The 143,807-nt window shown below is 35.0% G+C and overlaps 9 protein-coding genes, 2 long non-coding RNA genes and 5 pseudogenes across 18 annotated transcripts; 10 read left to right on the top strand and 6 right to left on the bottom strand.

The window, feature by feature from the left end:
* Positions 1–2,435: 2,435 nt before the first annotated feature.
* On the bottom strand, positions 2,436–8,372 carry LOC120131596 (protein PLASTID TRANSCRIPTIONALLY ACTIVE 12, chloroplastic). The gene is made up of 10 exons (XM_039148550.1): positions 8,184–8,372; positions 8,057–8,100; positions 6,932–7,594; positions 5,883–5,995; positions 5,254–5,513; positions 4,235–4,356; positions 3,465–3,533; positions 3,146–3,199; positions 2,937–3,041; positions 2,436–2,801 (listed from the first exon to the last, which is right to left on the bottom strand). Exons 1-10 carry the CDS (start codon positions 8,215–8,217, stop codon positions 2,703–2,705), a joined length of 1,563 nt encoding a protein of 520 aa, XP_039004481.1. The 5' UTR covers positions 8,218–8,372; the 3' UTR covers positions 2,436–2,702.
* A 1,372-nt stretch (positions 8,373–9,744) lies between these two features.
* Positions 9,745–12,079, top strand: LOC120131882 (annotated as a pseudogene).
* Positions 12,080–12,225: 146 nt separating this feature from the next.
* LOC120131881 lies at positions 12,226–13,952 on the bottom strand (annotated as a pseudogene).
* Positions 13,953–14,994: 1,042 nt separating this feature from the next.
* LOC120131477 (proteasome subunit alpha type-2-A) lies at positions 14,995–18,035 on the bottom strand. The gene is made up of 11 exons (XM_039148464.1): positions 17,925–18,035; positions 17,774–17,850; positions 17,597–17,661; positions 17,276–17,322; positions 16,753–16,828; positions 16,450–16,517; positions 15,976–16,045; positions 15,793–15,878; positions 15,511–15,573; positions 15,288–15,353; positions 14,995–15,109 (listed from the first exon to the last, which is right to left on the bottom strand). The coding sequence occupies exons 1-11, from the start codon at positions 17,963–17,965 to the stop codon at positions 15,061–15,063; spliced, it is 708 nt and encodes a 235-aa protein (XP_039004395.1). The 5' UTR covers positions 17,966–18,035; the 3' UTR covers positions 14,995–15,060.
* Positions 18,036–21,585: 3,550 nt separating this feature from the next.
* LOC120131473 lies at positions 21,586–25,613 on the top strand (annotated as a pseudogene).
* Positions 25,614–26,021: 408 nt separating this feature from the next.
* On the bottom strand, positions 26,022–27,021 carry LOC120131475 (protein EXORDIUM-like 7). The gene has a single exon (XM_039148461.1). The coding sequence runs from the start codon at positions 27,019–27,021 to the stop codon at positions 26,023–26,025; it is 999 nt and encodes a 332-aa protein (XP_039004392.1). The 3' UTR covers position 26,022.
* A 12,189-nt stretch (positions 27,022–39,210) lies between these two features.
* Positions 39,211–41,175, top strand: LOC120131476 (glutathionyl-hydroquinone reductase YqjG-like). Of its 2 annotated transcripts, none has more exons than XM_039148463.1 (7): positions 39,211–39,267; positions 39,556–39,780; positions 39,864–40,040; positions 40,120–40,344; positions 40,451–40,579; positions 40,659–40,899; positions 40,983–41,175. In XM_039148463.1, the coding sequence occupies exons 2-6, from the start codon at positions 39,568–39,570 to the stop codon at positions 40,890–40,892; spliced, it is 978 nt and encodes a 325-aa protein (XP_039004394.1). In that variant the 5' UTR covers positions 39,211–39,267; positions 39,556–39,567; the 3' UTR covers positions 40,893–40,899; positions 40,983–41,175. The 2 variants fall into 2 exon arrangements, with proteins under 2 accessions (XP_039004394.1, XP_039004393.1); XM_039148462.1 differs by having other exon boundaries at positions 39,223–39,267; positions 41,018–41,175.
* A 12,970-nt stretch (positions 41,176–54,145) lies between these two features.
* LOC120131474 (protein NARROW LEAF 1-like) lies at positions 54,146–57,670 on the top strand. 2 transcript variants are annotated; one of them, XM_039148459.1, is made up of 6 exons: positions 54,147–54,331; positions 55,129–55,634; positions 55,800–55,943; positions 56,034–56,274; positions 56,453–56,953; positions 57,043–57,669. In XM_039148459.1, the coding sequence occupies exons 2-6, from the start codon at positions 55,140–55,142 to the stop codon at positions 57,144–57,146; spliced, it is 1,485 nt and encodes a 494-aa protein (XP_039004390.1). In that variant the 5' UTR covers positions 54,147–54,331; positions 55,129–55,139; the 3' UTR covers positions 57,147–57,669. The 2 variants fall into 2 exon arrangements, with proteins under 2 accessions (XP_039004389.1, XP_039004390.1); XM_039148458.1 differs by having other exon boundaries at positions 54,146–54,331; positions 56,453–57,670.
* Positions 57,671–63,974: 6,304 nt separating this feature from the next.
* On the top strand, positions 63,975–70,991 carry LOC120131678 (peptidyl-prolyl cis-trans isomerase FKBP17-1, chloroplastic-like). 2 transcript variants are annotated; one of them, XM_039148616.1, is made up of 5 exons: positions 63,975–64,289; positions 64,422–64,437; positions 70,406–70,512; positions 70,641–70,757; positions 70,838–70,991. In XM_039148616.1, the coding sequence occupies exons 1-5, from the start codon at positions 63,990–63,992 to the stop codon at positions 70,955–70,957; spliced, it is 660 nt and encodes a 219-aa protein (XP_039004547.1). In that variant the 5' UTR covers positions 63,975–63,989; the 3' UTR covers positions 70,958–70,991. The 2 variants fall into 2 exon arrangements, with proteins under 2 accessions (XP_039004547.1, XP_039004548.1); XM_039148617.1 differs by lacking the exon at positions 64,422–64,437 and having other exon boundaries at positions 64,157–64,289; positions 70,413–70,512; positions 70,838–70,990.
* A 4,139-nt stretch (positions 70,992–75,130) lies between these two features.
* LOC120131584 (vesicle-associated membrane protein 721-like) lies at positions 75,131–77,606 on the top strand. Its single transcript, XM_039148540.1, has 5 exons — positions 75,131–75,417; positions 75,951–76,092; positions 76,190–76,310; positions 76,817–76,879; positions 77,201–77,606. Exons 1-5 carry the CDS (start codon positions 75,228–75,230, stop codon positions 77,348–77,350), a joined length of 666 nt encoding a protein of 221 aa, XP_039004471.1. The 5' UTR covers positions 75,131–75,227; the 3' UTR covers positions 77,351–77,606.
* A 1,111-nt stretch (positions 77,607–78,717) lies between these two features.
* Positions 78,718–82,831, top strand: LOC120131563. Of its 2 annotated transcripts, none has more exons than XR_005516928.1 (3): positions 78,718–78,818; positions 79,606–79,668; positions 82,369–82,831. It is a non-coding gene; the product is annotated as an uncharacterized LOC120131563 (long non-coding RNA). The 2 variants fall into 2 exon arrangements; XR_005516929.1 differs by lacking the exon at positions 82,369–82,831 and adding an exon at positions 81,418–81,905.
* Positions 82,832–93,808: 10,977 nt separating this feature from the next.
* On the top strand, positions 93,809–95,441 carry LOC120131673 (BOI-related E3 ubiquitin-protein ligase 1-like). Of its 2 annotated transcripts, none has more exons than XM_039148609.1 (3): positions 93,809–94,127; positions 94,225–94,588; positions 94,725–95,441. In XM_039148609.1, the coding sequence occupies exons 1-3, from the start codon at positions 94,072–94,074 to the stop codon at positions 95,292–95,294; spliced, it is 990 nt and encodes a 329-aa protein (XP_039004540.1). In that variant the 5' UTR covers positions 93,809–94,071; the 3' UTR covers positions 95,295–95,441. The 2 variants fall into 2 exon arrangements, with proteins under 2 accessions (XP_039004540.1, XP_039004539.1); XM_039148608.1 differs by having other exon boundaries at positions 94,222–94,588.
* Positions 95,442–107,323: 11,882 nt separating this feature from the next.
* On the top strand, positions 107,324–110,643 carry LOC120131645 (E3 ubiquitin-protein ligase arih1-like). 2 transcript variants are annotated; one of them, XM_039148594.1, is made up of 5 exons: positions 107,324–107,524; positions 107,647–107,721; positions 108,181–108,680; positions 108,799–109,559; positions 110,159–110,643. In XM_039148594.1, exons 3-5 carry the CDS (start codon positions 108,261–108,263, stop codon positions 110,538–110,540), a joined length of 1,563 nt encoding a protein of 520 aa, XP_039004525.1. In that variant the 5' UTR covers positions 107,324–107,524; positions 107,647–107,721; positions 108,181–108,260; the 3' UTR covers positions 110,541–110,643. The 2 variants fall into 2 exon arrangements, with proteins under 2 accessions (XP_039004525.1, XP_039004526.1); XM_039148595.1 differs by lacking the exon at positions 107,647–107,721 and having other exon boundaries at positions 107,325–107,524.
* A 1,554-nt stretch (positions 110,644–112,197) lies between these two features.
* Positions 112,198–113,720, bottom strand: LOC120131646 (annotated as a pseudogene).
* A 4,657-nt stretch (positions 113,721–118,377) lies between these two features.
* LOC120131647 lies at positions 118,378–119,394 on the top strand. Of its 2 annotated transcripts, none has more exons than XR_005516937.1 (6): positions 118,378–118,424; positions 118,511–118,649; positions 118,741–118,819; positions 119,018–119,020; positions 119,131–119,252; positions 119,326–119,394. It is a non-coding gene; the product is annotated as an uncharacterized LOC120131647 (long non-coding RNA). The 2 variants fall into 2 exon arrangements; XR_005516938.1 differs by having other exon boundaries at positions 118,384–118,428.
* Positions 119,395–127,783: 8,389 nt separating this feature from the next.
* Positions 127,784–131,046, bottom strand: LOC120131880 (annotated as a pseudogene).
* Between the last annotated feature and the right edge of the window lie 12,761 nt (positions 131,047–143,807).

Raw genomic sequence — 143,807 nt, 5'->3', positions numbered from 1 at the left:
TACATATACAAATTTTTTAGAATAAAGTATAGAAATTTTGGACCCTGTTTTTTAATTTTTAGTTCTACCACTACATAAAGGAAGATGAAACGTGCAATACAAAAAAATTTATTAAAAATAAAAAAAGAAACGAAAGATACTATATAAAAAAGAAAAATACAATAAAGAATATAGACGATCGATAATCAACATTAAAATTAATGTCGATGTCGATAAACAAAAACAAAAAAAGAAAAGAGATGATCAACACACCAATAAAATAAATAAATTTTAGAAATTTCAAATGTTTGGTCGAAACTAACAATCAAGTATTGTATTTCTGGAATGATATTATCGTGGAATGCTTGAGATTTTATCTTTATACCTTTTAACGGGTCCAATAAAATATCTTGAAGAAAAGAGTATGATTAAAAAATCATGTAAGATTTTAAAGGTTCTCTGTTAATTTTAAGTGTACGCCTCTACATTTGAAGTTACGTCACCCTAAATGCTCTCTGTTAATTTTAAAGGTTCTGATCGATCACATAATTAGAAAATCTTTCAATGAAATAAATATAATACAGCATATTGTTTTTAAAATTTCCTTAAAGCATTTTTTTAAAAGAATCCTCAATTCTTAATCCGAACATTGCAGGACACTTGAACTTACTGAGGTTTGTTGTAATCTTTGTTATCCTACAACTAAGATTTCCCCTGTATTATTATAATTATTATTATCAGCCACAAAGTTGAAATATGCATATTTAAGACAAACTCAACAACGACATGACAGTAATGGCGACTAGATCAGATCAACGTCGACATAATATGATAGAACGTATTGCTAACGTGGAGCCCATTGGGTTTAATGGTGAATAATTGACGTTGAATGGGTCACTAATAATGATTCATAATCATAAAAAAGGGTTTAGCTAGATTTATGACAATTTTGGTGACAACATCAAAAGCCTAGGAACATTTGGGTGACAAAATCTCCAGCCAAAACACTATGACAATTCTGGTGTTAGCTGTTGACCACCACCACCCTATATTGAGCCAAAAATAATGAAAATAGGATGATATGAAAAATCTATTGTACTCTCTACGACAAAATTAATTCCCATGTAAAAAAAAAGGGAGGTAAACAAGTCCCAGATTCCATGGCATTTATTCGTCTGTTGGAAATGCATTTCCATAATTTCAATGGTACCTGCCCATTAAATGCCGAAGAAAAGAAGCACCACCCATTGTGGAATGTACCCATTCCATATTTTATTTATTATTTTAATTTTTTAGTATTGAAAACTAAATTTAGATTTATTTATACGTCTTTTACAAGAAAAAAAAAACTGACTTTGAATATTTGAAGATAGGTAGAGATTCTGATGTTTAATTCGAAGTAGAATATTTGGAGGTCTTAACTAAGAATCTATTAGTGCATTATTATGATGCAAAGGGACCACTTTTGGAATTCTTACATCAACTAAGGTACACAATCAATGGGTCAGCTTAAAATAATAATTTGAAGGTGCAGATTTCCATTCTTACAGAATTTGTTAATTTAAATGGAGAACAACGAGGCATTAAATTATGAAAAAGAACGAACTTCGAGCGCTTAGATTTCTATATGGGGACATGGTACATATACATGTGCATTGAGAAGATCGAAGGAGAAATAATGCGAAGCACTTTTAAGATCTCGCAAAGGCATCAAAATAGATGGTGTGGGACGGGGGGAATAAATTAAGGTAGATGGCTAGATGGAGACAGCTTCTCTGCATAGTTACAGATAGTATATGATATTTTCTTGTGCATCATTAATATTTTAAGGCATCGGACGTCTCAAATAGCCTTTTTGGCATTCAACCAGCTCCTAGAAGCAGCAGCAGAGCAACATTGTGTGTGAAAAGAATTTACCTAATGATTTTATTTTAGCTTAAATCATAGCATATATATATATACCTTCCAAATTTGAGTGGAGGGTTGCAAAATTCAACCACCAAAGAAATGGGACGAATGGTTAATGGATCATAACTTAAACCATAAAGATATATGGTGTGTGAAAGAAACAACGTATGGGCTGCCTCACCTGCGCCACTCTTTTTCCACCAACTTTCGAGTAATAATTAGGTTCATTTTAATAAAAAGAAGAAGAAAGCATGCTCCTGATCAGATCAAATGCTTGAAGGTCTCATCAACTTACTATTACTATTATTCTCTTTCTATAATCTGGGTGGATAGTAGGAATGCGTGGAAGTTCATTAGCTCTAAAATCCATTCAAACCCATTCTTTAGCTTTAAAAGCACTTTGCATCTCTTGTTTTATCTTAAAACTAATTGATGAAATCATATTTGTCAATTAATTTATATGTTAAGAGTATCACTTGTGAGGTGCTATATGTCGATAAAATTCAACTACTAAGCATGTAATTATGAATGAAACAGTGGTACATGAAGAGCTAAACCTCCAATCAGTAATTGCAAACGAACCACCTTGGAATGTTCATTCAGCTGCCAAAGTTTCCAAATGCCCTCTCAAGTAGCTCACATATCAATCAATAAGAGATCATTTTCGACATGAAAAACCTTGGGGCGTTTCACCAAAATCACCATCTTCACCTTCCCTCACATATCCATCCCCTCTTTTCAGTTTTGTAGCATTTATTTCGGAGAATTTACTCGATAGCAAATCATGTTGTATGCATCAAGCCGGTAGAGAACCCTCACTCTTCTTCTTCAAAGTCCATGAGAAAATCAGTCAGGTTCTCAGAATCATCCACAGCCTCTTCCAAGGACATTGGATCCTCCTTTTTCGGCTTATCCTGCACAGTTAAGGAATAATGTATTACGAATTTACAATTTTGCCTGAAGCGGACTGTAAGAGAATGAGCAAGTAGAATTTTAAATCGTGCTAGAAAACCTCCCAGTCAAACAAAAGAATGAAAATGAACAAGCACCTTTGACTTTCGAAGCTGAGGTGTAGATTTCAGAACGCTCCAATTGCGAGTGATTTTCTCCTCTTCTCCATCACCACCATCTTCACCGTCATCATCTTCATCCTCCTAAAAGTCAAAACTACAACATGAAGCAACTACTTCCAAGTATGAACAAATTAATTAAATAAATAAAGGATGAAAGCAAAAACAGAAAAGACAATTAGACTCACTTCATTTTCACCGATATCAACAGCTCGAGCCATAGCATCATCTATATCTGTCATCTGCAGTAGTTGCAAGTTATCAATAACTAGTTGAAATCACATCTAGTGATGCTTCATTTGCTTCAACAGTCTTCTTATGCACCAATAATCCAATTAAAATATGAAATCTAACTCAACAACCAATAAATAAGTAATGTAACATCAAATAGTTTTGGCTACCAATAAATAATGCAACATAGATGGTGGAAATGGCATAACTGGATTTTATTGTTCATTCCATTCAGAAAAGGTTAGTGCATGATGTTTATACTCATTTTTTAATTACCTCAAGTTCTTCAGTCTTCTCCTTTGCCAAAATTTTCTCAAGCTCCTCCCTCGATATGATTTTGCCATGCTGATCAAAGGAAGGAAAAGTAAGCACTTGACAGAGGCAATAATAAATTGGGAAAGAAACTTAAGTACGTTACTATTGCTTTAGGGAATAATAAATAGGAAAAGTAAATTTCAAGTAAAGAAAAAATAAGCACTCCAGAAAAGAGAGAACACAAGCTTTAGTAAAAAAAAAGGCCTCGATATTTAACCAAGTCAGTCTTGTGCTTGAATCATTTTAGGCTCATAAAACAAGATAAGAAAACTTTTCAGGAGGTAAATGTTAAAATATTTAGTTAAACTTTACTTTTGCAATTCTCAGACTCAGCCTACAAATCAGGCTGCTTTTTTTCTAATTTTTTCCAGCAATCAATTTGAACAGAACTTATGTTCTCTATTCATTCAAATTCTCATTTTCTTTTTTCTTATAATATTTATACAAGAAAGTAAAGAAGTCTAAATTAAGAGAGTATATAAGAAAAGAAAACTTAGTTACGAGAACCTAAGCCCCCAACTATCTGCCCCACATAGCTCCATTTAGAACTACAGGTTACGAAGCTACATGAGCCTATTTAATTATTGAAACTGACCTGCAAAAATAATTCAGCATTTTAAAGGATTTACCAATCATAAAATAAATGAAACATTTCAAGTAACTAGAACAAAATCTGTTTATTCAATTTGAGGGAAGGAGTAAAAGAATAGATTTAAACTTAGAAAATCAACCTCCTTTAGATAGGCCAGCATATTTGGTGTCGGTTCATGAAAATCTGGTCCTCTATAATCAATCACTTCATCTGGATCTTGAATGTAGTTCACGGTTGGGTAAACGGGATCTCCACCCCATACTGCAAAGACCAACAGATTTGTCAAAATGCATGAACCAAACATAAACCAAGAGGATGGGAACGGGATTTTGCTCCTTGCCAGTGATTCTCTCTTAATAGTTTAGCAGGCAGAAGGAGAAAATAGGAAGGCGGATCACTAGATCAGTATCATTACAACTACCTACAAAAGTGAATATTATTTGTGGTTAAACTTTAGAAGTTGCACTCCAAAATATCATGCCTACGTGTTGCAAACTTGTAATCTTATGTTTCAGATTAATGATTCAGCTCATCAAAGAGAGATTGAAACCGAAACCATCTCAGCTCATCAAAGGGAGACTGAAATCTTAGTACTTGTGGAAAGAGACAAAATCTTTTACGTTTTTTTAAAATTTCTGAATCTGATCTCAATTTTAGTTATGCAAATCAGTCTCTTCAAATAGAGGCTATATGCCTTTTTTGAATAAAAGACTAACTAAGCAAGCAATCCTACTAAGGATACTAATAAATAATCTCCTAATAATTATCATAGTAATAAACCGATTCCTGATAATGCAAAATAATTAATGCTTAGCCATAACACTACATGTAGAGGCGAAGAAGCATGAATCTAAAAAATCCAGATTCATATACAAATGCAATCCAAGATCAGAGTGAGAGAACACAAAAGAAAATTTCATCTTCTATTCTAAGACTTGAGTGAAAAAGTATTTCACAAGAGAAGAAGCATGAATTTAAAAAATACCGCTTTCATATACTAATATCCATCAATATGCATCATAAATCTAACCAGGGAAGTCGAAATTTACAGGCCACATAGAGCTGCCAGTATTTCAGAAAGTATATAACACTATAATCTTCCTGATAAAAAAATAAAATATAGGCATTAAGAAAAACTTATCAGTACAAGGTACATACTTTGCTTTATTTGATCTTCTCGCATTCGCATTGCTAGAGGATCCCTTCGGATACGGACATCAGTGCCCATCATAATCCGGTATTCTCGATCTGTTTGATGAGAGAACATTTCAATCAGTTGAGCATTTTCATCTTCACCAGTCTCTTCAAAATGTTTCTGAATAGCTTCACGTGAAGTGTCTCTTTTCCATGCTTTCACCCATTCAGAGTAGTATGCCATTGGACCAATTCTTTCTAGTCTTTCTTGTTCAGCTTTTAGCCTGCGGAAATCAGCACCTGGCTGAGTATAAAAATGTTCTTTTTGAAGACATATTTCAAAGTTTTTGCCATTCACAATCAAGATGCAAAATTGATGCATTAAAAAAATATGAGAGAAGAAAAGGCACAGCAAGCACAAATGGAACTCAGATACTCGCCACTAGTTTACTAGCATCTACAAATTGTTGAGTAAGAAACATCCTCCTTTTGTACCACTTTTTACCTATTTAACTTCCACACTCAGCAGTTATTCACTTTCATTCATTTAACAAATCATATCTCCTAATCCTGTTTCAGCCTTCGGATTTTAATAGGATAGAGAACAAAAGAGAGGAAGTGAAAAATCCAAAAGCATCGAATACAGGTTACACCTTTCTTCCTTGAAAAGATGGCGCCTAGCTCTGTAAAGGGAAGTTTCAGTCAATGTTGGATGTTCACCATAGAGCTTCACTTGCCCAGTCTCAGCCATTGCTTTCAGAAAAACCTACAAAAATAAGAGAATTTTTGTTGTCAGAGTCAAATATAGAAAATACTGCCTCTGTTTGAGAAGAAACTGAAATGTATACGAAATCAGTACGAATATATATGATCATGGAATGAGACTGCTTTAGGTTTCAGCACAAAGTAAAGAAATACAACATGGCTTACATGGAAAACACTCAAAAAACAATTTTACATGGGAGAAATGCAAATAGATACAGAGCTACTGGTGAATGGACTCGAACAAGAATCAATCATAGTTCGAAAAGTCAATCCATCTCTTTTGGCAACATCTGTATTAGGGGCCAAATCTGTGCCCTTAATTTGGGTTATTTAACTAAGGCTTATATTATGCTTTTATTTTTTTTAATAGGTTTATTGATTATGTTTCTCATTTCAGTTGATTTATTTTCATTTTAGGAATAGCTTTCCTCTTCATGTAATGAGTTGAGTCCTTATCTAAAAGGACGTATGAAAGAATAAAACCATAAGTCTGAATTTTATCAAAAAACCTAAAGAGATTTTGGACTCTTTTAACGAGTCCTAAAGTTTTAATCTCCCTTTGATGAGCTGAGAGGTCTCGGTCTTCCTCCAATTAGCTGAATCACTAATCGGAAACACAAGATCGCAAGATCGTAACAATCTGGAGGATATTCATGTTGAATAGCATAAAGGAAAATCATTTGGGAGTATGAACTTTGCCTTTAGATATCACTGAGGTCGGACCAAATGGTCCAAATTCAAATCTTTTAAAGCGCATGTTTCACTGCATGAAAACGCATGGCAACCAATTGTTTCTCTCTCTCTCTACACACACACACACACACACACACACGTCCCCTCCTCAAGACACAGGCACATAAAAAAATTGGACTCCGTAGATAGAATTGAATGCAATTTCCATTGAAGAGAAACTTAAAAAAGAATTTTTTGCACTAACCGTTTCAACATCAGGTCGTCTCCTTTGCCATCTAGACCATTGTTCTTTTTCTGGTTTTCTCCAATTCCACCATAGTTCTTCACTAGTAAGTGGTTCCTCCATTGGTTTCTTCACTTTTGGATCAATAAATGGATGAGGGCGTCCAAATTTCTTGTCTAATTCATACCCACTTTCTTCATCTTCTTTAGGTTCTGTTTGGTAAATGACATAATCTGATGAGGAGCCTTTAGGATCGTCCACTGTGTCCTCAACAATTTCAGGCACGACAGTTTCAGTTGGTTCAATGCTCACATGAGAAGATTGAGAAACAGCTAGCGTTTTATACTTCTTCCTCCTACTTCCCGGACTTTTTCCATAAGACGGGGATCCAGTCGAAGTTCCAGTTGGTTCAGGCGCCCTGGCAGCCCTAACTCTACTAGCAGTGCCTTCAGGCCAGTATTCCTCCTCTGGAATACTAGCACGAGCACCAGATGCTGGTTCAAGCTGCCCAGATGTTGAGTCCATATAGCTATAATATGGAGGACGTTCAACAGACACATGCTCGATTGGCTCATCCTTCTTCTCACACTTAATGCAAGGAAATAAATTAGCTCTCTTCAACACTTTATTCAAGCCAGTTCTAACTTGCAATATTCCAGCCGGAAAATAACCAATCGACGATGTCTGGATATTTCACAAACAATAGGGGCAATAGTAAATGAATCTAAACAGAACAAAATCAAACAAATCTCACTGAACAAAACTGCAAATTTCGAACATTTTACTTCCTAGGACATGGAAAAAATATGCAGACAAAAAACAAGAAAACACAAAGTTAAACAAATAGTGCACTTTAAGGGCCGTTTTACAATAAGTTCAGTCCTTTATACTATTTCCACACCATAAACAAGTAAACAAACAAATTAAACTGAAAAGTTCGAATTTATCAAGCTTTTAGATTTTGATTCTGGTTTCAATAACCAAGCACAAGATTAAAGCAGTGTACCAACCACATGAATTAGTCACATGAAAGAAGACAAAACTTTATTACTATATTTCTATCAGAATTACATGATTCAAAGTTCAAACTCAAGCAAATAACATAAATATCATAAAATTCCCACATCAGAAGAAAGGAAAATAAACCTGCAAGAGACTGTAGCCTGGTTTCCCAGCAGTTACGCATCTATCTGCCAAAATCCCCCCAGGAAAGAAATTCAATTAAATGTAAACAAAAATTCTAATATTTTTACCGAAAAGGGAAAAAAGGTACCTTTACACAGAAAGTTAACTGATAAAGATGACATTTTCAGTTCAACTTAATACTCGACATATAATTTGAAAAGAGAGAGACGGACTTAATCTATTTGGGCACTGAGAAAATGAAGAGGCATCAGCTGGGAAAGTGTGGTTTTGGTTTGGTTTTCGGGGTTTAGCTTTAAGGCTCGAGTACAGGGCGAGTACATGTAGCGGATAAGGCTCGTCAAAACGATTTGTTAAAAAAAATAAAAAAATGCATTATCCTATAATTAAGGATAAATAAATTTAAGAAATAATAAGTTAACATTGGGTCCTATGGTTCTCACTAACTCAAAATATAGGACATAAGGTTAGATTTAGAAAAAAAGAATTACTATATTTTTTTATATATAGAAAGTCGTTAGTTTTATTAAAAGTAAAAAAATATTTAAAATTACAATGAAGATTACCAAGCATAACTATAAATCTAAAATATAATTATGACATTTTTCTATTATTATTGAGACAAAAACTAACTATCCATATCACATAAGAACCAAAAAAGGAAAATGTTAAAAAACTTAACCAAAGAATTACTATACTTGATTAGGAACATTAAATAGATACGATATAATGTATGGTGTAAAATTCAATGGTTGAACTTATAAAATTTTATGAAGGGAAAATTTTATAAAATTTTTGGGTTAAAAATATATTTTTAATAAGAATACAAATAAAATATTTAAAATATATAAAAAATTAAAAATCTCTCACCTAGGGGTGTTCAAATTAGGGTATCTGGATTTTCGGGGTACCCGAATCTTTGGGTATTTGATTGGTCGTCCGTGTCCCGACCCAAATGTTACGGGTACTCGGTAATCGGGTACCAAGAATTCGGATAATCGGGTACATGAATTTTTATCATTTTCAAATTAATAATTGAAAAAACATACAACTTATATTATTAAACAAAATATTATATTAATTATTAGACATACAACTGTTGGGTGGGTGGTTTTTTTATTAGTTTAATTTAATATATAAATTATTCATAATTAAATATAATTATTATATATAAAAAATAAATGTAACCGGATACTCGGGTAATTGGGTACCCGGAAAAATGTTATTTTGTGACCCGGGCTTGACCCAAGAAATGCAGGGGTCGGGTTAACCGATCAGATAATTTTTAAAAAATAATTATTCGGTTATTTTAGTTCGGATCAGCATGTCAACGGGCGGGATCAACCAGATCGGATATTTTTGAACACCCCTACCGTCACCTACCTCTCTAGTTCCATCCCTTGAACAAAGCATATTATATTTTAGTAAATTTCGTTAAGATGATGGTTTTATGTTTTAGGAAATTTAAAACTTATAAAATAGTTATTAATTTATCAAATTGTGACATTAAATTTATTGAAATATTATGAAATTTTACATTATAATCCATAAAAATATGAAATTTATAAATTTATATGTGACTGATAGTGATCATTTTATAATCATTTGAAAAGTTGAATGACCATTTGATAGATTTCTGTCTGAAATTGCTTAATGTAATGAAGAAAAGTGAGTGAGACAAACTCTGATTTTTCTTTTTCCTGATAAATGTGACAGTGTTGGGAAGATTGGTATTGTCTGGCATTGTACTGCTTCCAGTTCTTCTATCCATTGCTGTAACTGATGATGGTGTAAAGAAGAACGCACGTAGTACAAGCAATGGAACTTTCAGTGACCTAGACTAGTTGTCAATGGCAAATATTCAAGTAAGCTATATATATCATTCTCGTGAACTACAAGCAATGTTGCGAAGGACATCTTTATTGTTTTTTCCGACCTATTACAACTACGATGTCATTATTGTGTTTTGATATACAAATGTCCGTTTGTTGTTGTCTACGTAGGAGAAGAGTCCAAGGTTGTGGGCATTCCTTGTGGCCATCTATTGGATCTCTCTTGTCACCTATTTCCTTTCCTTTCATGGAAGGCTTATAAACATGTTTCTGCACTAAGAGCTACTGGTCTAAAGTCTGATGAAGTGAAACCCGAGCAATTCGCTATTCTTGTTAGAGACTCGCCGGATGTTGCTCCGGGTCAAACTCGAAAGCAGCAGGTTGATACATACTTCAAATCCATATATCCTGACACATTCTACAGATCAATGGTGATCACGAATTACAAAGAGGTAAGATTATGGTAATTTGCATCTCCTTTTAGTCTAACCTTTTCGTTCATCGTTGTTTGATTTTAAACAAACATCTTGTTGAAATGTAGGTTGACAAAATCTGGGGAGAGTTGGAAGGGTTCAAGAAGAAGCTCACGTGTGCGGAAACAATATATGAAGGTCAAGGCACGAGACCGACCAACAAAACTGGCTTCCTTAGTCTCTGTGGTAAACAAGTAGACGGCATCGAGTACTACAATGAAAAGATAAAGGAGCTGGCACAAACGTTGGAAGCTGAACAAAAGTTGACCCTCCGAGAAAAGCAGCAAGGATCTGCTTTGGTTTTCTTTACCAGCAGGGTGACTGCAGCCAGTGGCGGATCCAGAAATTCAAGAACGGGTTCCAACGTTTTTCTCGTAGGGTCAACTTTTGGATGTTCGGTGGCTGCTGTTGATCCCTAGCAACGTTGTTCGGTGGCTGCTGTTGATGTGGATGCACTTAAGACAGTATTGGAGGCATATCTTCCACAGCTTGCGCTCATCATATTCGTGGCATTATTACCGAAGCTTCTATTGTTCCTCTCCAAGACAGAAGGAATCCCTTCTGGGAGCCATGTCATAAGGGCAGCATCTAGGAAGTACTTTTATTTCATCGTGTTTAATGTTTTCATCGGTGTTACTATTGCTGGAACTTTCTTCAGTGCATTTAAGACCATTCAAAAGAAACCTGACGCCATACTTGAGATACTGGCAAAAAGCCTCCCTGGGAATGCAACTTTCTTCCTTACATTTGTGGCTTTGAAGTAAGCCTTCAGCCTTTTCTTATTGAAATTGCTTTAAATGTGTGATTTTGGTTTCATTGGGTTATTGGTTGACAGGTTCTTTGTTGGTTATGGGCTTGAGCTTTCTCGAATAGTGCCTCTTATCATATATCATTTGAAGAGGAAATATCTTTGCAAGACTGAAGCTGAGCTAAAAGAAGCTTGGTTTCGCGGAAAACTTAGCTATTCCGTTAGAGTTCCTACTGACATGCTTATCATCACCATTGTTCTGTGCTACTCAGTAATTGCTTCTGTGATCATACAATTTGGAGTGCTTTACTTTGCCTTGGGTTGGCTTGTTCTCCGGAATCAAGCATCTCTCTCATTTTATTATATTCCCTTTCCATTCTGCTTATAATTATCTTTCTCACAAATCACAATTGAAATTCATTTTCATTGTACTTATTGGTTTTAGCTGTTCATATAACACATCCTCAAAGTTTATGTCCCAGCATATGAGAGCTTTGGAAGAATGTGGCCTCACATGCATACTCGAATCATCAGCGCCCTGTTTTTATACCAAGCTACCATGTTGGGATACTTTGGGGTGACGAAATTCTACTACACTCCCATACTGGTTCTGCTACGGCGCTACAAATATCGTCTCTCGCCTTCGTCTTCGTCTTCATCTGTAGGAATAAATTCTATGGGGGGTTTTTGTCACACAGCTCTTGAGGTCGCTAACCAAGAATCGAAAGAAACTCCTCATATGGAACATATATTCAAATCATTTATCCCACCCACCAAGCTTGATCTCCAAGAGATAGAAGACCAGCAATTTGAAGATGCTTTTTCTCAAGTTTCAAGATCAGAATCATTTGTTTGATGTACATTGTTTTTGTGTTTCCATCTTCCCACTGAGGTGCCGTGTTTGTCTTGAATCACAAGTCCTTCAAGTTATATTTGTCTGTTGATAACATGGTTTAAGGGAACCTTGCTGTCAGAGCGTGCGTATGTAAACATTATTACTTCCACTGGATCTTCTGCTTGAACTTATTCAATTAATTCTTGTTCGTGTTTAATGGAAATTTGTGGATCGGTCACTTTTAGAAGAATGTTACAAATAACGTTTCTCTAGTAGGCTCAAATCAAATCCAATAAAAAGTGCTAAACAGAGAACTCTTTTACAGATCAGATGTCCAACAAATAAATGAATCGTTGAATCTTATATCAACAGAAGAAGTGGGGGGAAAACAAGGCTCAAAATTGACTTTGGTTTCAGTTTTTTGAATGGAAATCTTTCTCAAAGAATCAACATTTAATCTTAAAGTGAAGGGTCGTGATTGGATCCAATGCTAAGTGGAGAAGGAATGTGTTCAGGTTGTCTTCCTGGTTTAACACATCTGCCATATTGGTTTAGCACAAGTCCTTTGAATGGCTTCTGGTACCAAAACTCCTGGATCTTTAACTCCTTTATCAACATATCGGTTGTCTTGTTAACCAAGGCAACATCTCTTCTTGCATTCCAACAGAATTTCGATGTCTTGCTAATGTATCCATCTAGCAGATGCAGATACGACTCCAAATTATGACTCCCCGTATAATCCGGATCACGCCTCAAATATGGAGACATGAGTACATTGAGCTTTAACTGGGTTCCGACATGCCGGTAAATCCATTTCAATCTCCTTGTCACCGCTGTGAACTTGTTGAGAATGGTGTTGAGAATGAACCCTGGCAACTTTGGGACTATATCTTGCTTGACAACAACCCTTGGTGTCTTCACTCCTAGATCTCTGAGCTTCTCCTTGAAATGTATGTTCCCAACTCTTGGTGCACCAAAAGAGATGACACTGATGAAGAGATCGGGGAAGTACATCGCAGCGTCATCGGCATTGAGGAGTGCCAAGGCACCCCCGAGGCTATGGCCACAGATTGTTAAGCTAACTTCCTCACCTCTGTCTCCAAAAAAGTTAACAAGCTTTCGGATTTCTTCCATGACTTGTTCCGATGCACTCAACTTCTTGTACCTCGTGAACTCGCCCTTGTAACTGTAGATGCTGAGGAACCCACGTTGGACCTTGATATTGGTTTTCCCAAGTGACTGAAGACTTGTTTTGAGGTTGGTGTATCACTCAGTCGGAGCCACAGTGCCCCGCCATGCCACGAGGATATCTCTCCTCCCGATTCTTGTGGTTTCGGCATCACCACTGACTGCAACGTATCCCATCCAGTTGGAATCTTTGCTCCATGTGCAGTAAGTCCTCTCAAACCATTCGGGAACATCAACATGGGACATGGCATAAATGTACTTGGTAACATTGTAACCGTGTTTAGTAATGCCTAGTTCTTCAAACAGTTTGTGCCGATTGTACCTACAACTTCCATAAAACTCCGATAAAGGATCAAAGTCGAAACATCGTAAGTAGCTTTGACGAATTCGCCGTACTTGACAACGTCTAGCCTAAGCCAAGGGTGGAGAGGCTCAATAAGACCATCCCAATTGTGCAAACCATGAAGCTCACGCCATTGAGGGATATGTTCTCGATTGGAGACTTGGTTGGAGTCATTGCATCACCGTGGTCTATGAAATCGGCTGCAGTGCGTGGCAATTGAATGAGTTGCTCTAATGGCATGGTGGGATGAAAGGTCTTTTTCCTTTTCATTACGTGTCGAATAGGCTTAATGATATCCATATCATGATGATTAAGTTTCAGAGTTGAGAGCTTGTTGAGGTTGGATGCAAGATGAAGATGAAGGCGACGCCTCAGAGTGGATTTCAAGGCCATCTTGATACGTCGCCAAGTTACATTAAGCTTCAATCTCCATACCCTTTTGGTCCTTGGCTTTTCTGTCACATTTCTTATCGGTGACAATTAAGGAATAAGATTAATTGGGTAAAGTCGGTATGTGGACAATAGCAGTTTAGCTCACCTGATTTGCAAAATATTATTCATTGTACGTTGGATTGGGTTGGCTGGGTCAAGTTCAACTTTATGCTAAAGAAAAACGTGCGGCAATTGGCCATATTCATGAATTCCGAATGAGTTCTTGGGGGGCTTCCTCTTTCACGGTCGACTGACCAACTTCCTTTTTTTTTTTTTGCATTAGACTTTCTACAGCTTAGATGGATTAAATACTTAATATGATTTGATTGAAATAACATTTAATGTTGCAGGTCCAAATACAAAATGGATACAAGTGATTTGCCTTGGGGCCCTCGAACCAATCAATTACGTTTATATTGAAACAAAACTCTCTTACACTCCTTGGACCTATATGATATACACCAAAATCACTTCAGCAGCTATTAAGACGTTTCTGTCTTCCTGGCACCATCTATGATCATCTTAATCGTATTTCAACATTATGAAATGTAGATTCAAAATCTTAACCACCTCTTTTTTTTTGGCCGTCAACCTAGAATCTAATACCTGCCCTTTCTTGGTTATTTTTTTAGACCATTTGAAGTTGATAGCTTCATCTTAATCTTAGACTGGATATCATTATTCCCATACTTTCACACTTATAAGCGGTCAAACTTTTAATATTTGAAGTTTGTCGAACTGGTCATAATGATAACAGCAACCTCTGCTGCACCTGGTGTCCCATACATCCAATTGTTTCAAAATTTCAATCTCACAGCCCTGGCATTGTATCAATCAACTGTTGTTGAAACTAGAGTTGGGAGCAGTTCCTCGGTGAACTAGGCATGAGATATTGTGGGCAAATGAATGAGCCAAGTATCCTCATTTCTGGTACCAACTGGCCAGATAAAGGGTTGGTTTTAGACGAACAAGTCATGTGGGTTAAACCAAACGGAGACCCTCAGGATATTTCCTCATCCATGTGAAAACATTTGATCATTCAAGTGTAGCAAAGGTGAAAATAAACAAAGGCATACCACAAATTCGACTGATATGAACGTCTCAAAATAAATGTTACATAAAAACATTTCTAGACAGTCTCCTCTAAGAAGGTAAGCTACTCGACTTCAGCCAAATAGTCGTCAACTTCAGCCGGTGTTAGTACCCTGCAACGTAGCAAACAGGAAGGGGGGGGGGGAAACAGTAATCAAGCCACTGTAAAAGGAACAATGCATGTAAGCAGAAACACATACTATGAAATTTGGAACTAGAAAGTTAAATGGAGAACAAAAATGAGTGCCAAATGATTTAGTAAAAGGGGAAAAGAATTGAAGCAATACTTGCCTGAATATTTTGTCAGTTCCAATAATCCCAATTTCAATGTTTTTCCCTGAGATTTGTCCTTCAAATCTGCATATTGAAACAACTGGTTGTAAGATTACGATAGACACAATAGAAAAGGCAACCCAAGATCAAAAATTTTTGTGAGCTTCTTTTGTTACAAATAGAAGATGAATCTTCCTCAACAGTAACATGTAGGTGGGGGAAACTTTGGCATTGACATTACCCCTCTTTGAGAGTCAAAATAGCAGTATGCACAGCATCATCAAGTTCCATGTCATCAGTATATCTACATCGGTAAAAACAATCAACAGAAATTTCAATCTTTACACAACAAAGAACTGGAAAGTAAGAATGTCCAACTCAGTTCTGAAAAAGATGAATATTTGTTTATATAATCATAAGCTAAATAAATTGACATCCTAACATAGTAAATCTTAACAAATCATGTCAAAATTTTAATTGATTTAGAGTCAAATTCTATAAGAACCAGATTCAAGGCAAATACCTCTTCTCAAGAAATGTTTTTGCATTTGAGACATTTTTCCCCATTGCTGAGGCTTTCCATGAGAAATAGGAGCCAGATGGATCCACCTAGCGACAAGGAAGAAAATCATAAAGATGAAAAGCATATAAACATTGTATGCAATCTCTACTTGGTCACACAATAAACTATTATCTATGATAATACCTGATACAATTGTGGACCATTGTCATCATATCCGGCAACCAGTAGAGACACACCAAAAGGTCTAACTCCACTATAAAAAAAAGAAAGATACATCAAACTTAATATACAAGCCAGAGGACTGCACAATTTAGTATTTCCACCTTTTTATCCAATTCAAATTGACCCAAACATTAGTAGCAATGCCTTATATCAAATGCATGTGGGGGAAAAAAGGATCTACAACATTGCCATTTTCCTAAAAAAATTCATTCTCAAGTTCCACTTTCACACTCAACATCATGCAAAAATCTTAAGGCAAAAACCATACTAAAAAAAACTTAGAAATGTATAAAAGTTCAAAGAAAAAGTATTCTCAGAGAAACTTAGAATTATACAGAAATCTTTAAGTAAAAACCTTAAATTAGAACCATGCTACTTTAACTTCGGCTGAATAACAAGAATAATGGTTTTCATAGACAAGGACACAACTCTTACCCAGACTGAGTGAATTCCTGCATAACAGCTGCAGTTTCCCGTACAAGTTGTGTTATTGGAATTGGTTCCTGCAAACAAAATCTCGCACGTGTTGGAAAGCATTCAATATTTGACATATAGCCTTTCAGTTTTGAACTTAGTTATTGGGGAAAATGTGCTAAGGTAACCGTATAGATGCAATTAATTTTGATGAAAAGAACAGAACAAGGCTACAATAGCATGATTTGATCTGACATAATTTTTTCCAGGACGCACATAGGTGAGAAATTAAGTAAACTAAGTATCATTAAGTGCCATCAATACCTTATACAACCTATGATACTGTTCTGCTTGCTTTCTACTTTTCCGAACCAAAACTCGAAAATCAGGGCCCATACCACTGCAAAACAATATGAAGAATCAGTGGGTGTGTATGTGTATTATATATATAAAGAAATAGATAAGCTATAGCAGCAACGAACTGGATTAAAACACAGAAATGATCACAAGTTATTTACTTACCCTTTGCCATCTATCATATGTCTAATAATTAATGAATATTATAAAACAAAACTGAAACAATAACATGAAGCATGTCTTAAGTAATTTAGGATCCTTCCTGTGTACCCTCTTGTTTGATAAGTCAACAATATCATAAATGCACACGAATTTGTATTTGCTGAAGTCATTGGAAAAACACAAAGATAATTACAGATAAAAACTACTGATGTATCTTCAAGAAATTCAATGCAAAATTCAACTACATGCTAATCAGATTCAATATATCCCAGACTAAAAGAACCAAATAAATGAGCTTTCCAGATAATTGTAGAAATGAAAAGAAAACCTGTAAACCACTCCAATATTTGGTGTCAGACACTGTATTTTCTGAACCTGAAATCAGACATCAAGCATCCACGTATTGTGGCAATTAAAAACTACTCATCAGCTTGACAGTAGGAATAGAATACTACTGAATAACAAAACAAATAGAAACATAATAAGTTTACATTGCTTAGAGGCAGGTTCATTCAACGATTCCCTGATCTTTTTAGATCCAATACCCAAGCTCACATTGACACTACAGCACGAAGCTGTCTAAAGTGAATCCAGAACTTCAAATACAGATGATAAAGGATGAGTTTATGGCAATAAGTATTATACTCACAGAGGTTTCATCAACCAAGATTGAAGGCAATTTCTTCTCAGTAGCAATCACTACCCCATTAGCAGCTGTAATTTAAAACAATTATTAACACGAGAATGAAACCCATCGGCATCTATTTCACTACTTCTAAAATCCATAAACCCTATCTTTCTTTAAAATAAGAAGAAGAAGAGAAACCTTTGATTCCAAGAGATGTTTGACCCGATCCGACTGCCGTCAAGGCGTGCTCGATCTGAACTAGCTTTCCTGAAGGACTATTAAAAAAACACCAAATGAAAAAAATTATTCTAAAGAAATTATAGAGATTAAGAAGGAATGACGACAGTACCTGAAAGTAGTGAGAGAAAATGAATACTGACTGTCGCCCATGGTTTTGATTTATGGAGAATATAAAAACCTGAAAACTAGAAACACCAAAATTTGTTAAAATATAAAGAAAAGAGGTAGCGAGAATGAAGAAGATAGCAATGAAAGAAAAAGGGGTTTACTTTCGGGTTTGCGATGTTTCTGAATGGTAAGATAAGAAGCAAAAGAGAGAAACGAACAGTTTTCTTGTCGAGGAAGAGGGTTTCCAGAGGTGTGGGTTGGGCTTAATTTACATAAACCAGTTTTAAACACCATCTCTGGCCCATAGGATTTGTGGATTCCAAGGTCATGAAACTCCTCCATTTTGCTCTTTTACTGTCGGATTTGCACAGATTATGCACCCATTTTTGTACTTGCCTTATGGAAATGAAGAGTTAGCACGCAAATAAAAAAAATATGTGCATTTTTTTATTCATCATAACAAAATATTGTTGCCATATCACAATGGTAAATTATAAGTCCCTCTATTATTTAAGTGTTTAACCCATTATTACAATTTTTTTTGGATAAGTAATTTATATTCATCCAAAGGAAAGCAGCAAAGCTGCTACAAAGAAACAATCAACGTACTAGATCAGACCCCAATTAGTGAACAGAACCCTATTAACATCATCAATCCTATGTATACAATCCCTATACAACTTGATTTTTACAACCTTTTTAATCCTATATACAACTATACCAGCTGAAAGAGCATGTCCCCTAAAACACCTATAGTTCCGCTCCTCCCAAATGTAGTACAGGAAACCAGTCCAAGCAAGATTCAGAATTTGCACCCGGAGAGATTTACCTTTCAAGTTGGCAACCAACCAGCTAAGACAATCATCCTAACTTTGCATGTCATAACGAACCTCACATAAGGCTAAGATAGTCCTTCAGACTTCCTTAGCAAATAAACAATCTGTAAAGAGATGGTCACGGGATTCTAAACCAGATCCACATACAACACAATCAGTTTCTATAATCAAATCAAATCGAGCCAGCCTATCCTTGGTAGGTAATCTGTTGAGGAAGACCATCCACGAGATAAGGGAGAACTTGGGTATATGACCAGGGAACCAAACGATTTTGTGCCAGTTAACCTTCTCCTTATTGACTCTAGTGTTGTCCCAAATCCATCTGCCATTAATGTGGCACCAGTCTGTACCAGGAGAAAACAACCTTCTTGCCTATTCTCTTAGCCCCAACAACTTCTTCATAATCTAACGAAGTGGCTTTTACAGTCAACATCCCATAAATTCTCATTTTTAAAACAGTACTCGTGCAACCATGCAATCCAAAGAGAGCCATTGTTAGCCAGAATATTTTTAATAAGCAGTAAACAACATATTTTATTCCAAATAGCTAGGTCCCTAAGTCCCAGGCCCCCCTATGATTTCAGTGAACAAATCTGGCTCCAGCCCAGGCGTGCTCCTCTAGCTGAGGAGTCACATCCTTTCCAGAAAAAACGCATGCAACCTCTCTGTGTCCTTGATGATCCCCTTAGGGAGGATGAGTTGCATGCTCCAATAGTTAAAAATACTAAAGAGGACAGTCTTAACAAGTTGCAGTCTGCCACCAAAGCTAAGTTTCTTAGTGGACCATTGCTTAAGCTTTCCATTAATTCTCTCCAAAAGGGCAGCACAGTCTTTACTAGTGAGTTTACGAGTAACCAGGGGTACCCCGAGATACCTAACTGGGAGTTGTGCCACCCTAAATCCAGTAACTGACTGAATCTGATTAAGAGTGCTATCATTCAAGCCAAAAGAATAAAGTTCAGTCTTCATTGCATTCAATTTAAGTCCAGACAGCTCATAAAAATACTCCAAGATACTCAGAACACCCAATATAGATTCAAGAGAGCCATGACATAATACTAGTAAGTCATCCGTAAAGCAAAGATGAGTGAGAGAGAGTCTCTTACATTTTGGGTGAAATCTGAAAATTCTTTGTTTTGCAGCAGAATTCAAAAGAGATGACAGAACGTTCATCACAATGACAAAAAGATAAGGGGATAAATGATCCCCTTGTCTAATGCTCCTTGCCCCCTTAAAGAAACCCACCAAGCTTCTATTCAAACAAACCGAGAACATAAGGGTAGTAATACAAACTTTGATACAGTTACAAAACACAGAGGGGAGCCCCATGGCCTCAAGAACAAAAAGCAATAAGGGCCAATTAACGGAGTCGAAAGCCTTCTGCAGATCAATTTTAATTGCACATCTAGGGGAAAGAGTCTTCCTAGAGTATCTTTCACTACCTCTTGAGCTAGAAGGGTATTATCTACTATATTCCTTCCTTTGATAAAGGCAGATTGGTTATGAGAAATCATACCAGGGAAATAAGGAGTAAGCCTATTGACAAGTATTCTAGTGATAGTTTTGTAGACCACTGAACAACAAGAGATAGGCCTAAATTCCTTAGCCAAACATGCATTTAAAGACTTAGGGACCAGAACTAATACAATTACATTAAATGGAGACATCAAACAAGATGTTTGGAAGAAGTATCTTACAACAGCAATGAATTCATTGCCAACAATGTCCCAGTCAGCTTTAAAGAAGCCAGAGGTGAACCCATCAGGGCCTGGGCTTTTGTCCTTCCCCTGTCTAAACATAGCCTCTTTGATTTCAACATCACTCACCTCTTTAATAAGACAGACAACAACATCCTCAAGCAAAGAGTAGTTCAACATATTTTTCAAATTACCAACAGAGCAACCTTTAACTAAAGGATCAGGAGAGCCAATGAGATTAGTGAAGTAACCAACTAACTCAACAGTCATTCCTTCAAAGGAGTTATAGCTCTACCCAGACTCATCTTTAATAATTCGGATTGTATTCCTTTTCTTGTTGGATTGGACTCTCTGGTGGAAGAACTTAGTGTTCAAGTCACCTTCCTTAAGCCAATGAACTTTGGCTTTCTGTTTGAAAAAATCAGATTCAACAATCTCCAAGTCAACTAAATCAACATGAATTCTTCTTTCTTCATCAATGATCCTCTGATTCGTATGGGTTAGATTAAGAATTTGCATTTGCTCCAGCTCAGTCCTCTTGGCCCTGACCCTACCAGAAATGTCAGAGAAATATTCCAAGTTGAACTTCTTGAGAAGAGGCTTGAGTCTTCTCAACTTGCTGAACAAGCAACTCATGGCAAATCCACTACAATGATCCTGCCAAGAAGACCTGACAGTATCTAAAAATTAGATACTGTAGCTCAGGTGGGGGATTAACAGTAACCACACCATCCCGTAGCTCAGGGGGAAAGAAATCGAGCGACTGGTCCTTTGATCCCACAAACAAATCCTTCCAATCCAGGTTGAAAGAACCTGATTCCATGCAATTAACCAGCAAAACATACCAAGAATACCACCACAAGCAAGAACAAAGCAAGAATTAGAAAGAAAGAGGAAAAACTGAGAGGCCATTAGACCTGCTAACGTACGCCCAGAGAGCCCACATTCCTTATCTAATTTTTAAGATGACTCGATTGTGAAGATGTCCGTATTATTACAAATTTTAATTACTAATATTTCTTAAAAAAAACTCTAGAATGGTTACCCAGAAAAGTTACCCCTTTTAAACGAATTTTATAAATTTAGTTAGGAAAGTAAGGTAATTTCCCACCATAACCAAATGCTATTTGTGAAGGCTAACCCCTTCCTGCCCAGTAGCACTCCCTCCTCTCTCTTATTCACTGTCGGAATTCGTTAAGAGTTTAACGGCGGGGAAAAATGATAAGGAATCTCCGATCTCGGCGGCGGCCACGTTACGGCGCACAGGTATGTGCAGTGCTCTCAGCTCTTCTCCTCTTATTTTCAGTTTCTATCCTCTACACCCGCCTTTCTCTCCCTTCCAAAACCGACATGTATCCCCGTCGCTCATACGTAGACGACAGCAATAATGATGCCGTTTTCCCCTCTATCCCTCTCCTCTCCGACTCCGAATATGTTGCCGCCACCACGATCACCTCCTCGACCGACGACAAAATTGACGAATTGGACACCCTCGAAGAAAATGAAGTAACCGACGACGACAACAGCAATGAAATCGAGCAAGAGGAGCTAGAAATCACGACAATGGATCAAAAAGATAATATCTTTTCGTCTGGTCATTTTTATTTCGACCATATAAGTGGGTCAATTAGAAGAGCTTTCAATAAACGTTCGATTCAAGATTGGGATTACGATGGAGGGTTTTGAACGATGGGTTTGGGGGGGATGATGTTAAAATTAAGGCAGCCTTTGGATCCGATGATATCCCATTGGATGAGGAAATTAGGAGGAAAATGACTGAAGTGGAAAGCATCGAAGATGCTTTGTTGGTGAAGAAAGTTGCAGGGAGAAAAGTGAATCCTTTGAGAGAGAAATGGGGTGATTGGTTTGATAAGAAAAGTGATTTTTTGAGAAGGGACAGAATGTTTAAATCGAATTTAGAGATTTTGAATCCATTGAATAATCCTTTGCTGCAAGACCCTGATGGGGTTGGTGTTACTGGCTTGACTAGAGGGGATAAAATGGTGCAAAAGTGGATTTTGAGTGAGTTCAAGAAGGTCCCTTTTACTGTGAAGAAGCCATTGGGGATCAACGAGATGGGCTTGGAGGTTAAGAAAGACAGTGCGAGTAAGAAATATGAAAATACGAGGAATGTGTTAAGCGTAAGAGTAAGTAGTAGGGGTGGCAAGGATGATTTGAGTTCAAATACAAATGGGAGTAGAATCATCAAGAATAAGGTCAATAATGTTGATTTAGAGGCTCATAAGAGTAACGCTGAGTTGCCGAGTGGTATATATGCTGATGGAAAGAGATGGGGTTACTATCCTGGATTGGACTCGAGACTGTCTTTTATGAATTTTGTAGATGCATTTTTTAAGAAAGGGAAGTGTAATATAAGAGTTTTTATGATATGGAATTCCCCTCCGTGGATGTATAGTGTCAGGCACCAAAGAGGGCTGGAGAGTCTGCTTGCTCAGCACCCAGATGCTTGTGTCCTAGTGTTCTCAGAAACAATTGAGCTTGATTTTTTCAATGACAGTTTTGTGAAAAATGGGTAAGTTTTGTTCCGGTTCAGCATTTGATTTATCATGTCTATGCTTCTATGCTTCTACAGATGGTTTCTTGTTCTACACAGTTACAAAGTTGCTGTGGCAATGCCAAATCTTGATGAATTGTTGAAAGATACACCTACCCACGTGTTTTCTTCCGTGTGGTTTGAATGGAGAAAGACAAAATTTTATGCTACCCATTATAGTGAGCTTGTGCGACTTGCTGCTCTTTACAAGTAAGCTTGCTCATCTATGCACATACTTTTGTGAGGTTTAGGATGCAATTTTGAATCTTGTTATCAGTTTGCCGTCACAATTGTTTTAATAGGCTATTACGTAACAGACTTCACTTGGTAGACTGCTACCTTTTCTCTTCAATGTTAACACTCTTTGTTTTCCTTTTGCATTTATTCCTGCATGTTTCTGTTTTGCAGATATGGTGGCATTTATCTTGATTCTGATATTATAGTTTTGAAACCATTATTGGCACTCAATAATTCTGTGGGACAGGAAGATCAGGGAAGCTCTTTGAATGGGGCGTTAATGGCATTTAGAAAGCATAGGTAAAGGCTGCACTTGGTTCTTATGCTCTCAATAATTGTTTCCAGTTTTGGTTCGGTTGAAATTACTGTTGATTATGCTTGCATTTTTAAGGTAATACATACATACATTGATTGAAAAGGTAATGCATATGGTTTGTATTATTTCTTAAATTACATAGATACTATTTGTATTTAGAGTACAACTGTAAAAGCTGCTATTTGTCTGTGAAGGCCTTTGGCAGTTTGAGTATTTTGAAGAGTTTTACTACTTAACTGCTGACTGTCTTTATCTTAGATATTCATGTTCATTTATTGTGAAAGAAAAAGCTGTTTCTTCTTGTTTAATTTCTTTGAATGATTTTTACAATAGAAAGCTGTACCTTTTTCTATTCTGTGTTAGGCATGCTCTGATAATTTCTTGGACTCGTATATTTATGGATACCGTGTTTGAGAATAAGTATGGTGCATACTTTTGAGTCTATATCTAGTTCTTGAAATGAAAAGTCTTTCTCTCTAAGTTTTGGGTGGAAGGAATTGTAGGAGAACTACTCTCTTTTTTCATATTTTTGCTAGATTATTGGTTTTTCTTATACCAGCAACTAAATCATTCTTGGATTTTTGCATTCTCTTTTGCAGTCCTTTTATAATGGAGTGTTTGAAGGAATTTTATTTGACATATGATGATACCCAATTGAGAAGGAATGGAGCTGATCTTCTATCGAGAGTTGCAAAAAGGTTTTTAAACAAAAAGAACAATGTATCCATCAAACAGCCAGAGTTGAATGTGCAACCTTCCTTTGTTTTCTTCCCTATTAGTTCTCGGCATATTACAAGGTACTCTTTTCATACATATCCCTACTCTTAAAAATGATCTCTTAAATGCATGTGTGTCTCTTACAATTCCGACTCACTTTGGGCTATAAACATGTATGCTATGCACAAATAAATGTATCAAACCCTGTTCATACAAGATGCGTGGAGCTCGTCATTGCAAAATCTGACTAGTGAAGCAACTCCATGCTTCCCAATTCCAACTTTATAGTTTTTCTCCTTGGTGATTGATTTAGTTTGCAGTAGTTTGATTTTTTTTAATTATATTTATTTTAGGCATCTGTCTTCCAGCTAAATGAGCTATCGTGCTTTGTTTTGGCTAGAACTACTTTTTAAATTAGTAGAGCCTTGGATTTCACAAGGTAGATTTCTTTATTTTTAGGATGAACATTGAACCATTGAACCACCCCATTATCTTCAAATCTCTTTAGAATGTTGGGTGTTTCTGTCGCTTGTCTACCTCTGTTGGAACTTGGAACCTAGAATTCCATAGCCTATAAAAGGTATTACCTATAATAGTGATCCTCACCGGCTCACTAACTTGCATTTTATGCAATCAAATGTTTACAGTTTGCATGTGAAAATTTTCTCCAACTTGCCTTGTGAGTCTGCATTGCACTAGTTACACTTCTTTACCTGTGAAGTCTTAAATTCCTCTCTTTTGCAATTACTAATTTGGATAAAAAACAGATACTTTGTTGCCCCGACGAGAGAAACTGAGAAATCGCAGCAAGATGCTTTATTCAACAAGATTCTGACCGAATCTGTAGCATTTCATTTCTGGAACAGTGTGACATCTTCCCTCATTCCAGAGCCAGAGAGTGTCGTAGCCAGGATTATTAACCATTCATGCATTCATTGCTCCGAATTGTTGTGATTTTCACCTCTCTCTTCAGGCCTGCCTAAAAATTAATGATGCAATTCTTTTTTTAACCAGACGTTGCGCAATGCTTTAATGATATTTGTGGATTTTCGTTGTCATGTTAGAAATTGTCAGGTTGTAAAGTTTCTATTATCTCATTCCTTCAATTTTGCTGAATGATTAGGCTCCCCAACGAAGACAAAATCAATATTCTTATGTAATTTACATGTCAATGATGTTCAGGTGATAATGTAAATTTGGCATTGTGCAAATAGAACGTCATCATTTTCAGGGCATGGGAAGCCTAATGAATAGAATAGCAATAGTGGATTATCCATTGGTTTATTTATTTACCATATTCATTTTTTATCTATCAAAATCTATGCTATTACAATAACTTGTTGCTGATATCCATGTTAGATTTCTCAATAATGCAAGCCAACGCCAAAGTAATGGAAGTTGGTCGGGTGTTTCAATTTATAGTGTGCATGATTTCACAGTTGAGTTCTGCAAATTTATTTTTTTATTCGAACTCTGCTGCAAACGTGAATAATGTGCATATCATGGTGGACGGTGGTTTGCTGTACATCCTTTTTTTAGCATACAAGAAAAGTATATGTGAATAAGCAAAGGATCACCATCCCTGTCTCTCTTTCCAAGAATTACATGCAAAATTTGTCAGCAAGGCTGCTAACTCTCATTTATTATATTGCCGACCATCCCTTATGCTTCTAAGTATGTGCCTTTCTTTCTTGTTGCCTAAATAACTAGAAAGAAGCAAAGCTGTTATACGCAGTACACTTTTAATCCATGGCATTAGGTCCAAAGCATCTTTTCTTTACAGGATTCCACACCCATTGAACCATGAACCTTCTTCCTTTAACTCCATTCAGATTGTAGCTACTCCCAGCTGCATCCGTTGATACTTGACCTGCGTACGCACCACCTCCACCTGAACCGTACGTACCTATACACAGGTCGGCAATCTCACCCGGTGCAGTTGGATTATCGCCAGCGTACCATGCATTCACCAGTGGGTTAGTTGCAGATTCGGCTAGCTCATGAGCTATAACACTGATCATCCCGTCGACTCCAATGTCCCCATTCGGTGGGCGCATTACTCCGTTTGCAGTAGGTGGTGGTGGTGGTGGCATCCCCTCGGGCCAGGCAAATGGATAGGAACACATGCCCGGACACTGAGTTCCACTGTAACCAATCCAAGCATAAGGAACTATTTCACCAACAGTGGCTGGGAAGGTGAAGTAATGAAAGGCGCAAACCGCTCTGCAGAATTCATCAACCTGGACATCAGCCGAAGTTAGCACCAAATAGAACCCATTCCGAGGATCGAGAGGCAATGGCTTCGACTGGGAAGTGACGACACTTTTGATGATGGCTTGCATCGATAAGCGATTGAGACGAGGACCATGTGAAAGTTTGGAATCAAAGAACTCCCCCGAAAGAGTAATGTTATCAGTGACGTTTGATCCTGTCTGGTCGGAATAGAGCCTGACAGTGCCCCACCACTCAGCAACAGAAGGGTGAGGTGCTGGAGAAGACAAGGAACTCAGGAAATCCCTTATGGTGTCTTGTTGGGTTTGATTCCAGTTACCATACCATATAATATACAGTTTGAGAGGCGATGCAAGGACAGGACCCATGTGGTACTCAAGCTTACCCGGATCCGGAGAACCCCCAGAATTCACAGCTTGGTTTGACCCAGTGTTTAGATTCCCTGAAAGACACAAATGAAAACAAAAGGATGATAATAGCAGGACAACATAACAAGACAGCTTCTCCATTTTCTGTTGTTTATTTGAATGTTGTAAGTTTTTGACACTTCAAGGGACGTTGCACGGTTCTTATATAGGGAGGGAAGTGGTTGCCATTCTTGTTTATATTATTTTTCTTGAGGTTATACATAGTTTTTTCCGGATTCCACTCCTATCCCTTATTTTCACGTCAAATATTATTCGGTACAAGTTTAATCGTTATTTTTAAGTATTTGAAAAAAAAATCGAGATCATGGCCTTTTCTCTATCTCTTAACTTTCCTTTATTAACATATATTAATTAAACGTCTAGAGCTAACAATTAATTGCTTAAGTACTTAATGCAGTGGCTACTGCATCTTTGGCTTTTGAGTCCTCTTTTAACAGTTTAATCTTTATGACTTAATCTACCAGTACTGAGGGAACAACCCAAAAGATGATCAACTTGAGCCCTCGGATGATATTTTTCATAGGTAAATCTGGGTTTTCATAAATGCCCTTACTCGGACATCCAACAAAATTTATGGTTAATTTGAAAATTCGACATTTGTGATGGGATCAAACCTTTGTTTGATAGTCAAGTCATAAGACAATGACATGTCGAATATCTGCAATGTTTAGAGTCTAGATTTATGCTTTTTCATTCTATTTTTTTTAAATAAAAATCCTAACTCTAAAATTTAACCCTAAACAGTTCAATTATGAAAAAGTTAATCTATTCTTAAATGAAATTAAAATTCTAACTTAAAAAATAGTCTCAAATATTCCAATTTTGTTGTAATGACAAGTCAAATTTAAAACTTATAAGACTTTAAAAATTAATAATGGATGATAACGAGTTTTTCAATCAACAACTTAATATTTATTATAATAAAAAAATATTTTGCTTGGGAGCGCTTCTCCAAATGAGTTTTTTTTAATGTAAAATTATCATTTTTCGAACTTTTTAGTTTTAGTAAATAATCACTTTTTAAATGTAAATTTTTAGTTGAAGCTGACTGTTTAAGAATGTTTACGTATTTCCTATCTTGAATAACATTAGTTTACTTCTTTCAAAAAGAATCATTCTCATGGCCCGTAAGGGGTAAAATATTTATTTTATAAATAAACATCTATGACAATAAGATACAGATACAGATACAAATAGAGTGTTCAAGACCAAGGCGTAAAAGTAAATGATGAATGTGCCCTCAAGTAAAAGCAAGCATGCGATGCTTTTTATTATTTTTCTCCCCTTTATGCTACACCTATTCTCTTTCAATATCTTTGACTCTCTTCTTTCTTCAATTTCACAGCTTTGACATTTTGCAGAACTCTTTTAATAACCGAGTTCTTTCAATAATTGTATCCATCTAAAGTCAAAAAATCAAAATTCTTCAGATATTAACATGTTTAATAAGAATATATTTAATTCTATGAAAAAGATTTTTCACATAATTAAAAGTTTCGTAATTTACAATTTGATCTAATAACTATACAAAAGTGAAGGTGGCAAGTTAGAATTTTTTTAATTGAAAAGAATAAAGCTAATTAGCTATTGCCTCTGGTGATACCTATAGAAGAATTAGAAATATCCTTAGTTAACATGTCAAGGATTGCAATCGGGGGTGTTTCATGAATTTGAAGAGCAAAATCCTGCGGTGCACTTAGTCTGGAGAGGCAATCGACTGTAAGATTAACACGTCGAGGAACCCATATAATCTCTGTCACCCAAGCTCACTTGCTTAAATCATCGATTGCTCGGACTAGCGCATGAGGGCTGAAGCTGGTATTTGGAGAATTGATGAGGGCAATCGCAGTGGAGCAATCAGATTGAACCTGTAAGAATTCAAAGCCAACGGACCACTGTTGGATATATGAACTGCAAAACTACACCGTTAGCACTGACTGGAAATATAAACAGTAATTAAAATGAACAGATTCGTAAACCGTGTCGTTGTATAACCACTGCCTTAGAAACGAATTCGTCTCGATGTGTGTAATCGCTGCAGTAGGCGGACCGTCCCCCGAGGTTAACACGGTCGCTCTAAATTCCGTACACCCGAAATCGGAGTGGACTACCGGTGGTATTGCTCTTCTTATCGGAAAGCACACAGAGAGAATATTTAGAAAACACTTGGAGAGTGAATTCTAAATGTTGAGAGTGAGTTGAGAAGCTGAATATAGCCCTCTATTTATAGGCTAGAAATAGGGTTAAAATCGTCCATGAAATTTCAGGATTAAATCTCTTCTTTTGTAACAGCTGAAACGTCTAGATGAACCTGACTCAAAAAATAGTCCAGGTTCATTGCATCATTATTCAGCTGTTATAACTCCCGAAATTATATCATGTAACCCCTAGAATTAAATCAAATAACTTATGTAACTCCTGATATTAACAGCTTGTCTCCTCTGTACAAAGCTGGAAATCAGTCCAGATACATCTTAACGTTTTTGATTTAATTTAGGAAAAGCTGTTTAATTTCTGATAACTTTCATAAACCAGCTGTTATCATTTGAATTTAAACAGTCCTCAGCAGCCTATAAATATCAGTTGAAATCTTTCACATTTTTCCATTTGTTTCTTTCAAAGAGAAATTCCTCAAGAATTTTCTCTAAAAAGATAGTATCCGCGCGGATGTATCGAAGACACGTATTACCACGACCACGACCATGACCACGAGTCGAGTCGAGCCGAGCCGAGCCGAGCCGTGTCGTGCCGTGCCGAGACAGACGGTGGCGGCGGCGGTGCGCGAGAGTCCCCCTTGTTCTCTTTCACTCAACAAGGAAGTGGGAAATCCAAACCATAAATACCCATTCCCAATAGTATTTCTAATACTATGTAGGATTGAGCATTATCAACATTTCCCCACTAATGCGAAAGAATTCTTCTGAAACTCGAAAACAAACTTTCCAGAAGAGCAATAGCGAGATTAGTTGCTTAAGCACTAGTGAACGTATCTGGAACTAGTACATAGTGATGATGAGCAATCCTTCTCTTAGTTAAGTGAAACTAGTCTATAACTTTCTAAGATGAGGGTAAACTCATAACACACAACTAATCCCTTCATCCACCTGAGTCATCGATGTGTAAGATATATATATACAAAAGTATATATTTGGCCATCTTACCTCAGGATTTTAGTAAGTGTGATAGAAAAATGACCCAACATTTTTCATAGAAGGCATCTAACCCTTCTCACTTACATAGGTTATTTCATCAAGTTTATCTCGATATAAACCACCCTTAACAGGGATATGAAATAATTAAGAGCTTTTATAAAAGCTCAACCTCACAAAGGGTATTGTGACTTTCTTCAAGTTCATTATAAATGAACCACCCAAACTATGGGCTAAGAAGTTATTAAGAATAAATATTCAACCTCATTTATTGGTAAATTCAATAAGTCCTTCTCACTAGAACCATCCAAATACTTGGATTTGAATTTATTAAGAGTTTAACAAACTCAACCTTTCTGTCGGTAAGTTCATCATTTCCTACCCACTCACTCTGGGTTATGAACTTATTAAGAATAGATATTCAGCCAAAATCGGTAAATTCATTAAGTCTTTCTCACTAAGACCACCTAAAGCCTGGGCTATGAATTTATTAAGAGCAATTAAGCTCATCCTGAGCATGCACATTATTCATCATAGGGATAGGCAGTAGGAATGTGCACTATGAGTCTTTCCATGGTTTCGTTTGACCTCATGGAACTTAGATAACTAAGTTGGGTATCCACCATGAATTCCTCAACCAATGGGCTTTAGACCCATTCCCCTCGACGAATCTGGACCAGCTTTCGACTTAACCCTTTGGTAAGTGGATCTGCTAGGTTCATTTCCGACTTCACATACTCTAAAGATAGCACTTTATTCTTTATTAAGTGTCTAACAGATTCATGTCTTATGCGAATGTGTCTTTTCTTACCATTGTAAGCTTGGTTCTTAGCCACACATATCGCAGCTTGTGAATCACACAATAATGAAACCGGAGAAGTCGGTCTTCCCCACAACGGAATATCTGCTAACAAGCTTTTGAGCCACTCGGCTTCTTGCCCAGCTAGGTCAAGAGCTATAAACTCTGACTCCATGGTAGAACGAGCAATACAAGTCTGTTTTTGATGATTTCCACGAGATTGCTGCTCCACCCAAAGTAAAAACATACCCGCTTGTAGAGCTTACCTCATCATTATCAGAAACCCAGTTGGCATCACAATATCCTTCCAGCATTGCAGGAAACCAACGAACTCAAGTTTCCAATCCAAAGTACCCTTAAGATACTTCAATAAGCGTTTAAGAGCAATCCAGTATTCACCACTCGGATTATGAGTATAACTACTCAGTCTACTCACAGCATACGCAATATCAGACCGAGTATAGTTCATTAAGAACATTAAGCTTCCAATTAATTTAGCATATTTAGTTTGGGAAACACTACTTTCTTTATTCTTAACTAGATGTATGCTAGGGTCATAAGGAGTTCGAACAGGGACGGTATCAAAACTGTCAAATTTCTTTAGTACTTTCTCTATATAATGTGCTTGACATAAAGAAAATTCCTTGTCAGTTTTGTTAACTTTGACTCCTAAGATTACATCTACTTCTCCCAAATCTGTCATCTCAAACTTAGTGGACAAGAAATTTTTAACTTTGTTAATGTACTCAATGTTAGAACTGAAAATCAACATGTCATCAACATAAAGTCTTATGATAACACATTTAGTGTCAAACATCTTCGAATACACACAAGCATCCGAACCATTCATAACAAAACCAAAACTAAGAATATTTTTATGAAATTTCTCATACCACTGTTTAGGAGCTTGCTTAAGTCTATAGAGTGACTTTTTGAGTCTACAGACTTTGCCTTCCATACTAGGTGCTTCAAAACCTAGTGGTTGCTCCATGTAAATCTCCTCATCTAGATCTCCATTCAAGAAAGCAGTCTTAACATCCATTTGATGTACCTGCAACTTATGAATAGAGGCTAGTGCAAATAATGCACGAATCGTTGAGATTTTTGTAACGGGAGAGTATGTATCAAAGTAGTCTAAACCAAACCTTTGAGTAAACCCTTTGACGACTAACCTTGCCTTGTACCGCTGAATCGAACCATCTGGCCTTAGTTTCTTCCAAAAGACCCATTTGTTGGAGATTGGTTTGAATCCCTTAGGCAAGTCAACTAATTCCCAAGTATGATTAGACATTATCGATTCTAGTTCATCATTAACAGTGTTTTTCCAAAAACTAGCATCGATAGATCTTATAGCTTCTTCAAAAGTTTTAGGATCCTCATCTAAAAAAAATTTGAGCTATAGGATCTGAAATGGAGTCTAAATCATTTATCTCAGAAATAAAGGAAGTAATAAAGTCTGGTCCAAAAGAGGTTTCAACTCTTTGCCTTTTACTTCTTCTAGGCTCAAAATCAATTTGTTCAGAAGACCTAGCAGGATTACTAGAAGAAGTTGATGGAATATATTCTATTTGTGTTTCAATATTTATTCTCGGTTCCTTTAAAGGAAAAGTATTTTCAAAGAAAATAGCATCCCTTGACTCACAAATAGAATAATCTTGTAAAAGCATTAATTTGTATGCATCACTATTCGTAGTATACCCTATAAACACTACATCAACAGTTTTAGGTTCAATGGTGGACTTCTTAAAGTCTGGCAAACCCACTTTAGCCAGACACCCCCACACTTTCAGGTATTGTAAATTAGGAGCGTATCCTTTCCACAATTCATATGGGGTAGAATCTAATTTCTTATGAGGAACTCGGTTCAAGATATGAGTTGACGATAGAATGGCTTCCCCCCACATGTTATCAGATAACCCTGAACTTATTAGTAAAAAAATCATCATCTCTTTTAAAGTTCTATTTTTCCTTTCGGCTATACCATTCTGTTGAGGAAAATAGGGGGCTGAAGTTTCATGAATTATGACATTCTTTTCACAATTATCTTTTAAGAAATTAGATCCATATTCACCACCTCTATCAGATCTAACCCGTTTGATTCTCCTATCTAACTGATTTTCAACTTTTGCCTTATAAATAAGAACGAAGTTTTCAGCTTTATCTTTAGTCCTTAGGAGATAAACTTTTGTATATCTTGAATAATCATCTACAAAAGTTATGTAGTAGTGTTTTCCTCCTTTACTTTCAGTGTTTCTAAAATCTGCTAGATCAGTATGAATAAGTTCTAACAGCTCAGTCTTTCTATTAGAAATAATCTTAAAGTGAGGTCTAGTATGCTTAGCTTCTACACAAATTTCACATTTGTTAAAGCTAGTTGTGTCTAGTTTAGGCAGAACATTCGTATTTATCAATTTCTTTAAAGCATGAATATTCACGTGTCCTAATCTAGCATGCCACATATCAATGGATTCAACAATATAAGCAGAAGTGGTAGCTTTATTTTCATTAAATTGAGTTTCTATGACAAATAAACCATTGCTTAAAAACACTTTCCCAACATAATCCCCATTTCGGGAAAGTACAAGTTTATCTGCCTCGAAAACTAACTTAATGCATGCCTTATTCAGAAGCCCACCACTTATCAAATTTCTACGCAAGGTAGGTACATACAAAACATTATTTAAAGCCAGAGTTTTACCAGAGGTCAGCTTGAGTAAAACTTTGCCTTTGCCTAGCACTTCAAAGCTGATAGAGTTCCCCATGTACACACGTTTACCTACGTTCCCATCCTCGAATTCGGTGAAAAACTCCTTCCTTGCGCAGAAATGCTCTGAAGCGCCAGTGTCAACAACCCATTCCGAACTGTTTTCCACCAGATTGACTTCTGAGACCACCGCAACAATGATCTCATCATCTTCTTCTACAACGTGCATCTGTGGCTTGTTGTCATTCTGGCGGTCTGAGCGGTGTTGGCATTGGTAAGCTTTGTGGCCGGGTAAACCGCAGACATAACACTTGAGCGTCTTTCCTTCATGTTTGGCCTTTCCTGACTTCTTGAAGTTGGTAGCCTTCTGAGGTTTCGTCTTCTTTTCTTGATTCCCACATTGCAACCAAGTTAGCTCTAAAAGATAAATTACTCATAGAATTAGTAAGCTTATCTTTTAAACGGTTGGCTTCTTCAATCTTCATATGGCATATCAGATAAATTCCTCAAGAATTTTCTCTAAAAAGATAATATCCGCGTGGTCGTGTCGAAGACACGTATTACCACGACCACGACCACGAGACGAGATGACGACCACGACCACGACCACGATCACGAGACGAGACGGATGGCGGGGGTGGCGGTGCGAGAGTCCCCCTTGTTCTCTTTCACTCAACAAGGAAGTGGGAAATCCAAACCATAAATACCCATTCCCAATAGTATTTCCAATACTATGTGTGATTGAGCATTACCAACAACCAGCAGCTTCAATTCTTCATAGACCGACCATAGCTCAGCTTGCAATGGGTTTGAGATGCCTATGTATCGAGAAAAACTTGTGATCCAGGAGCCGTCTATGTCTCGAAAAAGACCACCTATTGAGATTTGTCTCGAGATTTTGTGGATTGCTCCGTCCGTGTTGAGGGCGATCCAACCGTGGGGTGATTTCGACCAATTTCCATTGAGAGAACGGGCAAAGGTCTAGTCCAAATGAGTGGACATGCGATGCTAGTGATAATGGATAGCCATAGGTTGTCGTGTTTAATGATTTCGTTGAAAGAGCTGGATATTGAGTTGAAAACGAAATCATTTCGGCTTTTCGAGATGCTCCAAATTAGGAACGCGAAGAGAATATTCCATGGGACAGAGGTTTCATTGTTTGTTGTAGGGAACATTTGAGTGCAACTAAGGTTTGATGCAAGCCATTACCAGATATCTATTTTCCAAAAGTCCGAGATGAGAGAACATACATTGAAATAATGTCATATACTTTTGGCTTGATTGCAATCACGGAGAACATGGATTGCCGATTCTTGAGTTAAGAAACATAGAATGCAGCCCGGGTCACTTGAAAGAGAGCGTCAAAAATGTTACAAGTTGGTTATGATTTTTGTTGAGAAGTAACCCAAATGAAAACTCGGATTATTTAAGGCATTGGAAGGTGCCAAAATAGATTCCACAAAGAGTCGGGTTCGTGCCAAAGGTGGCCAACAAGTGATTTATAAGCTAAGGAGATTTTGAAATTATGTTTTGACGTTCATATCCAATAACATACATCATCATTATCAAGCGGATTCGGACATTTGATAGCAAGAATATGATGAATAGCAACCGGTTGAAAAATAGAGGCAAGAATTTCCATATTCTAAGAACCATTATCGTTAGTGAGGTCGCGAATACTCGTGAAAGAGGCCATACTTAAAGGATCGATAACATGATCACAAAGTATACTAAGAGTTGGGATCCAAACATCGTGCCAGAGGGAGGCATGCTTACCGCTACCAAGGCTCCAAGCTAAATTGGCAATGAGATCATTTCAGATTTTTGCAATTGATCGCCATAGATTAGAGAAGCGCTGACGAAATATATTGATGGTCAATATGTCCACCATTTTGCATTTCTCACGAAGAAGTTGAACCCAAATGGCTCCTGGTTTGGTGATTAAGGCAAACCCAATTTTCATTATGAAGGCTCTGTTATGATCATATTTTGTGTATGTCGAGACCACTATTCTTGATGGGTTGACAGACAGAGTTCCAATTTAGTAAATGAACTTTTGTATCCGGGGAAGAGCCACTCCAAATGAAGTTTCTTATGAGTCGCTTGATTTCATCGCAAACAAACTTGGGGAAGAGAGATGTTTGCATGAAATAAATGAGAATAGCAAAGAGAACTGACTTCACAAGCGTGATACGACAGATAAGGGAGAGAGTTTTGGTCGCTCATCCATTTAGGCGTTCTTTCAACTTGTGGAGGATCAAATCGAAATCTGAGCATCGGGTTCGTTTGTGGATAACAAGAACGCCAAGATATTTGTCGAGTGATTCAACAGTCTGAAATCCCAGCTTAGAACTGATTAAAGTTCTAGCCTCATATTCGGTGGAGGCTGAGAAATAAATATGAGTTTTCCGTTTGCTGGCCCAATGACAGGAGAAATAGCCAAAGTCGATGAGAATGTTATCGATAACTTTTGCTTGGTTCGATTCTGCCTTGGTATACAATATAAAATCATCATAAAAAAGAGGTACGATAGAGGCATACCGTTTTTGATAAACGAAAAGGTTACCAGATGCCCGAGTGAACATATTAAGAGATGTTGTGACCGGGCCGTTCTATGGCTAGAGCGAAGAGATATAGTGAGATAGGGTCTCCCTGGCGGACGCCGCATTCAGGATGGAATGTGGAAGTGAGGATGTCATTCCATTGAATTTGCATTGACGAAGAAGTTACACAGTTCATAATTATATGGATTAAGCCCGACAGAAAACCAATGTCATGGAGGGTGTCACGGATGAAGTCTCATCAAAGTCGATCGAAGACTTTTTCGAGGTCGACCTTAATAGCATCCACTTTTGTTTTAATTGGGTCGAGTGCATTGAGTGAATAACTTCCTGATTCATGATGACGTTGCCAGTGATGTTTAGTTCAGCAACAAAACTTGTCTGGTTCGGCTTTACAAGAATATACATGATCAGCTTTAAACGACGAACAATCACTTTGGAGAGAATTTTATAAATCACCGAGCACAGAATGATAGGTCCAAAATCTCCAAACGACTCCGGGGTAGAGGTTTTATGAATAAGAATGAGGAGAGTTCGATTAAGTTCCACCTCTAATAAACCACCTTGGAAGACTTCTTGAATGACCGCAAACACCAAGTCACCGACGATACTCCAATTCTTTTGAAAGAATTCAGCGTGGAGTCTGTCAACACCATGAGATTTAAGAGGTGTAATTTCCGTGAGGACCGCATGAATTTCAGTATTTGAAGGTATAACACCCTAATCTAGTGCGATCCAAAAATCCATTAATTACGATGCCACATGGAACCATCGAAATGGTCAACTCAAAAATTTCTTTGAAAACAATAGTTAACATCAGAATAAATCACACTTGCAAAGGAAATCAAATCCAACGTTTACAAAATATATGAGTCCTCCAAAATATGTACATCACAACCATAGAATTTAAAAATCTATTTTATTCATTGTACTTTTAATTTTTTTAAATTTATTCACTAAACTTTAGACATTGATCTTTTTTTATCACTCATTTGATGACATAGATTATTTTATTATTTTCTTATATGGTATGTCATGTGTTTATTAATATTTTAATATTATTTAGGATTAATAAAAAAAATTAAATTTAAAAATATTAAAATATACATCGAAACCTAAAAACCCTCACATTCAAGTGTCAATGGAGGGTGGGGTTAGTGTCGTCGGTGGCTGCCACGGTGATCCTCGATGGTCCTTTTTTGGTGTGGAATCATTGATTTATTTGTTGGAATTTTTGTTGTGCTTGTGGTTTGGTTTTGACCTAATCAACAAAGGGTTAATTCCATGGTTGTGTTGATTGGTTTAAATCATTGATTAAGTCCATGTAATTTATATTTCTCCTTTGGTGTTGAATCATTGATTTATTTGTTTGAATTTTTTGTTGTCCTTGTGGTTTGGTTTTGACCTAATCAACAAAGAGTTAATTCCATGGTTGTGTTGATTGGTTTGGTTGAGGCTCGTGTGAGATGAACAAGAGAGTGAGGGGGCAGAGGTGAGCTTGACCGTTCGCCGGTGGAAGGAAATTTGCCAAGGTTGATGGTGGGTGGGGTTGTAATTTGGGGATTAGGGTTTGGGATGTAATTTAAGAATTCAAGTATAATTGTAATTTTAAAATTTATTTTTATTTTAATCATAATTGATATTAAAAATATTAATAAAATATGATACATAAAATAATAAAATAATTCACATCATCTTAGAGTGAGTGAAAAATTTTGATGTCTAAAATTCAGTGAATAATTAAAAAAAATAAAAACAATAATAAATAAAATAGAAGAGAGATTAAAGAAAAACCAGAATTATTTTAGTAGTTAACATAATCAAAAGAGATGTAACCTTTTTCTGATCTAATTGCTGACGCATTTGGTGTTAGATCGCTTTTGTCATTACTTGATATTTTCTTTAGCCACCTCAGGCACATGGTTTTTAAAACCGGACCGGTTAGTGAATCGGTTCACTGGTTTAACCGATTGAATCAGTTCGATCGGTCGAAAGAACCGGACGACGTTATAATTATTTAAAAAATTAAATAAAAATACTAAAAATATTTAATAAAAAATATTTTTTTATATCACAAGTCATATTCAAAGCAAGTTATAACATATATAACTTAAAAACCATAAAATCAAGTGAAACAAAATGATTCAAATTAACTACAACATAATATTTAAGGTAAAACATATTAAATAATAAATATAATTATAATTAAAAAATAAATTTGGGGTTAAAAAAATCATAACAAAATAATATTGTTTGGTTTAATTTTTTTTTAAAAACAATCTCACATGGTTAAGAAACATAGAAGAGCATCCCAAAAGTCTAAAGAGTAAAAATATGTGAACAAAACAATCTCACATTGCTAAGAAACATAGAAGCGCATCACAACTAACTTCTATAAATAATAGAGGTAATTTGACATTCAAAATCATGGAGCCTTTTGGTGAACATTGAATAAACTATTCTTTCACTTCAATCAAGCTCGAATTTTAGGCTTCAATCGAGCTTCTAATTTTTTTTTTTGAGTTTAAGCCTTTTTGAGTTCAAGTTTCAATATTATATTTCGAGTTTGAGTTGAACTTGATAATTTTTAGCTTGTGAGTTTGAGTTGAGTTGAGCTTACTTTTAAAGTTTTCAAGTTCTAGTCGAGCTCAGCAATACTCGAGTTCGACTTGGCTCGTTTAACAAACGACGTTGTTTGGTTTAATTTTTTTAAAAAAAAAATTAAAATCCCGATTTTCCCGGTTTTTCCCGATTTTTTCCGGTTTTCAGCCGGTTCGGTTCGAACGGTTCAGCGATTTTAGCCGGTTCACTAATAACGATTTAATCAATTTAAATTGAATCGAACTAAATAACAATTATCGATTGAACCAGCCGACCCGATCCAGTTTTCAAAACAGAGCTCAGGCATGAGATGAGATGCATTGGATGTCAATTAAAGCAGCCAGGACCAGGATAGAAGGGCATTTATTAGTAGGAACACCGAAACGAAAAAGAAAAAGGAAAGGGAAAAAAAAGAAGAAAACTTTATAAAACGACATGTTCTGTCTCTTTTGCAAAAACCCTTCAGTATTTGGTACGACCAACTCCGCCACTCTCCCTTTATTTTCTTTCAAGGTAAGACTTGTGCTTTATTTTGATCACCTTCTGGGTATCAGTGTATATAAGCGGTATGTATCCTTTCCATTCATCTGTGTAGCTACTCTTCAACATTTCGTTTGCTGCCAGGAAACAAAGGTTTTCTACTTTTCTTCTTTGTTGGCTTAATTTGTTTTAGTTCAAAACTCTTTTGATCATAATGGCTTTCTACATATCAAACGAGACAAGATTGAATCTTGAAGATGGCATGAATTTGTTGGAGTTTGAGAAGTTATAAATTTGTGAAGTGATGCATTTTTTTTCCAGCGTACATGTCAAATGGTTCGATCTGCACTGAATGAAATGTCAGATTCAGGGGCTTTTACCAGACCTGCCTCGACATTTCGCAACTTCATTTCTCGAGATCCAAATTCTCAGTTTCCACCTGAGTCAGGAAGGTATCATTTGTACGTGTCATATGCTTGCCCTTGGGCTTCTAGGTGCCTATCTTACTTGAAGATCAAAGGACTTGACGAAGCCATTGGTTTCACGGTTGGTGAATCATGCCATGTATTTTGAGTTGGATTACATCTGTCATAAACCTAATGATTTTTTATTGTTCAATTGTTCACCAGTCTGTCAAACCCATATGGGAAAGGACGAAGGAAACAGATGATCATATGGGATGGGTTTTTCCAGCCTCTAATACAGAGGAACCGGATGCTTCACCTGACCCCTTTAACTGTGTGAAGAGTATAAGGGAACTGTACGAGCTTGCAAGTAGGAACTATACCGGGAAATTCACCGTTCCTGTAAGTTGATAATTCTGTTTTCCCTCTGCTTTTCCATGTTTTCTTTCAACTGATTTGGTGCTTTTCTGTTGTATTATAGGTTCTATGGGACAAGAAATGCAAGACTATTGTTAGTAACGAGAGTGCAGAGATCATCCGCATGCTAAATACTGAATTCAACGATATAGCAAAGAATCCTGCTCTGGACCTATATCCTCCTCATTTGAGAGCTCAAATTGACGAGGCAAACGAATGGGTATACGAGGGAATCAATAACGGTGTTTACAAATGTGGGTTTGCCAGAAAGCAAGAGCCTTACGATGAGGTATTTTTTTATGTGGTAAATGATCAACTTCAATTCAATCCGAGACTTGTCGGTCTCTACGTTCATGAAATAAATGTATTCTTCTGCCCTGTCATTGGACCATCAGGCTGTAAAACATCTATATGAAGCTTTGGACAAATGTGAGGAGATTCTTTCCAAGCAACGCTACATCTGTGGAAACATTCTAACCGAGGCAGATATTCGACTGTTTGTGACCCTCATAAGATTTGATGAGGTATTTCATTTTCCTCTACAGCTTTCCAGTGTTGCGTATTCGTTGCAACTAAACAAAAACGAGCTTGTTGTCCTAACAGGTCTATGCCGTTCATTTCAAGTGCAACAAAAAGCTTCTACGAGAGTACCCCAATTTGTTCAACTATACCAAGGACGTTTACCAAATCCCAGGGATGAGCAGTACGGTTAATGTGCAACACATCAAGCGCCATTACTATGGAAGCCATCACACTATAAATCCATTTGGGATAATCCCTCTCGGACCGGATATCGACTATTCTTCTTCACATGACCGAGCACGGTTTTCTGCATAGCAAATATGTATCCTATACTATAAGCTCTTGTTTATTTTATTCGATCATGCTCATTGTTGCGATTCACTAAATCTTCCCTTACGTCTGCAGAAGAAGTTGTGTCCCATTCCTTTACATTGTTGCAGAATCTTTTTGGTGTACAATAAAAGCCTGAAAGGGGAACGAAGAGAAGAAAAACATACTTGCGATGCTGGTCGCTTCAGCATGTTCGTTGTTGTATCATTAGCATAATATATATATATAAGCGTAATATAAGCGTGTTTATGGAATCATATCTTTGGCTCTGATCAAAGTTTCCCAGTGTCATATTTGATAAAAACATAATGAAATATTCATCTTTGTTATGGAGCTTCATTATAACATGACAAACAGCAATACTTATCTGTGATTATCTATGTATAAACCATACAATTATGTACATGGGAGTGGAATTTACCAACAAATACACATTTTTCATCATTCTTTCTCTCCTGTTCACTTATCCATAGAGTTCACAATGGTAATAATCCCAAAGGGAAAAGATCAGCAGATCAGGCGAAATCATTCAATCCCGTTGATGAGAAGAGAAGCAGACAAAGACAGAAAGTTGAGGCCGTTAGCATTGGGACCGCTTCAGCCGAGTTCCACCGCTGCTGCACAGTATCATAACCGCCTCCGACTCTTTGTTGTGGGCACAGTCAGGGGGTTCGGTTCAAGTGCCGACAGGCTACGTCCCATGTCGCACCCGGAGCTTCTCGCACCCTCGTCCATCATCGTCGGCTTCTTCTATCTTTATTAGAGTATCTAAAATTGAGCCACGTTTTGAGCACAAATGATCGAAATCATGAAAAAAAAACACAAATTTGTTATAGTATGTAAATATTGAAAGTTATTTTTTTACAATTAAGGGTAAAGTACACAGATGGTCCTGACTATAGGGTATTGTTTTATTAAGTCCTTTGACTATTAAAAGTTACAAAATAATATTTTGATTATAGAGTGTTACTTTATTGAATCTCTCGACTATTAAAAGTTATAAAATGATAACTTGACTATTCATTATATTTCAAAATCGTCCTTTTTCATTTAAAAATTAACAGTATTATGAGTTGAACATTAACTTATTGATTATGATACGATAAAATATAATCCTATAATCTCAAAGATGATCATATCTTATTCATCATGTTTACGTCTAACTTAGACAAATGTCAATTTTCTAACAGAAAATGATGAGTTTAGAACATAATAAATAGTTGGGTGATCGTTTTATAACTGTTAATAGTCGTGAGACATAACAAAATAACATTATGTAGTTGGATGACTATTTTATAACTTTTAATAGTTGATGAATTTAATAAAATTGTATCCTATTCGAAGACCAATTCTGTACTTTACGGCTTTATCCTACATTATAATCAAATTAGTATATTAGGTAGAGATTAATTGTTAAATTTGTTATAATTATATTAATTTTATTAATTATTTTTTTATTTGTATTAATATTTGGTGGGGACAAAAAATAATTTTAATAGTTGGATAAAAAAATTAAATTCACTAGTAGTTGACAACAATTGTGATTTACTCGAACAGGTTTAATTCTGTTTCAATCCTTGTACTCTTCTGATTTTTTAAATTCAACTCATTTACTTTTAATTTTAGAAATTTATTCTTCATTTCTTCAAATTTAGAATTAAAGTCCAATGATGAATTATTAAACGTCAATGTACTTGTTAAATTTGAACATTCTAAGAGTTCAGAAGTTGACAGCATAATGAAACTATTTTAATACAATCTTAAATATTAAACTAAATTCAATAAACGATCTTTGTGATAAAAATAGATTATTTTGTATGAGATATTAAATTTGCGTAGTTATATTCGTAAAGTGTATAGATATTATTAATAATTAAAAATTCTGAATAAATGATATCTTATAATCATCTTAAATTATTAGAATTTCTTTTTGAGAGATTTATAAATATTTCTAATTAAGTTAAAAAAGGGAAATAAATAATTATCACAAAAGAGACTTGACCATAAACACCTGTAGTGACAAAGAAGTGAGTGGTGTCACAAAAGAGCGATTCTACTTTGGAAGTGGTAGAACCGATACGTCTCACCGGCACCGCATATTGATTCAATAATTGCATTGTTGAACTTTTCTCCATGGACCCTTTCCTTTCACTCCCCCATTTCTATTCAATGGTGCAAAATAATCATTTACAACTCATGATCAAAATTGTATATAAAATCTGTAGATGTAGAATTTTATATTAAGAAATTAAATTTATAAGATTTCAAGAGATGAAAAATTTATAAAAAAAATTAAAAAAAAATAAATTTTTGATTAAAAATTAAAATAATTTGCAAATGGTTTTTCCTACAAAATTTGATGTTATCATACTTCTGATAGAAAGGTTAGGACAAGTGGAGCAATAGGAACATAATCCTAGACTCCTAGTGGTAGAAAATATCACAAATAAATTCATTTCTTTTAGATAAAATCGCCTCAGTGACAAAAATGTCTTATAATATACGATTTTAACCAACTTTTTTTGGATTTGCCAAAATGACCAACAAAATCGCAACGCGAAATAAAAATCGCAACGCGATCCCCAGAATCGCAAATCAGTTTCCAAAATCGCAACGCGATTCTTGAAAATCGCAATGCGATAGTACAAATTCGCATTGCGATTTTCCAAAATCGCAACGCGAATATGAAAATCGCAACGCGAACACATAAATCGCAACGCGTATCCGTAAATCGCAACGTGTATCCGTAAATCGCAACGCGTATGGGTAAATCGCAATGCGTATCCGTATATCGCAACGCGTATCCGTAAATCGCAACGATAATACATAAAATCGCAACGCGTATCCGTAAATCGCAACGCGATATTTAAAGCGCCATTATAATCGCTACGCGTATTTTATTTTCAAATTACAAAAACGAATATTAAGACAAAATCCCGTAATCGCAACTCATAACCTAAAACCTAAAATCACAACTCAGTCCCATCTCCATCTCTCACTCTCTACGGCGAAGAAATCCGTCCCCATCTCCGAAGATTTCCGTCCCCATCTCCGGCGAAATCCCTCACAACCATTCACGGTCAGAAATCCCTCACAATATTCAGAAATGGAAAATCAACCTCCGAGGGTTAGTTTTTTTAATTATTTTTATTTTGAAATGTTTGCATTATTGTAGGTTTTTCATATTGAAACTGATGATAAGTTTACTGGTCATTTCAATAATAGATTAACCATTTCACTTAGATTTCATTTCGCGTTACGATTCTGTCGTTGCGATTTTCATTTCGCGTTGCTATTCTCTCGTTGCGATTTTCAAGTTAGTATTTGTCTTTGTCTTTGTTCTGTCTTTTGGTTGAAGTAATGCAATCCATTCAAGTTTCAATTTGCAGAAGAGTCGCAACGAGATAAATGAAAATCGCAACGAGAGAATGACTGTCGCAACGAGAGAAATGAAAATCGCAACGAGAGAATCGCAACGCGAAATGAAAATCGCAACGAGAGAATCGCAACGTGAAACCAAAATCGCATTGCAATTTTCATTTCGCGTTGCGATTCTCTCGTTGCGATTTTCATTTCGCGTTGCGATTCTCTCGTTGCGATTTTCATTTCTCTCGTTGCGACAGTCATTCTCTCGTTGCGATTTTCATTTCAACCAAAAGACAAAACAGTGTTGCAAATTTTAGTTTCAAGAATAAACTACTACTTTTTATGTTTATTGTTTTTGGTATATCTTCACAGTGTAGTGTTTGGTATATCTAACTTGGTATGTTTATTGTTTTTGTAGAAATTTTTTTCGGCTTCATTGACATTAAGGAATAAAGTTAGCCTAGCCACTACAATTGCTTCGAAGCTTTCACCTGCTCAAAGACAATTGTTTGAGGAAACCTGCTTCGGGCCATGGCTGAGAGTACAGCATCCGGGTGGAGATGCTAATTTGACCCATTTGTGGCTTCAGACCATGACATCAAATCTACCCGACAGTATACAACGTGGTGAGGAAGAGATATGGTTTCATTTTCTACCAGCGTATACTTATTTTGGGCGGAAGGAGTTCTGCTTAATCACTGGTCTACGATTCGGACACGATGATGTAGGCCGGTACACTCGTCATATCGCCCGCCCATCATGGTTATCCCGGGTTTTTCCGGATGAGTCAATGGAGAAGCCGAACCTACACGTCGACGACCTGAAGAAATTGTTTAATAAGAAAGCTGGTTTCACTCGGATGGATGACGTCGATGTTGTCCGAGTATGCCTTCTACTACTTGTGTATGCCGGCTTTTTAGGCAGAGAGGCCAGACAACCTATTCCTCGGGAGCTAATAATATTGGTAGAGGACCTGAATGCATGGAATCTGTTTCCGTGGGGTTCGTATATATGGAAAGCTACCTGGACTAAGTTGTCTACTGCCTTTGATGACCGCAAAAGTTTGCGTGGCGATGGGTCGAAATACACTTTGTCAGGCTTTGTTTGGGCCTTTAAGGTAAGAATTTCTATATAATGTTTCTAAAATTATAATTAATTATTTAACAATTACTAATTTTGTTATTATATTGTTTGTAGATTTGGATATTCGAGGCTTTCCCCAGCATGCGTACATATGCAATAAAAACGTCAAATGATATTCCCAGGGCTATTTCCTGGAAGAGGAAAACTCTGTTGGATTGGGAAGACTTAATACCATATGCGACAATAAATAATGTAAGTTAACACAAATACTTTCATATAATATATAAACAAGTTATTAATAGTAGACGTTTAACTTTGTTTGAGTTTTTATATTTTAGGAGGCCAACATTCCATTACAAAGACTGACACCCACGGAGGAAGAGCTTGCCACTGATTGGTGGCAAGCTAGTCAGAGTTTTTTTGATGGCACGGACGATGAGCAGCATCCACTTCCTCCAATTCGAGAGCCATCACCTCACCTAGAGCCATCACCCGATCGACCCGACTATACACCTCTAGAACGAGAGCCATCACCTATCCCGTCACATCATCGAGCCTCTTCTCCACCATCACCTCATGATAGGCGACCGGCAAAGATGCCACGACTCCTATCTCCCTGTTCTCCACCTCCACCTCCACGGGATGAGTCAAGGGAGTTACGTGATGAGGTCAATGCCTTGCGTGAGGAGATCGGTACTCTACGCGATAACGATGGTGCATGGCGTGTGGAGGTGTCAACTTTACGTGGTGAGGTTGCCGCTCTACGTGAGATGATAGTATCGTTGCAGAATGAGGTTCATACTCTACGCAACGAGGTAAGTTTAAGATTTTCCATATTTAACTTAATGATAAATTTACTCGTAATTTCACTTAGATTAGCCATTTCACTTAGATTGCTTAGTAAATTTATTCGGTTGCTGCCAATTCTGCTAAACTGTGTATTCTTTAACACTGTGAAATAGTATTTGTCTTTGTTTTGTCTTTTGGTTGAAAGTAAATTTGTTCGGTTGCTGCCAATTCTGCTAAACTGTGTATTCTTTAACACTGTGAAATAGTATTTGTCTTTGTTTTGTCTTTTGGTTAAAAGTAAATTTGTTCGGTTGCTGCCAATTCTGCTAAACTGTGTATTCTTTAACACTGTGAAATAGTATTTGTCTTTGTTTTGTCTTTTGGTTAAAGTAAATTTGTTCGGTTGCTGCCAATTCTGCTAAACTGTGTATTCTTTAACACTGTGAAATAGTATTTGTCTTTGTTTTGTCTTTTGGTTGAAAGTAAATTTGTTCGGTTGCTGCCAATTCTGCTAAACTGTGTATTCTTTAACACTGTGAAATAGTATTGTCTTTGTTTTGTCTTTTGGTTGAAAGTAATTTGTTCGGTTGCTGCCAATTCTGCTAAACTGTGTATTCTTTAACACTGTGAAATAGTATTTGTCTTTGTTTTGTCTTTTGGTTGAAAGTAAATTTGTTCGGTTGCTGCCAATTCTGCTAAACTGTGTATTCTTTAACACTGTGAAATAGTATTTGTCTTTGTTTTGTCTTTTGGTTGAAAGTAAATTTGTTCGGTTGCTGCCAATTCTGCTAAACTGTGTATTCTTAACACTGTGAAATAGTATTTGTCTTTGTTTTGTCTTTTGGTTGAAAGTAAATTTGTTCGGTTGCTGCCAATTCTGCTAAACTGTGTATTCTTTAACACTGTGAAATAGTATTTGTCTTTGTTTTGTCTTTTGGTTGAAGTAATGCAATCCATTCAAGTTTCAATTTGCAGAAGAAGAAATAGTTTACTTTCGCAACACGAAACTTAAAATCGCAACGCGAAACCAAAATCGCAACGCGAAATGAAAATCGCAACGACAGAATCGCAACGCGAAACCAAAATCGCATTGCGATTTTCATTTCGCGTTGCGATTCTTTCGTTGCGATTTTCATTTCGCATTGCGATTCTGTCGTTGCGATTTTCATTTCGCGTTGCGATTTTGGTTTCGCGTTGCGATTTTGGTTTCTCGTTGCGATTATCATTTCGCGTTGCGATTTTAAGTTTCGTGTTGCGAAAGTAAACTATTTCTTCTTCTGCAAATTGAAACTTGAATGGATTGCATTACTTCAACCAATAGACAAAACAAAGACAAATACTAACTTCAGGGTATTAGTTTGAAACATATTTTTCTTTGTTATCTGATGCATTTTGTGAACTATGATAGAATAATGACTTGGGTGAATACAATGCAAGTTTGAAACATATTTGTCTTTGTTTTCACTGTTTAAATATCATGTCTGTTTATTTACTGATTTTTGTATTTAATTATTTAGCGGCCCGATAGAGTGGATGCTTTACGTCGGGTTATGCTTGCACGACGGAGTTCACGCATCAGACAGCGTGCACGTGCTATTAAGTCTCCGTACACCCCAATAGTGCGAAGACACCGCAAGAAGAAGCCCGACTCGCCTGTCATCCCTCAAGAGTCCACTCCTATCGTTGAAGAGGCCCCCTATCATTCCTCGAGAGTCCCCTCCCACCGTTCAAGAGGCCACTGTCATCATTGAAGAGGTCCCTCCCACCATTCAAGAGCCCGATTCACATGGCGTCATATGTAGGCTTCTTGAGAAACCCTCTGACGTGCCGGACATGATGGATTCAAGTTGGCTCTCGTATGAGTTACCGGCCAGTACCATACCGGTATCTGAAGAGGAGAGGGAACAACTACCGGACACAATTCTGGATAACACCCTTTGGGCTAAGACCGCTGTTGATTTTTATCTACATGAGCGGAGCCAGGGGTGTTTCACTGACATATGCAAGCTCACCGATGATATCTATTTGTTGCTTGATCGGTCTTGGTGGGGCGTATTATTAGGGGTCGAAGACAATGGCTATTTCGATGGGGGGGGTAAGTCTTATATTTTTCTTATATTTCAATTTGATTAATTTTTTTTTTAAATTTATGTAAGTCACTAATATATGTCTTTTTTTGTAAAACAGCATATCGATGCGTGGGTGACACGTCTTCTAATAATAAGAAAACTTAAGAAAAATAAAAATATACGATATACAATTATGCCGACGTCTTTTAACGCCGTTCACTTGAAGAATGCACGAGATGAATCATTTGATTTGGGCAATGGACAAGCTAAACTTTATCCTGCATGGTGGGAGGTCGATAAGGTTAGTATTTATTTTAGATTGAGTTTAAAGGTTTTATGAAATAAGTGCGCAAATGAATGAATTATTACTTATGATTGCAGGTGTTTATCCCTGTTTTGGAACGTAAACATTGGATTCTCGTCGAGCTTCAGCTCCCATCCCTTAAGACAATAGTGTATGACAGCATGATAAATTACATATCATTGGCTGATTTAAGAGATGTTATTAAGGGATGGAGCTCTCATTTGGCTAAATTCTTGGATGCGATCAATTATTGGACTCGTTCTGGAAACAAGAAGCCAAAGAAGCTCAATATTACAGTTATTAGAGACGAGACCGCGCCACAACAAACGAGCGGAGCCAGAGGAGATTGTGGTCCTCTCGTATGCTTGGCGTTGGAGCGTTTGACGACGGGAAGCATCAAGTATCTACCTCCCACCGATAGAGATAGAGCTGCAGTAGGCTTGTGGTTTCGGTATTATATGGCTAAATCGATATATACGAGACGCTGCCTACATGCATCCGCGTTATAAAAATGTCCATAAACAATTGGTAAGTTTATATACTTTTGGTTTGAAAATGTTTGGTTAAGTACCTAGAATTCAATAATTTGCTGTTTGTAGGTTTTAGATGTGTAGAAAGTGTTGTTTGAGCAAATGTTTGGTTTCTGCAGGTTAATCTCAGAAGTGAACTGCGTGAAAATGATGTATGGCTGCAAAAGTTGATTCAATAGTTTAATTGATTGTTTTTTGATTGTTTAATTGATTTGTAAAAGTTGATTCAATAGTAGATGATCGGAAATAAGAATTATTGCTTATTTTTTGATTGTTTAATTGATTTGTAAAAGATGATTTGTAAAAGTTGATTTGTGTAATTGATGCGAACATAATTCTTATTTGTGCTTGTTTAATTGATTGAAATGTAATGGTTGATTTTGTTGATTTCAATCTGCATTATGTTGAAGGCAAAAATGACTATCGCAATGCGAAATGAAAATCGCAATGCGAAATGAAAATCGCAACGAGAGAATCGCAATGCGAAATGAAAATCGCAATGCGGAAATGAAAATCGCAACGAGAGAATCGCAATGTGATTTTAATTTCGCATTGCGATTCTCTCGTTGCGATTTTCATTTTCGCATTGCGATTTTCATTTCGCATTGCGATTCTCTCGTTGCGCTTTTCATTTCGCATTGCGATTTTCATTTCGCATTGCGATTCTCTCGTTGCGATTTTCATTTCCGCATTGCGATTTTCATGTTGGGATTTTCATTTCGCATTGCGATTCTCTCGTTGCGATTGTAATTTCCGTGTTGCGATAGTCAAATGCATGCCTAATAGTGATAACAACTGAATAACAAGAGTTGGTTAAGTCAAAATGGTTGGCCTGAGTCATTAATTCAACTGAAAATGTTAAAAGTTCACACATAAAATCCACATAATACAACGTTTGCATTTAAAAATCACCTAAGTTAACAGTCCCAAAAGGTGAAGCCAATTGTGATTGGGATTTTAAAGATGATTGCCTTTTGCTTGACACCATATGAGCTTTGGATTTTGATGAGGATCCATATTTTGGTAGAGGAAAAGATGATTTTGATGGCACTGGTGATCCACATGTCAACCTTGTATGACCACTTTCCTTGCACCGACTACATGTCGATCTCTTCTTCTCTTCACCCTTAGACGGTATACGATCGTGACTTTTTGGTCGGCCAGGTAGCCTTCTGTCCATGGCTGGTGGCAAAACTGTTTGTAAGTCATCTGGTATGTCCCACTCAGAAAGATGTGGAATAGGGTAGACAATCTCGGCATAAGTCTGTCGATAAACTTCTGTAGTGTAGCAATCCATAGCGTATGCGCTTGAATCATCTTGGTTTAAATGAAGAGCAACTTTTATAACATGGCCACACGGATAACCAGATGTTTGTCATTTATACAACTACACGTCTTTACATTTAGATCGACTAGCCCATTTAAGTTATTATCCAGTACTTGAAACAAAGTGTTTGAACATGGTTCAACTCTCCATGACGTTGACTTCACAACACGTTTTGTTATCTTTTTTTCAGTCCATGGTGTAACACGATGTTCCAATGTTCCTGTAAATTTAAATAAACAATACTTAGTAAAATATATAAATATGATAAGTTACGAATTCAAAGAAATAATACCTGCATGGTTTCTTTTCTTGTAGTACCACTGTTGAATAGAGGCTCGAAAAAACTCCATTAACATAGTAATGGGTAATTTCCGGGAATGACGACTTAGAGCGTTGATTGATTCTGCACTATTAGACGTCATGAAACCATATCTTGCTCCAAGTTGATGTACTCTTGACCATCTTTCAAACCCGACATCTTCTACTGTTTGAGCACACTGAGGCAAAACACGTCTTAAACAATTTATATGCTTATTGAAATCCACTTCCCGATAAGCTTTTACAGCCTTCCAGTATGTCCATTTGTGCTTTTTTATACCAGCAGACCTTGATTTTAGATTTCTATACAAATGAACACCACAAAGTCCATGAAAAGCATCTGGGAAACACCTTCTAACAGCGTTGTCAATTGAGTTTGCCCTATCGGATATGATTGTCAGATTGCTAATAGGACCTATGCAATCCCTAAGATGCCCCATAAACCATGTCCATGAATCAGAGGTTTCAGATTTGCCAACCCCGTAAGCTATTGGCAATATCCCATTGTTAGCATCCATGGCTACTGCTAATAAGTTTACTCCAAGGTATCGACCTTTCAAATGTGCTCCGTCAACTATAATAACTGGGCGCATGCAAGTAATAAACGAACGAATCTACAAAATAATATACACAAGAAATATAATCATTTAAATGTGAAATGCATGTAACTAACAAAAATGAGTCAACAAAATTATATTGATTTACTAACCGTAGCACCAATGGCGATAAACAGCAACTCAAAGCGTCCATCTCTATCTGTTTTGATATGAGTTACCGACCCAGGATTTTTCAGCTTTAAATTGTGACAATAAGCCGGCAGTTGGGCAAACGATGCTTCTGGCGACCCCCTCAACAATTCCAAGGCATAACATTTGGCTCTCCAAGCTTGAGAATATGATATACTAATCTTGAACCGAGCATTCATGTCAGTCATAATTTCATGTCCCCGATATACCCTGCCATTCAAAAACATTAACTCAGCCAGAAAACCACCCAACACCTTTTTGTTTGCCTGTCTATGGTGAGGAAAAACTTGGGTTCTTGAACATGTATGTTTATCAATAAAAATCCTAACTTGAAACATTTTGCAATCTTTTATTCTCTTTGCAATCATACGCCACGTACAGTTTTTGTCAATCATACACCTTGTTTCGAAACGATCTTTGCTTGATTTGTTAACTTTTAGTTGATAGCCATCTTCCACACATTTCGTATACAAAGCTATCTTCAAGTCTTCTTTTGTATCAAAACAATCATATTTCTTGATACGAATAACTTTTGTGTAACAATCAACTGCTTTCTTTATCAACTCTTCTTCCGGTATCTGAAGTAAATCTGGCATATTCCAGTTATACGCCCGTGGCATTTTCTTTTCTTCGGGGACTTTTTCTTCTTCTTTTTTTTCTTCAGGATTATATGAATTACAGAATGGATGTTCAACATGTTCATTCACAGTCGTAACTTCCTCCTCATTATCATCAACAATACATTCTTCGGCAACGGCTGTTTCATCATCAAAATTCGGGTATTGACCAATATCAAAATCATTACACGCAGGGTATGTTTCTTCTTCTGAAACATCATCAAAATCCGTGTATTGACCAATATCAAAGTCCGGATATTGACCAAGACCAAATTTCGAATACTGACTAGTACTCACAATTTTTTCTGTTGGCTCATCATCGTCTAACTGGTCAATACGAAAATCGGAATTTGGTGCTGAAAGTTGATTGGGATTTGGATTAGAGAAAGGTTGTGGGTTTTGAGAAAAACTTAGTTGATTACTACCCGCTACTGACCCAACAATACTACTTCTAGGTTCAACAACATACAATGTAACATCATCTTGTGAAACACAAATGTAAGCAATGAATCGTTCAACATCTTCATTGTCGGTTAACAAATAAACTTTACCATTTCTCTGATAAGATAGCCTAAATCCACTTAGGGGCTCTAAATTCAATTTATTTGAAACACGTAGCATTAGAGTTTCATAAGTTAACTTTTGTAAAGACAATTTTAGTTGAAGATTCATGGGTAAAGGCATATATTGTAAAACACCATGAACATTATCCCATGACCCTCCAAAACACAAATCTATCCAAACATGATCAACATTAGATGATTTCATGGTTGTAAATTAATTTACTAAACAGACGAGCTGCGAAACTAAAACCTGTTGCCGGATTGGGAAGGATGTCGTTGGATATAGGAACGGATGTCGCCGGAGAGAGTGATAGATGGAGATGGAATGAGTTGCGATTTAGGGATTTAGTTTATGATTTCAGTGTTATATACCCAAAATTTCAGTGTTGTGATTTACGGATTATCGTTGCGATTTACGGATTATCGTTGCGATTTACAGATTCTCGCTGCGATTTACGGATTATCGTTGCGATTTACGGATACGCGTTGCGATATACGGATACGCATTGCGATTTACCCATACGCGTTGCGATTTACGGATACACGTTGCGATTTACGGATACGCGTTGCGATTTATGTGTTCGCGTTGCGATTTTCATATTCGCGTTGCGATTTTGGAAAATCGCAATGCGAATTTGTACTATCGCATTGCGATTTTCAAGAATCGCGTTGCGATTTTGGAAACTGATTTGCGATTCTGGGGATCGCGTTGCGATTTTTATTTCGCGTTGCGATTTTGTTGGTCATTTTGGCAAATCCAAAAAAAGTTGATTAAAATCGTATATTATAAGGCATTTTTGGTCACTGAAGCGATTTTCTCTTTCTTTTATATCAAACCCATTAAAGACGACAAAAAGAAAAACTTGTAATATTATAAAATTGGAGATTCGAGGAATACTGAGGCCTTCTTCAACCACCAAATTAGACCCTTACATGCCCCCACATGACATCTATTTCTTACTAGTATAATACAACAATATCATCATTATTATATGGTAGTGGACCAACCTTTCAAATCATTGCCTCAATTTTCTTTAGTCACCTTTATCACAGTAAAATAAATAAAATTTGCGTGACAGGGGAAACAAAAATTGTTATTACTACTAAAATGGAAGGAAATCAAAATTCTAAATCTCAAATGAATAAATAGGTAGGATCTAGAATTTGTTTAAGAGAAGAATTTGTGTTGCTTTTGGGGGGCAAATATGGATGGCCCCTAATTTGCCCCCATCAGACTGAAATATCAGTATAAGAAAAATATATATACACAGTTATACACCCTTTGCCGCATTTCTTCATTATATTTTCTCTTGTACTGCTTGCAGTTTCTTCTTTTTCAACCTTTACATGCCCAGCCATTCAATTAAAACGAAAAATCCCATTATCTAAATAGTTCCTAGATTAGTCTATACTCTGTAACAAAATATGCAGTATTTTTATTTATTTATAGATTGATTGACTGGACAAAGCAATATAACAATCAGCAGGTAGCAACTAGTAGATATTTTCTTCCATCACTGAGAAAAAGCTTCATCTTTCTAAATTGAGTGCCTCTCTTATTCTTAGAGCTTCAAATAGACTCAGTCGTAGTGACCGATTTCAAGTTTCATCCTTTTTGGAGGTTAACAAGTTATGTGCGATAGTCACAGAGCATGAAACCTCCAAAGGGCTTGACTTGGAGTCCTCTATCCCAGCTCCACCATTGTTTATAGGTGAGTCTTAGCTTAATATATGCTCAGGCGTCTCGACAAAGGTTATAACTTTATCTAACTTTGCTTCTAAATTTGTCCGAATATTTTATCTATTCTTTTTAGTTTTTAAATATATTTATTAATCTGATTTTTGGGATTTAATATGTTGGATTGTTGCTTTTTAGCTTTCTGGGTTTTGATTAATCCATTATTACACGAACTCCTGATATACCCATATCCGAAAGGTTCGATTTTTGCTCCTTGTTTTCATCATCTTCCAATAAAAGGGTATCTATTTTTGGCTCTCTATCTGCTGATATCTAAGCTATTATCCTATTGGTAGTATTTTCCCTCACTGAGGATGATATCATTGTTCCATCCTGGTTTGCTTTCACTTTGGAAAACACCGTTGCAAAGATTTTCTTTCCTCAATGGGAGTCAGACATTTAGTTTCCATTAATGTTTTTTTGGGTGATTTATTGGTTATTTGAGTATAGTTATGTGTTCTATCCATATTTAATACGTTGTTAACTGCGATTGACATTTCATAGTTTTGTACTGTATTAGTATTTTCTCCATGCAAGGGGTTAGACCGTTGAAGCTCACTGCTCTTGATTCTTTTTCTCTTTCTTTCTCTTGTTCATTTGAGTTGATCTGTTGCCTTTTGCAGTTGCTCTGGTTTGCTATTTAGCTACACTTGTTTATCTGTTTATTAAGTATTCTCTATGACCATGATCAAGTTTGCACTTTGGTTTGCTTTCTTATATCACTAAAACTTGTGCTAAGTTTTGAGACAAATTGATTTCTTATTGTGTAAGAGAGGTGTAAGATGGAGCAGACCAGATCGGATTTAAGATTTCATCACTCTGGATCAACAGAATCAGAGGAATCTGCTTTAGATATGGAGAGAAATTGCTGCAATCATGTTAATCTTCCTTCATCAAGTCCTCCGCCTGTTCAACCCTTTGCTTCTAACGCTCAGCATTCTGAGAGCAATGCTGCCTACTTCTCATGGCCTACTTCGAGTCGATTAATTGACGCAGCAGAAGATAGAGCAAACTATTTTGGAAACCTACAGAAAGGGGTGTTGCCAGAAACTCTTGGACGGCTACCATCGAGGCAGCGAGCAACTACTTTACTCGAGTTAATGACCATTAGAGCGTTCCACAGTAAAAAATTGCGTAGGTTTAGTCTTGGCACAGCAATTGGGTTCCGTATCCGTCGGGGTGTCCTGACAGATATACCAGCTATTCTTGTCTTTGTTGCTCATAAAGTTCACAGGCAATGGCTTAACCAGTTTCAATGCTTACCTGCTGCTCTTGAGGTGAGCTAATGCTCTTTGCTTCACTGGTACAATAACCATGGGAAGTTCACTATTTCATGTCATGTTTGATTTTTTTTAAACTATTTTGGAAGTTTTTTAACAAACGTATTGGATCTTAGCAAGAATTTTCAGATGTTAAAATGTTTGTTCAAATTATTGTTTCAGGGTCCCGGAGGTGTGTGGTGTGATGTGGATGTTGTGGAGTTTTCTTATTATGGTGCACCTGCAGCAACTCCTAAAGAACAGTTATATACTGAGCTTGTAGATGGCTTTAGAGGAAGTGATCCGGTCATTGGTTCTGGTTCACAGGTAATTGTTAAGCATGTACAAATTCTCTTTCCAGAAACGTTGATGTATCTCTCAACTTCCCTCGGACTCGGTTACTCCTTGTGGATGTAGGTTGCCAGTCAAGAGACATATGGAACACTGGGTGCTATTGTGAAGAGTCGAACAGGAAATCGACAGGTAGGTTTCCTTACAAATCGGCATGTTGCAGTTGACTTGGACTACCCAAATCAGAAGATGTTTCATCCTTTACCGCCCAACCTTGGTCCCGGAGTGTACCTTGGTGCTGTAGAGAGGGCAACCTCATTTATTACAGATGACCAATGGTATGGAATCTTTGCCGGTATAAACCCAGGTAATGCAGTTCCAATTTATTTGTCTGAACTCAGATCAGGATGCTAGGATGTCTTGTTTGAATTTCAACAAAGAGTTAGAATCCTGAAGCATGCTATGTTTAACCTTACATTTGTGCCAAGTGATGTTTAATTGTCTTGACTCCCTTCCATGCCCATTACGATTTGGTCCTTCGGCAGAAACATTTGTGCGAGCTGACGGGGCTTTTATTCCTTTTGCTGATGATTTCAATATAAACAATGTAACTACAACTATAAAGGGGATAGGTGAGATTGGTGATGTTCATATCATAGATTTGCAGTCTCAGATCGGCAGTCTCATTGGAAGGCAAGTTGTCAAAGCGGGAAGAAGCTCTGGCTTGACCACTGGGACGATAATGGCATATGCTTTAGAGTACAATGATGAGAAAGGAATCTGTTTCTTTACTGATTTCCTGGTTGTTGGAGAGAACCAGCAGACTTTCGACCTCGAAGGAGACAGTGGAAGCCTCATACTATTAACGGGACAGGAAGGGGAGAAGCCACAGCCCGTTGGCATCATTTGGGGTGGGACTGCTAACAGGGGTCGGTTGAAACTCAAAGTTGGTCAACCCCCTAAAAATTGGACCAGTGGAGTCGATCTTGGGCGTCTTTTAGATCTCCTTGAACTTGATCTCATCACGACCAATGAAGGGCTTCAAGGTATGCGTTCCAATCAATATGTGTGTGTATTTGCATCTGGCTCTTACTTTGGCATTGACAATGTCTATTTGTCATTGTTATTGATGAAGCTGCCGTGGAAGATCAAAGAAATGCTTCCGCAGGTGGGATTGATTCAACAGTTGGGGAGTCTTCTCTTCTGATCCAGGTTCCATCGAAGGATAAGATGGAATAGAACTTGGAACCGATTAATTTAAACATCCGGCATGTTTTGGCTGAAGGCGAGTCCTGGCAAGGACTTGCACTACCAATCATGCTTACAGAATATCGAGCAGAAGATAGGGTCGAAGCAGGTCCTAACGTGGAACATCAATTCATTCCTAGCTTCAACGGAATGTCTCCAGTTAATAAGCAAAGGGGAAACGTGGAATCTAGGAATCTTTCAACATTAAGGAGTGGATCAGATGAGGCTGAACCAAAACGAAGAAAATATTCGGATTCCATCTATAGCATCAAGGACTTGAAGTGAAGGAGTAACGAAAGAGGCAAATTACATGGATATATCATCCTATCAAAATCAGGTCACAGAATTATTTATGTTGCTTCAAATTTGTGTGCCTTCCTGATCAAATATATAAAAGAAAAACTGCAAGTGTCGGACTGCATAAATGAGTTCGAGGTTTACTTGGGGGGATTATGTTCATCTTCCCCCCAAATCATTGGGTTAAAATACATTGCTAGGTTTACTTGTATGTCTTGGTATATATGGGGAAAAAAAAACAAATTTTATGCACTATTCACTGGATAATTTTCAGATATTATCTGAACTTGAATTTATCGATATATCGATGCATTCATAAATTTACTTCTTACTAATATTGAACACAGGTTAACGGAGCACAAGTAACATTTCCGACTGACTGAGCTTAACCATTGCAGTTCCCTGGGTTCCTCCACCTCCACGATAAGTGCATGATTTTTAGAAATTTGTATTAAAATTTTCAAGAAAGCAAAATCATAAAATGTAAATAGTTACAAAAATAAACTATCAATAAAAATACAGAAAAAAAAATTATGCACTGTTCGCTCTATTTAGATGCATATTCCAATTATAATAAATTAATAACCGCACAAAGAAGTTAATAATAATTACTATAATCAACAATGTATTAGCTCATGCAGCTGCGAAGCTTAAGGCATGGAGGCGGGCCGGACCACGAAGTTGCTTTTACACTACACAAAAAAAAACATATCATATATGTTTGTGTTCTTGTTTGATATACATATATCAAATTTGGGGTAAATTACATGTTTAGTATATAGACTATTAATTTTGATTCATTCTAGTATTTAAACTTTCAAATTTTTTAAAATTATACCTAAAATTTAATTTTCATTTCATTTTAGTATCTCTATTCAAAATTTTACGTTAAATTATTTTAAAAAACTAAAAGTTTATGTATTAAAAGGATCAAAACTGATATTTTATGTACTAATAGTTAAGTATGATTTTGGAAAAAATTAAAAATTTAGATACTAAAAGTCTAAAACGGATCAAATAGTTTAGGTAGCAAATGGTAGTTTACCCTAAAATTTATTTTAATTTTAAATTTTAAAAATTTTATTTATTTCCAAAAGTAGAATGACTTTCTTATAGTTAAGTAGTCATAAAAATTAAAAATAGTAAACAATCAAACAAATAAGTTCATAAACATTTCAAAAATAGCAAATATTTCTTTTTGATAGAAAAATAGCAAATATTTACTTATTAAGATCCATCGGTAGCTTAATAACCATATTTAATTTGAAAGTAAAAGTATTAGAAACCAATATAAAAAAGGTAAACTACGCATTTAGTACATAAACTATTAGTTTTAATCCGTTTTAATATCTCAATTTTAAGTTTTTTCCCAAAATCATACCTAGTGTTTAGTTTTTATTTCATTTTAGTATCTAATTGTTAAAGATTTACAAGTTTAATACCTAAACTATCAATTTTGCTTCGTTTTAGTAACTAATCTTTCAAAAAAATTAAAACTTAACGTTAAATTTTGAAAAATTGTACTAATATGAAACAAAAACTAAACTTTCAGTATGATTTTAAGTATACTTGGGTTACCTTAGTTGCCCTAGTAGGGCATTACCAGTATGCGAGGCACTTTAGGGGCTAACTAGGGTGTGAGGCCAGAACACTCGCGAGGTGCGGTTTAGTTATGTTAGTTAAATACACTTAGGTAAGCTTTTCATGCATGTAAATTCCTCCGACCACACCAACAGACCTACCTCATGTATGTTTGTGTCAGTCATGCATGTATAGTCCCATCAGTTAAATATGTCATATATATTAAAGCTTGACTTGAAAGCTATATGAAACTGAGCCAATGCTTCAGTTTGTGTGGGAATTGTACTGATGTTATGTGACACCAGGTTCCCCTTAGTGATCTACTTGATGGCTATGTGAGGAATAGGAGATCATTCAGTATGTTTGTGGCAATTACACCAATGCTATGTGACATCGGGGTTCCCTCAGTAATTAGTGTTTGAAAGCTATGTGAAACCAGATATAGTCAGTTTTACACTCAAATAATGCACAGTATGTCAGGTTTGCATTCAGATAATGCATAGGAATATCAGTGTCACATTTAGATAATGTGTAGCATATTCAGTCGTTAGGCTTAGAGACCCTTTAGAGGTGTACTCATAGTGAGGCCCTTATCAGAGGGTTAAGGGAAGCATGCGACCCCTACTTCAGTGATAGAGCAGTAAAGCCTTACGTAGGTAGAACTTGATCTAGGTCATGAATATCCCCATTGCTTAGTACCATGTCTTCATCATTCTTGTGTTTATGACATTCTTATGTTGCTCTAGATTAACAATTATACTTTGGGCTTTGCAAGCTCAACCTTCAGATGTTTTCCGTTAGCAGTTCAGTAGCCTGGGTTGTTCGTAGAGCACCGTAGCAGCGGGACTTCCAGCATCTCTAACAGAGTATTGTACTATAGCTTTAGTGGGCATTTGTATTCATAGAACCTTACTATGTATTTGAGTTGTAAACTTCAAATTGTATTATTTTATTTTAAATTATGTGTCACGGAGCTCTGGTTTTGTAAAATGATTTTATATAAGTTATTTATGTTTTATTATGATACCATTCAGTATGTTTGAAATGGAAAATAACATGTTTTGAAAATCATGGGTTGTCTCGGCAGCCCAGTGTGGCACTTTAGGCCCAGTCGGGTTTAGGGCATTACATTTTTGGAATGAAACATATTTTTGAGCATTTATGATCAAGGAATATATGAAATGTTGATGTAACATCTTTAGATCGTATCTCGATACGTATAAGGATTATGGGTGTTACAAGACTAGCCCTGTTTGAATACTTAGGAAACGGCCAGGACACCTGAGTTCCTTTAGAAAGGCTAGAGATGTCAAAAGTATAGATGTGGTCTGGATAACCTTAGGTAGTACGTGAGGCACTTTAAACTGACTAACTAGGGCATGAGGTACGACACCCGTGAGGGGTGGGTTAGTCGAGGGTGTTGACCAATGCAGAGATTCCGAGCATCATACTCGGTAGACTAAAGGGGTGTGTAAGCTCCGAGATGCAGGGATCCCTCAACCGCACCATGATGTCTACCCTAGAGTATAGAGCGAGTATCACGAGGATACTTACTAATGTTGAGATGACATATCTTGATGTATTTCCCTGATGCACTTTTAGTATGAGCTAATTGTTAGTGTGGCGCTGAGCTAATTAACTCTGGGTTTGGAATTTGTTTCCTTATGCATATTAGGTGGAGTTTTCGAGGAAATTCAGAGAGAGAGAGGTCTGGACCAGAGCAGAACATATCAGAGTACATCTCATGATTTTGAAAGGGCATGTATATTTATAAACCTTGGTGTAAAGTTGAGTGGTAAAGTCAGTCAAGTGTTGGTCTGTATATTTTGAATTGTAATTATTTATTTTGAGAGTTCTCCAATGTAAAGTTATATTTGTATATATGGATGTTTTCATATAAAAAAAAGGTTTTGAAATAGTCGTTTTAAAGTAAAGAGAATGAGAAAAAGTTTGACCATCCACTCTGGTGGTTTTGTGTAACCTCCTAACCGGTCGAATGTGTGTTGTACGGATTTAAAGTGTTACAGAGTGTTAATTATCAGTTAGTAAGTAGCTTAGCTAACAGTACTTTTAGATGTGTTGGCTAGGGATGGCAGTATGACCCGAACCCGACGGGGAAACCCGAAACCCGGTCAAGTTCAGGTCGGGTCGGGTTGAATGATATCGGGTTCGGGTTAGGGGATTTTTTTCGGGGATTTTTTCGGGTCGGATTCGGGTTCGGGGACGGGGCAAAAAAAATCTCCGACGGGGTACCCCGATAAAAAACTCGTCGGGGATCGGGTCGGGATCGGGGATGGGGATTTATTTTGGGTTCGGGGACGGGACGAGCAAAACCCGCCCCGAACCCGACCCGTTGCCATTCCTAGTGTTGGCATCAAGTCTCAATGAACAAGGCATTAGGTGATGTTTGGTACCTTGGTCACTCACACCAGTTCTATGAACTAATTAATTAAAGCGGTGATTGGTGACATAACATTTCTTAATTTTGATATCGATCTCACATCAGAAATAAATAAATAAAAGTCACCTAATACATAGATTTACCGAAAGAGAAGAAAGTATTTAATAATGAAATTATTATCATAATAATATTATCGTTTTAAAAATATTTTAAAATTTTTAAATATTATATGATATTTTAAAATCATGTCATGTCATCTAAAAAATAAAAAATTGAAATTGGAAAAAACTGTCAAACTCTACACTAAAATGAATAAAAATATCTAGAAACGATGAGAGAGTTTTGTTCAAAAAGAAACGTCGTAATACGAATGGGGAGAAGGGTACTCAAAAACTAAGGTCCAATCCACTTGCATCCATTTATCAAATATAAGCCCAACAACTGTTTGTAAAAAGAAAAAGGTTTTAGGATGCTTTCAAAAGAGATCCATGTTATGTAATCATTCTCTAAATAAGTTCGCCTGCTGGTTTTCTCCACGTACTCTACTTGAAAGTGAACAGCGTAATTTACCATAATCCCTTGTCTCCATAACGCTGTTTGGCAATCTATAGCCACAAACAGGAGAAATTGTTTCACATTCTCAGTTCACCATATTATTTATATTATTTATCATTTTAGTAAATCACATCCATTAATTTTAAAATAACTTTTAAATAATTGTTTACTCTTTATTTACATGTAGAAAAGATGTAAAGATTCACCTTAAAAAATAAGATGAAAAAATGTTATTGATTTAAACCAAAGATGACGTTGGGAACCAGATCCACCTAATAAATTTTTCACAAACAGACATGGGCATATCTTAAATTTTAAAGAGGGTCTGAATTTACGTATAGGTGTTTTTCCCTGTGGTTTATTTTTAAATTTCTTTTACGAATTTATCAAAGGATATATATTTTTAAAAGGAAAAATTACATCAGGTATCATCAAACTTTAAGTGTTGACTCATTTATACCACTAAACTTTAATTTTACTAGTTTTAACACTAACATTTACTTTTAAGTGCAATTATATCATTTCTTCGTTAATGACTTAACGTTTACTTATTTTGCTAATGTGATCGACTCTCCAAAATGGCGTTGTTTTGACGCAAAGTCAAAACATGAATTATAAATAATCTGAAATGTGTGATATGCCTATCATATTTGTAAGAGTATAACAAGAATCATAAGTTGTTTGAGTGGCAAAACTCCAATCTTTGTTTTCAAGGTTTGGAGTTCAAATATCACCAAACAAGACATCATTTTAGGTTTTTTTTAAACATCAAAGCAATCGCGTCAAAACGAAGTTGTTTTGGTGCAACCACATCAGCAAGACCACGACGCAAAGTTGTTATGTCATCGTATTTTACGGCGGAGTAGCATAATGACACTTAAAATTAAATGTTAATGCTAAAATAGATAAAATTAAAATTTTGATAGTAAAAATTGATGTGATGCCAGTTCATATGATGCTGTTGAACTTGTAGTTACGATGGGTTGGATGTTAATTTCTTTGATGCACCTCCTTTGTTTGTTCAACTACAGACATTAAACTTGTTTTGCTGCCTTGAAATATAAAACAACCTCAAAATTAGTTCGATAACGTTGAGGGGGGGGGGGGGGGAATTTCGTACTGAAGTAGAGCGATTACTGTAGTGTTATTTGGAAGACGTTGAAAAATCAATACATCTTTAATTTTTTTTTTGTAGAGGACGTATGTATCACAGTTAGGGATGACAATGGATCTTGTATCCGATCCGAATTCATAGATCCAAATCCGTTTGATAGGATTTGGATCTTAAAATTTTGAACTCGACGACGGATTCAGATCGGATCTAGATCCTCTGATTAAACTCGATTTGTGACAATATAATGTTTCATGAGCTACATTTTTTAATGTTTGTGGTATTCAAAAGACATTTGTGTATTTGTGTGGAGTTTTTTTTAGACTTTAATTTATCGTTTTTTATTCTGTTACTAGTTTTATTGAAATTAATCTTTCATGCATTGAAAATGTGATGTGAAATTAGTCAATGACAGTTTTATTACATTAAAAAAATAGGTCGAATATTAACATACCCATTTTAGACCCGTGTTGGACCCGGATTCGTTGGATCTGGGTCTCGATTTTCTAAACCCGCAGATCTAAATCCAAGATGTGAAAATGGATATGGATCTAGCTCTTACTGAACGATATTTTTTTTTCACTTTCATGTGTCATTTAAAAGGGGGAAAAAACTAAAGATGCATTATGATCAATGTGTCATCTTAAAGATATATTGTACTTTCATCATTTTTTAGATGACGCTATAATAATTAATTTACTTCAAAAAATAAATCGCAGTGATATTATGTGGGGGAATTCAAATTGTGTTGAAGTTACCATTGTGTTTTTATCATTTCATTAAATTTATGCCACTTTAGAAATTATGGTGATAATTAAGACAACGAGTATATTGAATGAGGGTTGTATTTATCGACTTTTATTTGCGTCCAACGAAAGTGCAAAAGATAATGCCGTCGGTCCACTGCTGCGCATCAGCACCATCTCTTCATTCCCTTCTCCGGAGAACTCCCTCGTCTCAACGAACCATCTCCGCAACTTTTGCTCAGCCCTTATCTTCTTCTTCTGCGGAAAGTACAAGGAGAAAATTATTAGTGTCCATATCAACAACCAGTTTTTCTACTTTAATATTGTCAGCTCCTTCAGAATCCGCCATTATCACCGACTTTCTAGACCTACCTAACTCCGGTGGTGTCAGGGCCATGGACCTCCGTGCTGGCACCGGCCCAACCCCGGTCGATGGAGACCAGGTCCTTCTCTCCCCTTATAGTACTACTTAAATTCACGCAACTACTACTAGTAATTTTCTTCTATCAGATCGATGTACTTTTTTAATGGTTGTTGTTTTATTGCATGTTAAAACAAAATAATAATGATTCAAGGTTGCAATACATTATTATGGATGTTAGTGAACATGTGCTTGTGATTGTGGATATGTTGTGAGTTCTAGAATAATGTTGTTCTAGAATAGTTTGTTAGATTGTAGCAGTTAGTTTGTTGAGCTGTTAACCGTTCTTTATAGCAGCATATGCTTTCCTTATTGACTGTATAAATACTGCTTTCTAATTCAAGAGAGATCAGCTTCTTGATAATAAAAAGATTACAAGATTTTTCAGTTTCTTTCTTGTTTTCATAGATAGTTAAACTGCTATCTTATCATGGTATCTTTCGCCAATACCTGGGTGTGTGTTTCTTCCGCTGTGTCTTCTCCTTTCCAGTAGCTGCACGAGATTAAGCTTTCACGTCTCGTGTGATTCTTGGCATCATGGTTGATTTGACGGTTGATCCCGAGGATGTGTCTCCGAATGCTTCTTCCCTGAGTCCGGGAACATCTCAACGTATGTTTGGCATTCAACACATACCAAAGCATGATACTGTTAAACTCACTGAAACCACATACCTTCTTTGGAAGCATCAAGTGGCGTTGATAATTGATGGCTATGGGTTGCTGAGGTTCATCTCAGTCGGATATGTTGCACCAGATGAGTTCATCACTAATGCGTCTGGACAACTTGAAGAGAATCCAGTGTTTGCAGCTCATCGCCAGCAAGATAAACTGCTTGCTTCCTGGTTTTTAACTACTGTGAGTACAGAGGTTCTGCCTCACTTGACTGGACTTACAACTGCGATGTCAATCTGGAATACTATATCTCGTCTGTTTGGTGCTCGTTCCAGTGCCAAGATTTCTTCTCTTCGACATAATCTTCATTCCCAGCGAAAGACTGGTTTGACGATTAGGGAGTATCTTGCCAAAGTCAAATCCATATGTGATTTGTTGAATGCTTCAGGTAGTGTGGTTACTGAGCAAGAGCATGTTAATGTTGTGTTAGCTGGACTTACAATGGAATTTGAGTCTATTATTGCAATTGCATCACGAGAAAATTTTTCTCTTGATATTCTTACTGAGATGTTGTTAGATTGTGAGGCTCGACAGAAGATGTTCTTGAGTGAAAACTTTTCTGTAAATCTTGTTCTTCAATCTCGGGAAGGTGCTGCTGTTGAAACTGACTCTTGTGGAACTCAGGATGTTAATACTGGTTCATCACAGGATCATTCGTCTCGTGGACAGTCGAATGGATATCGTGGTCGAGGTCGAGGGCGTAATAATAATCGTCCTCAATGCCAGTTGTGTGGCCGGTTTGGACATGTGGTCCAGAAGTGTTATCATCGGTTTGATAGAGACTACACTGGTGTGTCCGGGTCTGAGTCGATGCAAGAGAATGGCTCAAAGCCCACTGGTGCTGGGAATTCTGCTAAACATCAGCAATCTGGTGGACAAACTTATGCTCACACCGTAACCTCCATGCCTCCACCTTCATCCTTTGTTCCCACATCATTTTATTTTCCTTCACCGTATGCTCCTGTGCACTATCCCTTTCCTGGTACTTCTCCTGGTTTTCCTCCAGATGCTTCTCACTTCTCTCATGGTGCATCGCATTCCTCTTTGACGCCTGGTTCAGCAGCCTATATTGCTACTGTCCCAACTCCCTCGGGCTCTAGCTCCTCAGTGTCTGTGGATTCCGGAGCTACTCACCATGTAACGAATGATTTGTCTGTTTTTCAATCAGGTACCACCTATACTGGAGGTAGTTCCTTGCTCATGGGTAATGGTGAGGGAATTTCAATCATGCATGTAGGCCAAGGTTTTTTGAGTTCTAGTAAGAAACCTTTGATTTTGCAGAATATGTTGCATGTGCCTAACATAAAGAAAAAGTTGCTATCTGTTTCTCAGTTCACTCGTGATAATGGTGTGTTCATGGAGTTTCATCCCTCTGAATGTCTTGTGAAGGATGCTCGGACTCAAGCAACTCTACTTCGCGGGAGGCTCACGGGTGACGGGCTGTATCAGCTGCTGCCTTGTGAGGATCAGAGGTCTTCTTGTTTGGTGAATAATGTCTCGAAATCACCTGTGTCCTTGAAGTTGTGGCATCAGCGTCTTGGCCATCCATCTCTTGATATTGTTCAGCATGTTTTGAAGTCGTGTAGTCTTGTTTTCAATAAAACTGAAGCAGTGAATGTGTGTTCTGCTTGTATGCAAGGGAAGTCTCATAAGTTGCCCTTTTGTAAATCTTTCACTCAATATAATGAGCCTTTTCAACTTGTTGTCTCTGATGTCTGGGGACCAGCTCCTGTGTGCTCCACTGAGGGATTTCTTTATTATGTTTCTTTTGTTGATGTTTGTAGTCGTTATACCTGGATGTATCTCTTGAAACGTAAATCTGAGGTGACTCAGTGCTTTCTTGACTTTGCGAAATTGGTTGAAGTGCAGTTTGGATACAAAATTAAAGCTCTCCAAACTGATGGTGGTGGGGAATATCAACCACTTCGAAAGTGGTTCTCTGCCAATAGGTGCAGCATCGTCTCTCGTGCCCTGGCACCTCGGAGCAGAATGGTAAGGCTGAGAGGAAGCATAGACACATTGTAGAAACAGGATTGACAATGTTAGCTCAGGCTTCTTTACCTCAGAAATTTTGGAGCTATGCTTTTGCTCCTGCCGTTTATCTTATCAATAGATTGCCCACACCTGTTTTACATGGGAAGTCTCCATTTGAAGCTCTGCATCATGTCTTGCCAGATTACTCTTTTCTCAGGGTGTTTGGCTGTGCTTGCTATCCTTGCTTGCGTTTGTTTAATCGACATAAGCTGGATTTCAGATCAAAGAAGTGCGTGTTTCTGGGATATAGCACTGCTCATAAGGGATATAAATGTTTGGATGACTCTGGCAGAGTAATAATTTCGAGGCATGTTGTTTTTGATGAAAGTGTATTTCCTTATGAAGTTTGTAATGTTTCAGGTGTTGCTCCAGATAATGGTGTCTCCACGGGTATTATTCCTCTTGTCTCTCCTGTACAGACACTGCAAGTCCCATCAACGTGCGTTCCACCAGTGCCTGCTCCATCAACGTGTGTTCCACTAGTACCTGCTCCATCAACACATCTGCCACCATGTGCTTCTCCATCAACACATGACTCATCAAATAGTCAAAGGCATAATGTGTATGGGGCCACACCTTTTGAAATGGTCAAGAACCAAGTGTTGGGTGAACGTGATTTTGGTAATGCGAATGAAGGCATTTTCGTTGGGTCAGGTGCGCATGGGGCTATAGCTTTTGAAAACGCGCATGGGACCACGCTGCTAAGTCGTGACAATGCGCATGCTCCAACGGCTCCACCAAACACATGTCACGCCTACTTCACTAAGTGAAAGCAGTCCATGTGCTTCTCCATTAACTTCGATGCGTGGTCCTCCTTTGAATTCAACGCATGGCCCATTGAATTCAACATTTGCTCCTTTCCATACAATCAGTCCACGTGCTGCGCTGCATGTTCCTTTCTCCACAGTGTCAACGTGTGCTCCATTAGGTGACAATGTTTCTCGTGCAATTGATTCCACGTCTGGTGCTCCACCAAATGATTTTTTAATTGCAAATGCCCCTGTTATGCGTGCAAGGCCTCCACTAAGTGAAAATAATCCTTGTGATGCTTTTTCAACGCACTCAACAACGGATGAGTTTTTAAATAGCCCATGTGCTGCGCCTTTGTTTTCAACGCTTGGGACCACACCTTTTGCCGAGATGCCTAATGTCGAGGGTCAAGGTTTAGATAATGTGCATGTGCGTGCTACTTGTGATAATACGCATGGAGCCACACCCAATTATAATATTGTTGGGACAGGTACTCATAATCCAAGAAATAATATTATTGGGGACATATCTTTTGCGCATGATGATGATAGCCATGGGACCGTTTTGTTTGATAATGCACCACTCGACCATGATGTTGCGCATGGGGTCACGTCTTTTGGAGTAATGGCCGACCGTGACAATGTGCGTGGGGCTTCTTCAACGGGTGACAGTGCACATGAGCCTGTTCTGGTTCAAAATATACATCCTATGGTTACCAGGGCCAAAGATGGTATTCGGAAACCTCGTGTTCTGCATGTTGAATGTCTTGATGAAGAACCTCGATCAATTAGAGAGGCTATGAAGATTCCTCATTGGAAGAAAGCTGCACAAGAGGAATTTGATGCCTTGATTGCAAATAAGACGTGGTCTCTGGTCTCTCTTCCTAAAGATCGTGTACCCGTCAACTGCAAATGGATATTTAAGGTGAAACGTAATGCTGATGGCTCGGTGTCTCGATACAAGGCTCGTCTTGTTGCGAAGGGATTTCTCCAACAACCAGGAATTGATTACCATGAGGTGTTTAGTCCGGTTGTGAAACCTGTAACGGTCCGAGTGATTCTTACTCTTGCTTTGACAAGAGGTTGGTTGCTGCGTCAAGTGGATATTAATAATGCATTTTTAAATGGGGCATTGATGGAAGAGGTTTACATGACTCAACCTCCTGGATTTGTGCAAGCTGGTGGTAGTTTAGTTTGCAAGCTTCATAAAGCAATCTATGGCTTGAAGCAAGCTCCTCGGGCCTGGTTTGAGAGCCTTCGAGAGTACCTGGTCTCTGAAAGGTTCGGTTTATCTAAATCTGATTCTTCTTTGTTTGTTAGAAAGTCAGAAAATAGTGTTGTCTACATGCTTGTATATGTAGATGATATTATCTTGACAGGGAGTGATGCCAGTGAGGTTCAGTGTGTTATTGAAAAACTGAACACTCGTTTTGCGTTGAAGGACCTTGGTTCTCTTAATTTCTTTCTTGGTATTTGCGTTGAAGGACCTTGGTTCTCTTAATTTCTTTCTTGGTATAGAGGTGTGTCATGATGCTGATGGTGTTGTCCTGACTCAACAAAAATACATTCATGAGTTGTTGCATAAGCACGGTTTTAATGAGGCAAAGAGTCTCCCTACTCCGATGGTTTCTAATTGTAAGTTGTCAGCTGATGCTGGGGAACCTGTTGAAGATATGGCTCAATACAGGAGCATTGTTGGTGCTCTTCAGTATATTGTGGTTACTAGGCCAGACATTGCGTTTGCTGTAAACAAGGTCTGCCAGTTCATGCAGTCACCTCGTAATAGCCATTTTCAGGCTGTTAAGAGGATTTTACGTTATCTTCAAGGGACGACTGACTATGGTCTTCGATTCACAGAATCTTCTCGCATGTCTCTGACTGGTTTTGCAGATGTAGACTGGGGGTCCGATCCTGATGATAGACGTTCCACGACTGGCTACTGCATTTTCTTTGGTGGGAATCTTATTTCCTGGAACTCACGCAAGCAACAAGTTGTTTCTCGTTCCACGGCTGAAGCTGAATATAGGAGTGTTGCTTCTGCAGCTGCTGAGATTGTTTGGATTGAGTCATTGCTTCAGGAGTTGTGCGTGGTTCCACATGGTAAAGCTACCTTGTGGTGTGATAATTCCAGCACTGTTGCAGTCTGTGCCAATCCCGTTCAGCATTCTAAGTTCAAGCATGTTGAGCTTGACTTATTTTTTGTACGCGAAATGGTTGCTGATGGTCGTTTACAGGTTAATGAGGTTCCAGCCTATGAGCAGGTGGCAGATGTGTTGACAAAGCCACTGTCTTCTGCCTCGTTTCTCAAGCATAGGCAAAAACTCTTGGTAACACAGCTAAGAGGGCTTCCTGCAGGTTTACAAAGTGGAATGGCAGGGGGAATATTGAAGTCAAGAAGTGCTGAAGAAGTTAATAAAGCAGGGTGAATGTTAGTGAACATGTGCTTGTGATTGTGGATATGTTGTGAGTTCTAGAATAATGTTGTTCTAGAATAGTTTGTTAGATTGTAGCAGTTAGTTTGTTGAGCTGTTAACCGTTCTTTATAGCAGCATATGCTTTCCTTATTGACTGTATAAATACTGCTCTCTAATTCAAGAGAGATCAGCTTCTTGATAATAAAAAGATTACAAGATTTTTCAGTTTCTTTCTTGTTTTCATAGATAGTTAAACTACTATCTTATCAATGGAAGGCTGGCAGCAAAGCAAGGGTGGCGGTTTGATTCCACTTATGATCATAAAGACAGTACCGGAGAACCCATTCCCTTTATCTTCACCCTTGGCTCCGGGAAAGTAAGTTTGCACAACTTGTAAGGCTTCCAATTTCACCAACATTTATTTGTTTATCACTGACTTGTTAATCCATATTAATACAACTTTGGTGTTTATGAGCCAAACTTATGTAATCCCAAAAAAAGCAGGTAATTTCAGGGATTGAATCGGCAGTGAGATCAATGAAAGTAGGTGGAACTCGTCGAGTTATCATTCCTCCGTCCCAAGGATATCAGAATACTTCACAGGAGCCTATTCCCCCTGATGTGCGTTATCTTCTTTGACATACTTGTCCTGGCTGTATTCTTCATTTACTATTATTTACCTGTCTTGTGCTCTGCTCCAGTTTTTTGACAGACAGAGGCTGTTTACCACCATTTTCAATCCCACCCGTCTTTCCAATGGAGAAGGCTCGACCTTGGGAACCCTAATATTTGATATTGAGTTGATCAGCATAAGGCATTAGAAAACTCAACTTCCATTTTATTGCACTGTCACAGATTATTTACTAAATGCGCAACGTGTAGGAAATATTATTTAATATTAATATGAAATTCTGTTACTATAAAGTCTTTTTATTACCTTTCAACTAACAGATGCTTTTTTTTTGGGGGGGGGGGGGGGGGACTCTTAAAGCAACAGTTTTTTCTGTTGCATCATTGGCAGCATTTTGAACAGGTTTATAATAGTTTGTACAATAATGTGTTTAGCAATCCACTTCTTACCAAACATGTGCTCTGCAAAAGAAGTTTATGCCATTTTCGTATTAAGAGATTCTCTGTACGAGGTAGGGAACTTCTGTCATAACACAGTGGCAAAACCAACATTGCCAAATGTAAGAATTTATTTTACTTCTATTCATTAAAGCCTGACTGAAGATTTCGTATGAAAATGATGAATAAAATATCGATGCTTTATTTTTGTAGAGTGATCGTATTTGCAAGAGCAGCAGATCGATTACTTGGCAAAAACTAGGCGAGATATCATATTGAAAACCGGAGAAGCAGTGACTGAAAAACTGCTTAGAGGAGCACTCTACTTTATTGCAGTAGGCGCAAATGATATCTTCACAATGGCTTCTAATGTCTCATGTTGAGAATGCAGATTCGGCTGTACGCCAAGCATGGTGGTAAACCACCTTGTGTGTCTCGAGACACTACTCAGTATGTGTTTTGGGATGCATACCATCTAACCGATAAGGCTAACTTCATTACAGCGAAGCACGCATTGGACGGTAGCCCTCAATATGTCATGTCTCGAATATTTTTTTATGCCCCGACTGAAAACTCAAAAATAGACTCTATAAAATAAAAGTATATCTTCTTATTATTTTAAATAATTAATTTAATATAAAATATAGAAAAATAATTAAATTTTATCTAAGTATATTATTTTTATTATTTTGTTAAGAAAACACCTAAAATACAAGTAAGAGAGAATAAGTAAAAAGAAAAAAATATGTGCATATGATACTAAGCTTGATTTTAAATAAATATATATATATATATAGTGAATTATTTTATCATTAGATTAAGATTGAAAAAGACTAAAAGTTAAATAATATTTGATAAATTGAATAATGAGATTTGGAAAAGAGAAAAAATATGGTTAAATCTAATGAATTAATATAAGAAATGAAGAAAAAAATTCAAAAATTAAGAATTTCATGAAATTTAAAAAACTTAAGGCCACAACTATAAATATAAAAATTAGGAGGTTCAATTAAAATACAGAAATTAGAACCTCAATTATAAATATAAAAATTAAGGAGTCTAATTATAAACATAAAAATTAAGAGCCCCAAGTAGTAGGTCAGGATGCTCTTCTAAGAGCCGACTCTGAACATTAACCTATTGAGGTTCATGTTCTAAATAAGATTATGCAAAAAATTTAGTTTGCATTCATCCATGAATTGATAATAAAATAATATTTAATTTGATTAAATATTCAATTTTAGTGGTAAATAATTAAATATTTTTATAATTGATGAATATTTATCCAATCCTTTCCTTCTATTATCCATAAAGAGAGTACGAATCAATTTATCTCAATAATTAAAAGAATAATTGATTTTAGAAATCACAAATTCAAACACCAACAAATACAATGGGTAATTAAGCGTTTATACATAACTTCTCCAGGCAAATATACATAATCATGAATCATGTCACACAGTGTGGGGGCATCATGAGGACCTTTGCCCAACATAGTGTCACACACAACCAATCAATTTTATGAAATTATCAATTTCATTACCTTGTTATTATCGGATTATATTCAAATTATCATTCTTCAATAGTGGCACTGATTTGCAAATTGCAATCATCGTATATTAAAGCTAGAGAATCTTCATCATTAACCACTACTTATTTAATTAATTTTGTTACAGATAAATAAGCAATAAATGAGTATATATATTTATTATGAAATTAAATAGATATAATCATTTTTAAAATGTGTATAAAATTGTCTAACTAAATCAAAATCAAATTTTAGGTTTGTGATTGAATTAAAATTGAGATTTCATACATATTATTACAAAAAACTAAAATTTATAAACTACATTACACAAAGGGGTGAGTAAAACTCGATTCGAAAAAGAGGTTTTTTCGACTCTGCTCGACTAAAAAAATTGATTCGAATTGATTTCGAGTTGTAATTTCACAAACTCGACTCGAAAAAATTAAAATTCAAATCGATTTGTAAAATACAACTTGAATAACTCAAAATTTTTAATAGTTAGTGGATTGATTTTCAAGTTTGATAATAGTCTTTCGACTCTTTATGATATATGTATATCACATATGAAAAATATATGAAGAAATATATATGTATTGTAAATAGTTATAAAAAAACTCACTTAAATTGGAATCAAATAATATTATAAATATTTATAATTAAATTTAAATAAAGACTCAAAATTTCAACTCGACTCCACTCGAAAAAATTTCAAGTAAACTTCAATTTATAAAATAATACTCGTCAACTCGAATAACTCAAAAAAAATTAATCGACTCAATCGAACGCTCACCCTACCTATACATTTAATAAAAAAAATTATATCTAATTTCGAAGCGAGTTATGAATCAACATTGTTTTTGCTTGAAATTATAATATAGTGAGATATTTTAAAGTTGAGAGAATTCTAATAACTTCAACCCTAATAAACCCTAATCATAATTTGGTGACATGTTGAAATCATTTTACATAACACCTCACTTTTGTTGGCAATTATATTTCATTGGCATTGCTACCAAAGTAATAATCCTTCACTTATAATTCTTCTATTTTGATGCCGACAGGATTTTTAGATCTACATTGACAATTCACAATATGTACCCAAGGAATGTAAACCAATCATTTCCCAGTCAAAAACCTTCAACGTCAAAAACCTTCATATAAAAAAACAACGTCAAAACCCTAACCCTAGCGCATTTTGAAATTATAAGTATAATCTGTTTTAATTTATAGGGTAAATTACAAATTTTGTAATTGAACTTTACTCTCTCTTCTATTTCTCTCATGTACTTTAAATATTTTCAATTTCCTCATTGAACTTAATATATTGTGTTTTTGTGGTCACTCAGCCGTTAAATAGTTAATTACATTAAAATGGGTTGTCATACAGATGTAAAACGACGTGGTTTTGGTGAAAATTTGGTTTTTCTAAAACGGTGTCGATTTTAACATCGTTAAGTATTTAACTGCAAAGTGACCAAAATAAGAGAGAGAGTAAAGTTCAGTGACCAAAAACACCCAATGTGTACCCAATGTGTTAAGTTCAGTGAGAAAATTGAAAACTTTTAAAATTTATGAGTAAAATAAAAGATAGAGTAAAGTTTAGTGGTACAATTTGTAACTTGTCCTAATTTATAAATACAAGTCAACTCAAACTAATAAGTAATTTAGTTTGAAAAAGACACCATAACAATATCATAAAAGGTTTCACTTCAAAAGTAATTGAAGTATGAGGTAATTGCATACGAATCCAAAAATATAACTCTCATTATAAATTAGTCTTTAAATTTTAAAACATTTTATATTAGTTTCCAAACTATGATTTCATTTTAAATTAATCATTAAACTTGAAAATATTTTATATTAAACCTTAAATTATCAATATCATTTAATTCTGATTCTTTTATTAACATACTATTAACTTTACTATTAAAAATAGTATGTTTTTGAAGGTCATGAGGATTAAACTCCTGACTTTCTAAAATATTTTTAGGACTTTCGAAAATATATTTATGTTTTAGAAGATTACGTGTTAAATTTCCAACACTTTAAAAAATCAATATAATTAACATTACATTAACGAAATTAAAATGATAATAATAATTTGAGGATTGATATAAAACGTTTTTAAGCTTAGAGACTAATTTAAAATATAAGTCGTAATTTGAGAAATTATATAGGCCATTTTATAGTTTAAAGACCAATTTAAAGTATTTGAAAATCGTAAAGTGAAAATTTTTAATACTGAAAATGTCTTTCAACTTTAGTTAAATTTTCATTTTAATCATTTTTTAAATTTAATCTTTTAATTTTAATTCGTTGTCGCTTAGTTATTTTAATAATTTTTAATGAAAATGTCATGTATTGCTACATATAAGAAGAGAGAGAAAAAGGGAAAAGGCCGACAAAAGAGTGATTCAATAGGAGCAAGAGAGAGCCTCTGAAACCCCAGATCTCTCTTTGCATTTTTCTCTTGGGAGCTCAAAATCCTATAGAAAATGGTGCAGAAACCATTGATCTATGCATTTGTATCACGCGGGGAAGTTATCTTAGCAGAGTACACTGAGTTCAGCGGAAATTTCAACACAATAGCTTTTCAGTGCCTCCAAAAGCTTCCTTCTTCCGACAACAAGTTCACGTACAACTGTGATGGCCATACCTTCAATTACCTTGTTGACAATGGCTACAGTTAAGTTGTCTTTTTTGTTCTTGTTCAAGAAATTCAAATTTCGGGTTATGAGTGGAACAGCAGAATGACATAGATGAAAATTTTAGTGCTTTTTTTCTCCGTTTCCCATCCTTTTAGAGTATTTTTTTAGCTTTATGAGTATTTTGCTTCGTGAAGGGGGGGGGATAGGATCATTGGAAACTACTCATTATTATGGAGATCTCTGGTTATTGTTCATTATAGCATTTGAAACTACTCAAATCGTTTGCTTTGTAAATGATGGTTTATTATGGAGATGTTGAACTTTCACCATTATTTGCCTTATGTGTGGAGTGCTAGGATCGTGCAATATTTAGCTTGTTGAGAATGAGAGGGTGTGTTATATTGTGAGAATACATTGTTATTGTTATCATCCCTGCAATCCACATTCGTGATTCGACATTAATGGTGAAATGGGAAAGGGGAGGGGGATTCTTTCGCTGTATATTTATTCTTATCAACAGCTCCTTTTCCTATGTTGTTGGTCGATTTGCTGACATTTCCAATATTGCAGCATATTGTGTTGTTGCAGATGAGTCTGCTGGAAGGCAAGTAACTATTGCTTTTCTGGAGCGTGTCAAGGATGATTTTGTGTCAAAATACGCTAGTGGAAAAGCTACTACAGCTCTTGCCAACAGCCTGAACAAGGAATTTGGGTATCTTCCTCTTGACTAAATTATAAAAATAATTAATTTGGAGGGGGTTTCATCTTTTCTTATTATTGTTGCATATATAACATGTTATTAACTGCAGGCCAAAATTAAAAGAACATATGCAGTACTGTGTTGAGCATCCTGAAGAAATAAGCAAGCTTGCTAAAGTCAAAGCTCAAGTTTCTGAAGTCAAAGGTGTTATGATGGAGAACATAGAGAAGGTTGATGTGCTTTGTTTGCTGCTTAATTGTTATGCTTCTATTGTTCTATCAGCTATTTGTAAGTGGATGGAATAACACTAGAGTAGATGATATGAGCTGGTGCGGCGCTCTTAAGCTGATTTTTTAGCATGTAGATTGTAGACATAGTGAAAGATGGCTTAAATCTTGTTAATTAGTTCTATGATAATCCTTTATTTTTTATGGCACTTACTCCTTTAGACCTTAAGGGGATTTATGATTTTTTTTGTGGGATCCAAAATTTCAAGTACTTCCAGTTTTTGTTGGTTTTGCCATATGCAAATAAGTATCTTATGTCAGTGTGGGAATTATCTAGTTGGTTTTTCAAATTTCACGTTTTCTGGTAAGCTTTTGGTTGCTGTTGCCATCCTGCAATACTTCTGGCAAATTGCAATTCTCCTATATTAATTTATGAAAACAATTTCGGTAATCGACCAACTTACCAGAAAGATGGTTTTGGTAATATTTACTACATTTCCTTCCTACAGGTGTTAGATAGAGGGGAAAAGATAGAGCTGCTAGTGGATAAGACAGAGAATCTACATCAACAGGTTCATGCCTCTCTACCTTATGTATCAGTTACATGACCGCACACATTTAAGCATGTTTCAAGGAAGTGAGTTTTCTATTGATAGCCTGTGAGAATTGAGATTAGGATTTGGAGCACCCTGCATTCTGCAACATAAGGGAATTATCTGCAAGAGGAAATGAATCCTCAACTTATCCTTTTGCCTAAGAAAACATGAGAAATCATGGAAATAAAAGAAAAGAGATTCCTTTTAGTAGCATGAAATGTCAGTTGTGATGCAAGAGATGTAGAATTGTAGCTACAGAATTTGATGTTTACGACTTCCTGAAACGTTAATTTGCAGGCTCAAGACTTCCGGAATACAGGAACAAAAATCCAAAGAAAAATGTGGCTACAAAACATGAAGATCAAGCTGATTGTTCTAGGGATACTGCTTGCCTTGATCCTCATCATTGTCCTCTCTGTTTGCCATGGATTCAACTGTGGAAAATGAGTGCCGTCTTGATTAGGCTTATTAGAGTTTTCACCTGAGCTATTGTGATAATATTGTGAGTAAAAGATCAATATATATATATAATGTGATTTCAAATGTTGTATAAGAATAAGATTAGCAATCACCATATATTTGGTGCAAGATATTTTTTAATGTGAACAAACCCTGAAAATGTTTATTGCAATACATGAATTTGCATTTTCCAACAATCATAGCATTAACCACCAAGCTTCAAATTCAGTAGGCAAAATTTTGTACAATACAGCAACTTGTTTAATGTTATATTTTTAGGTCGAGATTTTAAGATCATTGATTGGATGCTTAAAGCTACCAAAACATGTGGTAATCCTGATTCATCATTCCAGTCCAAGCTTTTTTGGTTAACTATACTGACATGGCCTCCTGAACCTGAGCTGGGCTCAAACTTCGTCCTTCAAGCTGGGCCTTTTTTTCGAATACTGGGTTCAACTTTTAATCAGCCCCATCGTATCATATGGCTCGACAATGATCACCATTATTAACTCTTCTCAGTGCTTTTAGTTAAAGTTCTGATATTGTAAAAACTATAGGATTCAGGTCAGTGGACAATTTCATTAACTTGTTGATTGATTTTCTTACCTTGTACATAAATTCTTTAGCTGAAATCATATGTAATTATATATCAACTCATAGTCAATAAGCATTGAAATTCCACAAAGAAAATGTGAAATTCATCTACTGGAATGCTGAAAAGCCTATGCAAAACAAGACAATCAGATAAAAGCACACCACAAACAAAGAGAAAATGCATTGGTAAGCATGGGTCACCCTGACCCACCAATGTAGCAGACAAAACAACATTAATACACTGTTTTGTTTCACCATCTGTCCTTGCTCAACCTCATTCATTAGTTTAGATACTTCTCTCTTCAATTTTGTCATTGTCACTGCAATTTCTGGTGCACTCCAACCAAAGCCATCTACACTCAAATTTCTCCCACAAAAATTAATTCAGGTCCCCATCTTATATAAACCAGAAAATATGTCCATACAATCTACACAATTTCGAAACTCGGGTTAACATCATCTCCCAGAATCAGGTCCCATTGCCTTCAATTATTTTGTGTATGAATAAAAAACAGACTATGGGGTGTTTGACAATGACTTTTTGAAGAGCTTTTTAGTTTATTTGAGGATAAATAGTTTATTGGTAGTTAAACCCTCCATTTTTAATATTTAGTAAACACATTTTTAAAAGAATTGAATAAAAACGTTAAAAAATCCAACGGTTTGAGAAAGTTGATTGCAAAATAATATATTAAATGACATATTTAACCCCTTATTATTTCCATATCTTTACAATGAAACCTAATCTAAAGTACCCTCCATCCTAATGCACTTCTCTCATCAGAGTCTTCTCCATCGTCAAACTACAACATCAAACAACCAAACCATGGAGATTTTTTGTAAGATAATTTCACCCATTAAGGTTAGTTCTTTTCTTTTATGCTTTTAATGAGTTTTACTTGATTTTCCTTGTAAAATTTTACCTGAAAAAAAATCAATTTATTGAAATGATTTACAAAAAAGAATCTATTTGCTGAAAACAAATGTGAATTGTTTCTTTTTCCTTCATTTCTTTGTGGGTATTTCATCAATTTTTTCATTTCTTTGTGGGTATTTCATCAATTTTTCATATAATTTGAATCTTTTGGTCTCTATAAATGTAACTTCTTTTTTTTTTTTTTTAAATGGAAACATATACAGAAACAATAAAATATCTACATGGAATTAAAAGTCAATTACCTGCTTCACATAAATAATACGTACGGGATTAGGTATCGAAAAGGTTAGCATTCTAAGAAGCTGCTGAAATTACAAAAGGGCATAAAAAAATGAAAGATAAGATATATTGATATGTAACGTATAAATAAATATCACAAGAAATAATGATCCCCTGATTCGTTTAGCTCTTCTGGAATTTTTGCACATATGCTTGTACAAGTTTACTAAGTTTTGATTTCTAGAACGACAGATATTGATCATTTTTTCAGGTGTTTGAGGAATATTAGTCCATTGCATTGTAACTCTTTTATATATGTAGTGGATTTTTTTTCCTCCAGTTAAATAATTTTCTCCCTTTGATTAACTTTTTTGTTAAATTCAACTCTTGGTTATTTGCACTGTAAATGATCCTGTTATTTATGATTATTTGGCATCCATATCTGCCTCCTATCATTATTCATTTTTTTATTTGGTGATGTGATTTTTTATAGGAAATATTTGCATGATAAAAGAAGAGAAACACTCCTATTTGAGATTGCAAATTAAGATTTGAGGTTAGCTTTAAATCTCTATAATATTTGTTACATATTTGTTCAAATGCTTGTTTTGATGCTATATGTATCACATCATTGTAGTGTCACTTGTCTCTAATATGTACACCAAATTACATCTTCTTGTCTCATGTTAACGACTTTACATTATGGGTTGTTTGATATGTATTATTATAAGTAATAATAGATTGGAATGGAATGTTATCTGAGCACAATGGTTATCGGAAATGTTAATGTTTTTGCTTAAAAAAATTTAAGACGTATATAAGTAAAATAACTAAATTTAATTATGGTATATACTACTTAGATGACACCAATGAAGAAAAAGAACAATGAAGAAAGTGAAAGCGGGGGGAAAGATGCAGGTAGGGCTAGTTGGTCTAAAGAAAATGTATGCATATATTGTGATTTGTGTATTCAATATGCTGAAAGAAATAAAGGAAAAAGTGGTATTACGATCTCACAAAGAGTGCCATGAAAGATTATGGAATTGCAATTTCAAAAAAAGATGGGCTTAGTATATGATAAGACTAAGCTTAAGAACAAGTAGGATTAGATAAAGAATAGATGGAGTTTTTGGAAAGCCTTGAGGAGTAGTGGATGAAAAAAATTAAGGTTAGCATATTATTTTGCTTTATAGGAAAACAAAAGCACTTGTTTAAATTCTTAGAATTAATTTTTCTTTTATTTTTCTTTATAAGAAAACGCACATTTTAAAGCATTTCAAGATGAATGGATTGAACCCGAACTAGAGTATAAGATGGAACAAATGTTTGGGGTTTTAGTTGCACAAGGGATTCATAAATTTACTCCTGCTGAGAATTAAAAAGAAACAATACATGCCCCTTCTCCCCCAAATTATAACATTGGTAGTGTTGTTTCTGATTATGATGATGTGTGGAGTATGAGTAATGTCATAAATCATACTCAAGCGAATATGGAATAGCAAGAAGTTTAGAATGACTCTACCTCAATTCTTTCCCCTTCTCCTAATTTTAATGAACAAGAAGTTCGAAGAAGATGAACCAAACGAGCCACTGAGAATGATGTTTTTGGAAGTAATAAGAGTTCTAAGGTTGAATAGACTAGGAGAATTGGAGGATCAACACTGTTACTAGAGAAACTTGATGCTATGGTTCAAGTTATTACTGAGACTAGCATTAAAGATATGGAGTTATTGAATGTTGAAGCACGCTCACTCGTTGAATCTTCTATTACACTTGTTGATTCATTAGCGAAGTTAGTATATTTGCTTGGTTTAATACCTAGTACTCCAGAATTTTTTTTTGCTTGCACATTGATCGAGGATCCTCAGAACATGACTATTCTTAGTGGTCTGCTAGATGATGATGCTAGACTTAATTGAATTAAGTACTTGTTTGAAAGGGGAAAAAAAAACACTATAAAAGCTTAATGCAAGTTGAAGTTAGTTTTACTATTCACTTGTAAACACATTTTGAAGTCAATTTTCTGTTAGTATTTAGCAAATTTTTTCTAACTTTTGGTACTGGAACTTATTTCTAATGTGCAACTGCCTTATCATAGTAGTGGAACGTATTTGTACTGGCTTATCAAATTTTTAAAACGTCTGCATTTTGTGCCCTTCTCATCTCACTTTTATCTTTATTTATACTTACCAATATAAAATGTATGTTTGTTTGATGCTAAATAATGTTTGTTCGATTGAATTGATGAGATACTTTTATGCAATTTGATGCAAGTATAATTGTTTATATATTCAAATATTTGTAGGCATGGATATACAAGTTATCCGCAATAGAATACGTAAGAGGCGAAGAAATAATAACTTTTGGGACTTGGTAGCTTGTGCATTTGGTTATATATCTCTTTATTATGTAAAGTACATACACAAGGAACCATGCATGAATTCTTTTCAAACAGGAGAAAAACGGATGCAAGAATTGTTGAACAGTCATGGGAAAACGTTGTTTTAACATGTTTAAAATGATACAATGCACATTTCGCCAACTATGCATGGATTTAGCATGCAAGTATGGGTTGCTTCCTTCAGATAGAATATCTACTTTGGAGAAGATGGGTATATTTGTATTTACTCTAAGTAAAGGAGCCTCAAATCGGGATGTCAAAGAGAGATTTCAACATTCTGGTGAAACAGTAAGTAGAATTTTTAAAGAGGTTTTAGATGCCATGGTGGTTTGTTAATAGACATCATAAAACCAAGAGATCTTGAATTCAAGGATATTCTTTCACAAATTGCTTATGACACCAAATATATGCCACATTTTAAGGTAATTTTTAATGGATGTTATTTCATATATGTTATTCTATGGTAATAATTTACATCTCATCGGTATGCATATAATAATAGATTCATTTATTTTAGGATTGCATTGGAGCAATTGATGGTACTCATATAAATGTTATTATTCGTGAGGAATATCAATTACGTTATAGAGGAAGAACTAGGACAGCCACCATTAATGTATTAGCGGCGTGCGATTTCGATTTGTTTCTCACATATGTGCTAAGTGGTTGGGAAAGATCATCTCATGATTCTCATATTTTCCTAGATACAATTGGGAATCCAAATCTAAATTTTCCAAAACCTCCTCCATGTAAATGTCTTCATTTTAGTTAATCATCGATTCCTATTATTGTGCACTTTTATTTTTTTAAAATAATTTTTTTTTTTAATTTTGTGACCTTTTTTATCATGCTTAGGCAAATATTACTATGCAGACAAAGGATACCCTAAAAGACAAGGCTACTTGACTCCATATCATAAGACAAGGTATAACCAATCAGAGTCGTGGTGCAAATCCAAGAAGGCCACAAGAAATTTTTAATCGAGCTCATTCTTCCTTACGAAGTTGCATTGAAAGGTCATTTGGCATTCTAAAGGCGTGTCGGAAGACTTTAGCAAAAATGCCCAAATATTTGTCTCAAGATCAAAATAGGATAATTTGTGCTGCATTTGCTTTATATAACTACATCAGATTAAGTAAAGTTCTTGACCCAGCTTTTAGAGTCATAGATTCAGATCTAAATTTTATTCCTCCGGAAGCATTTTCAAATACTGAATCCACTCAAGAAGTTGAGCGTATGAAGACTAAGGGTGTGTTTGGTTCAAGTGATGTAAGATTACCAGTGGGAATAAAAGATTACCAGTGAGAATAAAAGATTATCAGGGAATAGGATTACTGGGAATGTTGTATTTTGTGTTTGGTTGGTTTAGCAGAAATATAAGATTACTGTGTTTGGTTAAAGAAATAAAAGACTATTCGAATGTATATTTGACCAAATTATCATTATTATATATTTGTTTTTTTAACAAGTTGAAAAATATTTATATATTTTCTTTATAAAATTTAAATTCATATAATTTAAGAAATAAATGTTTAATGAAAGGGTAAAATTTTATTTTAACCCTTGAACTTCATATAAAATTTTAATTATAGATTTTTTTGTAAATCTAAAATAGTTTAAGGATAAATTTGTAATTTAATCTTCGTAAAATTTTTATTATTTAATGATAGAATAAGGATATTTTTGAAAGAAAACAAAATTTAAGGGCATTTTAGTAAAAAACGCCGGTAATCCAACAATACCTAAGGAAATGGAGGTAATGACATTCCCGATAATATACCCAAAAATATCTACTATTAGTAATGTAAGATTACCACGAATGACATTCCGGGCCAACCAAACGGGGGATGTGGATTTCATTCCCATGGGAATCTCACATTCCCCCAATCAAACACACTCTAAAGAAATGACAAAAGTATGTGATGACATCACTACCAGTTTAATGGAAGCTAGACGACCACATCATGTTTCTTAAATATTCCTATTTGTTTGTACTTGTTTGGATACGTATCTCTTTCTTGAATATTTATGTAATCTAAATTTGTTTTCAATGAACTTGTGTAAAATGAATTTTATGCAACGTCTAATGATGAATTAGTGAAGTTTTATTTTATTGTTCTATTTTTTAGTTATAGATTCTCAAATATATTTTAGTTAAGAAAATATAGAAAAATATTAAAGTAAAAAAAAATGTAGTATTGATATTTTATACAAGGTTAATAGTATGTATCAATCTCACAAGGTTAATATTTGTAAATATTAAATTTAAAATATATATTCAAAGTTTTCAAAAAATATTCACTAATTTTCTTAAGAAATTTTTAATATTTCATCCCAATAAATACTAAATTATTATAAAACATATATGTACTTAACAATTAAATGTATCATACCCTTATTTGTCATTTTACTCATATCAGCTATCATCTATCAATTAAATTTTACCAAACGCTTTTATATAAACAATTTCTCAAATCAACTAATCAAATCGATTGGTTAAACCAGTTACTGAAATCAGCTACCAACTATCAACTCTAAGTTGTTTGTCAAACACCCCACTATCAAAATTCCTCCCAAAAAAAAGGATTTTTTTAAGTGTTTTTTATTTTGATATGTAATTTCAAATTTCCTGTCCGCCCACTTTCATCATTTCTGCTGCCAAATGCTTATATATTTGGGTCAATACAACAATCAAAATACTTCAAAAAGTCACACCAAACGATATTGGTCTACACAAAAATGATCAAAACATTTGAAATTATAAACTTGACCCAAACTTATAAGGCGCAATAGTAAATTAAAAAAAAGTCTGGTTAATTTTCCACAACACTTGATGGGGCACGCTAATCATAGAAGAAAAAAAACAATTTATCTCTAATTCTAATCATTATTTACCTTAATGATCTTCTCCCACACACCAAAATTAAAAACATGAAGTTTAGGACAGTTTAATATTGTTTTCGAAGATTGCTTTTAGGATCAATATATATATGTAAAAGTTATTATGTAATTTTGGAGTTAAAAGTTTAATTTTCATTTTATCATTCTACAATATGTTTTTTATAATTTATAAATTTATAATTTTTATCAAGATACAATAATATGATTAATAAAATATTTATGGATTTGAAAATTTATATCTTATTATGTTAATTTATTTAGATTAAAAATATTTTAAATTTTATATCTTTGTACACTTACATTAATAAATTTTTTTATATATATATACATTTTATATTTTACTATAATTAAAATTGATATATTCCATATATTACGATATTAAAATTATAAATATTATTTAAATATATTTATCAACTAAAATATTATGTCTAAAATGATAATTATCATCTTAAAAGTATTTTAAAGAGTAATAATAAATATTAAAATATTAAAATAAATAAGGGTAAAGACAGCAATTACTTTTTCTGTGCAGCAGTTATTTTCCTTGCCACCGGTTACACAAGTTTCTTCCTCTCAGGCAGCGGTGGTGGCCTTACACGGCCATCTCCCTGTCTTTTTGTTCCTCTTTTCCGCAAATTCTTATCTACTTTTACTAGTTTGTAATTATAGTTTAAATATTTTAACTATAATGTTTTATGTTGTCTTTTTTCTGAGAAAGGGTATCATGTATATCGATATTTTGGGACTTCCTATGTAGGTTGCTTTTATTGGTCTTCTTTTAGACATGTGTTTCTTCATGATTTCATGGTTGGTTGCTTTCCCGATGTTTGGTTTCTTTGTTTATTTGTCCATGATAATCTGTTGGTTATCGAATAGTTATGCTATATGAGATTGTCGTTAAGGGGAGATCGTTTTTTCGTTTGACCGTTATAGGATCTTCTTCAAGTTTTTTTTTCCTCCATATTTGTTGTTCGGGCGGTTGGAGTGATACGTTTATGGACGTCGTTGCATCAATTGTTTACGCTTTTGCTTATAAGATCATTTTTATATTTACTTATGATAGTCACGACTGTATTTGTTCAATCTATATTTTGTATGACGCTGTTGATGATATTCTTAAAAAATCAATATATCACATTTCCACTTTCAAAAAATTATATATTACAATAATTCATTAAAAAATACTCATTAAAGACACTTTTCAAAACTATCTTACCATTATGCTTTCAAAAATAATGATCAAATAATCATAAAGACGTATGTATCCACTATTTTTGTTCAATATTCCTTGGTTGTTTGTATCAGCTCCAAATAATTAGTGTGGACAGCACTTTTCGTGGTTTCACTTTACTGATTTGATTTCATTAATTCTTTATTATATAGATTTGTTTTTTTTTCAAAACTGCATTGGCCCTAGGATGCTTTTTCTTTGGAAGGTTGTTTTCAGTTTCCAACAAAGGACACATTGCAGAAGCACACACAACACTGTCTGGTTTCTTTATAAAAACCCTAAAAATAAAATGAAACCCACACAGTTTACGTAGTCTAATCATCAAAACATAAAAATAATCCTACGTGATGCCTTGACAAAAGAAGAGATGTTATTTTATTGATTTGCATCAATCATGACCTTGTAGATGGTAATTAATTAATTAATTAATTAGATTGACCAGTCAAATAAATTGGATCAAATGTCGTTTTGTTCACTATTGATGGCTTAATAAGTTCCACATTTGATCTATTTCATATTTAATATCTTTCAAACTTATGAAGTGAGCTTTTTTCATGTTATTTATTTCCTCTCGAACATGCGTTTACTTTTCTATTGAAAGCTAGGCTGCACCAAATCATGCACAAGAGACACATGTATGTCCACCGCAATATAAGGATCGACTAAACAAATATAAATATATTGTTAAAAAAGTCATATTCATATTTAAATGCTTTCATTCATAAGATTGTTCAACGCTTCAGCTAGTTGTTTAGCAAGCATTAGAGTAACCATCACAAGGGATGAGTAGAGATAACTTTTTTAATAATAAAAAAAAAGATGTGTAGAAAACAAACAAGTTGTTTAGACCACTCCCCATGATTCTAACGTCAAGAATGATGTTCTGCAGATGGGACAGGGAGATTTATGTTTCATTCCAGGAAAAATAAAGTTTTAAATTTATAAAGTAAAATGGAGGAGTAATAAAAGGCGGCGTTTTCAAGGTCAATTTGCAGGATGAGATATCCTGAATCGTTCATTACAATGCACCTAAATTATTGCACTGTTGTAGTATTATTATATATATCATAAATTTTACCATGTTGGACTGCAGTGGTGCACGCAATGAATGCATAAATCTAACGAAACGTCGAGTTGTTGAAACGTCCAATCAGTTGTTTTTTAAAGTTAAAAGAACCAAGACAAAACAACTAAACAATTGCAGAAAATTGTCGACACTTGATCTGGTCCCTAAGGAATCACACGAAACAAAGTCTGCATTCACCACTCATCTCTCGGCCTGCTCTGCTTTTATTACCAAAGGAAAGGAGGGAAAATAAGATTGCATATTCATATATCAGATCAGGATAGTCGGTAAACCAAGATCTGCATAGGTGTACAGATGAAAATGCATGTGATTAAGTTTCTGTTACTCGTCTTTAAATTTATTTTGGATTAGAATTATATAATTTCATATATGATTAAGGGATCAATCATAGATGATACATCAAGGTTGAAAATAAAAAGTGGACGTTTAAAAACTGGGTTTTGTGATGATCAAAGTTCCTCCTCCATTTGCCCTTGAAGATACGTTGTTGGTGTGGTTCTAAATTGTACAAAATTTGATTAAAAAGATTCAACACGGTGACTCAACAAGGGCGGCTAATTAGGTAAGGCTACACCGTTTCTATTGCCCAAAAAACAAGGGAATTATACATACCTATCACCCAGCTCTAACCTTGCACCATTAAATCTTTCAAAAAAAAAACCATGATCTAAGATTTGACATTTTTCAAAAATTAATATTTTTAATAATTAATTTAACTTTTATATGTTTTCAAGTATAAAAAAATTAATTTAAAGTTTTCAACTTTTATATGTTTCATCAATAATTCTTTCAAAAAAAAGTATAATCAATAATTAATTTTTAATAATTAAGATGAACGTTAACTCTTTTGGATTATGGTAAATTTTATAAATTTAAAAAGAAAATCATATGAGATTAGATACTATGATTAAGATACGAGTTACGTAGACTTCAAGTCATGTTTAGGGCTGCATATTGTTAAGATCAATAATAAATACACATGTTAGTCAGATTGTGTGTACAAAAACTGCTCTACATTGATATAACCTTAGATCCTATAAATAGTCCAAGAAAATGACACCCAAATTTTTGCAACAATTAAGAGATAGACGAAGAAGAAACCGAACAAAATAAATTATTTTTATAGGTACCTACAATTTAATTTTTCTTCTAGGGTTTTCATCATAATCTGAAAAGATACATAATAAATAGTAATAATTCACGAGTAAAACCAAACTAATTAGCACCATTAGTCTAAGAATAATTTTTAAAGTTAAAAAAGAAAGACCCAGACCACCATGTGTCAACATCATTCAAGATAGAATGGCTGGAAATTTGGCCCACAATCAATGGGGTGACATTAAATTTTGATAAAGTACGTGACGGATGACAACGCCTAACGTTTCTCTATCACACCAACGCATGCAGGGACAATTAAAAGGGTTATTTTCTTTAGCAGCATCCAAAGGAAAAACGATTTGATTATCCACCGATCCACATCGTTATTTCCGAGGGCAAAGATTTCCAAGTTTCTTTGTCCCTTTGCATGGTCCGAAACTGTTGCTTTTTCACTGGAACCTCCTTTACGAATACGTCCATTTACGTGTGAATGGAATTTTTTTTTGTTGCTGAAAAAGATGATGCAATTGTTATGAATGCCTTATATCCACTGTTTTCTTCTTAAAATGTTGCATTTATCACGGTCATCGTGGGAGAAGTTATGGCCTTTAAATTTTAAGGCTTAATTATATTTTATGTTTTTAAAGGCTTTAAAACTATGCAAATTATGTCGTTTAAAAAAAATAGGTGTAATTATTTTTTAGGTCTCCAAGAAAATCAAGTTCTATTTTTATTTAGTTACTTAAATAACTAAATACCTAATTCAACAGGGGAGGACTATATGAGTTGAATGAAATGCAACGACCGCATTAATTAATTTCGTTTCGATTTTTTTTTTAATGCAAAAGGATTCAGTTCCCGAATAAATTAGTCATTGGATTTGGTTGGCAAAGCAAATGCACACAAATAACTTTTAAAACATTGAGGTCTAGTAGTGGTCAATTATAGACCATTTAAAATAATTATCATCAATCTTAATGAATAGCTATAATAACCAAGTAAATCATAATTAGGTTGAATCCTTGACAGCAAAATGTGCATTAACTATTTGCTAGGTCCAATCTCTTTATCTACAATTTATTCATTGCTTTTCTTTTTGGAATTTCATTTTCGTTAAAGTGAAAACCCCGACAGGACATTTTATATTGGGAACACTTTTTATTTCATCCAGTTTGGTCCATTTTGTGCTTTTTTCCCCAAAATTTAAGTCACGAGTGGCTCTCTTATTCCAGGATTAAGGTACATCTAAAATTTAATTAGAAATTACATAGGAATTTACATATTGTCCACCAATCACCAAGAGTAACGGTGGTAGAATTCGAATTTGATCTTACAAGCTAAAATTCTTAAATCTCAACCAATTGCATTAATAATGATTGGCGTCCATTTTATGGTTTTCAGATTCATCCATCAATTCAATTATGGTGGGGAAAGATAGGAAGGGGACCAAACTTTGGATCATGAATACGAGTTTCTGTAATGAAAGTATTTTTTAATAAAATATTAATATAATACCTTTGTCAAATGCTTAGTCATTTTAAGCAAAATTTCTTGAATAATGTATACTATTGACTCGTCTTTGTTGATAATGAGGGGGATATTTTTAGGTTTTCCTTTTTCGAGTTTTAAGGTTTTACATTGATTAATTTTAATATGTTTGAGTCTCATATCTGGTTTTGGTGGGTGAGTCTCCCAACGATAATTTTTTGCATATACAATAACTCAAATCTGAGATATTGTTTAAACGATATTAAGTTGTTTACCACTTGTATCAACCCGTTGATCTGGTTTTTCCTTTAATTACATAATATTTCAGTTTTTAATGGAGAAATCAAATGGGAAATGTCGATCAAATTATGCGAGCCAGCTACCATTTCTTCAAATGCCAACCAAGAAAAGCCCCTCACACAAAAGCATTGACTTTCAAAACGGGAAATTTCCAGAAATAAAAAGAAAATAAGTATCCGGTCAAAGTTCAAAACCCAGAGATTCCGATTATTTAATAGAATGAAATCTGGAAATAAAATTCATGACTGAAGCCTTGTCTGACAAACTCATAATTCTGCATCAATCCCCATGCAATGCATGTGTTGACCTGTTTTGAAAATCGTTTTCTTCGTTTTGACACGGTAATTTGAAGTACAAGTTTTATACTTTTGTAATTTCTACTAACACGTTCTTCTTTTTAACCATTCGTCGGGGTAAAAAAAAAACTGGGAAATCCAAGGAAAGTCCTAGTATGGCGCCGACAGGTTAGGCTGTTTGGACAGCAAGAAAAAGCATTATCAATGCATGTGCAAGTAGGGTGCAACATCAAACACAACATATATAAAGACAGAACTCACTCATATATATATATATATATATATATAGTAATGGAATAAGGGGAGGTAGGGTATTAGTCTGCCCCCAACGCCAGGATTGAGAGCAGCTTCCGTGAATGACCTCCGGCAGTCAGCAAATTAAAGATAAAGATAAAATAAAATGCATGTATAAATAAAATAAATAAATGCATAGTTGAACAATCTTCATATGCAGTCCTCATATGCACGTCTGTAATGGGAAGTAATCCCTGTAAATAAATCCCTGCATTAAAATATCTGCATATAGACAGAAACGTAAGACCCGACTAAATTTAAAAAGAGGAAACCTGAAGAGAATGATACACAATAGTCAACGGTAGCAAGCTACGAGAAGGAATAAAGTCTAATGGGTTAAAAACTTAAACTAAGGCAAGACTACTCCGCTAACCTAGTTCTAAGCCTTCATAAATTCTAATGACATAAATGTATATAAAGTATAAGTCGTGGAAATTATTACCGTCGAATGTAATCGACTCTACCCTCTTAACTGCATCCGACGGTTGTCGCCTAAGGACATGCTCAAACCACCGTAGTCTTCCCTCCCTTAATTTTTCGGATACAGACATCACCCCTAAGGACATCCTAATAGTAGAGTTTGGTGTCATGTCCCACAGAGTTCTACCACATGCCTATCGTAGCATTCTCATTTCTGCGGCATCCATCCTCCTTACGTGATCCTTCTTGATTGACCAACATTCTGATCCATACAACAACGCTGGTTTTATTGCCATTATATAAAATTTTCCCTTAAGTTTAGAGGATCCCTCTTGTCACACAAAACTCCAATAGCAGCCATCTCACCTTTATATGATGTGTAACGTCGTCATCTACACCCACATCTTTATGTATCATAGACCCTATGTACTTGAAACATTCTTTTGAGGGGATAACGTGTCCCTCTATGCATACTTCTACATCTTCATCGTTTTTATTTTCACTGAAGTTTGAACATAAATACTCAGTCTTTTCAATATTGATCCTTAGAAATATTTTCACATTGAACTTTTCATAATAATAATAAATTTATATTTTTAATAATATCAAATTAATATAAAATTAAAAATACTATAATTAAATTTTACCCTATATATATCGACCTGGCAAGAAAGAGGACGCATATTGAGTTTAATATATATCTTATGTTTAATATTGGGTTCAATACACTTAGAAAAAATATTTAAAAATATCGATGATTGGATTGCAATTTTGAGATCAATATTTTGTTAAAAGTGCGATACGATACACCCCTAATCATTTTTTACATTAAAAATGACTCATTAAGAATTTAATTTACCTTAGTTGCATTTACATTTAAATTAACCCATAAATCAAATAAGAAAGTAAAGTTTGTTATTTTATGTGTTGTTTTTAAATAAATGTTGAAATTACATATTTTTTGTTTTAATTGATTTTCTTTTGTCAAATTATGTATTTAATATTTTGTTTTTATATTATTTCAAAAATTAATCCGTCAATATATGTTAAAGAATTGTAGTCATGCATGACATATGATCTATATTTTAATTTTGAAAAAAAAAATCCTAAAAAGAAAATCTAAAATCCCTAAAATTCAAAATTAAAAAAAAAACTAAAGTTCAAATTCTTTAATCCTTGTATCCCTAAATTTTGGATGACAGTATCCAATCAATTATCACTTCTTATTCATTTTTTCACCGGACGTCGTTCATCTGTAATTTATCTCATTGTCACCGACAAAACTCTCCAATCTCATTCCATCATTCATTTAGTCATCGTTTCCGTAGCCAACACCTATTGGTTAGTCACCGATAGTAAATTTACTTCGTCATCTGAATCAAACCGATGAATTATGTTACCGGAATCTCTGGTTGAACAATGATTTTTGAATTTAAGAATGTATGAATTTAGAGATTGAGTTTTCTTTTTTTTTTGGTAAAGTATAAAATTTTGGGTTTCTATAAATTAAGAATTATGTTATCTCATTTGTATACTAGTTTTAAGAGAAATATCATAAGCATAAACCCAAAAATATATTTCTTTTCATACATGCAAATGAATAACAAATATTTTGAGTTAAAACCCAACAGTAATAATTACAGACCTTTGGAAAAACTGATTCAATTGATAACGGCAAAATCCAAGTTCTATTATTCTGAAGAAGAATTCAAGTCCTTTTACTAAAGACAAACGTGTTTCATAAGATGTACGTTCTAATTATTAAATAAATCAAATTCATTTAGTTGTCTAAAACAACAAAAATGAAATTTTTAATTAGCTTTAAAGGAAAAACCTTATGCAATTAATAATTAAATCTAAAAAGAGAGAGAGAAAAATAAATGTAAGAACTGGGTCCCACAATAGATTTATTCACTGCCACTCATGCCTAGTTGTCCGTACACAGACAATCAGCTGAAGAAAGAAAGGAAGGGGACAAAAACAAAGGTAGCAGACCGTAACTGGGCCCACAACGCTGAATACTTTTTTCTTATTTAAATGAGAATACATTTATCTTAACTTCATTTTTATTGGCTTAGGGCGTTGGGGGAAAAAATCTCTATATTGGGTTATATTTAAATTATTTATTGAATTAGGATATTTACTACAGTAATTTTATTGGTCGTCAAGTGTTTTATAAGCCGTCAAATGTTCATTACGATAAAGTTTCATCTTGTTGCAACAACTCTTTTCTCTGTCTTCACTGTTGCAGCTTCATAAGTCGTCAAGTGCTCTTGGAGACCTATGAAGGTCGCCATGTGCTCCTGAAAACATATGGTGGTCACTGTAGCAATCACGTTACTTAAATAAATAATGGTTTAACTGCACTATGTGAAGAATTTTTTTCCTATTGCATTATTTAAACACTTTTATCATTTTTGTTACTGTATTAAAAATGGACAAATGTTTGAATAATACAATAGAAAAAAATTCTTTACATAATACAGTCGAATAATTATTTACTTAAATAAAATGATTCTTACAATAACCATCACAGGTCTCTAATAACATATGACGATCTTCATAAGTATCTAAGTATACTTAACGACCTATGAAATATTTAACGGCTAATGAGATTAATGTAAACGTCCCAATTCAAAAAATAATTTGAGTTAGAGCCTTATACGAGGAATGTTTTTTTTTTTTTTTTTTGCAACGCCCTGCGAGGAAGCCTAAAAAATGATCCCGCCCTTTGCACGTGCGAATGAGGTAGTGGGGTCCATCACTGGGTCACGTTCACCCACCCTTAGCCTTTACCGGATTTTGTTTATTTTCTTCTCTAAAACCGATAATGATAATGACGCGGGGTGCCTGGACCGTAGTGATAAACTACGTGGAACAACTGCATGTAGCTGAAACGTGGCAGATATGCCGCATGTCAGTTACTCGGATTAAAATCACAGCCACATCGTTTATTGATAATAAAAATTCCACGTTTGACAGACCCAAAAGGGAACACGAAATTCCCTTATTACCCCTGCTTTTCCACTTTTTAACCGAGACAAGCACGGGGTCAAGAAAAAAGATTAAAAAAAATCCCCTAAAAGGGGGAAGGATGTAAATAATAGCCGAATCTAAATCCAAAGACAAAATCTGACACCCCATGTTTTGCTAATTGGTGTACAATAAATAGCGATTTGATTCCCTCTCCCCTTTTCATTATAAACAAAGTCTGCCCTCGACTTTCTCTCAAAACCAGTCGCCACCTATATCTGTGTTTATCTTTTTTTTGTTTTACAAGCTCATCAATCCCTCCCTTGTTCTCTCCTGCTTCAGAGCCAAAGACCCTCTCTCTCTTTTCCCTCTATCCAGCCCTTTTCCCCTCTATATTATTCCCAAAGCGATTTACGTTGAAGCACAAGAATAAATATAGCCTACCGTTTTAGCTTTTTTGTTTTTTATCAATGGCGGTTGAAGCTCCGCATATTAACCCTTTCCCTACTCAGTTAATCACCAACAGGTTCTTATTATTATTTGAAATGGGTTTATTTTGTTTTCAAGCTCCTTTCTTTGGCTTTCATTTTATTTACATGAAGTTTTGATTTTGTTTGCAGCAGAGATTTTCTGAAAACAAATCAAGGGAGTGGCAATATATGTGGTACCCAGATGGATGCTTGTGTTCCTTTGGTTGGTTCGATGCAACAGGATTCACAGCTTTTCCCATTGAATCAGCCCTTTTTTTGTGATCCGATTTCTGCCAAAACTTCAATCAACAAAGTTGATAGCGGCCTTAAATATAACATGAATATCCCAGTCTCATCAACAAGAAAAAGGCCCAGAGATTCGTTTGTCAATGGCCTTGATTCATATCCCGTCTCTCAGAAGAGTAAACTTTCTGGATTTTCCTTTGTTATGGACGATGATGTTGTCTCCCAGATCCAACTGCAACAACAAGAAATTGAGCGTTTCATTGTTGAACACGTAAGTTTCCTTTAAAAAAGCAAATTTTCTTAATACAGCTGTTTCAATGAACGGGAAAGCAAACTTTTCTTTGTTTCCTTTAATGCTCAGTTAACAAGGCAATTTACTGATATCAACATTTTTGCATTTATTACAGACTGAAAAAGTGAGGTTTGAACTTGAAGAAAGAAGAAAAAGCCAATCGAGAATGTTGATTAAAGCCATCCAAGAAGGGGTAATCAAGAAACTGATGGAAAAAGAAGAAGAGATGCAAAGAATGGGGAAACTAAACTGGATTCTTCAAGAAAGGGTTAAAAGCCTGTACGTGGAGAACCAACTGTGGAGAGACCTGGCACAAACAAACGAAGCCACTGCCAAGTCCTTGCGCACCAATTTAGAACAAATTCTGGTGCACGTCAGCGAGGAACGCCACGTGAGCGGTGGAGGAGCAGCTGCGTTGGCCGACGATGCGGAGTCTAGCTGTGGAAGCAGCGATGAAGGGTGGCGCAAGGTGCTACTACCGCAACCACATGTGAGTGGCGGTGGTTGTGCGGCGGTGGGGAACAATAATAGGAAGTGTAGGAAGTGCGGGGAAATGGAGTCGAGTGTGCTGTTGCTGCCATGCAGGCATCTTTGTCTCTGTACAGCTTGTGGGTCCGCTCTGGTAGGCACTTGCCCTGTTTGCGATTCTATTACCAATGCCAGAGTTCATGTTAACATGTCATGAAAAAAAAAATCTTTGTTAGATTTAATGAAAAAAAGGTGGAAAAAAAAGTGAAAATGGAACTGCATATATCTTTTCTAGAAATGATTCATAGGAAAAAAGGTTTCAGTATTAGAATCTGTTTCATCTTATTCATTATTTTTTGGGGTTAATTATGAATGCTTATGTTTTTTTCTTCTTCTTGTTTTAGCATCTTATTTTTACGATTTGGAATGGTATTCTTTTAGTAGTTTTAAGAAGGCCTGAGAAATTTCTTCCTACAGTCTTCTGGGCATTTTCTTTAGTGTATTTAGCATTAAAATATGTGAAATATGATAGAAGAGAGAAATAAGAAAAGATGTTTTGATGAATTAAAAAGAGGCTCTGCAATGAAATAAGAAGAAGGATAAGGGCATATGGGCTGACACGAGTGGGGGGAATCCTGATGACCAAACTCAAAGTAAAAATGGCAGAGTTAAGCATTATTTGATTTCTAGGGTCTAGCTTTCTGGTTATTCATTCACTCATTTAACCTTTCACCTATTATTCTGAAACTTAAAGAATCTCAAATGGAGCTGGCCACTCCCAATTAATTTCTAGCCCTCCTTTTTGCCAGGGTGGGTAACTCCAATCTCTATTTTTTTTAACTTGCAATTTTTATCCCTCCACATATAAAAATTATTAAACAGTTAAAAATATTTGATTATAAATATATATATATATATATATATATACTAGAAACCATATAAATTAAATTAAATTTTAGTAAACAATTCAATTATATTTTTAAAATAAACAATCTTTTTCTAATGACATTTTAAAATCAAACTATATTTTCTTATTATTTTTAATATAACATCATTTAATATGGTGAACACATGCGTCAAATGTTTACCATTAAAATCTCTTGAATAGTCACGTTATGCTAGATTTCTTCCAAATGTCCATACTTTCAACTACACTTTCGGCTACCATGACATAAGGCAGTAGCCAAAAGGTGTAATGAAAAATGGAGTTTGACACATATAGAGAGAAAATTGGGTTTCGTTAAATAATATATGGTTGGTAGGTAGATAATGATAGATATTTTAGTAAAATACGGGATATATCATCAAACTTTATTATGATTTTATAAGATTTAACTTCGTTAAAAAAACTGAATTAATCCAATAAAAAATATAATGGTCAGTCCAAATATTATTCAGTTGTATTAGTAAAGAAAATTTGGAATATAATATATTGATAATATTGGATAGGAAATTTTCAAAGACCGGCTAACCAAGTTGATAAGCGAACAACCAAGAAACTGGAGCTATCATATTTAGGCAAGCAAGTGTTAGTTGCCTATTCCTTTCCCATTGATTAAACCAACTCTCCTTTGAGTGAATACCATTTAACGCTATCCAACCTTGGCTTGGGGAGGTATCTACCCAACTATCCATGAGAGGTTCGGTTTCTTAGGTTTATGATTATCTTCGTTATTGGATTAAATTACAATCCTTTTATGTGTATTTTAACACATTCATGTATTTATGCTATGTTTATATCAATTTTTATTTAGTGTTGTATTTTGTAGTAATATTTGTTTATTGTATGCGTGGTTTTTAAAATTATAAGATATATAAACTGAACATTAAAATATGTGTAGTCATGCTACAGAGTTGGATCATCAATACTATATTATTTCTTAAACTACTTGTAAAAAAAAGTTGCTTAAACTACCTGATAAAGGGGTTGAATATTATACACTCAATCACTCCTAGTTATTTAATAAAAAAAATAAGATTTTTATATTATAATTTGATGCTTCAATTCTAAAACAACGTTGTTGAGATAGTTGAGTGATCAATTTGATTCAAACTCAATACAAATGAATTGAGTCAACCATTCATATCTTATTTGTTATTTTATAATAATATTTTTTTGACAGTAAAGAACAGCTAATTTTATTAAAAAATACCTAAAACTACAATGAGGTCTTACCATTAGAATAGTAAACTAACACATAATTTGGATATCCTTGTGACAAAAAAACTAGTCATTTAACATAATATATGGACCATACAATGAAAAGGTGAAAAATCTATTCAAAAACCATCGAATAACATGTATATACGAGAAGATTTGACTGCAACAACAAACGAACCACATCAGAAGATTAAACTATTGAAATACCACCGACAAATGGAAATCAGAGTCAAGCTTCATGAGAAAATCATCTATGAACACAAGTTGCGTATCCAAATCTAATACGATGGTGCAAGATATGGAAAATCAACGAGATAACAAATAAACACCATATTAAGCAGTCGTGACAGTCAAATCCAATCATGTGAAAATTAAGTGAAAAAACTATGAAAAGAACAAAAAAAAACTATCAAAATACAGAAAAAACATGGAATGAAGACATAAAAAATCGTACCATAAAAGTGATATTATTATAAATAAAAAGTAAAAATGTGATTTTAAAAAAAGATCAAAAAGCTACGACTAAGACCAAGAATGGTACCGTTTACTACTAACCAATCAAAAGTTAGAAAGAAAATATAAGAAAAGAGTGGCGCTAGAATGGAGAGAGTAATAGGGTTTTTTTTTTACAACTTTACAAAATAATATATGGCGAAAATGATTGACCTTATAAAAATTATTATAATTATATAAGTAGAGGACAATGTGGATGGCAACGGCAGTCCCATAATTAAAGTTTTGCTTCGAAAAAAGCATCGTAAAATATCAGATAAAGACAATTAGAGTTACCGACTGAAATTTCTCGAGAAAAATTGTGATAAATTTGACAATTAGAGTTGATCCATAAAGCATGGATTAATTTAATAATGATGTTTCGGGGCACATGTCGCTACCAAATTCAACCTTTTTTTTTTTACTCTTTCAGAAAAGTCTCATTGGTCACAGTGCATTTTACCCTCAATATTCTCATGCACTGGAAAGCTTCGGCGAGTTCCCAATTGATTTTTCCTTCTGTATTAGGTGGTAGGAATTTCAACATTTACGAGATGCGAGCAGACAACCACTATTTGACCGGGCAACTTTCCAAGTTTTATATATACACACACTTGGGGTGACAATACATTGAAACGAGTAAAATTAAATAATTGGTTTTTTTTAATATTTTTTAATATTTTTTATTATTAATCTAAACAAATCATTTTCATTAATCTAATGATTATAAAAATATAATATTAAGAGTTTTATATCGAGTAAATAGATATTGCCACTATACGTGTACGTATAAATAAAAAAATGAAATTTATAAATAATTTATTAGAAGAAATTCATCCAATCATCCTATAGAAAAAATGATTTTGATGTTTGAATGAGGTAGATGAAACGTTATTTCCCTCTTGAATTGGGGTTAGGTTTGATTGCATGAAAGTCGGATTTCGATGCCATTTTCAGATAAGCCTCATTGAAAATTATAAATAATAAATTATTATATAACATCGATATTAATGGATTCTCCCGATGTGACAAGTTGAACAAAATTTTGGATAAAAAAGTTAATGACTAACCAAATTTGACCCAATTCATTCATGAATAATCACGAGAATCTTAATTTTCTAGTCATGGCTGGTGAATGACAAAGAAATGGAGCTCAGAATGATGGGTAGACAACAAATGTTGGACCAAAGAAAATTGATGAAGGTGGTGCGAAGTTTTCACTCAATCACTGATTGCTCATCAGCTGCTGACCAAACCATAATTTTATTTCAAGTTGAACTTAACTTGGAAATGTCCCAATGCGCCTGTCTTCAAATGAGGTTTTTAACAAATCAAACAATCCTAATAAATAAATACATGTATTGGTTTGGTCCATATTTAATTACATAGTAATCATGGCATATGAAGTTAACATTTAACGATGGAGATTTGTTTGTTTTCAAAAATAAAAGTCAACAATTTCACTCCCTTGTCAAATTTTATTTGTTTTATGTACTTGTTCCAATCTCCCTCTGAATAAAATAAAAAAAGTCTAAGGTAAAGATTAATTTAATCATTGTATAATACTATATACCTTTAATCATAATAAGGGCTGTTATTGCAATAATGATTTATTTCACGTGATTGTGACCCCTTTTGCATGATATTAAACTATAAGTAATATTATATACGCATTCTTAATTTGAATAATCAAACGCACTATTCTTTACCAAGAATGGGTTAATATATTAGTTAATGAATTTGACATCTTCCTTTAGGAAGCACACCTTTCTGTTTACTCTTACTAAAAGAATAATTATTTTTATAGTGTTGTCAACAAAATTCATTTATTAAATTGTTTGGTTTTATTAATATCGACATGAAGATATTTTTTTATTATAAGGAAAAACATATTATATATTAAGTTTCTCGAGAAAAAAAATTGTGTTCAAATTGTAAATTTATATAATGGAGTGATTAGTTAATTAACCTGATGTGGAAAGTAAGAATACTTAATTGATTTGAATAAAAGAATTTTAAGTTAATTTAGTTGTTTATCAAATTAATTTGAGTGAAATGAAATTTAGATAAAATTCGATTGAATGAGACTTGTTTAAGAATTTTTTTTAATTCAAATTAAAACATTGTCAAATGTCAATAAGATTATTAAATTCTCACGAGTAGAATACGTATACTATAAGGTGTTTCTGCTTTCTATGAACGCTGTTAGCACACGGCGCTGTAAGGCATATGCGCTACAAGTAAACGATGGCGTAATGAAAACCTCTGGTCATTTCCCATGTCGAGATAAGTAGTTAAGGAGATTGTTGACCTAATTTATATTTTTGACTGATTATTCAATTTTCTTTTATATTATTTCTCTCTACCTCTATAAAAGTTTCAACATGCAATTGATTCATGATGTAATGATATATTCTTATTAATATTAAAATAAACTATTTTATCGTTTATTCAAAGAAATCAAACTAAAAATTTAAAATATAAATTATATTTATGAGAAAATATTTTTTAAAACATTTAAAATTACATTCTGTCGAAAATTTATGTTATCATAGTTTAAATCTAGAAATTAGGTCATCCCACATGATTTTATCAACCTTGTGATATAAAAAAAAACAAAAGCGACACATTAACCCCCACCCTATTTATTTACGTGCATTGATATTTTTTTTTTCTCGAGTTACGGACACCATTAATTATTCTGACACAAAATAGAGATCCCAGTCTCCAGGTCCATGTCTTTGATTAGGGAAACAATGGAAAATGGAGGGGAAGGGGAATTGCTCCCCAGACTTTCAAGTTGTTGTAAAGACATGGAAAGGTGTGCAATAAAGCATTCCACTTCGTAAATTTATCCATATTCCACTTTATAAAGAATCGTGGGTTCATTTGTTTAAAACGGTCCATCACCTTAAAGAAAGCTGAAGTTTGCTTCCTTTGTTCCCTCTACAACACATATAGAATCATGCTCAGGGAATATTAAAGAAAGCCTGCCATGGGTTACTTTTTAATGGCATGTAGATTTGGTAGTGTATGATATGGTGAGTAGAAGTAAAGAAGATAGATTATTATTCCATTTTAAAACAGTCAAAAAACCTAATTGAAGTGTTAGAAAAGCTGGGATAACACATCAGATTCTCCCACTAAAGAATATAGTTCACTCTTTGCATAGCCTAGACAACCCTTGGGTCGTTTCCAAATTCATTAATGGGATTTTGAAGCATATATATCAAAGGTGTTTAGTGCAGATCAACCTAACACCCAACTTCTAACTAAACATGTGTCCATCCTAAAGAAGTTGTGAATCCGCCACTGCCTTGATTCACTGTTTAGTTCTTGGGCTCTCAAAACGCTGAATAACAAGGGGGCATGTGGTCCAAGCCCAATTCTCTGAAGCCTAGCCATCATGGGAAAACTTAAGTTGGCCCAGCTAAAAGGCCTATTGATGTGATGATCTATATTAGAAGCCAGGCCGATCTAATCGAAACATGGGCTTGATTCCAACAGAGTTGTGGTTGTGGGTGTTTTCGGCTGAAAGGGCCATCCAAAAAATATTTTACAAAATAGGACACAAACACTTTTATTTTGGGAACTACGGTATTTTCTATAGTACATGAAACTCATCATGTCAAGGTAATGAGTTTCAATAAAAATATTTTTTATTCAAACTTATTATCTCGATGTGATAAATTTTAATTAAAAAATATATTTTATTAGAACTCGTCACCTCAAAGTGATGATGAGTTTGAATAAAAAAATATTTTTATTAGAATTAATCATCTCAACGTTACAAGTTCCATGAATATTGTAGAAAATACCGTAGATTCCAAAATAAAAAATTGGATACGTTAATAAGCTAAATAAAAAACTTTGATGTCCTAACGGGCCTAAAAAAACATGTGGTTGTGGCTGGTGTGGAATGGCCCAAGCCTAGCTGTTACGTTTTTGATGGGGACTTGTTGGACCATTCATTTGATGTATCAGTATCACCCTCTCCGTGAAAATGATGTTTATCTATTCCTAAATTTTGACGCAACGTGTGCAAACGTACACCTAATCACCCCTGATTTTAGTCTAAGATTACTTATTTCGATAGAATAATTAGATATGCGTTCTATTTTTTATATCTGTTTTTAAAAAAATGGTATATATATTTTAAAAACTATAACCGATTTTTACTCCATCTTTTTTTCCTTATTTATAATTTATATTAATTTTATTGATCGATCTATTTTTTTAATTTTGTTTAACCGATAGCGGAATCGGTTTGATGTTAGTTGTCACCCATCGATTATATTTTTTTTCTTTGTTTTTTGTTTAGTTTTAATAAGAATAATTACGTGTTTATAACATGTTATTTGTTTTTGTGGCATGTTTTTCTCTGCCTTTTGATAGCTTACGTTTTTTGTCGTTTTCGTTTATCTTTTTTTCTTAAGGTTGGATTTGACATCACCACGACTGAATTTTCATGCTTTAGACTCTCGTATTGATTTGGATATGGATAGTTATCTCACGTTGTTTGACTCCGATTTGCGATTTGTTGGTGATCTTTTAGTAGTTTCATCCCCTTTTATAGTTTGTTTGTCAATACAATCATATTTCTTCGTATATTTATCTATTCGAGCATTGGTTAGGTTTTTAACCTTTTTCCTTTTATGATCATTGTGTGATATAGATTGCTAGTTTTTGTGTCAATTATTATAAAAAAATGTCCTAATTATAATTTAGTTTACATTTATAGTTATGCTAGTAAATCTTCATTTTAATTCTAACATTTTTTAATTTTAATAAAAATAACGATTTTTATTTAAAAATATATATATTTCGGTATAAAAGAAAAACCCTTAATTTTTGGTTCAATTTTGCAAAACAAGTGGTATATTTATTCTTGTTTTATGGACAGATGGACTGCAATCCAGTCAAACAATGAGTTGATTTATAATATTGTATTTAAGATTTTAATTTTATTAATACCACATATTGGGTTGGTGTTTATGATATCAATAAAAATTAAAAAAAAATAAGGCACAGATTACCAGACAAATAATGATGGACTCATTTTTCAACCTGCTTCAGTTCCTTTTGCTGATTTAATTTATTCAATTATTCCCATAGAATATAAATAAAATATTGAAATTTGTGCTTGGAGTCTAAAATGTCAAAACAATCACTAATTTTTCTCAACTAAACTGACAAAACCCCATGTGCATAGATTTCTCAAGCCTATGTTTTCTCTTCCTGACAAAGAATCTTGCCTTGTTTATTGCATCATCCAATAGTATTTCTTCAATAATTTTATTAAATGAATGAAATATTATTTTAATAAAGTTTTCTTCTGGTAGGGTAAACCTCTGTCATTCTTGTTGCTCCAAAATATAAGTATTTGATTACGACGAATTAAAATAAAAAATGACAACAGTTAATTTTTCTAACTCCTACTTCTCACTGTCAAAGTTTTCTATGTAGCAGTTAATTTTTTACAGCGGCACCTCCTATCATTTTGCTTATTTTTCCCGTTCGTTCTTTATTTTCTTATTCATTATTAATATTAACTTAGTTTAATAATAAAATTTCTCTTTGCCCTTTTTGATAAAGAATATCATAGCTACCGGTATGTGTGAACTTCCGGTGCAAGTTGTTAACTTGGTTTCTTCTCGATCTACTCTTTTACATGAATCCATGGTTTGTTGCGTTCTTGATGTTTGGCTCCTCTGTTCGTTTGTACAAGGCGATTTGTTAGTTATCGCATATATGTACCGGATGAGATTGTCGTTAAGGGTATATCACTTTTTTCTGTTGATCATTTTTGTTATTCTTTAAGTTTCTCTTCTCTATGTTTGATGCTTGGAGCCGTTGGTGTGATTAGTTTATTTACGTCGTTGCTTCACTTGTTAATATTTTTGTTTATCAGGTTATGATCATTGTTATATTTTATTTATGATAGTAATGACTATATTTGTTCAATCTGTAACTGACAAGACGTTTATTGATACGACTTTTGATAAATTAAATATCTTATTATTTTCAACAACAAAAAAACATAGTTATACATTGTAAAAATGAACATGAACAAGGTGAGCTAATAACATGTTGGTTTATCTTAACTAGTTAGCTTAATCATTTGATAAGAAAAAATATAAAGATTATATTTAAATATTTATGAGAATATATTAAATTATTGTGAGATTTTGAATTTTGGATGTTTTAATAAAAAAGTGATAAAGGAACAATTAAAAATATTCATCTTTTTTAAACACATATTAAACATAATTATGAAAATATGATATTGTAAATATATATAAAAAACACGTCTATTGATTTTTCAACAAGTGTTTGTATACTTGAAATTGGTTTCTATTGCACGAACTACCTCAATGATTAAAGAAATAGTTATTATTCTTAGAATTTATAGATTTAAACACTTGTGATTAAGGGTGTTCAATCAGTTAATTCGATCACCGACTTAACTGAATAACTATTAATTGAATTAACCGATTATTTTATTTAATTGTTAATCGAACCAATCATTTTTAAAATATTTTAACTGAGCCAAATTAAGTTCAGTTAATTTCGTTGGTTAAAATTTATAAATAATACATATTATATATTGAATATTTAATATTGTCAGTTAATTCAGTTAAAACCAAAGTTTAAACATCCTAAAGTTAAATAATATATATAATATATTAAATATTTAATAATTTCAATTAATTCTATTAATCAATTAATTAATTGATTTCTATCGATAATTGAAATTTAAAAAATATTAATCATTAACCGATTGAATCCAAAATTAATCAACCGATTAATTAAAAAAATCAATTCGATCAGGTAATTCAATTTTAACTGAATTATGACATCTACCAGTGATTATATGAGTCTAATGTATTTAATTATTTATTATCAAATAATTAAGAGCCTTTAAAAGACAATGATATTTATAATTGCCTATATTAATAAAAAAATGATTACTATTACTTGTAAAAAATGGTTCCAATTATTAATTTTATTTTAGTTCTTAAAAATCAAACACAGACAATCATCCACAACTACTGATGATTAAAACTCCCCACTACAATTTTCTTGTCAAATTTATTAACATTTGAACAGAACGTTAATCATTAAATATTATAACGTTTTAAATAATTTTTCCACAATCCTATAGCCGTAATTTTTATTTCAAAAGACAACACTTCACCGATAAAAGCTTCTAATTTCATTAGGAGGATCGAGTAATGTGGGCTTCGTTGGTCAAATAATTCAAATGAGATTTTTTTTTAATTTTTTAAAAATATTTTTAAAAATTTAAGAACAAAATAATAATAAAATATATAATAATTTAATTTTTTAAAGAATTTATTTTCTTAATCCGATTCTCTTAAAATTATACATAAATTTATATAATAATAATAATTTTATTGAATCAATAACCAATTGATCTAGTGAGATAAGACACTAGATTCTACAAGTAAGGTTAGTGGTTTAAAATAGGCTTAAACGTAAAAAAAAGTGTCAAATGTTATGTCTTTTTTTCTAGTTTGGTGTCTAACGTTTTTTTTTCGTTATAGTTTAATTTATTCTATAACTTAGTTTGGGTCTGACCGTGACGTACCACTAATTCTGACCATTAAATGCCATCAACCATTTATTTAATATTAAAAATGAATTTTATAAATAAAATAATAATAATAAATTAATTAATTCCCTCTCTTCCCCGTCACTCTGCAACATCCCTCCATGGCTCAACTTGCCCGACTGTTATTTCTCCTTTTCATACTTCAATGCTCTCCGATTGAACCTCGAAACCTCCATAAACAATGAATCATTTCACTGCAGTAACCTCAAAACCTTTTAATACACACAAAACTTTGCTAGTATGGTTACAGACTGTTAGTTCGACCATGATCAGTTTGTCGGTGACTCAACCACAATTATCGAAAACGAAGTGCTGCCATAATTATTCGGTTCGACCTCCCACACACGAGCCCCGACGATGGGAACGAATTAAACGTCCGACGGTAGCATAGCAAGAATAACGACAACCCACATGTGTGAAACCAATGTTGTCGAACGATGGTAGCAGCCCCCCAACAAGAAAGAACACACCGGTTTAACTCTTCCCCACGAAGCCACCGTCGAACGACCACGAGCTCGGAGTGTGGTGATGGCGTAACTCACGATTTTATTACCGAGAAAAAGTGAATGATGATCACAACGTTGGAATGATGAGGCGATGGATGGCTTTACAAGTAATGAACCACTAACGTGAATGGCGTTATCCCTTTTGAAAGATGGGAACGATGCACGATGGAAAAAGGAAAACAATTAAAGAATAATGGCTTAACCGGTGATGAACCATTGTTACTCCATTGATGAATTTTAGTGCTTCTTTGGTGGAGTTTCAGCTTTTATTCCATGCTAATAAAACTCGACCTTGGTCATCAATGGAGTTAAAAGCTTCACCAGTGATGAACCATTATTACTCCAATGCTTCCCGTGGTCGGCCGGTTGCCAATCAAATTTTAATCCCGACGACTACTAGACCGATTGCATGGGAAGAGAGTGAATGGGAAGAGAGGGAAGAGGAGAAACAAATGGAAGATGAGAGGGAAAATCATTTTTTGTTTTGGTTTGGGGAAAATGAGACGAAAGATAAGAAAGAGAAAGAAAATAATTTTTTAATATTAAAAAATACCACATGACATTTAACGGTCGAAATTAATAGTCTGTCACGGTCAAATCCAAACCGTGTTACGGAATGAAAACGTTAGACACTAAACTATAACGAAAAAAACATTAGACACCAAACTAAAAAAAGACATACGTTGGACACCTTTTTGATGTTTAAACCTTTAAAATATGACGTTTGTGAATGAAACATATTGAGTTGAGAAGATTACTTTCACCTTTGTAAACTCGATCCAATTTAATTAATTAATACATTAAATATTGACAACGACAGAAGTAAAGACGGACTACTGGGGGCCAAGCCCCCAAACTTTTAAAAAATTACAATTTATACTCTTGAATTTTTCAAAAAATTTAATTTAATCCCTAAATTTTTTAGAAATTCATATTAAACTTCAATTTTTTTGAATATTCTTAATTAGATCCATCTCATAAATTTTAAAAATTCTCATTAAGATTATCAATATTTCAAAAAATTTAGTTAGACTTATTTTTAAAAAAAATTTAATCTAAACCTTGAAACATTTTAAAGTTTTAAGTTGCCCCAAACTCTATCACCAAATTCCGACACTGAATATTGACGATTATAAAAAAATAATTTTATCAAAACATAATAATATTCAATTTTTAAAAATATAAAACCACTAAAAAATTGAGGCAAGAGGGCATTTTCTATTCCGTCATAAAAAAAAAAGAGGTCAAAGAGGTTTGAGAGAGATACATGCGACGTTATTGAGAACTGTAAAAGTTAATCTGTATCTAATAAGTTAAGGGGAAAAAAAATAAAAGAACATCAGCAAAGCCAAAAAAGACATAAAAAAGAGGTATTTCCTTTCCTCTGACGCCATTTCACACCAAAACAAATCGCTACTCTTTTCTTTCGAAATAATGATTCTTCCTTGGTCCTAATTCCCAGCATAATAACTAAATAAAAGCCTACATTTCTTTTTTAATTCTCTGAAAGAAAAAAAGATCAACGAGAAGTTAGAAAACAGAGCTCAAAACATGGAAAGAACAAACACAAGGGAAATAAATGAATAAAGTCGTAAACAAATAGAGCCGACTCCATCTACTCTCTATCAAAGCTTTGATCTTCCGTTTCAAAGGTAACTCTCTTCCCCCATTTATGTAAGCTACCTTCTGATTTCAATTCTTTTAGTTTAGTTTTTCTCTCTTCATAGTTTGAAGCTTCATTATAATTAAATATTCTTCTTTCCTTGCTTGTCAGAAATTAGGGCTTTTAATAATATCCGTTCACATGACAGCAAATAAATTCTCATTCCAGATAGGGTTCCGATACATGGTATGGAAGTTTCATTTCATTTGACTGATACGCTTTTATTTATTTCTTTATCTTGTATAATATATTCTCCTATTTAGTTTTGCGGAAAATAAACAAGGGATTGATTTTTCAACATTTTTTCTTCTTTTTTTCAGTTCTGGGGTCAATAGATTACTGAAGTTGGTTCCTTTGAAAGTGTCAAGTTTTTATTATTTTGGTCACAGCTTGGAGCTTTGAATTGTTCTGTTGATGGGTTTTTTTAGATTCTGATTTGGAATCAGGAACTAGAAAATCAACCTTTTTTGTGTTTTCGGCTGTATTGTGGTGCTAAAGTCTGGGTTCTTGGTCAATTTCCTTGATTGGTTCTTTGTATTTTGTTGTAGAAAAATGAGCTAGAAAATATCACTTTTGTCCCCCCCCCCAAAAAAATGGCATGCAAATTGAGATGCATTTTTTTTTATCCTAAATGGTTTGGCTTAGGTTTGGATATCGGTAATTACTTGAAGTGTGAAGAGTAGCAGAGTCTGGTTCGATTATTTGGAGGAGTTGGGCCTTGAAAAATGGAGGATCAAGAAGCTTTACCTGATGATATTTCTGTACCCTTGGTAAGGGGAGTTAAAGCAGAAGAAGATGACGATGACTTTCAGAGCTGCTGTGAAGATGATGAGGTATGGAAGGAAACTGAAGAGGTGGTAAAGGAAGAAGAAAAGAAAGAGCTTGATGAATTTTTAGTGGAGATGTTCTTCAAGGGCATCTCTTTAGCTGAAACTGGAGACTCCAGTTCTGGGTTTTCTGGAATTGGGGTGGTTATGGAGAGATCAGACAATAGAGCTGTTATTCAAGTGCAGAAAAAGCTCGACTTCTATGTGGAGGAATCTGTGGCTGATTATTTAGCCTTAATTGATGGGTTGACAGAGGCTATGCAGAACAAGATTTGTCGTGTGTATGCCTTTACTGATTCCACATTGCTATATGATCAGGTCAGTGAATAACAACGGTTTGGCATCCTTGTGATGTTCTTTGATATCATCCTTATATTAATCCAAATACTTTCATGTTATACCTTGAACTAGCTTTACTGACTTGAACTTCTGACAGATTACATGTGAGGACAAACCCGATAATCCACTTTTGGTGGCTCTACGGGAAAGAATCTTGGAACATTCCCGTAATTTGGAAGAGTTCGTTCTGAAACTTGTTCCAAGCGCCAATCTTTTGAGGCCATTGCAGCTAGCACAAGTAGCAATTGGAGTTGTTTCTTCTCCTGCCAAGGGAGATAAATCATTTCAGAATTGTTCCATTTGCCGTGAGGACAAGCCATCTTTGATGATGATTACCATGAAGTGTTCCCATATATTCTGTTCCCATTGTATGAGAACATATGTAGATGGTAAACTGCAGTCGTCCCAAGTCCCAATCAGGTGCCCTCAGTTAAGATGCAAATATTACATCTCCACCGCTGAGTGTAAATCATTTCTTCCGCTTGCTTCCTACGAGTCTTTTGAAAGAGCCCAGGCAGAAGCAAATGTTCTTCACTCAGATGGAATATACTGTCCTTATCCAAATTGTTCTGTCTTGCTTGATCCTCGTGAATGCTTATCAACTGGGACAAGTTCATCTAGTCAATCAGATAATAGTTGTGTTGAGTGCCCTGTTTGCCAAAGGTTTATATGCATGAAATGTGGAGTTCCATGGCATTCATCAATGAGTTGTGAAGTGTATCGGAACCTCCCTCTTGAGGAAAGAGATGCTGCAGACATCACCTTGCATCTCTTGGCACAAAACAAGAGGTGGAGGCGGTGCCAGCAGTGCCGTAGGATGATTGAACTTGCTCAAGGTTGCTATCACATGACATGCTGGTAAGTCTATCATCTTGTAATTGTACTTTGGTTATTAGATGTTGGAATTTTTATTAAAGAATGGTCATGCCAAACATTGACAGTTCACAAAAGAAATAAGTCAATGCCTACCTCCTTGCTTTTGATTTTTATATTGGTTGCAATTTTCTTGTTTGCTACTCCGGGAGAATTTTAATTGCAACACCCGAATCTGGACATAGGCCATGGAGCTTGTAAAAATTGAAATCGTGGTTTTTGTTTTCTGCAGTGGCAATATCGTTTGCTAAGTCCCCTTTGATTAGACTATTTTTATGGGAACTTGGTTGGGAATTCTTACATGATCTTTTCTGGTGGGAGGGTTTCAATATTTGGACTTAAAACTTTGTTGTGTATGTTTGGGCTATTCTTTGTCCAATGATACAACCAAGTCATCCAAGAGCATAATTGGTTTGCTTCGATCATACAGTTCGATTTGCTTGTTTCCAGCTCATGTTTGTCCCTATGTATCCTTATGTAAATAGGTGTAATTGTATGTTTTGTTCACAAGTGCTACTTAGGTGTATATGACTTTGGTTTTATATTGGTTTGAGGTTCAGTTAGGTTCATGTCTCCTTTTTCAGGTGTGGGCACGAGTTCTGTTATTCTTGCGGTGCTGAGTACAGGGATAGTCAGCAGACCTGTCAATGTGCCTTTTGGGACGAAGACAACTATGAAGGATTGGTCACCCATTCTGTCCTCGAGTCGGAACAATGGGCTTGGGAGACTTTCAATTCACTCCCAATGATCATGGATGCATACTCAGACCAAGAAAGATCACAGCTGGCACTAATCCAAAGATTCCTTGCTGGGGGTTTCAGTCTTAGTGACCATAATCCATATCAATCCCCACCCCGCTGTACAGATTCCTATGTCGATGCCATGAAAGACCTCCGTCAGTTTCCTTGGCTCGAGAGATTTGTCTCTGTAATAAGTGACAACTACTATGAAGACTATATCCAATGAAGCCAGTGTGGATGATCTCAATGTTAGGTAATAAGTTGCTTTTCAGTTCAACAAGGTTTACAAGAGAGACAGTTTCTCACTCTATTGGCTCTGTTTTTCATTTACACAAATTTCTTTAGATTAGTCACCCCACCCTCTTATGTGGTTCTTGTTGGTCATTAACTACATGCGGGAGGCCTTGGCTTAAGAGCGGGGGAAGATTATGTGCATGATGCTTTCTTCTTGAAAGGAAAAGAAAGAATAGGGTAAACATTTATTGATATCATCAAATTGAAAGGAAGTTGAAACAAATCATTTTAACCGTTTTAGTTTCTCGACTAGATAATGAGTATGTTATTTCCCACTTCAAAAATTTAAAGTATAGTCTTCTAGTTCCAGAGATGGAAAAGTTAATTGTGACATGAATTGCTATGTTGGTTTTAGCAGGACCTTATTTCAATTTCTTCCATCATAAGTGTCGAGTTTAGAGCCAATGGTGTGGTTGAACTCTAGGGTTCCAACATCCCCGGTGGCAGCTGCTGGCCAATTGTATTTGAACCGGGGTTGTTAATAACAGAACAATTTTGTGGTCGTACAGGTCTCATTTAGCAAAGAAAACCAAATAGCTGTATTTTATATAATACAGTTTTGTATTTGGTGGTTCATGCATATTTAAAAGCATTCACCGAACTTCACATGGAACATCCGCTGTACCACGTTGCTCAAAAGTCGACATCTACAATTGGGGTGCCACCGGCCATCCATATTAAAAGTTTACAATTGGGCCTTCACTTGTTCTGCATGACTTGTTAAAGGCCACGTAACTACGTGGACAAACTGATATAATTGCATGTTTAGCATCTAAAAAAGAGCCTGGAATTCAGCATGAGTTTTTTTTAACCTCCTAGATTTGATTTATTAATTAATTAGTTCAGAGTGAATTTTGCAAAGATTTATTATAGGATGATCTTAATAATTGAATTTGTTTCATTTGTAAACGTTAGAATTTGAAGTCTTAATTTTACTTAAAGAATATAATGTGTGATAATTTAATGTCTTATCACATTTTTATTCTAGTAGATCATAACTCAACCTAAAGACACTGTTTTAATCATCATTATTAATAACCGGATTATTCAGCACAAGAAAATGACATTCAGGCACGGGGCCAATGTTGGACCTACAAAACGAGAAAAGTAAATGAAAACACATTTCTTTGATTGGAATGGAGGCAAGTGGCAACGATGTCTGCTAATTCACTTTACCTTTCCACTCTGTTCCTATCCTTGAATGGCGGAAACAACAAAGTGGAATAATAATTAAAGCAAATGATCACCAAAATCTTCATAAATATCGTTTAATTCAGGGACAAGATTTGGTATTTTGGATTGACAAAAGCAGGAAATCAAAGTAATGTAAGATTAGTCTGTGATTAATCTTAAAATAGGAATTAGCGAAACTTGAAAGACTATCTTCTCATTTGTCAATAGGAACCAGTAAAGGTAAGCAGTCATATAAACAGATCTATGGATTATGACATGGAGATGAAGACGTTCCCGATGAACAAGAGGATACATTAAAGAAAAGAGATCAAAAGACCAAAATTCCAAAAAAAAGAAAAGAAAAAGAACATTGAACCTATTTCACTATTCAACATGATACTCTGCTTCTGCATTTATTTACAGTGTATATATATATATCCTTTAAACCATTGAACCAGCAGGACGAATTGGGTTTTAAAATGATGGAGCATACAGTGATAATATGCTAGCATCAACTTGGGGAGGTGCTGCAGAAAAATATATGCAACGAGTTTCAACATGAGACGGCATTAGAACCATAACTAATTGCTTGGAGACTTGAATCAGACATATTAGTCATCCATTTCTGAGGACCATTTGATTCCCCCGGTATATTGTATGCATACGAAGGCCATATAACATCGATGCCACATGAGTTTTTGGTGCCCATTCTCATCATCTTTTGTGTTCTCTCGAGGACTACAAGGCTAGAAAATGTGGAATAACTGTTGCCAACAAAAATATCAGCCCTCGTGCACACCTCGTAGTCGATTGCTGACTGAATCAGATATGGATGCTTCTTGTAAATCCCATCAACTTTTAATTTCTTCTTCTCGAAAGGAAGCAACCCTTTCTTCCAACCTCTCAAAATCGAAGAATCATTAAGGAGGCTATCGGCAACGGCGAGATAAACAACAGTGGGAGATTCTGAGCTGACAATGTTCCCCACTCTTCGTATTATTTCTTGCTTGCTACTGCAAATTTGGTTTATGCGTGATCGTTGCTCTAACTTCTTACAGTGAATCATCCAGTCTATTTCTATCCTCATGTGGACTGCAATGTAAGGAGCCAAGGCCATTGAAGAACTCTCTGTATCGGCATCAGAATCGCTTTGCACTGTCTCAGTTTCGCTCCTATGCTTTCTTCCTATCTGCCTAATCTTGGACACAACTTTATCTGCTTCTTTTGATATCTCATCAACCAAAACTAAGCACTCAAAGACCCTTGCGTACTCCTTAACAGGCCAATGATCATGCCAAAGAAATGGATTCTTCCCCACAATTCTAATCACCTCATGCTCATCAACATGACCTCTGCTACTTTGCTTCAATTGCTCCATGTCTCTCTCAACTGTCCACTTCCTTCCACTTCCCTTTTGGAGATCATATATTCCAGTTTGATTCTTAAGATCCGAGTAACGACCCAACTGCACGAACCCGTTACAAAGCGAATTAAACTTATCGAATTTGAAGACTTTATCGAAAGAAATAGGCTACAATCGGTCGATTTCCTTGTAGAAAAGTGAGGCACTTAAGCTAGGCATCAAAAGAGTTCGGTTGAGCATTCTAGCAGTAAGACAAGCTCTTGCAAATGCTATCTTCTGGTTATTAAGTCCCCAAACAATTTGAGGAACCTCCAAAAACTTGTCCCTACGAATCCCTTCATAATTGGAGCTCAAAAACAAAGAGTGGCTTAGAATCAAGTCCTGGTTGATCCAGTCGATCACACCATAGCCAGGGAATGAATGGAGCAAGACAGTACTGAGGAACAGAACCAGGGTGACCAGTCCAAGACATTTACGTGTAAGAAAACTCAACTGGCAGCCTAACCTTGAAAGCTTACTGTTAGAAGACATGTCCATCTGAATGCACAAGCTTACAGAACTCCCATAACCGAACTCATTCAAAAGATAACATAGGAGAATTCAACAACTTAGAACATGCCAAGCCCTGATAGCCTTGGAAATTGAAGGCATCTATAGTTGAGCAGACACCTAATACGTGTCTTTGAATTTAGAATCTGGATAATTCAGAACAGAATTTAATGTATCATTAGAATCCACTGAAGCTTGAGAAAACATGTCAAAATTGCATGCTTGAATCAAAATCGTAGCTATAAAACAAGCTCAATTCAAAAGTAAAAACTGGGATGAGAAATGCAAGCCAAGATGAAGCCCACGTTATACCATAAAATAACAGTTAAAATAAGATCGAAAACCAATGAAGCTCGTCTCTTTGCCAGTCTAACAAATTGAGCAAAAGAAACCAATGGATACTCCAAAGAAGAAGAAAAAAGATGGAATGCAAAAACCAAAGTTTTATTGAGAGAGAGACGGATGATGATGAAATTGACTAAAACTTCTTACCTTGCCTAGAAATCTGCAGAAATCAAATTACGGTGACGGAAGAATCCAGAATTCTGACGATAGAAAAAGACATCAAATTTTAATATATGTGATGATCATGCATGAGAAGGAATCCAGAAAAGATTGAACTCTCTAGAACCAAAAGTTATACCCATCGCCTTTATGACACCCAAGAACAACCTCAATGACAGCATGAACAAGCAAGTGAGATAACGTGTCCTTTTTTCAATTACTAGGGGAAAAAAGGAGAGAATGGATTAAGGAAATATAATAATAATAAACGTAGGAAAGGAAAAGAGGGTTGGACTCCAGTGGGATGATCGTAGCAAACAAACAAGGAAGTGCAGAGGAGTCGGAAACTCGGAAGGGATCAGTCTGATTTTGCAGGACGATTTGATAAATCCACTTTAACTGCCTCATCAGGACCCCACATTAAAACAACGTCACAAACCAGGGTAGGGTAAAACTTACCCAAAATATCACTATTAAATTATATATTGTTAAGAATTTAATAATATTTTATGCAATTGAAAATCTGTGTCATTACCTACATCGTTATCGTTTGAATTGTGGAGATATTTGGGTATTACTGTTATTAAAAATCTAATTATTAGTATAATTTGATACTATTTTGTGTAATTTTTACTATATTTAATAATAAAATGAACACTGCTTTAGATTGTGATTATTATCATAATAATATGGGTAGTTTAAATGGTATGCCAATTGCCAACTCACGCTTCAATGTCTAAGGTCAAAAGACGAGGGCTAGAAGGAAGGGTCGCTTTCTGATTAATGTATTGTCCATTATTCACAAGTCACAGCTCAGAGAGTTCAGTTTTGTTTCCATTATTATTAAAACATTCGTTTTTTATGAGAGAATAATATAAATCTTCTATGGTTTTTTGCTTTGTTTTGTTAATATCATCGTAAAAATTGATTTTTGAATAGGCAGAATATTTATTTTAGATATAACATCATAAAATAAAAATAATTTAATTTGAACAATATTCATATTAATTTAACATAAAATATATCAACTTAATTTATAAATTTTAATAATTTATCAGGAATACTTCGATATATAAAATAAAAATTTTAATATCTTTTAATAAATTAATGCGAATTATTTTAATATAAAAGCAAAAAATGAGAAAGAAAAAGAAAATGACATGAAAGAAAATGAAAGAATCTAAGAGGCTTGAAGAAACGAATTTAGAGATGAAAACGATGGGTGTCCTATGTGAGGGCGGATGTCCATTTTGGGATGTAGGAAGCACAGTTGATGTGTAGGGTATTTTATGGATGAGAACTGACACATCCGAATCTCGCTCATCTACATCGCTTTGGTTTGTTGAACTCTAGGTCTTTTGTGCCCTACAAAACAAAACTTGCTTACATTTGTAAGCGTTAAGTGATTCATATATTTAAGAATGAAAGTTCAAGTTTTTAATATTCTTTTTTTAATAATGGGTATGCAAATTTTTTTATGTTTTTTATTTTCTCTTAATATATTAAATTAAATTTCACATTTTTTTAAATAATAGAATGTAATTGGCTCATATGGGCTTAGTGTAACTGTTCTGCAATGCCCCAAAATTTGCATGTAGGGGTAGGGGGCCTTCGATAATGGATACCTAATTTGTGTGCAAAGTTTTCCTTCATTACTTTATATATATATATATTATTTGATAATGATTATTAATCTTAATATATCAAAAGCTGCACCTTTACCACCAACTATGTTAAAATGAAAACAATTCGAAATAAATATGCAACGAAGAAAATAACAATGTTGATTAGGCATTTTATTTCATTATTGGAATAGCAGATGATCATCTTAGGGATAGATTAATTTGGAGGAACCAACTTGGTTAGTAAGAGCGACGGATGGCTGTGACTGATAATCATCTTCATGGTCGCAGTAGCCTTCAAGAACATGGGCCTCTTGGGTTGTAAAGCCTAGTGCGTCGATCATGTTGGGCCAGCATTGATGCCTTATGGTACCAATTGCTCGCTCCAGCAGTGGGTGATTCCTCATCCAACTTCAACCGAACCAAAAGGATGTTGTCTTGGGTAGGTCCAATGGCCTTGCCTTACCCATCGAAACCATGCTCATTCCAGACACAAATGCAAAAAAGAAGACCCTGCAAGTGGAACCCATTTCTGATTGGTTATTTGGCTGCAAATAGGCTGTGAATTTGTTGTGGTTTATATAGGGATGGCAACATTGATGATGGAGAAGTCAGGAATCCGCATTATTTGGAAGAAGCTCATCGGTTTTGCTTCATCAATTTCATTTCCACTACATTGCAATAAGCTATCCTTTTGGTTTAACTAACATTTACAAAAATTTTATCTGTCAAGACAAAGTTTGCTTTTTTCTATCTTCGTGTTCTTGCTGTTAGGAAACTGAATTGAACTGTGGATGGTTCTTCAGGCATCCAGAAACTGGCCACTACCTTTTGGTTCTGCCATTGTATTATTCGCCTGGAAAACCTGTCATGGCCATTTCCCCCCACTACAAGACACCGCCACCAACTCATTATGTTGTGATTTGAGTATTCATTTTAATATAATTTTTTATTATCATTTTTGACCTGATAAATTTAAATTTGAATAACTAATATATATATTTCTTTTATTTTGAACTAACAAAATCTTTTTGTTATGAAATCAAAATCAGAATCTATAAAAAGCCTAAATTTGATCATGATATAAGTTCCAAATTCAACATCAATGCTAATGCTAAATTTATCACCAGTAGTTGGATGCTTATGAGCCAACATGAAATCATCATTTTGTCAGACCAAAATCCAAATTCCCAAAAAAGAAAAACAAGTTTCAAGCGTTCACCATTTTTTAATCTCATTCTCATCCCCCCCCCCCCAAGTTTTCAAGGATAAACTAAGACACCAATAATTTCATCTTCCAATCCCATCACCTCCAAGTATCCAGAGATCCACTTCCTTTGATTTTACGTTATTTGATTTTCTTTCATTTATTGAGTTTGTTGGAGTTGGAGATTACTTCTCCCACATTGATCAAATTTTAAGGTAGGTGCCATATTTATTTTTCTTGGCATCCAAATGATAATATGAATTGATTTCCCTTCCTTTTTACCTTATGATTTTGGCATTCATTGAAAAGCTAGCTTTTGGTTCTCATGGTCATTTCTTTTTTGCATTGATTTGCTTTTGTGTTTGAACTCATCCCTTTTCTGGGTCTATGGCATTGCACTGACTGGCCTTAGTCTTTCCTCAAGAACCATTTTTTTTTCTGTCCCCTGGTTTGAGTTTTCTGTTTCAAAAATTTGTTTTCCTTTTCCCCTTCAAACACCCACCTGCTTTTTCTTTTAATTTCACGGTTGCTTCTTCAAATATGTTGAGCATTGCTTATGGTAACCACATTTATCCCTCAGCCTCTTTGCTTCTATAATATTACCTTTGATTTTGGCTTATGTTACTTTTCATGCCAATTTTCTTCATGTGCTTTTCATACGGGTTTAAATGTAATGCCTTTTCCATTTTATTTATATTTGCTTTTCTGAAATGAAAATGTTTGTTTGTTTGATGGAATTGGAGTTGTCTTTAGATGGAGAAAATTTTATATCTGATATTTCTTGGATGAGGATGGTTATTGGTATCTTTTTTGAATATTTATCTCCTTTTAGTTTTTGCTTTTATGGACCATATGGTTGGTACCCTTTATTCTAAAATTGGCATGATTGAAGAATTTCCTCTTTTTTCTTCTCCTCCTGACTGCCATTATTTGTATTTGTGAGAGAATTGATGAATGGAGGAGGGACAAAACTCGGAGAAGGTAGCCTTTCTGCTAAGTTGATTTTGAGATTGTAATATGGAAGCATTGACTAAACAGACAACCATGACACTAGTCTTACAAAACTCAGGCTCACATGTTGGTTAAGAATTAATTATTGGCTGATCCTTTCATTCCTTATACTTCCATCTTCTGTGGTATTCTTGCTTGCAAAGTGGTATGCTGACTTGTTCCCCTATTGAAGGATGTACCCATTAATGAGGCTTGCAGGAATAAGTTTCACATATTTCATATTAATTTGTGTCTATTCTGATTTTGTCGCATGGTTGCTTTTCCCTTCAACTCCTTTATTGAACTTACGTTTGCATAGGTCTATGATCTGACCGACTTAATCAACAGCTTTTACATCAAAACTTACCCTACTCTTACTAAAATTCAAAAAGTAGATTGGAACAATCGGTTAGTGTAGTGCATGCTCTTTTCTTTTCTTTTTGCTTCTGTAATCATGCTCATTCTCTCATTGGTTACTAAGATATTTTTGGCAGAGGCATCTCTACGACTCATGCCATTTTCGTTTCTACTTTGTCATTGTACTTCGTTTTCTGGTCAGACCCCTTTTCCGACCCACGGCTTTCGGGTCTTATCGTCTTCAGAAGCTCAACACTCTCTACTTTTGGGCTAGGGGTAAGTTTTAACGTTCTTATGATCTTGAAGTGGTTCAACCATGTATCTGTGGATAACTTATTTTGGTGTAAACATTTGTTATATTTTACAGGTTTCTCTTGGATACTTCTCTTCGGATCTTTCTACGACTTTATGGCAATATCCCGCTTTAGGTGGAATAGACTGTGGAAGTGTATTCTGTACAAGGAAAACACTCTGGCACACATTTCATTCATTTTTCTAACTCCTTACTGTTGTAAGCAACAATAATATTAGTAACAGTTCAACTTTTGCTACTGCAAAATGTATCTTTAAGTAGTCAGTTGTTTCCTTACACCATTCAACTTATGATAAACTCATTTGGTTCATAAATAAATTGCAACAGAAAGTATGTGAGCATATGGTCGTTATGCTTCTAGGTTTCAGTTCAATTAATCTTCATAAAACTGGTAACCATATGTTCACGGGGAATGATTAAAGAGGTACTATCATCTAACTACAGGTTATCCATCACATCCTTACTGGAATCGCAGTGGCATATTCGATGTTTACCGGAGAAGCTCAGCTGTATACATACATGGTTCTTATATCCGAGGTGACAACCCCAGAGATCCATTTGAGATGGTAGGTTGTACAAGATTATGTCTGTGTGCAGAAAATTCGATCGAAAATCATCTAATGATTTCTGTGATTGAAGGTACCTTGATACAGCTGGTATGAAGCAGTCCACTGCTTATCTCATTAATGGTATCGTCATCTTTATTTTTAGGAAAATAGAAGGGAATAAGTTGAATGGATTATTGGACATAGATGGCCATCAAAAGCTTTTTTACGGGTGTTTCATATCATTTCTAGCAAAGACAGCAGAAGTTTCTTTTTTTTTTTTAATTTTCAATAAGGTCCCCAAACTTTTAACCTAAGCTGAAGTAAGTTACTGGTCGCAGATTGCGAGAGTTATGTTGTTTGGCTACATGTTCTACCATGTGTACTTGCATTATGATGAGGTACTTTCACCTCCCTTAGTTTTTAGATTTAATTGTATACTTTTGTGTCCTCATCTACTTTGCTGCATTAAATAATACTTTCCGAGTAATTGGTTTTTGCCAATATTTGAATGTTGCTAAGAATAGTTTAAAGAGAAAAATGCATTAAAACTAAACAATTAAAATCGCTCGAATTCTTCATTTTTCTTGAAGTACACATGTTCAGTCATGGATACATAAAAAAAGCTTTATATTAGACTAAACATATCAGCTTTATCTTAGACTGAACATATCGATAGATAGACTCAGTAGGTGATGAAGATGCATACCTTTGGCTTCGTCTTGGTTTTCGGCGTGCCATCTGCGTTAGGCATCTTGAACATGATGTGGTTTGGGAAGATTATTAAAGGTTTGGTGAAGACTTTAGCAAAGAGGCAATCACGGACAAAGGAAGTAGACGGTGGTAATTTATATTCAATTATTGTTCTGCCTGGGATTTTAGTATTTTCCCCACTTGTGCAATGTATAAAGATAGACAAAAAGGTAAAAAAAAATCTGAGAACAAGGAACTTGAGTTTGATATGATTTTTGGTGTCAGAGATGTAACTTTTGGCACTCAAGACCAATCCTAACTTGTCATTCATTTAGTTCAAATATATGCTGTTCCAGCACTAAATTTTTTAATCCATGCCTACATCATAATTGAGACTATCACGCCCCAATTTAGGGCTAAAATTTTAATAAATTTTTAAAGTATCGAATATAAGTTGTATCAAGGGAGAAATTTAGGATTAAATTGTAAAATTTTAAAGTTGATAGACTGTTTTAAGAAGTTACAGAAAATTAAAGAATTTGAACCTGAATTTACTCATTTTTATTACCCAGTGAAAAATCCCCTGAGCAATTTGATTCCCCCTAAATTAAAATCAAATCCTTAAATCCCAAATTATTCATTTCCCCCACCGACCCTCTTTACCGGTCAAATTCATCACCGTCTGGCCACCCCAGCTCGAGCCACCACTACCAAAAGACTCATCGTCGATCGGTGATCAAAACCCGACCCCTACTCCGCCATAAATCGCCACCATTCGCAGTGTAGGAGCAGAGAAAAGCCCGTCGAAAAACCCTGTCGCCGGGTGAATCTTTGACGATTTCGACAAGCTCCGGCGTTGTCTTGCCTCACCGCCACCTCCACTGCTTTCACCGATGTCGTGCGAGCAAAATCTGAGCGAGTTCACTGCCCAACCGTTGCCCGTTCACCGTCCGCCGTGTAATTGGACCCGAAACTACCTCCGTTGTCGTTGCACAAGCCGCCATGCGCCGGCGGTACGTGTGGAGCTTGTTTTGGTATGGAAAATTTTCCAGAACTGGGTCGAGCCGTCTGGTCTGATCCAGTCACTGAGTCAACTTGGCTTAGTCAACCAGTTGACCGGCCATTGACTTTTTTCGGATACACCTATTCTGATGTTTTTCAACGTCCCAAGTTTGTTTCGCCAAATTCAAGCCCAGAATTATTGGATATTGAATTAAATTTCGAGGACGATTAATGGTCGATCGATATGGCACGGAAACCAAGGTAATACTCTACTACCTTTTGTATGTTTTTTGGAACTTACTAATAAATGATAAATGCATGAATGTAAAATATTGGTCCATAGTTAACTACCTTTGGACTCATACGAAAATATGATTAAAGACGGAACATTGTATAAGACTCTAACAGCTCGAAAAGGAAATTGGTAAACTGATCAAAAACAAATCTCAGTTCAACGTTTTAATCAATAAATTAATCAATCTTAGAATGCGTAAATTCTAATTAATCTCGTCAGAGAATAAATGTTGAAAATATTTGGATAAGAAATTACCAAAATACTACTATGGGTAAAATTACGAAAGTACCATTGTACTGGAAAAATGACCAAGACTTCACCAGATGGTGAAAAAATAACTTTGAAATGACATACTTGACTAATGATAAGAAAAAATTGCATATAATTGAATTGAGAGGAATTACTGAAATGTCCTTGAACTTCGTAATAACTATAATAACCTCTATTGATAAAATGAATTAGAATACTTTCGAGCCTAAGTTATCCGAAGTAATGCCACTGACATAATTGAATGAAATGATGATAATACCCTTAAAGTGTAAGAAAAATAATAGGGATGACTATGATATTGGAGACAACCTGAGAACTTATATTATGATCCATTGGAATCTTGGAATCACCGATTAAACTCCTAATTTATTTGGAATGTCCCTGAAGTATAATACAATTCGACAAGCCCTGGAATAACTAATACCCTCAGCTCTGAAATGAACCAATCAATCTCGTATAAAATGACTATATATTATGACCAAGTTGAACGGAATGTGAGTACAGTATGTATTTGAATTTCGAAAATGACCGAATAACTCAGGAAACTCCTAAGCGACCGGATAAACTTGAATACTAATTGAATTAAGTATTCCGATAACCTTGAATTCAGTGAATAACATGGATAAGTCTGGAAACACTGATGATCTTATATGTTGTACCGTCCATAAAGGTTTTGAACCCCAGATCAAGCATGTGGACATTTCCTAATAACGTTGCAATGCCGAATTGGAATAAAGACCATTGGAATACATGTTTTTCTCTCTAAGATCCATTCCGCGATGATTCTGAAGATGATAAATTTGACAAGAATTGTCTATATTAAAAGTGAATACTCTGAAAGTGCAACGATTTGACCGGTTGGCAGGTATCATTGATGGGACTTGTACAGTTCGAGTTAACTCGATATTCCGATAGATCGACACAAATTGTAATGCCCTGAATCTTCGTTTCTCCCTTATCAGCTCAAATCACTCAGAGTTTTCCAAGAACCTAATGCCCAAAATGCCTCTGATTTCCTGAATAATGGAATCACTCTGGTCATATATGAAAACACTGTAACTTAGATGCAAAGGATTATGATTAGCTTTTTGATTTCATAGTGCCTCCGAAAGACATTCGAATACTATATGATCCTGATAAATCGCGTTCTGAATAACTAATGATCCCGTCAAATAATGAACTCTTCCGATAGTGATTCTAACTTCCAACATTTTATCGATATACTGAAGATTCATGTTTCCCCTGTTCGATAAGGTTATCATGTACCTCCGAATAATATCTAGAACCTTTAGTGTGTTCCTAGACCACACAAAAGTTTTCTCTTATTCTGTTATGATCTCTTATCACTACTCTAATTTCTGATATCTCTGTTTACTAACTGAATTATTTTTATATTGGGTACTCTGGAATCTGGTATGAAGACTCTGGCAGGTTCAATCGTTGTTGGTAATTCCATGTATAGGTTCAGCATCGACTGGTAATTCCTTATCTCTGGCAGGTTTAGTCGCTGCTGGTAATTCCTTGAATAGGTTCAGCACTGACTGATAATTCTTTATAGGCCTAAGACGACCCTTGAGTAGGCTCTGCGGCCCCGATAAACTTTCTTGGGTAGGCTCTCAGGCCCTAAGGTACTCCCTTAAGTTATACAGTTCTGGGGAGCTGCATATGGCATTCGGTTGGAGGGATTACTATGTTTTTTTTTAAATATGTCTTAAACCGCTACTATTTTAAAATATATATGTACCTTTTCACTGGTTTTATGGGAACACACTAGATAACTTATTCTAATCTCCTGAATCCAGTCATCTAAAACATTTCATCTGAACTGAAAGCTTGCGGTCTTTTACTATATGAAATATCAATGGGACCTCAGCTCAACATAAAAGTCTGTAGATGTCTGAATCTATAAGGAAACATATGTTTATCTGTTATTTTCATGCTCTTCAGCATCATCTGGTAGTAATGTATTACTGAAAGCTCACTCTGTTACTCACATTTTCAGGTTAAAAGGATTGATTTAGTGCAACTATCGACATCAAAAAGGGAGTTCCACCGACGTTGCTTGCGGAGTACGATGCATATGTTTAGGGGACATGTAGGTTGCATTTTGTTTTTATATCTGAGTCTGAAATCTATTTTATTTTTTAATATTGTTAAATTTTACTGATATGTTTATAAATTGTTTTATGATTTTACACATTTTAACAAAAATTTTAAATTTTCTGAAATTTTTACGGTGGATCGCTCCAGTGGCCACTAAATATAAAACCCACAGACCAATACGGGTAGCCTGATCCAATCCGAGGTTTCACATTATGGCCACCAATTCGATCGGTTAAACCAATCTGATGAAAAGATGGTATATTTAATATCTATTCATATGTTATGTGATTCGGGTTTAAGCTCAACCTAAAATCTGATCTATTTTTTTAGATATATATATATCTAGCCTGACATAAATATAAGTAAACATATATAATTCTTAATATTATTTTATTAAATAAGGATCTAATTGAAGAAAAATGGAGAGAAAATGGTGTTATTTATCCCTACGTACATAAAATATAGTAATTATACTATTATCTCGAATGGAGATTTTTCTCCCTAAACTTAAATTTGATCTAACTTAAATATGAATTTTGAAGGGGGAAAAATGACAACCCTACAAGACCGGCCGATTCAAATAAGAATCCATTAGGTTTGGGTCAAATTATTGTCCCTAGTTAGGCGAAATTGGTTCATTAGGCCAAGTGGCAAAATAAATTAGTTCATTAAGCCACTTAGAAATTTATTTTGGTATATATGTCAAATGCTACAGTGAACTGTAAACTCGTCCTCTAGGCGTGACAAGTTTGCCCAAATAATAATTTTAAATGGACACAGGTAAGTGGGCCTTGTGGGGTATAATATTTTAATATTTTTACGAACTCGTCAAATCAACGTGACGAGTCTGTCTAAAATAATATTTTTATTTTTTTGAAAATTAAGTAATTAGTATTTATTTATAATAATTTAAAAAATAATAAAACTCATTATGTCAATGTGACCAGTTCTATTGGAATTTAAAATCAACCCATCATTTATAGCAATTGGGTAATGAGCAAGTTTTAAAAAATTTAAAAAATATAGATGTTGAAACTCGTCACATCAACGTGACAAGTTAAGTAGAATTTCATTTAAGCAAATTATTTTTAAAAATAATTTATTATAAATTAATTTATTGTAAATTAATAATAAAATCTTTTTAAATTAATACAATCATTACAAATAAAATAAAAAATTACTTATATTTCCTTGATTCTTGATGATGCAGATGAGTGGTTGAATAATAATAGTGTGGGGTTCGTTGATATCTTTGTGGTCGGCTGCCTTGAATATTGATCGTCTTCATCTTCGTTCACTTCTTCTTCAAGAGTAGGTGTATTGAACATCACCCTACTTTGATTTCTACCTTCTAATGATAGTGATGGAGTATTTAAGATATTTGACGCCATTATTGACATCATTGACTCGAATTGCCTACCAAAATCAGTATTTCGTTGACCATATAGAATATGATCTCATTCACCCCTAAGTTCTGTCAAAGATGGTTGAGAGCCTTACATTGCATCCTATGAATCTCCAACCCAATTCGATCACCTCTCCATTGAAACATGATATGGAGGATAAAAATCATAACTGGTTTGAGATGCAAAATATTATGCAGAAGCAGAACCAGAAGAAGATGTTGTTGTTGATGATTTCTTGCCCTTTAAGTATTTTGCCTTCATTTCTTCCATTCGGCCTTATCTGTCATATATCGTTTCCCGTTTGCTTTATAATTTCGGGGGTAGGGAAATATTTCAAAATCAAGATCAACAACCATAATCTCGAAACGCATAGGCACAAATAAATGTCATTCATTCCATTGTTGAATGTATACAACATGCTTGCTCGACCAATTCTCTATATGTTTCCCATGTGTATCAGTTTTATAAAGCTCGTTCATCTTAAATATTTGCATAAGAATTGACATATGGGACGCAAACCGGCGCAACACTCTATTTGCGACATTTATCTCAACAATCCCAAAATGAATCAAAGACGTTACGACACACCAAAACTCCAAGCTTTCAAAAAATCACACTGGCATTAATCAGTGGATCTCCTGCTCACAATACAAAATCCAACAAAATTGTAAACAATTAAATTATAAAAATTAAAAGAATTACTAAAATAATATTTATCGCAATATCGACTGACGATATTAATCCTCATTCGTATATCAATTTTTGTTGTGCCCAAAAATTTTATCTCAATAATTTTATGTTTCATCTAAAAAATATAATAAATAAAAATTTAAAAATAAGGATAAAAAATAAGTTTAAGAATTTAGTAAAAAAATAAAGTTAAAAATTACCTTCTAGTTAGAGGAAACTCAACTGGGGCTGATGTAATTGGCGTAAAAAGAGGAACATATGCCCAAGACTATAGCAAGACTAAACAATCCGATACATCGACTTTTTGACCCCTTTCAACAATTATAGCCTTGCAAAATTCCTGGAATAAAAATGTCAAAATTGCTAAGCCCCAACTAGTGTTACGACACTCAGTGAAATTATTCAATATCGAAAATATACTTAGTGTGCGTCAAATTCTTGGATTTATCCGGTAACAATATCCTGGAGATCAATTGGAGAAGATACAACTAGGCTGCAAATTTGACCTTATCCTCGGTAGATTCTTCATCCACTTGAAATTCGACCTCCAACCATGTCATCTGTATTCACATTTCGTCTACAACATCTAGTGGTGGCCTCTTTCCAAAAACTTGCTCAATAATATCGAATCAGTTGTAAGTATTTTGCCTCACCAGTGTCACACCATTTATCAGACTCCAACGTAATCATCACTTCACCACTCGAAAAATGAAAAGTATGTGTTTCGGGCCTCCAACGTTCAATCAAAGACTAAAATCAGTGCTGGGTTCGCCTTAAAACCATGAAGAAATGTGGCTAGATACAACCCGAATTGTTGTTGATATATAAAAGTATGCTTATGTGGATCTTTAAGTGTCATTCCTCGCTGACGAATATTTTTCTTCTTTCTACAATATCAGTTTTAACCAATTGATCAAAATTTTAAAACCATAAATTAATAATTTGAATTATTAAATATATAATAAAGTTTTTTATCGGAGTGTTTTCAAGCGGGGGGAAATATTAACAACATCAAGGCATAATATTTTATCTCGGCTAGACATTTTAACAGGAATTCTTAAAAAATAATTTTTTTCTCAAGTAAATTTTTTCTTCTTAACAGTTTACAATAAAAACCCTAAATCGTAAACTCATATTTATAACCCTAAACCCAACGACTATAAACAATTAGTGTTTTCAAAAATCCCATAGAGCTCCGCACCATGACATGATGAGTTCTTTGCCTCTTCTCGTTACCCAACGGCTATAAACGACTAGTTAATTTTAAATTCCAATAGAACTCGTCATGTCAACGTTATGAGATCTTTTATTTTTTAAATATTATTACATATTAAATTTTAATTACTTAATTTTAAAATAATAAAAATATTATTTTATTGAGACTTATCACGTCGATATGATAAATTATCAAAAAAAAAATATTAAACCCCACAGGGCCTATTCACCTAAGTTCATTTAAAAATATTTTTTTAATCACATTAACATTGACAGGACGAATTTGTCTTTCACTAAAGCATTTTTTGTAGATACCTAAATAAAATTTTAGGTGGCCTAATGGATCAATTTATTATAGCGCCTGGCCCAATGGGCCAATTTTGCCTCTCTATCATGCATTTAATTAATTAGTAGGAAATTTTAGGCTTTAGCATGTTTAAGTCTCTGCAACTCCTAAAGCATGACTTCCAAACACGAACAACCAATCAATCTTGGGAGACACGTCTTCGATGGATCCCTCTGTCTGGGAATTCTGTGCTGACGCTCTCACCAAATTGGCTCCTCCAAATTGGCATCAGTGAACGGATCGAGACCGACGCTAGTAGCCCTGAACTGCTGCCAATCTTAGTTGCTTAGTTCTCTGTTCTTCCTTTCAATTCAAAGAAGAAAAAAACAGCAGCAGACGTTACAGTATCTTTCACTAAACGCAAAACTGAACGAGCTAAAAACCCACCGCAGTGAGCTCCAACAATCCCTTCATGCATACGGAGTAGAGAATTTAGTTTATCAAGCAAATACAGACTGTTGATAATTATCTCAGGCTTATAATCGAGCAACCATGTCAACGGATTGTAATCAAGCAGCCATAACATGTTGTGACTGAATAGGGAAGCTAAATATAACCATACTGAACTTCAATTACAAGAATAATCAATCTCCAACACAATCAACGGGTTGATATCATCGTGTCTAGACAACATGCATGTACAACTCTAAATGAATCATACATAAAAACAAGTATGGACGAAAAAACTTTGATTGCAGAGAGCATTATATGAGCTACTTAAATGATACAGAAAGGAAACAGCATATGCCTAAGAGCAACAAATTGCACTTGCATTTCGTTCTGCAGTCCTATCCATGAGAACCATTCCAGCATGATTTTGTGCTGGCTGCACTCGAGGTAATCTTTTGGCTGCATGAAATAAAATCAGTCAAGTGGCAGTTCATACAAGAAATACTGCGTTCTTATTGGAAACTTAAGAAAGCAACAAAGGAAACACCTATTTCATAGAAAATCTCATTAACATTGGATGCCGTCTTTGCAGAAGTTTCCTTGAAGAAAAGACCAATTTCCTGAGCATAAATTTGTGCTTCCTGGGTTACCAAGGAGAATAACAAGACAAACTGATAAGCATGAATGTTGAAGTCAAAACAGAACAAACTGAAACATGAATGTATTTGGCCTTTTACCATCTCTAAGAGAGAGTTCTCATGAAATTCCAAAAAATCAAAATTATAATAATCCTAGAAGCCATTCTAGGCTCACAATGATGCTCAGAATTACTGATTAACAGATATATTATAATGTTTAGATTTTAAGGTAAAAGTGAAGTAAACTGCTAACATACCTCTGCTGTCACCTTCCTCGCATCAAGTAAATCATCTTTGTTCCCAGCAAGTGCCATTACCATATTAGAATTGCCTTCAGGGATAAAGGGACACAAAAAGAAGAAATTCAAAAAAAATCAAAAAATAAAATTCTATATCCATGGAACTTAAACATGTTATGAGTATAAAAAATAAGAGAATAAACAATATTCATTGTCTTCAAGAAACAGAAAATGATACCTTGTGCTTGAAGTTCTTGGACCCATTTTTTGGCTCTCTCAAATGATGCCTACAAGATGAGAAAAATGCCATTACAATGTAGGGAACTATACGTCACCTACATCACTACTGATATCCAATAAAAGGAAATATTCAACAAGTAATCTTGACAGAGCCATCAACCAAACAACCTAAGTAAAACTCTGTGTTGCAAAGACCATGAAAATAGATTCATATAAAGTTTTCCTTCAGATCAGAAATGTAATTGGAATTTATTTAATCAAGTACGACCTTGATTAAGTGCTCCCAAAGTTTTAATGTTTCATCGTCCATCATCCAGTGTCAAAATTAATCCAAGAGGCAGTTAATTGTTAAATGACCAAAACAAATAGTGAAGACATTGGTTAACCATCATAAACTTACTTGATTTGTTATATCATACACAATGATCGCAGCCGCAGCTCCTCTGTAATACATTGGTGCCAAGCTAGTGGTACCTCTCTTGACCAGCTGTATCCCAAATTTCGAACTTTACAGTTGCATCATTCACAGCCAACGTCTGGGAGAAAAAAGCAGCACCAATGGTTGATTCCCACATCATTATAACACAAGTCAAGCTATATTCAGAAATGAATATCTAATCAATAAGGTTCTAACTCGCATAAACCAATAGCAGCTCCCAACCTGAAATTCAACAAATTTCCCTTTAACGAAGCGCAACACTATAGACTTTCCATCTCCAACATCCTCAAGTAGAACCTGAAGAATATAATATGCATTAATAGATAATACATGCATGATACAAAAACAACAACAGCACTTCAAAGTTCAAAGTAAAGGCACTCGGATTCTAGACACATTTGGATGCATCATCGCAGATAAAAACAGAAATAATTTACATTATACATGCATATAGAAGCCAATGAGATGTAGTAGCAGATTTTCATGTCAACATAATATACACAACCTGAAAAACAGTAAATCCTAAAGAATTAGCCAATAATAAGCATATCCGCAAAAGTCAGACAAACATTGTAGAATTAAGACGACTAGTACTAAGTTTTGGTGCTTGCTAAACTAAACCAATCTAAATCAGATGCATAAATAGAGATCAAAATGGGAAAAAAAGAACCTTATAAGGGATTTGATCGGCTCTGAATCTACCAGAATCAAAACATTATTGTGCAAAAATACTAGAATCGAGAATAAAAAAACAAGCATTACCCACACAATTAATCAAGACCCAGATTAGAATTGAGCATCTAAAAAAGGCCGAGAGCACGACACACTAGAAATATCTAAAAGAAAAATATTATTGGAAGCAAAAGGATGGGTTAAAAGACAGTAAACTGACTAATTTAGCATTGATGTTCTTGTTTCTGGTGGTGGCCAAGAGATTCTTTCAAATCAGATTTATGTTCCGATCAAAAACAGAAGAGGAAAATTGTATAAAGAACTGGCTGCAAAAAGCTTAAGGATAAAGGCAAAGGGAAGGATCCTCCTTAAGCCTCAACCCTCGAAATCAAATCAAACACTCTTTAATTTGTCAAAGCTTGAGAATAACTCTTCAATCCCGATTCCCAAACTCGAAATCGATAGCTAAATTTAATTTTCTTTCCTTCCTAATTATATTGATTTTTACTTGTACCGTAATTTATACTCCTTTGTTGTTGTTTTCTTAACCTGTCCTTTTCTTGCTTTTGCTTTTAGATGGTGCACTAGGCACCGATTTAAGTCGTGAATTAATTTATATTGCGGATTTTTTGTATTTTACAAAGGATGATGTGTTTTTTCTCGAATATTCCAGGATTTTAACAATTATTTTTGGTTTTTTAAAAATAAATTAAATAACAGTAATAATAAAGGTAAATTACACGTGTGACCACTAAACTATTAACCTATTTTCATTTTGACCATCAATGTTTCAATTTGATCGATCAGACCACCCAACTACTTGAATTCTTCAATCAAGCCACTGTCCGTTTATTTTCAATGGAGATGATTATGTCAGTTAATAAAGTTGGCATAATTTTATATTTAATCCTTAATATTTATGCATTGTATCAATTTAGTCACTATTAATTATATATTTACCCATTTCAGTTGTGGATTATTATATGGATTGAATTTTGAACCCAAAGGTTCAACAGCTAAGGCCTTTTCAATTCGTTAAATTTGTCCAAACTAATAATTTGGGCTCAAAGGGTTCTCGAGGCCTATCCATGTAACTCAACCAAGAAATGATAATTGGATTATCTAGATTTGGGTTTTAAGCAAGCGCCTGTAACACCTGAAAGTTCCCACAAGCCATGACAAACCCTACACCAAAAATATGCCACCGGTAAAGATTTCCTCAGTAGTCATGAACCTCTCGAAAGGAAAAAAACACTTGTTGTCCAAACAACAATCTTTCTTTGCCTTAACAGGTTTAGTAAAGGTTGACTTGCCTTAATTATACGTGACAAGTGTGATTTTTCTTGTTCAAAAAGCATACGAAGGTGTAATAAGTCAGTTTTCTGCCACTCTCTTCGATGGGTTTGCTTTGTGACAACATGTATGATTTTCCTTGTTGGCCATGCTTATGTTTTTTATGTACCAACCAGGGTAAGGCAATAAAGGTTGAAGAGGGCCCACATGGTTTTAGTATTTTCATATGAAGGAACTTCTTGGAGATGTCCTACATTATCTTTTCCTTAATCCAACCAAAAAAACAAAGAGAAAGGAGACACTTCGATGGAATTGTGGCCCATTGCACGTCCCAAGTGCCAATAAAAGTATGTACAAAAAAAATCCCAGGAAATATGACCAAAAGAAAAAAAATCAACCAAAACATACTTTGCTTCAATAAAAAAAAATAGAACCATGATGGGTTATTGTACTAAATTAAAATCTTTTATTTTTCATAAAAAATATAAATATAAATATAAAAATAAAAATTTTAATCATTTATTTAAAAGTTATTTTTAGTATAAGTTCATATAAAATTAATCAATTTTATACAATATAACTGTATTATTTCCGTTCAAAGTTTTATTTTAAGCCCACTAAGTAATATATTAAGTCAAACACGTACTCCCATTATAAAATAGACCCTTACTTCACTTCCCTCCCTTCTTTGCAAGCTCCGATTAAAGAAACGGAAAATAATATACATATAATTTTATAATATTTTAACGTGATTATAAGATAAATTATGTTTAGATTTTTTTTTAGCTATCAACAATGCACACACACTCAGACCTTGAATCCAAGACTTTTAAGGAGAACAACACTCTCATTAACTACTATGTCATTTGATGGGTTTGAAAATATATATATATATATAATTAACATCAAGGGTAGACTACATATTTAGTACCTAAGCTATCAATTTTATTTTTTTTAGTATGAAACTTAATGAAGTAAAAAGTAAATATTAGGTATGATTTTAAAACAAGTTTAACTATTTAAATGAAACAAAATTGATACTTTAGACCCTAAATGTATAATTTATCTAATATCAAAGTTGTAGCTCAAAAAAGAGTGGTTAGGGTCGATCCAAAACAATGATTAAAGAGAGTCCCAATTTGTTCCCTTTACCGCGCAAAAAAGTTAAAACTGCCCTATATATATAAAGTTAAAACTGCCCTATATATATATATATATATATATATATATATATATGCTCTCTAACATTTCCCTTTGCATCATAAATACCACCGGAAATTAATTATATATGTTGATATAGTGACATGCATATATTGTGGATTATTAAATGAAAACCCTCATTTATTATTTTTATTGTAAAAACAGTTTTCATACTGTATTAATTGAAAAAAATACCTTTTAAATTGTCCACGTAGGATGATCTCGCGTTCTGTGAAAAGTGAGGTTAGATTTCGTGTTTAGCGAGTTTCATGTATTTATTGTGCTCTTTATGCAAAAATTAAATGAAATTATTTGAAAAGTTAATGAGTCTCGCTTTTTGTATAACACAAGGTCTAACATTGCTTTTTATAGAACGTGAGGGGTATTTTCTCAATTAATATTGTTTAGGGTTGTTTTTCTAATAAAACAATGAATGGGGTTTTTTATTTAATAATGCCCATATATTAATTGTGATAAAAGGGTACGATGCACCACAAGTACTCCAAATAGAGAACAAAAATAACAAGGCAGAATGATCATGTAAACATAAACAAATACACACTTGTGAAAAAGGTAGATGGGCGATTATTACTTTGAAAAATAAACAAATATATTAAAATCGTCTCACATATTTTTAGGGTATTAAGTGAAATTAAAAAAATAATTCTTTATAGAAAGAAAATATATTATATTACTTTGAACAATTAATTTAATATTATATTAATGAATTAAAAAAATAAATTGAAAGTCTAAATTATAAAATTAAACAGTTGGATTTAAAAATTAGGAGCCTCAATTATAAAGTTAAAAGGCGTGATTAAAAAATTAGGGACTTTAATTATAAAGGTAGAAAGAGAGATTAAAAAAAATTAGAAACCTCAGTTATAAAAGTAAAAGATGAGATTTAAAAAATTAAGAATCTCAATTATAAATGTAAAAAAATGAGAATAAAAAAAATTAAGGGCTTCAATTATAAAGATAAAAGGAGAAGTTGAAAAGAATTGGGAGTCTCAATTATACAGGTAAGAAATGAGAATAGAAAAATTAGGGGCTTCAATTATAAAGGTAGAAAGTGAGATTGAAAAAATTAGATGTCTCAATTATAAAGGTAAAAATTGGTTGTCGCAACCGTCTTTCGGGTTGGGCCCGGAATTGGGCTTCGACTTGAATTGATCGGGTTGGAGTCGCCACCGACCACTTTGAAACGAATTTAGGTGGGTCGGACACCATCTTACCTGATCTGCGTTGTACCAGAAACGTGTCGAGTTCGGGAGTCGGTTACGGTCAAGGAAGGATTAGCACCATTGAATCGCCCTTTCGGTACCAATTAATTTGTCGGTTGTCTTTATAGCGAAAATTAGAAAATTTAAATTACTCGATTCGAATTACTCACCTTTGATCAATTGGAATTTCTCTACAAAGTCAAAATTGTTAGGGGAAAGAGAAAGAAAAAAAGTAAATATTGAATAAATAAAAGGAAGGAAAAAATAATAATAATACAAATGCTAGATTTTAAAAGTAATAAATTATTTACAACACATTAAAATTAAGATAAAAATGAATGACTAAAAAAATGCTAAAATTAAAAAGGAAAAAAAATTTAAAGGACTAAATTAAAACAAATTAAAATGGATGGATTAATCAGGTACTAAAATTGAACTGCAAAATAAAAAAAAGTTAGGGGTCAAATTATGAAAAAAATGTAAATTAAAAGTAGGGACTGAATTGAATAAATCGAAAATTCAGAGGCCAAATTGCATACAGTGACCAGATTGTAAAACGATTCGAAGTTCGAGGGATGGCGGAGAAGATTTAAAAATCCTGTAATTGCACATTAGTCCTCGGTATATAAATACCCGAAATCACTCTTCTCCCCTTCATTTTCACAATTCTCTCCAAGCTCTCATTTCTCTCAACCAGAGAACACTATCGCCTCCTCTCCCTTGGCGATTTCCGGCCACCGTGCCGGCTATCGCCGACGGTGGCCGACGGTGGCCGACGGTGGCCGAGCAAACCTAAAACACCCAAAGCGCTCTCCTCACCCACGAGAGCCCGGATCCGAACCCAAAACCACCTAAAATTGCTTTTTCTGACGTAGATCTAAAAAATAAGGTTTCTGTTTTTACCCCTCTTCCGTCGTATGGTTCGTCTTCCAGTGGTTCCGTCCTCTTCGGTGCCGCTCTTCACTCTTATGGACGAGAGAAAGGCTTCGGCCTTTGTCCTTTTTGTTGGTGAATGTTATGCTTTGTGTTTTGCTTTGATATTTCTGTTGTACTTCGCTTCGGGTTTTTTATGGCTCTGTTGGTTGATGTTGTTTGTATTGATGGTTGTGGACTCACTGTTTTGCTCTCGGTTGTTGATGATTCTCGTGTTTTGTTCCTGTGTTCTGTGTTGGTATTTATACATCCCCCAACGGGGTTGTTTCCGGTGATGACGGGGTCGATCCTGGATATTCCGGGGTTGTTCTCGGTGATCTCAGATGGTTCAGTCCGAGTAGCTCCGATTTTGGTGCTGCACGCCGCCGAGATCCTCGGTTAACCGGTGACTTCAAATCTTCTGGAATGCTTGATCTCGACCGTTGGATTGGGTCAGATCCAACGGTCCAAGATCATATGCGGCACTGTGCTTGTTATCTTGATAGATTAGGGTTTTGCAACCCTACTAGACCTGGGCTGGTTGGACGTGGACCCTTATTGGACTTGGACCCTGGATCAGAAAAACAAAAAGAAATAAATAAATAAGAAAAAATAATAATTAAAAGAATAATAATAATAATAATATATATATAATATATAAAAAATATTTTTAAAAACTATATATTATATATTTAAAAATATTTTCCAAAATTATATTATATAATTTTCAAAAATGTTTTAAAATTATATATTACATGTTTTCAAAAATGTTTTTTTTAATATATATTATATTTAAAAATGATTTCAAAACTATATAATATACATTTTGAAAATGTTTTCAAAAATTATATATATATATATATATATATATATTAAAATGTTTTCAAAAATCATATATTATATATGTTTCCAAAAAAGTTTTCCAAAAATTATATAATATATATTTTCAAAAACCGTTTTCAAAATTATATATATATTATATGTATTTCAAAAACATTCGCAAACTATATAATATATATGTATAAAAAAATATATGGACGAAAATGAGCGTCTACAGCTGCCCCTCTTTGTTCTTTTTCGTGGAATGAAAAATAGGACAAAGATAAAAAGACGCAAATTTTCGTTTAGTGGGGTTGAAAAATAGCTCCTTGTCGAATTGAGTTACGGATGGCTCCTTCGTCGCGAAGTCGAGTTCATCTTGAAATGATATGGAATTGAAACGTAGTTTAAAATTTGAATCTAGATGCGGCTTCTTATTGCCCAATTGTGGTCAACCTCGGTCTTCTTCTCGGTTTAAAGACATTGGTTAAAAATTCGACTGTAAAGCAGTTCCTTGACTCCACCATGTGATTGATAGGTCCTTGAGCTGAATAAAACCGAACTCGAAAGGTCCTCGTCGACAGATGACTTTTCTCGACTTAAGTTATGATGTCGGAAAGCAGTTTTTTGTCACTAAGGCGCGGTTAACCCAGGTATTCTTCTCGACTTGAAAACCTTGATTGCAGCCGGACAATAGTGTGATTGAGGTGTCATCGAGCTGATTGGAATCGAACTCAACAATTTTATTGGCAGATAACCCTTCTTGCCTTGAGCTATTCTGTAAGCTTGATTTGCCTCTAAGTTGAATATAATCGAACTCAAAGGTCTTTAGCAGATAACCCTTCTCGACTTAAGCTACGCTGCAAATGATGTGCCTTGGAGCTGAGCGTAGTCGAACTCGAAGGTCTTTTGTTGGCAGATAACCCTTATTGACTTAAGTTATACTGCAAATGATGTACCCTCGAAGCTGAGTGTAATCGAACTCGGGGTCTTTGGCAGATAGCCCTTCTCGACTTAAGCTATGCTGCAAATGATGTGCCTTAGAGCTGAGCGTAGTCGAACTCGAAGGTCTTTTGTTGGCAGATAACCCTTCTTGACTTAAGTTATACTGCAAATGATGTGCCATCGAAGCTGAGTGTAATTGAACTCGGGGTCTTTGGCAGATAGCCCTTCTCGACTTAAGCTATGCTGCAAATGATGTGCCTTAGAGCTGAGCGTAGTCGAACTCGAAGGTCTTTTGTTGGCAGATAACCCTTCTTGACTTAAGTTATACTGCAAATGATGTGCCCTCGAAGCTGAGTGTAATCGAACTCGGGGTCTTTGGCAGATAGCCCTTCTCGACTTAAGCTATGCTGCAAATGATGTGCCTTAGAGCTGAGCGTAGTCGAACTCGAAGGTCTTTTGTTGGCAGATAACCCTTCTTGACTTAAGTTATACTGCAAATGATGTGCCCTCGAAGCTGAGTGTAATCGAACTCGGGGTCTTTGGCAGATAGCCCTTCTCGACTTAAGCTATGCTGCAAATGATGTGCCTTAGAGCTGAGCGTAGTCGAACTCGAAGGTCTTTTGTTGGCAGTCAACCCTTCTAGACTTAAGTTGTGCTGCAAATGATATGCCCTCAGAGCTGAGTGTAATCGAACTCGAAGGTCTTTGGCAGATAGCCTTCCTCGACTTAAGCTATGCTGCAAATGATGTGCCTTGGAGCTGAGCGTAGTCGAACTCAAAGGTCTTTTGGTCACAGATAACCCTTCCAGCCTTGAGTTATGCTGTAAATGATTTGTTTTAAAAATGGCTTCCCTTAACGGGTCGAAGCCGGTCATGATTTTTCAGGTGGTTCCCCTAAGCTGGTCTGGGAAAACCTACTGATAAATTCTGACAGCCGGATATCTTCCGTCGTGGAATTGAAATCTGGCTTGAAAGTATTAATTGGAAACATGTTGCTCATTGTTGAGTTGAGCTGACCTGAATTTGATCTGAATTGGTTCTCGAACCCATCTGAAATTGGTTCTGAGATCCGTATATATGTAAAGTCGGTTGAGGTGTAGCTTCTTGCTGCTGAGTTACACCATCGTTCTTTAAAGATGCTTGCAAGTCGAGTAACCTTCCTCCTGAAGTCGAAGCTTGACTCTGAAAGCTGCAAAATTATGTATGCTAAAATGATGAATGTGATGCACCTAAGTATGTCTAAGATGCATGCAACATGAATAAATTATGTGTTATTTCTTGGATGGAGTCTCGTGCTTTGCCTGCCAATCTGGTCCATGGAATCGATCGTGCCCCATTTGCTTCTCGAGCTTGGGCTTTACAGACATTTCATATCTGAGATCGTTCTGTTTGAAAACGTTTTTCTCCTTTTTCTTGTTTCAGGAGAGAGAAATGTAAAGTATTGTTCGCAATTGAATCAAATTGTAAATGTGAGTTCAAAAAATATCAAAGGAATCAAGAGCTCTTTTAATGCTTTCAGAGTTACAAATCTTTGACAAATGTTCAAAGGGACAAGTCGGCTTTAGGTTGGCCTCCTTTCTAAGGTTTTTTTGGTAAAAAATGTCATTTTTTAAATATCGCCACATGCTTTGGCACTTTAATTGGGTGCGGACAAAATGACGCAACTAGCATGATCAATTACTAGACCTTTTATCTCAGTCCTCTGAAATTTTTCATTTGTTCAAGCTTTGTAGGCTCTTCCAACAAAGGCAGTGCAAAAAATATCGGTCTAAAAATGAAATTCTTGAGTGCTTGTGTGTAGTCAACTATAACAGGTGTTCCTTAACTCCCTTAGTCCATTTTACCGAAAATTTCTTGCTTAGATAAATTTGATTTAATTTGGCGTTATCTTACTAGCTGAATCCATAAAGCTGGGGTGTTTAACCAATTGCTTTAGAGGGACAGCTTAATATTATAATCACAGTTATCAAGTTAACTGAAGGGTTCATCTCATCACAGAGTCTTCAGCCTGACAAGAGCAGTGGAGCAAACACCGAATTGCCAAGTGTCCGAGCAATGTCATGGTTTGAACGTAATTTACTCATAAGGCCAGGGCTTTCAAGTTTCCTCTATAACCAATTGCCTTAGTGGAATAGCTCAGTTTTTACGGATTTAATTTCTTAAGATTGTTAAGAAGAACCTGTTATAGCCTAGGTATTTGTTGAAAGTCAACAATTTCATCTTTAGAGTTCAATTTTCAAGCAACTGACCTAAACTAGATTCACTTACTCGACTCTTTCATCGTCATTGAACATCTTAAATAAAAAACATAGTAATTGTCATATGCAAATGATGCCCCATGTTGTCCGTACCTTATGAAAGGAAAATTGGTTAATTCCAAGAATGGTGTTTGAGGGTATATTCTGGATAAGGTCAAAGTCCTTGTTTTAAATCATGTTATTTCGTCAAAGATTCGTAACTTTGAACCGTTTACAGAGTTTCTTAATTCAAATGATATGCAAAGAATTGCAAATTTGCAAATATGATCCATTGCTTAACATCTTTTAAAGTAACATAAATTTGATTAAGATGTCTTTACAAAAACTTGAGAAAAAAAATGGAAGAAAAACAAAGTCAAACAGAATGCCTCAAATGATGAAATGATATTCCTCACTTGGATGCCCCCAAGTTGTTGAAGTTGATCCAATTCTGGTTACGCATCTTTTGTACAACCCTCTTGAATGCGTAACAGTTCTCAATTGTGTGCCCTGGGACTCCGCCGTGATATTCACAATACGCATTCTCATCATACCACTTGGGGTATGGGGGCTTCATGGGTTCTACTGGATATGGTGACACCACATGGGTGTCAAGAAGTTGCTGGTAAAGCTCTTTGTAGGTCATGGGAATTGGGTCGAAATGTTCCCTTTCTCTCCTGGAATCTTGTTTAGAAGTACCTAACGGTACAACTGCAGTTGATTTTGGGCTGGAGATTGTAACACCTTTGCTGGAGTGTTTGATGTTGTTAACCTCTCCATCCCTCTCCCTCATAGGAGGCTTCTTACTGGCTTCCCCATCCTTAATTTTGCCTTGCTTTATGGCCGACTCAATCATTTCTCCGGCCATAACCAAGTCTGAAAAGCTTCCTGACGTGATGGCCACTAGGTGCCCGAAGTATGGAGCCTTCAGAGTCTGCACGAAAAGTTTCCGGGTTTCCTTTTCATCTAACGGTGGATGAACTTGCACAGCCAAGTCCCTCCATTTTTGTGCGTACTGCCTGAAACTCTCGTTATGCTTCTTTTCCATGTTTTGTAGCATAACTCGATCTGGCCTTATATCATTGTTATGCTTGTATTGTTCCAGAAATGACTTGGCCAGGTCTTTCCAGGTCTTGATATTTGATCGGCTTAGCTGGTTGTACCACCGAATGGCTGAGCCCGACAGACTATCCTGAAAGCAGTGGATCAGGAGTTGGTCGTTTCCTCCATATCCTGTCATCTTTCGACAGAACATGGTGATGTGCGCGGATGGGCAACTATTCCCGTCAAACTTCTCGAACTCCGGGGACTTAAATTTCGGGGGAAGAACCAAGTCCGGGACTAGACTAAGTTCCGTTGCATCGATCTCATGGTAGTCACGGTCTCCTTTGACTATATTCATTTGGTCCTCCAATTGTTTGATTTTTTCCTCCATCTTCCTCGCTTTTTCCTCTTCATCCAAATCCGGTACATGGTAATAACCCGGATTGTTCTTAGGGTTAAATACAGAGGACAAGGGCTTTGATTTTGCAGCAGATGAGTCCCCTCGAAGTTCTGGTAAGATTTCAGGTGAGATAACCACTTGTGAGGTAGGTTGTATAGTTACCCCTTCCGATGAACCTGCCCCAGGCGCACTGGTCTGTTGTAGGCCAATTAACTTGGCAACGATCTGATCAACCAAGGACTCTTGGTTCTTTGTGATTGTTTCTAGAGTATTTCGACTGTTCTGGTTTATTTTGTCTTCTAGCTCCTTTTGTAGTTTTAACATATTCTCCTCGATTTGTGTAATTCTAGCTTCCATCCTCTTCTTCTTCAAACGAGTGTTATGTGGATGGGGTGTGTCCAATACTTGAGGCGGTGTATCCAGTATTTACTCCTTTTGATGAGACATGTATATATTAGTTAATGTGAATGCAAAGAAAATAACAAAATGCAAAGAAAATAAGAAATGCAAAATGTCTAAATATGTGATGCATGAAATGTCCGAGGCATTGATCCAAAAAATGTGCCTGTTATTCTGAATAACCCTTATTGGTGACAAAAGTGTTACGTCTGAAGAGACAAAAAAACTCTTTTGATGGTACAAATCTTGTATAGCTTCTGACAAGTTAATTCGTCTTTTTCACTAGTTGAATATCCTGTTGCACCATTCCGGCTCCTTTGGCTAAAATGTGCAAATAATGAGATGCTTGCCCCAAAAAAAAGATCTCGAAGGACTGCATCTTCGACTTTCACTTTCTACCGAGCTTGTTTCTAACGAAAGTGTCATTGGAGCCTTCCATCGAGAGAAATTATCCGAAGCTTGCCTCTTTAATTCGTCAGTAATGACATCCAGTTCAGCTAGTGTTTTACCATCTTGTTCTTGTAGTTTTCGAAAGGATCGATCGGGTCAGTGACCTTTTCCTCGTATTGCCCCTGTAACTTTGCCTTTGAGTATTCTTTGACCACGGTTGGACTTCTGAGTTTTTTTTGTTTTTTATCTCTTTGTATTATAACCCATTCGTCCATTAATGCAGATTATTCATGTTTAACAAACACATTTTTGGTGGATCAACACATCGTTTTAAATGATGCAAACGATGAACACAAAATAAAATAGAACAAAAAATAAAAGGGTTAGTGAGGTAAATCAAAACAAAAAAAAAATGAAAAATCCTACCCCACATGATATCTACCTCACATGCTTTAATTTCTACCCGGACATGATCTCTATCCCGCATGCTAATTTCAAACAAATCCTAACCGCATATTTGTCTAGTTCGCATGCTTTGAGCCGAAAATAAAGTAGGAAATAAAACAGCCTAGGGTTTGGAATGAGGTCTTGGGGTGAGCTCTAATTCCCTGCACTCTCCCGGTTTAGGTTCTAAAAAGGTACTCGAGTTCTCCTTGCCGGTGCCCCCTTGGGCTTGCCAGACCCTTAGTCCTAAGCCTGTTACAAGCTTATGTGGACTAAGTTAAACTTGAGAGGAAACATTCTCTTATGTCCATACGGAGAATAAATTCACACGAAGACATAAGGTATATGAATCCCGAAGGTTACTTGCTAGGCCCATACGGTGAATAAATTCACACGAAGGCGTCGCTTTCACCCCCACTTAAATAGGGTTCGGAGCTCGGGTATAGAGCCTTAAATGGAGAACTTTTTGAAAATCTGAAATCATTGAAAAAATGTTAGTACAACTATTTACTTGGAAAAATAATCAAATGTAAATAATTGGAATCGAATAAATAAATTTAAATTTAAATTTACAATTTTCGCATAAAAAGACAACCGAAAATTAATTCTGGCCTGACTCACTTACCGGTCCCCAGTGGAGTCGCCAAGCTGTCGCAACCGTCTTTCGGGTTGGGCCCGGAATTGGGCTTCGACTTGAATTGATCGGGTTGGAGTCGCCACCGACCACTTTGAAACGAATTTAGGTGGGCCGGACACCATCTTACCTGATCTGCGTTGTACCAGAAACGTGTCGAGTTCGGGAGTCGGTTACGGTCAAGGAAGGATTAGCACCCTTGAACCGCCCTTTCGGTACCAATTAATTTGTCGGTTGTCTTTATAGCGAAAATTAGAAAATTTAAATTACTCGATTCGAATTACTCACCTTTGATCAATTGGAATTTCTCTACAAAGTTAAAATTGTTAGGGGAAAGAGAAAGAAAAAAAGTAAATATTGAATAAATAAAAGGAAGGAAAAAATAATAATAATACAAATGCTAGATTTTAAAAGTAATAAATTATTTACAACACATTAAAATTAAGATAAAAATGAATGACTAAAAAAATGCTAAAATTAAAAAGGAAAAAAATTAAAGGACTAAATTAAAACAAATTAAAATGGATGGATTAATCAGGTACTAAAATTGAACTGCAAAATAAAAAAAAGTTAGGGGTCAAATTATGAAAAAAATGTAAATTAAAAGTAGGGACTGAATTGAATAAATCGAAAATTCAGAGGCCAAATTGCATACAGTGACCAGATTGTAAAACGATTCGAAGTTCGAGGGATGGCGGAGAAGATTTAAAAATCCTGTAATTGCACATTAGTCCTCGGTATATAAATACCCGAAATCACTCTTCTCCCCTTCATTTTCACAATTCTCTCCAAGCTCTCATTTCTCTCAACCAGAGAACACTATCGCCTCCTCTCCCTTGGCGATTTCCGGCCACCGTGCCGGCTATCGCCGACGGTGGCCGACGGTGGCCGACGGTGGCCGAGCAAACCTAAAACACCCAAAGCGCTCTCCTCACCCACGAGAGCCCGGATCCGAACCCAAAACCACCTAAAATTGCTTTTTCCGACGTAGATCTAAAAAATAAGGTTTCTGTTTTTACCCCTCTTCGGTCGTATGGTTCGTCTTCCAGTGGTTCCGTCCTCTCCGGTGCCGCTCTTCGCTCTTATGGACGAGAGAAAGGCTTCGGCCTTTGTCCTTTTTGTTGGTGAATGTTATGCTTTGTGTTTTGCTTTGATATTTCTGTTGTACTTCGCTTCGGGTTTTTATGGCTCTGTTGGTTGATGTTGTTGTATTGATGGTTGTGGACTCACTGTTTTGCTCTCGGTTGTTGATGATTCTCGTGTTTTGTTCCTGTGTTCTGTGTTGGTATTTATACATCCCCCAACGGGTTGTTTCCGGTGATGACGGGGTCGATCCCGGATATTCCAGGGTTGTTCTCGGTGATCTCAGATGGTTCAGTCCGAGTAGCTCCGATTTTGGTGCTGCACGCCGCCGAGATCCTCGGTTAACCGGTGACTTCAAATCTTCTGGAATGCTTGATCTCGACTGTTGGATTGGGTCAGATCCAACGGTCCAAGATCATATGCGGCACTGTACTTGTTATCTTGATAGATTAGGGTTTTGCAACCCTACTAGACCTGGGCTGGTTGGACGTGGACCCTTATTGGACTTGGACCCTGGATCAGAAAAACAAAAAGAAATAAATAAATAAGAAAAAATAATAATTAAAAGAATAATAATAATAATAAAATATAATATATAATATATAAAAAATATTTTTAAAAACTATATATTATATATTTAAAAATATTTTCAAAAATTATATTATATAATTTTCAAAAATGTTTTAAAATTATATATTACATGTTTTCAAAAATGTTTTTTTTAATATATATTATATTTAAAAATGATTTCAAAACTATATAATATATATTTTCAAAATGTTTTCAAAAATTATATAATATATATATATATATATATATATATTAAAATGTTTTCAAAAATCATATATTATATATGTTTCCAAAAAAGTTTTCCAAAAATTATATAATATATATTTTCAAAAACTGTTTTCAAAAT

This window comes from Hibiscus syriacus, unplaced genomic scaffold, assembly GCF_006381635.1.
Source record: "Hibiscus syriacus cultivar Baekdansim isolate YM2019G1 unplaced genomic scaffold, ASM638163v2 tig00110556_pilon, whole genome shotgun sequence".
Taxonomy (NCBI): Eukaryota; Viridiplantae; Streptophyta; class Magnoliopsida; order Malvales; family Malvaceae; genus Hibiscus; species Hibiscus syriacus.
The sequence above is the reverse complement of the archived record's forward strand: the minus strand, read 5'-3'. Positions and strand labels throughout refer to the sequence as shown.

What these genes read in the sequence shown, in the direction of transcription:
- LOC120131645 (XM_039148594.1), top strand. Translation starts at nt 108,261, where the DNA reads ATGGAGGATCAAGAAGCTTTACCTGATGATATTTCTGTACCCTTGGTA. An exon ending in CCACATTGCTATATGATCAG is followed by an intron (nt 108,681 to 108,798) that starts GTCAGTGAATAA and finishes AACTTCTGACAG; the next exon opens with ATTACATGTGAGGACAAACC. An exon ending in TGCTATCACATGACATGCTG is followed by an intron (nt 109,560 to 110,158) that starts GTAAGTCTATCA and finishes CTCCTTTTTCAG; the next exon opens with GTGTGGGCACGAGTTCTGTT.
- LOC120131476 (XM_039148463.1), top strand. Translation starts at nt 39,568, where the DNA reads ATGGTTCGATCTGCACTGAATGAAATGTCAGATTCAGGGGCTTTTACC. An exon ending in ACGAAGCCATTGGTTTCACG is followed by an intron (nt 39,781 to 39,863) that starts GTTGGTGAATCA and finishes ATTGTTCACCAG; the next exon opens with TCTGTCAAACCCATATGGGA. An exon ending in AGCAAGAGCCTTACGATGAG is followed by an intron (nt 40,345 to 40,450) that starts GTATTTTTTTAT and finishes TTGGACCATCAG; the next exon opens with GCTGTAAAACATCTATATGA.
- LOC120131477 (XM_039148464.1), bottom strand. Translation starts at nt 17,965, where the DNA reads ATGGGCGACAGTCAGTATTCATTTTCTCTCACTACTTTCAG. An exon ending in TCTTGGTTGATGAAACCTCT is followed by an intron (nt 17,323 to 17,596) that starts GTGAGTATAATA and finishes GTCTGATTTCAG; the next exon opens with GTTCAGAAAATACAGTGTCT. An exon ending in GGAACTGACAAAATATTCAG is followed by an intron (nt 15,110 to 15,287) that starts GCAAGTATTGCT and finishes GCTACGTTGCAG; the next exon opens with GGTACTAACACCGGCTGAAG.
- LOC120131475 (XM_039148461.1), bottom strand. Translation starts at nt 27,021, where the DNA reads ATGGAGAAGCTGTCTTGTTATGTTGTCCTGCTATTATCATCCTTTTGT.
- LOC120131678 (XM_039148616.1), top strand. Translation starts at nt 63,990, where the DNA reads ATGCCGTCGGTCCACTGCTGCGCATCAGCACCATCTCTTCATTCCCTT. An exon ending in TCACCCTTGGCTCCGGGAAA is followed by an intron (nt 70,513 to 70,640) that starts GTAAGTTTGCAC and finishes CAAAAAAAGCAG; the next exon opens with GTAATTTCAGGGATTGAATC. An exon ending in AGGAGCCTATTCCCCCTGAT is followed by an intron (nt 70,758 to 70,837) that starts GTGCGTTATCTT and finishes GCTCTGCTCCAG; the next exon opens with TTTTTTGACAGACAGAGGCT.
- LOC120131596 (XM_039148550.1), bottom strand. Translation starts at nt 8,217, where the DNA reads ATGTCATCTTTATCAGTTAACTTTCTGTGTAAAG. An exon ending in GACGACCTGATGTTGAAACG is followed by an intron (nt 5,996 to 6,931) that starts GTTAGTGCAAAA and finishes TTATTTTTGTAG; the next exon opens with GTTTTTCTGAAAGCAATGGC. An exon ending in CATCTTTTCAAGGAAGAAAG is followed by an intron (nt 5,514 to 5,882) that starts GTGTAACCTGTA and finishes TGATTTCCGCAG; the next exon opens with GCTAAAAGCTGAACAAGAAA.
- LOC120131673 (XM_039148608.1), top strand. Translation starts at nt 94,072, where the DNA reads ATGGCGGTTGAAGCTCCGCATATTAACCCTTTCCCTACTCAGTTAATC. An exon ending in ACTCAGTTAATCACCAACAG is followed by an intron (nt 94,128 to 94,221) that starts GTTCTTATTATT and finishes TTTTGTTTGCAG; the next exon opens with CAGAGATTTTCTGAAAACAA. An exon ending in AGCGTTTCATTGTTGAACAC is followed by an intron (nt 94,589 to 94,724) that starts GTAAGTTTCCTT and finishes CATTTATTACAG; the next exon opens with ACTGAAAAAGTGAGGTTTGA.
- LOC120131584 (XM_039148540.1), top strand. Translation starts at nt 75,228, where the DNA reads ATGGTGCAGAAACCATTGATCTATGCATTTGTATCACGCGGGGAAGTT. An exon ending in CCTTGTTGACAATGGCTACA is followed by an intron (nt 75,418 to 75,950) that starts GTTAAGTTGTCT and finishes CCAATATTGCAG; the next exon opens with CATATTGTGTTGTTGCAGAT. An exon ending in TGATGGAGAACATAGAGAAG is followed by an intron (nt 76,311 to 76,816) that starts GTTGATGTGCTT and finishes TCCTTCCTACAG; the next exon opens with GTGTTAGATAGAGGGGAAAA.
- LOC120131474 (XM_039148458.1), top strand. Translation starts at nt 55,140, where the DNA reads ATGGAGCAGACCAGATCGGATTTAAGATTTCATCACTCTGGATCAACA. An exon ending in TCATTGGTTCTGGTTCACAG is followed by an intron (nt 55,944 to 56,033) that starts GTAATTGTTAAG and finishes TTGTGGATGTAG; the next exon opens with GTTGCCAGTCAAGAGACATA. An exon ending in CTTTGCCGGTATAAACCCAG is followed by an intron (nt 56,275 to 56,452) that starts GTAATGCAGTTC and finishes GTCCTTCGGCAG; the next exon opens with AAACATTTGTGCGAGCTGAC.